The 115,277-nt window shown below is 37.6% G+C and overlaps 8 protein-coding genes across 28 annotated transcripts in view; 5 read left to right on the top strand and 3 right to left on the bottom strand.

Moving 5' to 3' along the window:
* LOC121643214 (matrix-remodeling-associated protein 5) overlaps nucleotides 1-30,289 on the top strand; it is a 39,464-nt gene extending 9,175 nt beyond the window's left edge. For 2 of the 17 annotated variants that reach the window (XM_041990502.1, XM_041990509.1), the window contains 6 exons: nucleotides 4,787-5,107; nucleotides 5,291-5,548; nucleotides 5,631-5,804; nucleotides 15,911-16,084; nucleotides 16,788-16,961; nucleotides 17,049-18,215. In XM_041990502.1, coding sequence (XP_041846436.1) covers nucleotides 4,787-5,107; nucleotides 5,291-5,548; nucleotides 5,631-5,804; nucleotides 15,911-16,084; nucleotides 16,788-16,961; nucleotides 17,049-17,221 — 1,274 coding nt within the window. In that variant the 3' untranslated portion in view covers nucleotides 17,222-18,215. Of the gene's footprint in view, nucleotides 1-4,786; nucleotides 5,108-5,290; nucleotides 5,549-5,630; nucleotides 5,805-5,890; nucleotides 6,470-15,570; nucleotides 15,829-15,910; nucleotides 16,085-16,787; nucleotides 16,962-17,048; nucleotides 18,216-28,183; nucleotides 28,442-28,523; nucleotides 28,719-28,803; nucleotides 28,906-29,011 lie in introns of those variants that run through there. The other 15 variants (XM_041990513.1, XM_041990519.1, XM_041990503.1 and 12 more) reach the window with 14 other exon arrangements.
* Nucleotides 30,290-32,741: 2,452 nt separating this feature from the next.
* cdx1a (caudal type homeobox 1a) lies at nucleotides 32,742-38,415 on the bottom strand. Its single transcript, XM_041989414.1, has 3 exons — nucleotides 37,944-38,415; nucleotides 36,775-36,923; nucleotides 32,742-34,223 (listed from the first exon to the last, which is right to left on the bottom strand). Exons 1-3 carry the CDS (start codon nucleotides 38,287-38,289, stop codon nucleotides 34,032-34,034), a joined length of 687 nt encoding a protein of 228 aa, XP_041845348.1. The 5' UTR covers nucleotides 38,290-38,415; the 3' UTR covers nucleotides 32,742-34,031.
* A 5,237-nt stretch (nucleotides 38,416-43,652) lies between these two features.
* Nucleotides 43,653-73,591, top strand: pdgfrb (platelet-derived growth factor receptor, beta polypeptide). The gene is made up of 23 exons (XM_041990599.1): nucleotides 43,653-44,014; nucleotides 55,945-56,019; nucleotides 56,592-56,906; nucleotides 57,012-57,269; nucleotides 57,826-57,956; nucleotides 58,471-58,636; nucleotides 59,692-59,872; nucleotides 61,036-61,151; nucleotides 61,259-61,382; nucleotides 61,516-61,727; nucleotides 62,429-62,523; nucleotides 62,610-62,742; nucleotides 63,541-63,645; nucleotides 63,968-64,078; nucleotides 67,385-67,541; nucleotides 67,777-67,943; nucleotides 68,347-68,459; nucleotides 68,684-68,806; nucleotides 69,010-69,121; nucleotides 69,881-69,980; nucleotides 70,081-70,186; nucleotides 71,282-71,577; nucleotides 72,310-73,591. The coding sequence occupies exons 2-23, from the start codon at nucleotides 55,971-55,973 to the stop codon at nucleotides 72,455-72,457; spliced, it is 3,318 nt and encodes a 1,105-aa protein (XP_041846533.1). The 5' UTR covers nucleotides 43,653-44,014; nucleotides 55,945-55,970; the 3' UTR covers nucleotides 72,458-73,591.
* A 496-nt stretch (nucleotides 73,592-74,087) lies between these two features.
* On the top strand, nucleotides 74,088-82,505 carry csf1ra (colony stimulating factor 1 receptor, a). The gene is made up of 22 exons (XM_041990854.1): nucleotides 74,088-74,248; nucleotides 74,501-74,570; nucleotides 76,076-76,363; nucleotides 76,487-76,774; nucleotides 76,884-77,020; nucleotides 77,106-77,271; nucleotides 77,392-77,593; nucleotides 77,953-78,068; nucleotides 78,236-78,347; nucleotides 78,449-78,648; nucleotides 78,744-78,835; nucleotides 78,936-79,062; nucleotides 79,166-79,270; nucleotides 79,377-79,487; nucleotides 79,596-79,758; nucleotides 79,873-79,955; nucleotides 80,088-80,203; nucleotides 80,512-80,634; nucleotides 80,723-80,834; nucleotides 80,922-81,021; nucleotides 81,926-82,037; nucleotides 82,275-82,505. The coding sequence occupies exons 2-22, from the start codon at nucleotides 74,519-74,521 to the stop codon at nucleotides 82,422-82,424; spliced, it is 2,955 nt and encodes a 984-aa protein (XP_041846788.1). The 5' UTR covers nucleotides 74,088-74,248; nucleotides 74,501-74,518; the 3' UTR covers nucleotides 82,425-82,505.
* A 3,843-nt stretch (nucleotides 82,506-86,348) lies between these two features.
* On the bottom strand, nucleotides 86,349-98,744 carry hmgxb3 (HMG box domain containing 3). Of its 3 annotated transcripts, XM_041990753.1 has the most exons (22): nucleotides 98,563-98,744; nucleotides 97,914-98,066; nucleotides 97,615-97,789; nucleotides 96,190-96,309; nucleotides 95,812-95,949; nucleotides 95,581-95,688; nucleotides 95,327-95,461; nucleotides 95,005-95,243; nucleotides 94,513-94,622; nucleotides 94,316-94,396; nucleotides 94,041-94,123; nucleotides 93,839-93,946; nucleotides 93,578-93,718; nucleotides 92,735-93,042; nucleotides 92,464-92,591; nucleotides 91,726-91,857; nucleotides 91,417-91,601; nucleotides 91,067-91,289; nucleotides 90,724-90,857; nucleotides 90,099-90,218; nucleotides 89,552-89,761; nucleotides 86,349-89,195 (listed from the first exon to the last, which is right to left on the bottom strand). In XM_041990753.1, exons 2-22 carry the CDS (start codon nucleotides 98,051-98,053, stop codon nucleotides 88,620-88,622), a joined length of 3,594 nt encoding a protein of 1,197 aa, XP_041846687.1. In that variant the 5' UTR covers nucleotides 98,054-98,066; nucleotides 98,563-98,744; the 3' UTR covers nucleotides 86,349-88,619. The 3 variants fall into 3 exon arrangements, with proteins under 3 accessions (XP_041846687.1, XP_041846685.1, XP_041846686.1); XM_041990751.1 differs by having other exon boundaries at nucleotides 95,812-96,309; XM_041990752.1 differs by lacking the exon at nucleotides 98,563-98,744 and having other exon boundaries at nucleotides 95,812-96,309; nucleotides 97,615-97,752; nucleotides 97,914-97,992.
* A 2,557-nt stretch (nucleotides 98,745-101,301) lies between these two features.
* On the top strand, nucleotides 101,302-103,193 carry LOC121643377 (SLC35A4 upstream open reading frame protein). 2 transcript variants are annotated; one of them, XM_041990762.1, is made up of 4 exons: nucleotides 101,302-101,362; nucleotides 101,838-101,927; nucleotides 102,483-102,581; nucleotides 102,989-103,193. In XM_041990762.1, exons 2-4 carry the CDS (start codon nucleotides 101,913-101,915, stop codon nucleotides 103,184-103,186), a joined length of 312 nt encoding a protein of 103 aa, XP_041846696.1. In that variant the 5' UTR covers nucleotides 101,302-101,362; nucleotides 101,838-101,912; the 3' UTR covers nucleotides 103,187-103,193. The 2 variants fall into 2 exon arrangements, with proteins under 2 accessions (XP_041846696.1, XP_041846695.1); XM_041990761.1 differs by having other exon boundaries at nucleotides 101,311-101,362; nucleotides 101,718-101,927.
* Nucleotides 103,194-103,763: 570 nt separating this feature from the next.
* slc35a4 (solute carrier family 35 member A4) lies at nucleotides 103,764-105,164 on the top strand. The gene has a single exon (XM_041990757.1). The coding sequence runs from the start codon at nucleotides 103,768-103,770 to the stop codon at nucleotides 104,743-104,745; it is 978 nt and encodes a 325-aa protein (XP_041846691.1). The 5' UTR covers nucleotides 103,764-103,767; the 3' UTR covers nucleotides 104,746-105,164.
* An 18-nt stretch (nucleotides 105,165-105,182) lies between these two features.
* On the bottom strand, nucleotides 105,183-110,213 carry LOC121643376. Of its 2 annotated transcripts, none has more exons than XM_041990760.1 (8): nucleotides 110,130-110,213; nucleotides 109,844-110,055; nucleotides 109,672-109,737; nucleotides 109,232-109,547; nucleotides 107,530-107,649; nucleotides 107,168-107,335; nucleotides 105,392-105,542; nucleotides 105,183-105,300 (listed from the first exon to the last, which is right to left on the bottom strand). In XM_041990760.1, the coding sequence occupies exons 4-8, from the start codon at nucleotides 109,391-109,393 to the stop codon at nucleotides 105,227-105,229; spliced, it is 675 nt and encodes a 224-aa protein (XP_041846694.1). In that variant the 5' UTR covers nucleotides 109,394-109,547; nucleotides 109,672-109,737; nucleotides 109,844-110,055; nucleotides 110,130-110,213; the 3' UTR covers nucleotides 105,183-105,226. The 2 variants fall into 2 exon arrangements, with proteins under 2 accessions (XP_041846694.1, XP_041846693.1); XM_041990759.1 differs by having other exon boundaries at nucleotides 109,232-109,566.
* Nucleotides 110,214-115,277: the final 5,064 nt, after the last annotated feature.

A 115,277-nucleotide genomic window follows, 5' to 3' on the forward strand; every position in this document is an offset into this window, starting at 1 on the left:
GTAGTTTTTTCAAAAAGTCAGCAAATAACATAACGTACTTGGTGCAAAATGATGGTCCACTTCTTTCTTGCAGTCTGCTCTTATAGGTTCAGTAGCTAATAACTCTGAATTTCCAATATTCAACCAAATAAACAAATAAATACATAAAAGACAAATAAAAACAATCACCACAAGAAGTCAGATTTCCTTCAAAGTTTCACATTTACCTCATGGGCCAAAAATCTCATAAAGAAAATAAATGCATTTCTTTGTCTACTAATACAGTCTATTAAAACACACCTTTTATTTTATTAAACATTTCAGTTTGTTTGTGGAAAAGCAAGGTAGCAAAATTGAAGCAAAAAATATTTTTTTAAAGCGCCTCTAAGGTGATTTAATGTTGTTACAGATGAACCAGAGGGACATTGCTGGTAAGTGTAATCTATTGTGTTTGATTAGTTTAGTTCATTAATGGCTCAGTAGGATATGCATGAGGTCAAACTGCAACTGGCTTCACCAGAAAACAAAGAAAAGTATTTTAACTCCACTTAAAATATACATTTCTTCCTGTTGACCATTTAAATTTCTATTAAGAATGGACTAAGAGTGGGCAAAATCTGGAATTAGATGCACTTCATACAATGCTGTTTATTACAAGTAATAATATTAAAGACGACAATAAAATAAATGACTAAAACTACTTTTGTTGGATATAAGTTATACTTTAATACATCTGTCTTTGTTGTCGATATTTGAAATTAACATCATGCAATAAATCCCAAATGACAGTCGGCCTTTGAAAGTTTAGTTTTAACAACATCACATGTATTGAAACTTTAAATATTATATCTGAAACCTGCTGAACTTTGTAGCAACAAATATTAGATTCAGATTCAGAGTCAGATACAGAACACTGTATTTATCCCCAAGGGGTAATTCACTTTACACACGTGAGTCGCAACAAAGGACGGGACATAATCCACACAATCCACGTTACACACGGATCAGTCAGTGTTCAGGATAGAACGTCAACAGCTGAAGACCCAGCCATGACGTGCAGCAGTTTCACCATCAGTTACAAAGTGCAACACTAGAGATAAATATCTAAAAACCTAAAAACAACACATGTGACACCTCACACTAAGCTCTGTCACCAGCATTTAAAAGCCTGATAGTGAGAGGAGTAACAGAAATAGCACATCTATTTGTTTTCCTGCTGGGAGTGAGATAGCGCCTCCCAGAGGGCATCAAGGCAAACTTCTCTTTGGACATGATCTGATTGGCCAATAATGCTCTTTGCTTTCTGGATCACCTGCCTACTCCGCAGAGAGTCTAAATCTGGGATCTGCAATAAGTAGGAAAAGTTGTCTTTGGAAAAACCCATTTATTATAAAAAAAAATTAACATTAATGGTCTAAAGAGGTTTGTACTGCAACAGTCATAGTATTGATGCGCCCCTTTTACATTAGAGATTAAGTGCATGTTAGTAACATCTGTGCACAAAATACAATGAGTTAAAAATAATACACAACTTTATTAGAATTATTTTAGAGAAAAATTCAGCTTGAGCCAGGCTACATGAGAGATCCCGTTGTTTTCTACATAGGGTCATTTATAGTCTCAGATAAGGAGAACCATGTCATTTTATCCAGTTTGTAATGTGAGAACAGCTCTGACAAAGAAATCACATCTTCCACAGTATTTTCACAGTACTGATATTTTTGTTGAGAACAATGAGAGACTACATGTTCTCTTTATGTAGACACATTTGGACAGCAGCATTATGTTAAATTTGGAGAGCAGCACAAACTTTATGCACTAAAATGCCTGCAATAAGAAGTCTTCTACCTTTTTAATGGTAAATGTTGTAAATGTGTGTTTTCCACTGACAGTTGGACAGTGACAGAAGGTGGAAAAGTAACTCATAGCATAGATGGCTGTACTCAAAGGGTGAAACAGTTTCTTTTAATGCCGACAGTCTAAGATATAATTTGAATTAAATAAATCCATGTTGCCAAGGGAAACGTAATTAAATCATGTACAATTTGGATGAACTTCAACATCATGTCACTTGTTTTAAGACAGAAGGTCTCATGTTTTTTGAGATCTAGCAAGATCTGAAATCATTTTAGAAAGAAGGCAGTGAAGAGCGATACGATCTAAAACCAGAAGACAAAATCTGTCAAAATGAAAGTTAGTTTTTGATGCTCAAAGTCACCATCAGTTTGTCATTTCTAAGCAGATTGTTTATGCAGTGTTAGCTGGCTAACTTGTAAGCAGGGGAAAGATTTTAAAATTACATACAAAGAAGAGATTTAAAACATCCTTCGAGGTAGCTAGCTGCTGACTTTAAAGTTTATTAAGATGATACAAACTCTGTTTTTACCTGTTATACTGTATTTACCTTCATGTCTCCTGACAATGTCTTAAAGAAAGGGATGGCTAAAGACTTCACATTTCAGCCCCTCATAACTTTCTGCTATTAATGAGAAAACAAAATGCCATGGCAACGATTACATAAACATGACATTGTTGTGGTCGGGAAATCTGGTTTGATAGTTTTAAAGAGGCGTAGAATCGACAATGATGAACTTCAAAAATAGCTGCAGTACTGTAAAGACCATCATTGAAGCAAGAAGTTTTAAACTTAGTTTAACTGATCATGAATGCAAATAAGCTGCAAGATGTTTAATATCTGCCATCATCAGAATCCAGACTGATGACAGAAATAAAAGTTGTATTCTGATTTATGATGTCGATTAGTTACACTGGGATAACATGCTGATGATGTGAAGAGCTTAAAAAAAGGACACAATAGAAAAAAAGTCCCTTGAATACATTGTTCATTGGAATGTAACTTTTCATTTATTAAAGAAACAGAGTGGAAGAGTTTTTTATTAATTATTATCTTTCTATAACAACTTAGGGCCATTACTTAGATGATGTATATAATTACATGGTATCATTTATACCTTCTTATCTTACATATGATTTGGTTACACAAAAGAAATCAGTTTCATAATTTTAAAATTTTAACTATAAGCTGACTAATAAAGTCTGAGGCTGTATTACAACTTTTTTAAAGTTCTGCTGCTGGTCTATAAAGCTCTGAATGGTTTAGGAACAAAATACATCAGTGACCTCTTGACCGATTATGAACCTGCCAGAACCCTCAGGTCATCTGGATCCAGTTTCTTATCAGTTCCCAGAGTCAGAACCAGACATGGAGAAGCTGATTTCAGCTTCTAGGCTCCACATGTCTGGATCAAACTCCCAGAAAGCCTGTTTTTGACTTTAAATTGCATTTAATCAGTTGTGGCCTGTTATTTGATATAAACATATAAGAAAAATAACTCATTCTTTCTTTTTTTTATGCGTTCCCATCATATTTTCGTATCTCACATAATGAAGATGGACATATTTATAAACATCAGCTTTCGTTCTCAAAACCTGTTTCACTACAAATTTAGATAGTTTCCATCTCCTTTTCAGAGTTCAACACACATGCAGTCTGTCACACTTTCGGCTTTAAGAGGAAGTAAAAACTCAAATCACTTCCTTTCTCCCTCTCTCTGAAGAAGAAGATGATTACAAGAATGATCTCACATTCTCCTCTGAGACGGTCTGCTAGCAGGACACACTGCAGAGTTTTCAGAGCAAAACACACATGTTGGTTTACGGGTAAAAAGTCTGAAAGCAGCTGAGGGATCAACAGAAGCTGAACCCAGAGGAGACATGGAAGCTGTGGTTGGACTGTTGCTGATGTTGCTCACAGTCTCTCATGGTGAGCTGTTCAACTTCTACATGCAGCACATTATTAAATGTTTTTTATTGCAGTTTCATGAATGTATTACATGCAGTAAAGATAATGTTCCTCAATAATGTTAACAGCTCATTGTGTTTTTTCCAGTTTGTTTCTTCCACTTCTTCATTTTTGACTTCTTCTTTTGTCTTTATTTAAATTTTTCCTCAATTCTGTTAAAAATCTGTTTTATTTAGTCCAACTCTGAGAATTATTTGAACTGATTCTGACTTAATTTAATTTATTTTAATATTATATTAATAATGTGAACTATTTCTAGTGTTTTAAATTTTCATTAAATTAAAATAAAGATGAGCTTTAAGCCAAGTTTATGACAGGAGCCTTAAAACACAGCATAAACAGCATATAATGCTGATAGGACTGAATATGATAGAAACTGGTCACTTTTTAATTCAGATTTTCTTTAATGCCCTTTCGAGTTTCGAAAAATATTGCTTAATAATGATTAATAATAATAATAATAATTAAAAATGACTAAAACTAAATGATTGTGTCGTTTTTAAATCAACTTACATTTGTAAAGGTCTATGTTATAAATTAATTTTGTGAAACTAAATGCATCGTAAATGTGATAAAAGTGTGAATTGTCAGAATGGTTCATGACAGTGATGAAGCAGAAACAACAGAACCTTCATGCAGATGCAGCTGAGTGTTATTCTGTAATAATTAATTTCATTATATGTATTTGTTGTTGTCCTACGCAGATACTAAGATACCTTTTATAAAAATGGTCTCATCTTAAAGTTAAAGTAGTGATGCAGCATGAACCTTAAAGGTTTTCCATCACAGACCTGCGTAACATTCAGCTCTACAACAATAAATACTTGTTAGCATAATTTGGTCTAACAAAGACATAGTTGCTACAAAACCCTGTTTAGCTTAATATCTACATATTATTAAAAGACTGCTGTCATGCTTCTGTAGGAAAAATTGAAAGTTAAAAATAAATAATTTTTACTTTTCTTCTGTCTTAAAAAAATCCAGGTGTGGAAACTTACTGTGATGGCAGACAGAGTGGAACTCAGTGTTATGGAGCTTTGGGAGGAACTGTGGTCTTCCGGCTGATGGACGACGTCTCAGGAATACCTCAATTTGTCTGGAAAAAAGAAACACAGAACATACTCAGATGGATAGATAATAAAATTATATTAAATGAAATGAAAGACAGATCTCTCTTTATTCCCAGTAATGGAACGTTAAGGATCAATAACATAAACAGGGGTGACAGTGGTGAATATAACCTTATAATGTTTGATTCACAAAGAAGATTAACAAGAACAAGGACTCTCCAGCTGATTGTTGAAGGTAAATAACTACTTTCTACCTAAAGAATTTAGACATTATTAGATGTAAATCCCACATTGTGCTGATGGTCTATATAACATCATATTCTGTACATACTGGTATTCTGAGCCTCCCTGATTCTTCATTTAAATAATTACACAGGTTTATTTCCAATATTAAAAGCCATCCGTGTGTTTCTCTCAGCTCCTGTGTCCTCTGTCCAGCTGGCCTCTGAGTGTCTGTCTCAGGGAGAGATGAAGGTGTCCTGCTCCCCTAATGGAGGGGACAGTCTTCAGTACAGCTGGACTCTGGATGGACACACACTGAGAGACACTGAGCTCCTCTCTGGAAATAATGAGACAAACGTCCTCACTCTGAAACAAGATGTCTCAGGACGTCTGGTCTGTTCAGTCAGGAATCAAGTCAGTTCTGTCTCCAAAGAGGAGGACATATCTACCTGCGGTGAGTGAGAAAGTCATGAAAACAACTTCTGATGATCATAATAATCAGTCAGTTCATAAATTATTGTTTTATTTGCTCTCAGGCTTCATATTTATTGACTGTATGTCCAACGGGACACGCATATCAATGTGGGTCCATAAAGAAAATAAAACCCTGTGTGATGAACCAACAACAGTTACTGTGGGTAAGGACACAGAGTCACTTAAAACATCCACTAATAACTCTTCCTGCAATCAAACTGTGACTCTCAGAGAAGGTTCATGTTATAGTAAATAAATATTATCAAAGTATATAAAACCGCCTCCAATTCTAACCTGATATTAATTTTGTCTCCCTGAACAGGTTCCTCTCCATTGCTCATATGTGGTTTACGTACAATTGTGGTGATTCTTCTATTAATTGGTATTTCTGTCTATTTCACATGGAAAAAAAAGAAACGTGAAAAAGCTGAAAGATCTGCTGTGAATCTAGAGAACTCTGTTCTGATGGTTGAAATGAGAAGTTCTGCACCTTGAAACAATTACAGATGTTTTTATCAGTTTGTTGACTCATCTTTGTAAAAACAGCGACAGACATGATAATGTGGCGGCTTTGTGGGAGCTTTTCTACTTTTATAGGCTAATGCAAAGCGAAAATTTTCAGCTGTTTAAAATGAATGATGCATTATATTTACAGCCTTCATGGGGTTTCACTCAGAAAAGACTGAGCTATATAAAGCTAATTTGTTAACAGTATTAATGAATCAACTGCTTTAAATGAGCTGATTTTCTGTATTTATCTGAAGAAATCAGGATTACGTTTGATTTGTAATTGCTATGTTTAAAATGCTTCTCTGTAACCCTGACCTTTTCATCACACACTGTACACTTTGTTGTACACTGTACATAACAATATTAAAATCAGTTGTTGGTTTTCTAAAGTGTGGATTGTATTCTGTCTTTAAGGAAGGTTTGTATGATTATTCAGACATTTTGTGAAACATTACTTTTCAGGCTGAGAGTTGTGGAGACCATCTTGTCTTTGTTCAATAAGGAAGCCCATCTCAAAACAACTCTTACAGGATATGTGTAGAAATGTTCTCAGCTTTGATTGGTTAATGTGACTGAATTAGTGAAAACTGTGGAAATAAAATGTAATAACATAATTGAAATAAGACTTTAAGATTTTTGCACACTATTTTTAATTATGTCTTAATATGATTTTGTTTCTCTTTGTTCTTTTATATACCTTTTATTGACCTTTCTGCACCCTGCTGTAATGCTTTTAATGTTCAATGTAAAGTAGCTTTGAATTGTCTTGTACATGAAATGTGCTACACAAATAATATTGCCTTGCCTCATTTTTGTTTAAATTCCCAAAAGTTAGCAAGGAAACTCAATTAAAAACATTTCAATGTAATCATGTTTCCCTGTAATTTATGATCAGTGGTGTGTACGAGGTGATATGTCATTTAACAGGAAAGAGTAAAACAATGTGAGAATACATAACTATTTATACAAAACAGTAACGCTACTGAAAAAGTAAGAGGGTTCATTCTGTTGCCAAAGGACACTTTGATAGGTGACGGAGAAATGAAAGAATGAAACCAGAACGATAGGCCCAGTGTCCCAAGAGCCCGGAAGAACCCCCCAGCTGATTTGATCCCTGTCCTAGGACCTGTTGCAGGATGTCACCCCTTCTCTCTCTGATCCTCTTCCTGTTCAGCTACTGCTAAAAAGAAACCCACAAGACCCACAAGATCTTAAAAAACATAAATAAATAAAAAGGAAAAAGAAACAACACAAGAGGTATGATTATAGAGAGACAGATTGAAAAAGAGCAGAAATGAATACCATGCTTTAGTTACTCTGGTACCTTCTTGAGTCGAACATTTTCCACAGCGTTTTAATTTCCTTTGACAAGTTTCCACATACAGCATGCACAGTACATCTTCTGAGGCTTGTCAGTAACACAAGACATTTCACACTGTTGAGTGTAAGATAGTGTACGGTGATAAAGTTACCTGGCTGAGCCACAAACACTGAACAGCAAAGAGACATGGAAGCTGTACTTGGGTTGTTGCTGATGCTCCTTGGAGTCTGTCACGGTGAGCACTTCATTATTTTTCACCTCATCAAGGCTTCTTGGATTCACTTTATTCCCTCCATTTTCTGACATCGTCCTAATTATTGTGTGTGTGTTATAATAAAGTTAGCTATGAGGTTTTGTTTTGGTTATTTGTTATTTATCTAAGCTATTTTTTATTTTTATCAGCAGTGGTGTAGAATAAAATCAACGTTATTTTCTAAAATATAATAATTAATTGGTTTGTCATGCCATGTGATGAATTTGTTCTTTGTTTAGAAATCTCCCTTCCTGTCTGCAAAAACCATAAATGTTAAAAAGCTTAGACAAGAACACAGTACCATTTATAATGCCTTGCATTGCAGTGTTTATCCTCCTACTCTGAGTGAGATATCAAAAATAATTCAACTATATTGTTCAGAATTAAAAGCACATTTTGTGTTTGACTTAACTAAACAGTTTATATACTTGACATGCTTGTTTTGCTAAAGCTTGAAAGCTTGTTTGCTCTGTTACTGGCAGCCTGTCCCAAAAACATGTCGATTTGTCCAGTTCCTTCAGTTGCATCTATTCAAAATGACATAAATAAAACAGTTTTATGGGAATAAAAAAGTGTTTCCAGTGTTTCCCAAAGACCTATTAAATGAAAACTTGTCATATGTTGAAACGATGAGCAGTGTCATTAAAATTGTGAGTAAGCTGGATAAGTGGATGATAAAAGAGGAAATGTCAGGACTACATCTACAGCAGATGAACAGTATCTGAATTTGATGTTTCTAAGCAATTAAAAAAAAAAAAAAAAAGAAAATCCACCAGAGACCTGACTCTTCAGCAAGAGGATATTTTTTAAGCCAAACAGGTAAAAATGATGAGGTATGTCAGGTGACACAAGAACTGGACTGAAAATCTTTGATAACAGGTCTCATGGAGTGATGAAGCATCTCCAGATTCCCTATCTCAACATTATTGAAGCAGTGAGGGAAAATCCTGACAGAGAACAGAAAGTAAAACTTTAATGTTTAGTAAAATATTTTTGTTTTCTTTAAACACATCATCTCACAATCTCACATCTCAAAAATCTTCTTTGTCCGATTCTTAGTGCAGCACCATGTAACTTTCTGACTTTAAAATACCTTGACTTGTAAAGTTTATTATCTACATTCGTGGAGCCATTGTGACCCAGCAGTGTCCCAAAGCTGAGAAACTACATTTCACAACGTTGATTCTGGGATGCCATGTCACGTAACAGCTGAGTTTCACTTTACGCACCGTGTCACTCGTCAGGACTGGATACCATCACACTGGTTGTTCTGAACACACACCATGGTTGATTCATCAAAGAGATGTAAGATGAATGGTGAATGAGCCATTGTTAGGGAGCTTGTCACTGAGTAAATCAGCCAAAGTTTCGTTTTGGGACTTTAACTGGACCATCTCAACTGCATGTGGTGCCTGCTTCTGTCTGGATGATCACATCATGGAGGGCTTTAAAGATGTTTTAAAAGCAACTTTAAACTGGGTAAGAAAAAAATTATTTAATTTTACTTCTGACCACAGAAACTGTCATATTATACTCTGCCATTATTAACTGTTCATTTAAAACCACAGCCAATGACCATTAAATGTCATGCATTTAAACATGGTACTCAACAAGTGCAAATTAAATGGTCAATGATACGTTATTAAATATTCTGTGTAAGAAATACCAACAAGTCCGTCAGTTTTCTTACCTATACCATCAAAGAGCCAAATGCATTTGGCAAGAAATCACAACCAAGCAAACAAACATATTTATGTATTAATGGCAACACTGGCTGAATGCATCTAGCCATTACCACGGCAACGCTACACATATAGATTGTTCTACTTTAACTGCACAGTTTAGTTTGTAGCGTCAGCTTTAATGTACATTCTACATCTTCTTTCAGCTGATAATATGTGTTTCTTATGGAGACTATCATCATAAAGGGAATTAGTAAAAACATATTTAATTCTTAAACTGCACATGTGACCTCTTCTGGGGAAGGTTATAGGTTCAGCATATATATGGCAATGTGTTAGGGTTCCTGTCTGTCTCCCGTGTGTGTGTTTCTGGCTCCCTCTGTCTGTCTTGTGTGTCATGATTGTTCCCGGCCAGGAGAATTACCAAGGCAGCAATCACCTCACCTTGGCTGATCTCCACACCAGGATCTCATCCACTCATCAATTACCACTGTATTTAGACACCGGACCTTTCTACGCTCCTCACCAGATCGTCCAGTTGCTAACCTGGTATATCGTGGCCTCTCTAGTTTTCTGCCTTAATCCTGCTCGTGTCTCATGACCTTGTCTTATGTCTAGATTCCTGGTTCTTCGGATTCCGTCAGCCCTGCCAGCCACACCAATCTCCTGGATTATTTCCCTCCCACTCTGATTCACTGCCTTCTCCAGCTCTAGCCGGCTCCACTCAACGCTCTGCCTGCCTGCCATCCATTCTGTCCAGTCAGCCATTAACCACTGTGGTCCCTGGTTCCTGCACTTGGATTAAAACTGTTCTCCAGATTCAACTCAACCTTCCATTAAAACCTTTTACCTAATTAACCTTTTCTGTCGTCTGGTTGTTCAGTGTCAGCACCTGGGGGTCCTGAAACCATTGCCCATCTGACTCACCCTAACACAATACCCTTTTTAGTCAGGTTTTAAAAGAAATGTCTGTGTGACACTTAAAGCTCAAGCTTTAAGCTCACCTGAAGCTTAACTTGTTTACTTTGGCAAGTTTATTAATTTACTGCTGCTGATGAGGCCAGTAGTTTTTCCAAAAGTCAGCAAATAACATGATGTATAACAAATAAATAAATCATTGTTAGTTGTTTTTGTATTTACACTGAATAACAGAAGACAATGCAGGGAAACCTTAAACAAAATGTCAGTCTAATGACCAGTGAGAGAACATTACGACTCCCACTCTATCCACTTCCTTAGTAACATGAGTTTATGGTCTCAGTGGTTTCAAGTATACTTAAATACAGAAATATACCATTAAGCATAAATAACACAGGCTGTTCTTTGGGAATTTCTTAAGGCTATTAGAAATTACAGTTTCCAGTCATAGAGGAAGGCATAAGGATTTCAGCAGATCAGATCTTACTGCATCTTCTATACTGAGATCTAGAAAACTAAAATATGAAACTCGGTGCAAAATGATGGTCCACTAGTAAAGTAAATGCATTTCTTTGTCTACTAATACAGTCTATTAAAACACACCTTTTATTTTATTAAACATTTCAGTTTGTTTGTGGAAAAGCAAGGTAGCAAAATTGAAGCAAAAAATATTTTTAAAGCGCCTCTAAGGTGATTTATTGTTGTTACAAATGAACCAGAGGGACATTGCTGGTAAGTGTAATCTATTGTGTTTGATTAGTTTGCTTCATTAATGGCTCAGTAGGATATGCATGAGGTCAAACTGCAACTGGCTTCACCAGAAATCAAAGAAAAGTATTTTAACTCCAGTTAAAATATACATTTCTTCCTGTTGATCATTTAAATTTCTATTAAGAATGGACTAAGAGTGGGCAAAATCTGGAATTAGATGCACTTCATACAATGCTGTTTATTACAAGTAATAATAATAAAGATGACAATAAAATAAATTACTAAAACTACTATTGTTGGATATAAGTTATACTTAAATATATCTATCTTTGTTGACGATATTTGAAATTAACATCATGCAATAAATCCCAAATGACAGTCGGCCTTTGAAAGTTTAGTTTTAACAACATCACATGTATTGAAACTTTAAATATTATATCTGAAACCTGCTGAACTTTGTAGCAACAAATATTAGATTCAGATTCAGTGTCAGATACAGAACACTGTATTTATCCCCAAGGGGTAATTCACTTTACACACGTGAGTCTCAACAAAGGACGGGACATAATCCACACAATCCACGTTACACACGGATCAGTCAGTGTTCAGGATAGAACATCAACAGCTGAAGACCCAGCCATGACGTGCAGCAGTTTCACCATCAGTTACAAAGTGCAACACTAGAGATAAATATCTAAAAACCTAAAAACAACACATATAACACCTCACACTAAGCTGTGGTAGGAAAGATTCTCTTTGGAAAGCCCCATTTGTTATATATAAAAATTATTAACGTTAATGGTCTACAGAGGTTTATGCAGCAACAGTCATAGTATTGATGCGCCCCTTTTACATTAGAGATTAAGTGCATGTTAATAACATCTATGCACAAAATAAAATGAGTTAAATAATAATACACAACTTTATTAGAATTATTTTAGAGAAAAATTCAGCTAGAGCCAGGCTACATGAGAGATCCCGTTTTTTCTACATAGGGTCATTTATAATCTCAGATATAGAGAACCATGTCATTTTATACAATTTTATTTTTGTTGACACTGTTAAAACACACTATAGGACAGAACAATGAGAGACTACATGTTCTCTTTATGTAGACACATCTGGACAGCAGCATTATGTTAAATTTGGAGAGCAGCACAAACTTTATGCACTAAAATGCCTGCAATAAGAAGTCTTCTACCTTTTTAATGGTATATGTTGTAAATGTGAGTCTTCCACTGACAGTTGGACAGTGACAGAAGGTGGAAAAGTAACTCATAGCATAGATTGCTGTACTCAAAGGGTGAAACAGTTCCTTTTAATGCTGACAGTCTAAGATATAATTTGAATTAAATAAATCCATGTTGCCAAGGGAAACGTAATTAAATCATGTACGATTTGCATGAACTTCAACACTTGTTAGATTCAGTCATGTTGAGATAAAGTGATCAAATCTAGCATCACTATGGTCACTTGCCTTTAAGACAGAAGGTTTTAATGTTATTTCAGATCCATAAAAATCTAAGATCGTCTCAGAAAGAAGGCAGTGAAAGACGACACGGTCTAAAACCAGAAGACAAAATCTGTCTAAATGAAACTTAATTATGTTTACAAAGTCACCATCAGTTTGTCGTATCTAAGCAGTGTTAGCTGGCTAACTTGTAAGCAGGGAAAAGATAAAAAAAATAATAAAAACATTCAAAGAAGAGATTTAAAACATCCTTCGAGGTAGCTAGCTGCTGACTTTAAAGTTCATTAAGATGATACAAACTCTGTTTTTACCTGTTATACTGTATTTACCTTCATGTCTCCTGACGATGTCTTAAAGAAAGGGATGGCTAAAGACTTCACATTTCAGCCCCTCATAACTTTCTGCTATTAATGAGAAAACAAAATGCCATGGCAACGATTACATAAACATGACATTGTTGTGGTCGGGAAATCTGGTTTGATAGTTTTAAAGAGGCGTAGAATCGAAAATGATAAACTTCAAAAATAGCTGCAGTACTGTAAAGACCATCATTGAAGCAAGAAGTTTTAAACTTAGTTTAACTGATCATGAATGCAAATAAGCTGCAAGATGTTTAATATTTGCCATCATCAGAATCCAGACTGATGACAGAAATAAAAGTTGTATTCTGATTTATGATGTCGATTAGTTACACTGGGATAACATGCTGATGATGTGAAGAGCTTAAAAAAAGGACACAATAGAAAAAAAGTCCCTTGAATACATTGTTTATTGGATTGTAACTTTTCATTTATTAAAGAAACAGAGTGGAAGAGTTTTATATTAATTATTATCTTTCTATAACAACTTAGGGCCATTACTTAGATGATGTATATAATTACATGGTATCATTTATACCTTCTTATCTTACATATGATTTAATTAGACAAAAAAATAAATTCAGTGTCATAATTTTAAAAATTTAACTATAAGCTGACTAATAAAGTCTGAGGCTGTATTACTGTGTTACTTCGTACAGAGAGGTTAACAATGTGTTTAAAATATAATTAATACTTTATTCTTTATTCATGTAGTAATGTATATTTACAGTGCAAATACATTTTATTAAAATGTAATGTTTAACTTACCCACACAGTTTTATCTTGATTTTACATGTTTATGTCTTTAAATTGCATTTAATCAGTTGTGGCCTGTTATTTGATATAAACATATAAGAAAAATAACTCATTCTTTCTTTTTTTGTGCTTTCCCATCATATTTTCGTATCTCACATAATGAAGATGGACGTATTTATAAATATCAGCTTTCGTTCTCAAAACCTGTTTCACTACAAATTTAGATAGTTTCCATCTCCTTTTCAGAGTTTAACACACACGCAGTCTGTCACACTGTCGGCTTTAAGAGGAAGTAAAAACTCAAATCACTTCCTTTCTCCCTCTTTCTGAAGAAGAGGATGATTACAAGAATGATCTCACATTCTCCTCTGAGACGGTCTGCTAGCAGGACACACTGCAGAGTTTTCAGAGCAAAACACACATGTTGGTTTACGGGTAAAAAGTCTGAAAGCAGCTGAGGGATCAACAGAAGCTGAACCCAGAGGAGACATGGAAGCTGTGGTTGGACTGTTGCTGATGTTGCTCACAGTCTCTCATGGTGAGCTGTTCAACTTCTACATGCAGCACATTATTAAATGTTTTCATTGCAGTTTCATGACTGTATTACATGCAGTAAAGATAATGTTCCTCAATAATGTTAACAGCTCATTGTGTTTTTTCCAGTTTGTTTCTTCCACTTCTTCATTTTTAACTTCTTCTTTTGTCTTTATTTAAAATTTTTCCTCAATTCTGTTAAAAGTCTGTTTAATTTAGTCCAATTCTGAGAATTATTTGAACTGATTCTGACTTCATCTTATTTATTTTAACTTTATGTTACTAATGTGAAGTATTTCTAGTGTTTTAAATTTTCATTAAATTAAAATAAAGATGACAGATGAATTATAACAAAATAAACAGCAAATAAAGCTGATAGGACTGAATTGCATAGAAATTAATTACTTTTTAATTCAGATGTTTTGTTACTACTTTTAGAGTGTAAAAAAAAAGTTCTTGATTAATGTATAATACTAAATAGACTAAAACTTCATGATTAATTTTGTCGTTTTTAAATCAACAGATTTCTGTTTTAAATAATTTTGTGAAACTAAATGCATCGTAAATGTGATAAAAGTGTGAATTGTCAGAATGGTTCATGACAGTGATGAAGCAGAAACAACAGAACCTTCATGCAGATGAAGCTGAGTGTTATTCTGTTAAAATTAATTTCATTATATGTATTTGTTGTTGTCCTACGCAGATACTAAGATACCTTTTCTAAAAATGGTCTCATCTTAAAGTTAAAGTAGTTAAGCAGCATGAACATTAAAGGTTTTCCATCACAGACCTGCGTAACATTCAGCTCTATGACAATAAATACTTGTTAGCATAATTTGGTCTAACAAAGACATAGTTGCTTCAAAGCCCTGTCTACATATCATTAAAAGACTGCTCATTCTTGTGTGGAAAAATTTGTATGCTAAAAAGAAATATGTTTTAATTTTCTTCTGTCTTAAAAAAAAAAAAAAAAAAAAATCCAGGTGTGGAAACTTACTGTGATGGCAGACAGAGTGGAGCTCAGTGTTATGGAGCTTCGGGAGGAACTGTGGTCTTCCGGCTGTTGGACGACGTCTCAGGAATACCTGACTTTTACTGGAGAAGTGAAACACAGATCATACTCATTTGGACACATAATACAATTATATTAAATCAAATGAAAGACAGATCTCTCTTTATTCCCAGTAATGGAACATTTAGGATGAATAATCTGAACAGGGATGACAGTGGTGAATATAGTCTTACAATGTTAAATTCACAAGGAAGATTGACAGGAACAAGGACTCTCCAGTTGACTGTTGAAGGTAAATAACTACTTTCTACCTAAAGAATTTAGACATTAATAGATGTAAATCCCACATTGTGCTGATGGTCTATATAACATCATGTTCTGTACATACTGGTGTTCTGAGCCTCCCTGATCCTTCATTTAAATAATTACACAGGTTTATTTCCAATATTAAAAGCCATCCGTGTGTTTCTCTCAGCTCCTGTGTCCTCTGTCCAGCTGGTCTCTGAGTGTCTGTCTCAAGGAGAGATGAAGGTGTCCTGCTCCCCTAATGGAGGGGGCAGTCTTCAGTACAGCTGGACTCTGGATGGACACACACTGAGAGACACTGAGCTCCTCTCTGGAAATAATGAGACAAACGTCATCACTCTGAAACAAGATGTCTCAGGACGTCTGGTCTGTTCAGTCGGGAATCAAGTCAGTTCTGTCTCCAAAGAGGAGGACATATCTACCTGCGGTGAGTGAGAAAGTCATGAAAACAACTTCTGATGATAATAATGATCAGTCAGTTAATAAATTATTGTTTTATTTGCTCTCAGGCTTCATATTTATTGACTGTACGTCCAACGGGACACGCATATCAATGTGGGTCCATAAAGAAAATAAAACCCTGTGTGATGAACCAACAACAGTTACTGTGGATAAGGACACAGAGTCACTTAAAACATCCACTAAAAACTCTTCCTGCAATCAAACTGTGACTCTCAGAGAAGGTTCATGTTATAGTAAATAAATATTATCAAAGTATATAAAAAGCGCCTCCACTTCTAACCTTCATATCCTCCTGAGTACCAGAAAAAAAAAGAAATTGTTTAATCAATATTTTTTTTAATTTCCCCGACTGTTTGAAGGGTAATGAGAAAACTCTGACAATGAAACTCGTTCTTCTTAATTGAAAAATACAGAACAAAATTCAGGAAATAGCTACAAATGTCCACTACAGAAGACAATTCTCAAACTCTTAAATGTTGTGGTAAAATGTTGTTATATTCATTTAGAAAATGCTTTAATGTGTTCTCAAGAGATATCATAAAGAAATATTACAATAATACTTCAGGACTACATTTGCACAAAAAGAAGTTATGCACTTACTTTTCCTCTTCTTATGAAATGTGATTGTGGTAATGAATGCCATTTTCCTTGAGGAAAAGCAGGATGTTCCCAAAGCCCCACCCCTATAAATGTGGTACCATTCAAAAGCCCTGGATGTCCTTTTTAGAGAACAAAATGAGTGGGTTTAATAGCGTGCAGGGGGATGGAGATATTCAGCTTTACAAATGTCCTCCACAGGGACAAATTTATACTACTGGTAGTCAGGAGGATATATTGAAACGGTGAGCAGTGTCTTTAAAATTGCTTATTCTGATGATAATAATGATCAGTCAGTTAATAAATTATTGTTTTATTTGCTCTCAGGCTTCATATTTATTGACTGTACGTCCAACGGGACACGCATATCAATGTGGGTCCATAAAGAAAATAAAACCCTGTGTGATGAACCAACAACAGTTACTGTGGATAAGGACACAGAGTCACTTAAAACATCCACTAATAACTCTTCCTGCAATCAAACTGTGACTCTCAGAGAAGGTTCATGTTATAGTAAATAAATATTATCAAAGTATATAAAAAGCGCCTCCACTTCTAACCTGATATTAATTCTGTCTCCCTGAACAGGTTCCTCTCCATTGCTCATATGTGGTTTACGTACAATTGTGGTGATTCTTCTATTAATTGGTATTTCTGTCTATTTCACATGGAAAAAAAAGAAACGTGAAAAAGCTGAAAGATCTGCTGTGAATCTAGAGGACTCTGTTCTGATGGTTGAAATGAGACGTTCTGCAACTTGAAACAATTACAGATGTTTTTATCAGTTTGTTGACTCATCTTTGTAAAAACAGCGACAGACATGATAATGTGGCGGCTTTGTGGGAGCTTTTTCTACTTTTATAGGCTAATGCAAAGCGAAAATTTTCAGCTGTTTAAAATGAATGATGCATTATATTTACAGCCTTCATGGGGTTTCACTCAGAAAAGACTGAGCTATATAAAGCTAATTTGTTAACAGTATTAATGAATCAACTGCTTTAAATGAGCTGATTTTCTGTATTTATCTAAAGAAATCAGGATTACGTTTGATTTGTAATTGCTTTGTTTAAAATGCTTCTCTGTAACCCTGACCTTTTCATCACACACTGTACTAATAAACATAAAGTCCATCATCAGCAGGTGTGAGGTTTCCCTCTACTGTTAAACTGGCGTTCGTCTCTTTTCTGGGTCATTTTGTTAGGAAGCACGAACTCCGTAAGCTTCATATTAACCATTGTGTGTAGAAAAGTAGCAAATAAACACGCATCATTCAGTTTTTGTTTCCTTTATTTAAATTCACAATATTAAAATCAGTTGTTAGTTTTGTGTGGATTGTATTCTGTCTTTAAGGAAGGTTTGTATGATTATTCAGACATTTTGTGAAGCATTACTTTTCAGGCTGAGATTTGTGGAGACCATCTTGTCTTTGTTCAATAAGGAAGCCCATCTCAAAACAACTCTTACAGGATATGTGTAGATACGTTCTCAGCTTTGATTGGTTAATGTGACTGAATTAATGAAAACTGTGGAAATAAAATGTAATAACATAATTGAAATAAGACTTTAAGATTTTTGCACACTATTTTTAATTATGTCTTAATATGATTTTGTTTTTCTTTGTTCTTTTATATACCTTTTATTGACCTTTCTGCAACCTGCTGTAATGCTTTTAATGTTCAATGTAAAGTAGCTTTGAATTGTCTTGTACATAAAATGTGCTACACAAATCATATTGTCTTGCCTCATTTTTGTTTAAATTCCCAAAAATTAGCAAAGAAACTGAGTTGAAAACAATTCAATGTAATCATGTTTCCCTGTAATTTATGATCCTTAGTTGTGTCTATGGGTGATCTGTCATTTAACAGGAAAGAGTAAAACAATGTGAGAATACATAACTATTTATACAAAACAGGAGCGCTATTGAAAAAGTAAGAGGGTTCATTCTGTTGCCAAAGGACACTTTGATAGGTGACATAGAAATGAAAGAATGACACCAACAACCACTCCACTGAGAGACAATAAAGCTTGTTTGCTCTGTTACTGGCAGCCTGTCACAAAGACACATCATTTCTTCCAATTTCTTCTGTTGCATCCATTAAAAATGCCATAAACAAAACACTTCTCTGAGAATAAAATAATGTTTCCAGTGTTTCCCAAAGAAAACTTGTCATATATTGAAACGGTGAGCAGTGTCTTGAAAATAGTGAGTAAGCTAAATGAGTGGAGGATAAGAGGAAATGTCAGGACTACATCTACAGCAGATGAACATTATCTGAATTTGGTGTTCCTAAGCATTTGAAAAAACATTCAGCCAAACCGTCAACAATTCACTATACAGATGGCTGGCAAGAGGCTATTTTTTGAAGCCAAACAGATAAAAATGATGAGGTATGTCAGGTGACACAAGAACTGGACTGAAGATCTTTAATAACAGGTCTCATGGAGTGATGAAGCATCTCCAGAGTCCCTATCTCAACATTATTGAAGCAGTGAGGGAAAATCCTGACAGAGAACAGAAAGTAAAACATCAATGTTTAGTAAAATATTTTTGCTTTCTTTAAACACATCATCTCACAATCTCACATCTCAAAAATCTTCTTTGTCCGATTCTTAGTGCCGCATCATGTAACTTTCTGACTTTAAAAATGTTTTGACTTGTTTTAAAGTAAAGTTTATTATCTACATTCGTGGAGCCATCGTGGCCCAGCAGTGTCCCGAAGCTGAGAAACTGCATTTCACAACGTTGCTTCTGGGATGCCATGTCACGTAACAGCTGAGTTTCACTTTACGCACTGTGTCACTCGCCAGGACTGGATACCATCACACTGGTTGTTCTGAACACACACCATGGCTGATTCATCAAAGAGATGTAAGATGGATGGTGAATGAGCCATTGTTAGGGAGCTTGTCACTGAGTAAATCAGGAAAACGTTGTGTTTTGGGACTTTAACAGAAGTAGCTCTTAATGTAAAACCCACTGGACAACTCAGTGACTGTGTCAGCATGCAGAGTATGAGGAATGAGGAGTGATCACAAATCAGTGTGATCGTGCAAATGCAACTATGCCTCAACGGAGGGAAAAGGAGATGAGGGTGGCCCAGAGACCTGGCGATCAGCAGCAATCCCAGAACATGAACCCAAGCCACCCCACCACGAAGACTACCCGGATCCACCCAGAGGGTGGCAGAGGAAGGCCCCCATGGCCACAGGGCACAACAGGCCACGATCAGCAGCCGCCGACCCCGCAAGGCACCAGCCATCCAGGGGAGCCAGAACGATAGGCCCAGTGTCCCAAGAGCCCGGAAGCACCCCCCAGCTGATTTGATCCCTGTCCTAGGACCTGTTGCAGGATGTCACTCCTTCTCTCTCTGATCCTCTTCCTGTTCGGCTACACCTAAAAAGAAGCCCGCAAGACCCACAAGATCTTAAAAAACATAAATAAATAAAAAGGAAAAAGAAACAACTCAAGAGGCATGATTATAGAGAGACAGACTGAAAAAGAGCAGAAATGAATACCATGCTTTAGTTACTCTGGTACCTTCTTGAGTCGAACATTTACCACAGTGTGTTTACTTTCTTTTACAAGTTTCCACATACAGCATGCACAGTACATCTTCTGAGGCTTGTCAGCAACACAAGACATTTCACACTGTTGAGTGTAAGATAGTGTACGGTGATAAAGTTACCTGGCTGAGCAACAAACACTGAACAGCAAAGAGACATGGAAGCTGTACTTGGGTTGTTGCTGATGCTCCTTGGAGTCTGTCACGGTGAGCGCTTCATTATTTTTACCTCATCAAGGCTTCTTGGATTCACTTTATTCCCTCCATTTTCTGACATCGTCCTAATTATTTTGCATGTGTGTTATAATGAAGTTAGCTATGAGGTTTTGTTTTGGTTATTTGTTATTTATCTAAGCTAGTTTTTACTTTTATCAGCAGATAATTAATTGGTTTGTCATGCCATGTGATGAATTTGTTCTTCTTTTAGAAATCTCACTTCCTGTCTGGAAAAACCATAAATGTTAAAAAGCTTAGACAAGAACACAGTACCATTTATAATGCCTTACATTGCAGTGTTTATCTTCCTACTCTGAGTGAGATATAAAAAATGATTCAACTATATTGTTCAGAATTAAAAGCACATTTTGTGTTTGACTTAACTAAATAGTTTACATACTTGACATGCTTGTTTTGCTAAAGCTTGAAAGCTTGTTTGCTCTTTTACAGGCAGCCTGTCCCAAAAACATGTCGATTTGTCCAGTTCCTTCAGTTGCATCTATTCAAAATGACATAAATAAAACAGCTTTATGGGAACAAAATAGTGTTTCCAGTGTTTCCCAAAGACCTATTAAATGAAAACTTACAATATGTTGAAACGATGAGCAGTGTCATTAAAATTGTGAGTAAGCTGGATAAGTGGAGGATAAAAGAGGAAATGTCAGGACTACATCTACAGCAGATGAACAGTATCTGAATTTGATGTCCCTAAGCAATTGAAAAAAAAAAAAAAAAGAAAATCCACCAGAGAGCTGACTCTTCAGCCAAACCATTTACAGTTTACTATACAGATGGCTGGCAAGACGCTATTTTTGAAGGCAAACAGGTAAAAATGATGAGGTATGTCAGGTGACACAAGAATTGGACTGAAAATCTTTGATAACAGGTCTCATGGAGTGATGAAGCATCTCCAGAGTCCTTTTCTCAACATTATTGAAGCAGTGAGGGAACATCCTGACAGAGAACAGAAAGTAAAACGTTAATGTTTAGTAAAATATTTTTGCTTTCTTTAAACACATCATCTCACAATCTCACATCTCAAAAATCTTCTTTGTCCAATTCTTAGTGCAGCACCATGTAACTTTCTGACTTTAAAATATCTTGACTAGTAAAGTTTATTATCTACATTCGTGGAGCCATCGTGGCCCAGCAGTGTCCCGAAGCTGAGAAACTACATTTCACAACGTTGCTTCTGGGATGCCATGTCACGTAACAGCTGAGTTTCACTTTACGCACCGTGTCACTCGCCAGGACTGGATACCATCACACTGGTTGTTCTGAACACACACCATGGCTGATTCATCAAAGAGATGTAAGACGGATGGTGAATGAGCCATTGTTAGGGAGCTTGTCACTGAGTAAATCAGCCAAAGTTTTGTTTTGGGACTTTAACTTTAACATCTCAACTGCATGTGGTGCCTGCTTCTGTCTGGATGATCACATCATGGAGGGCTTTAAAGATGTTTTAAAAGCAACATTAAACTGGGTAAGAAAAAAATTATTTAATTTTACTTCTGACCACAGAAACTGTCATATTATACTCTGCCATTATTAACTGTTCATTTAAAACCACAACCAATGACCATTAAATGTCATGCATTTAAACATGGTACTCAACAAGTGCAAATTAAATGGTCAATGATACGTTATTAATTAAATATTATGTGTAAGAAATACCAACAGTCCATCAGTTTTCTTACCTATACCATCAAAGCGCCAAATGCATTTGGCAAGAAATCACAACCAAGCAAACAAACATATTTATGTATTAATGGCAACACTGGCTGAATGCATCTAGCCATTACCATGGCAACGCTACACATATAGATTGTTCTACTTTCGCTGCACAGTTTAGTTTGTAGCGTCAGCTTTAATGTACATTCTACATCTTCTTTCAGTTGATAATATGTGTTGCTTATGGAGACTATCATCATAAAGGGAATTAGTAAAAACATATTTAATTCTTAAACTGCACATGTGACCTCTTCTGGGGAAGGTTATAGGTTCAGCATATATATGGCAATGTGTTAGGGTTCCTGTCTGTCTCCCATGTGTGTGTTTCTGGCTCCCTCTGTCTGTCTTGTGTGTCATGATTGTTCCCGGCCAGGAGAATTACCAAGGCAGCAATCACCTCACCTTGGCTGATCTCCACACCAGGATCTCATCCACTCATCAATTACCACAGTATTTAGACACCGGACCTTTCTACCCTCCTCACCAGATCGTCCAGTTGCTAACCTGGTATATCGTGGCCTCTCTAGTTTTCTGCCTTAATCCTGCTCGTGTCTCATGACCTTGTCTTATGTCTAGATTCCTGGTTCTTCGGATTCCATCAGCCCTGCCAGCCACACCAATCTCCTGGATTATTTCCCTCCTGCTCTGATTCACTGCCCTCTCCAGCTCTAGCCGGCTCCACTCAACGCTCTGCCTGCCTGCCATCCATTCTGTCCAGTCAGCCATTAACCACTGTGGTCCCTGGTTCCTGCACTTGGATTAAAACTGTTCTCCAGATTCAACTCAACCTTCCATTAAAACCTTTTACCTAATTAACCTTTTCTGTCGTATGATTGTTCAGTGTCAGCACCTGGGGGTCCTGAAACCATTGCCCGTCTGACTCACCGTAACACAATGCCCTTTTTAGTCAGGTTTTAAAAGAAATGTCTGTGTGACACTTAAAGCTCAAACTTTAAGCTCACCTGAAGCTTAACTTGTTTACTTTGGCAAGTTTATTAATTTACTGCTGCTGATGAGGCCAGTAGTTTTTCCAAAAGTCAGCAAATAACATGATGTATAACAAATAAATAAATCATTGTTAGTTGTTTTTGTATTTACACTGAAGAACAGAAGACAATGCAGGAAACCTTAAACAAAATGTCGGTCTAATGACCAGTGAGAGAACATTACGACTCCCACTCTATCCACTTCCTTAGTAACATGAGTTTATGGTCTCAGTGGTTTCAAGTATACTTAAATACAGAAATATACCATTAAGCATTAATAACACAGGCTGTTCTTTGGGAATTTCTTAAGGCTATTAGAAATTACAGTTTCCAGTCATAGAGGAAAGCATAAGGATTTCAGCAGATCAGATCTTACTGCATCTTTTATACTGAGATCCAGAAAACTAAAATATGAAACTCGGTGCAAAATGATCGTCCACTAGTAAAGTAAATGCATTTCTTTGTCTACTAATACAGTCTATTAAAACACACCTTTTATTTTATTTAACATTTCAGTTTGTTTGTGGAAAAGCAAGCAAAAAGCAAAAACATTTTTTAAAGCACCTCTAAGGTGATTTATTGTTGTTACAAATGAACCAGAGGGACATTGCTGGTAAGTGTAATCTATTGTGTTTGATTAGTTTAGTTCATTAATGGCTCAGTAGGATATGCATGAGGTCAAACTGCAACTGGCTTCACCAGAAAACAAAGAAAAGTATTTTAACTCCAGTTAAAATATACATTTCTTCCTGTTGATCATTTAAATTTCTATTAAGAATGGACTAAGAGTGGGCAAAATCTGGAATTAGATGCACTTCATACAATGCTGTTTATTACAAGTACTAATATTAAAGACAACAATAAAATAAATGACTAAAACTACTATTGTTGGATATAAGTTATACTTTAATATATCTATCTTTGATGTCGATATTTGAAATTAACATCATGCAATAAATCCCAAATGACAGTCGGCCTTTGAAAGTTTAGTTTTAACAACATCACATGTATTGAAACTTTAAATATTATATCTGAAACCTGCTGAACTTTGTAGCAACAAATATTAGATTCAGATTCAGTGTCAGATACAGAACACTGTATTTATCCCCAAGGGGTAATTCACTTTACACACATGAGTCGCAACAAAGGACGGGACATAATCCACACAATCCACGTTACACACGGATCAGTCAGTGTTCAGGATAGAACGTCAACAGCTGAAGACCCAGCCATGACGTGCAGCAGTTTCACCATCAGTTACAAAGTGCAACACTAGAGATAAATATCTAAAAACCTAAAAACAACACATGTAACACCTCACACTAAGCTGTGGTAGGAAAGGTTCTCTTCGGAAAGCCCCATTTGTTATATATAAAAATTATTAACGTTAATGGTCTACACAGGTTTATACAGCAACAGTCATAGTATTGATGCGCCCCTTTTACATTAGAGATTAAGTGCTTGTTAATAACATCTATGCACAAAATAAAATGAGTTAAATAATAATATACAACTTTATTAGAATTATTTTAGAGAAAAATTCAGCTAGAGCCAGGCTACATGAGAGATCCCGTTTTTTCTACATAGGGTCATTTATAATCTCAGATATAGAGAACCATGTCATTTTATACAATTTTATTTTTGTTGACACTGTTAAAACACACTGTAGGACAGAACAATGAGAGGCTACATGTTCTCTTTATGTAGACACATTTGGACAGCAGCATTATGTTAAATTTGGAGAGCAGCACAAACTTTATGCACTAAAATGCCTGCAATAAGAAGTCTTCTACCTTTTTAATGGTATATGTTGTTAATGTGTGTTTTCCACTGACAGTTGGACAGTGACAGAAGGTGGAAAAGTAACTCATAGCATAGATGGCTGTACTCAAAGGGTGAAACAGTTTCTTTTAATGCTGACAGTCTAAGATATAATTTGAATTAAATAAATCCATGTTGCCAAGGGAAACGTAATGAAATCATATACGATTTGCATGAACTTCAACACTTGTTAGATTCAGTCATGTTGAGATAAGGTGATCAAATCTAGCATCACTATGGTCACTTGCCTTAAAGACAGAAGGTTTTAATGTTATTTCAGACCCATAAAGATCTAAGATCGTCTCAGAAAGAAGACAGTGAAAGACGATACGGTCTAAAACCAGAAGACAAAATCTGTCTAAATGAAACTTAATTATGTTTACAAAGTCACCATCAGTTTGTCATGTCTAAGCAGATTGTTTATGCAGTGTTAGCTGGCTAACTTGTAAGCAGGGGGAAAGATTTTAAAATAAATTACATACAAAGAAGAGATTTAAAACATCCTTTGAGGTAGCTAGCTGCTGATTTTAAAGTTCATTAAGATGATACAAACTCTGTTTTTACCTGTTATACTGTATTTACCTTCATGTCTCCTGACGATGTCTTAAAGAAAGGGATGGCTAAAGACTTCACATTTCAGCCCCTCATAACTTTCTGCTATTAATGAGAAAACAAAATGCCATGGCAACGATTACATAAACATGACATTGTTGTGGTCGGGAAATCTGGTTTGATAGTTTTAAAGAGGCGTAGAATCGACAATGATGAACTTCAAAAATAGCTGCAATACTGTAAAGACCATCATTGAAGCAAGAAGTTTTAAACTTAGTTTAACTGATCATGAATGCAAATAAGCTGCAAGATGTTTAATATTTGCCATCATCAGAATCCAGACTGATGACAGAAATAAAAGTTGTATTCTGATTTATGATGTCGATTAGTTACACTGGGATAACATGCTGATGATGTGAAGAGCTTAAAAAAAGGACACAATAGAAAAAAAGTCCCTTGAATACATTGTTTATTGGATTGTAACTTTTCATTTATTAAAGAAACAGAGTGGAAGAGTTTTATATTAATTATTATCTTTCTATAACAACTTAGGGCCATTACTTAGATGATGTATATAATTACATGGTATCATTTATATCTTCTTATCTTACATATGATTTAATTAGACAAAAAAATAAATTCAGTGTCATAATTTTAAAAATTTAACTATAAGCTGACTAATAAAGTCTGAGGCTGTATTACTGTGTTACTTCGTACAGAGAGGTTGACAATGTGTTTAAAATATAATTAATACTTTATTCTTTATTCATGTAGTAATGTATAATTACAGTGCAAATACATTTTATTTAAATGTAATGTTTAACTTACCCACACAGTTTTATCTTGATTTTACATGTTTATGACTTTAAATTGCATTTAATCAGTTGTGACCTGTTATCAGATATAAACAGGTAAGAAAAATAACTCATTCTTTCTATTTTTTTATGCGTTCCCATCATATTTTCGTATCTCACATAATGAATATGGACGTATTTATAAATATCAGCTTTCGTTCTCAAAACCTGTTTCACTACAAATTTAGATAGTTTCCATCTCCTTTTCAGAGTTTAACACACACGCAGTCTGTCACGCTGTCGGCTTTAAGAGGAAGTAAAAACTCAAATCACTTCCTTTCTCCCTCTTTCTGAAGAAGAGGATGATTAAAAGAATGATCTCACATTCTCCTCTGAGACGGTCTGCTAGCAGGACACACTGCAGAGTTTTCAGAGCAAAACACACATGTTGGTTTACGGGTAAAAAGTCTGAAAGCAGCTGAGGGATCAACAGAAGCTGAACCCAGAGGAGACATGGAAGCTGTGGTTGGACTGTTGCTGATGTTGCTCACAGTCTCTCATGGTGAGCTGTTCAACTTCTACATGCAGCACATTATTAAATGTTTTCATTGCAGTTTCATGACTGGATTACATGCAGTAAAGATAATGTTCCTCAATAATGTTAACAGCTCATTGTGTTTTTTCCAGTTTGTTTCTTCCACTTCTTCATTTTTAACTTCTTCTTTTGTCTTTATTTAAATTTTTCCTCAATTCTGTTAAAAATCTGTTTTATTTAGTCCAACTCTGAGAATTATTTGAACTGATTCTGACTTAATCTTATTTATTTTAACTTTATGTTACTAATGTGAAGTATTTCTAGTGTTTTAAATTTACATTAAATTAAAATAAAGATGACAGATGAATTATAACAAAATAAACAGCAAATAATGCTGATAGGACTGAATGGCATTGAAATTAATTACTTTTTAATTCAGATGTTTTGTTACTACGTTTAGAGTTTTAAAAAAAACATTCTTGATTATAAGTATATTGAGTATAATACTAAATAGACTAAAACTTAATGATTAATTTTGTCGTTTTTAAATCAACAGATTTCTGTTTTAAATAATTTTGTGAAACTAAATGCATCGTATATGTGATAAAAGTGTGAATTGCCAGAATGGTTCATGACAGTGATGAAGCAGAAACAACAGAACCTTCATGCAGATGCAGCTGAGTGTTATTCTGTAATAATTAATTTCATTATATGTATTTGTTGTTGTCCTACGCAGATACTAAGATACCTTTTCTAAAAATGGTCTCATCTTAAAGTTAAAGTAGTGATGCAGCATGAACCTTAAAAGTTTTCCATCACAGACCTGCGTAACATTCAGCTCTACGACAATAAATACTTGTTAGCATAATTTGGTCTAACAAAGACATAGTTGCTACAAAAACATTTTTAGCTTAATGTCTGCATATTATTAAAAGACTGCTGTCATGCTTCTGTAGGAAAAATTGAAAGTTAAAAATAAATATTCTTTTCTTTTCTTCTGATAACAAAAAACATCCAGGTGTGGAAACTTACTGTGATGGCAGACAGAATGAAACTCAGTGTTATGGAGCTTTGGGAGGAACTGTGGTCTTCCGGCTGATGGACGACACCTCAGAAATACCTGCATTTGTCTGGAAAAAAGAAAGACAGAACATACTCAGATGGATAAATAATGAAACTATATTAAATAAAATGAAAAACAGATCGCTCTTTATTCCCAGTAATGGAACGTTAAGGGTCAATAACATAAACAGGGGTGACAGTGGTGAATATAAACTTGAAATGTTTGATTCACATGGAAGATTAACAAGAACAAGGACTCTCCAGTTGACTGTTCAAGGTAAATAACTACTTTCTACCTAAAGAATTTAGACATTAATAGATGTAAATCCCACATTGTGCTGATGGTCTATATAACATCATATTCTGTACATACTGGTGTTCTGAGCCTCCCTGATCCTTCATTTAAATAATTACACAGGTTTATTTCCAATATTAAAAGCCATCCGTGTGTTTCTCTCAGCTCCTGTGTCCTCTGTCCAGCTGGTCTCTGAGTGTCTGTCTCAGGGAGAGATGAAGGTGTCCTGCTCCCCTAATGGAGGGGACAGTCTTCAGTACAGCTGGACTCTGGGTGGACACACACTGAGAGACACTGAGCTCCTCTCTGGAAATAATGAGACAAACGTCATCACTCTGAAACAAAATGTCTCAGGACGTCTGGTCTGTTCAGTCAGGAATCAAGTCAGTTCTGTCTCCAAAGAGGAGGACAGATCTACCTGCGGTGAGTGAGAAAGTCATGAAAACAACTTCTGATGATCATAATAATCAGTCAGTTAATAAATTATTGTTTTATTTGCTCTCAGGCTTCATATTTATCAACTGCACTTCCAACGGGACACACATATCAATGTGGGTCCATAAAGAAACTAAAACCCTGTGTGATGAACCAACAACAGCCCCCACAACAGTTACTGAAAGTAAGGAGACAGAGCCACTTAAAACATCTACTAATACCTCTTCCTCCCCTAAATCTGCCAACTATGACAACACTTTCATTAGTAAGTGCAAATACCAGCGCATTCATTGACATCACGGTGTCTGATGAATTAAAAATCTGTCTTTGGTCTTTTTCTTTTAAAACAGAACAGTTACCAGTAATAGGAGGGGTTTTCGCAGCACTGGTGGTTTTATTACTGGTTGGTGTAGCAATCATCTGTACTCAGAAGAGAAAGAAAAACAGCAAGGGTATGGAGCAAAACTTCCTTTTTCTCTGACCTGGTGCTTTCACAGTTCGCTTTTTTTTCCCACCGTTAAAAGCAACTTACCGTTCATATGCATCACTCTTTTCCAGCAGAGGAAGAAGATGACCAGGAGCTAACCTATGCTGATGTCAGGATCGTGCAGAAGAAGAAGAGGCAGGTGGAGCACAAGGTGGAGGTGGAGGTGGAATATGGTGAAGTAAAGTTTTCAGAGCGGCCTCTGCAAGCGGACTCAGCAGCAGATGACTGTGTGTATGCGAAGGTCCGTAAAGACAGATGACGTAGGCTTGGTTTTAAAGAGACTGCAGCAGGGGAAGAGAAAACGTGAATGTTTTTAAAAAATACAAACTAGAAACTCATAAATATTATGTTTTTCTTTTATTTTGCATCAGAACTAAATTTTTAGGAGTTATAACAGACAGTAAATTATTATGGAAAGCCCGTCAGACATGTAAAAACCATCCAAAAACCTGTCAATCATAAATAAAGTGAACTTATACTTAATGCACTCCGTACTTTATACTGCTCTTTGGTACTCCTATACTTAACAGAATGTGTTGAAGTGTGGGGAAATAATTACCAATTAATCCAGTAGTTATACTACAGAAAAAGTCTGAGTTTCTAGAACCAACTCATAATTTGTTAATTGAGTCCTAACTGTTAAAAATCAATGATCTTGTAAAGTGTTATACATTAATAACTCTATTCAAAGCATTTAACAATTTACTACCAAGTAATATACAAAACATTTTCACAATTCAGGAGATCTTTACATTTAGAGGACGTGGAAATTTCACCTAAATTTCGAACATCTCCTGAGCGTTTTAGTGTGTCTGTATATGGAGTGAAATATTGGAACAGTCTGGATCTCCAGCACAAACAATGCCTGAATATCTACAGATATGTATGATTTGGTCAGTACAGGGATGGACCTGTTCTTTACTGTTAGTGGTATTGTCATTTCTTACCTTGTCGGTATGTAATTATTATTTAACGTAAATAATGGCCCACTGTTACTTTATTACTGAGAATGTACCTTTCTTCTATTTTTTGCATATTTTAGTTAATGTACATTATATTTTATTTTCTCATGTTTGGTAAATACTGTAAATTCTGTTAAATAAGTTATTGTAATCTGGTTCAGGCCTTCTGGTTTGAGGTTTGGGAAACAGGTGTGAGTATTTAAACTTATTATGTAAAGCTATGGATGAGATAAGGGGCGGGATTAAATAAATTCTCTTCTCCCTACTGCTTTTGCAGCATTGAAAATTTGCATTTATTATTTTTGAGTAAAACTGTATGATGCTGTTGCACGTCGGTGATTTGTGTCACAAATGCTCAAAATAAAAATAAATGCATGAATGAAAAAGGACTTTATAGAACTGTAATTTTTTCTTTTGTGAAGTTTAACCAGTTTGTAGTTGAACCTTGATGTAATAGTTTTTCCTGTTTCTCATTTACAGGCTTGATTACCTAAGTTTCATTTTTAGATACGTAACGACCTCAAGCACAAAAAAAAAAGATTAAATAAAACAACATTGTAGTTTGATGAACATTAATTTACTTCTATAGTTACAGGCATGCTAACTTATACATACAAAAGAAAGTTTGCATTTACTTATATTAACATTTAATTATTTTGCAGATATTCACTCATTTGTTTGGGTTGATGGTCCGTAGCTGCATATTTAAAATAGATTTAAGTAAACTTCAGTTACGGCTTGTGTGGGATTTATTAGTGATATAACCTTCCTTGAGGTTTCGAATATGATAGATAACTACACAAATTCATTTTTAGCACAGGAACCTTTAATAAGTTTCCATGATGTTAATACTTCTGTTTTTCTTTTCTTTCTTTTTTCATAAGGTCTGAGTGTTGCTTCTCACAAAACTGAATCATTTTCTTTTCTTTTCAGAAAGTAGTTTAACACTGAGCTTTAAGCATTTTTGACAAATGTTGAGTTAAGTGAGTTAGGTTTGGTTCCGTAGATCCAGAGATTAATAACAAGCAGCCTTTTCATAAACAACCACATAACACCACAAAATCTTCTTATTAATTCTGTGTCTGAAATCTGAAACAATTCTTCTACTTTATTGACTTTGTGTTAAATAAAAAGGGGAATTAACTACACATGAGAAGTATCTGCTCTGTCTGTTCCTTTCGTCTTTACAAGAGATGGAAAAGAAAATATTTTTGATAAATTCAGTATGCAGTTTGCAAGAAAGCAACATTTAACAGCTTATCAGATACAAAGCCAAGATTTTGTCTTTGAACATCAAGTCATCGTTTCTATATTTAATTATTGGCTTTATATCTAGGGTCTTCTTTAGCAAGTTCCTGTCAGAGAGGAGCAGATAAAGATCATTTCTTTCACTTTAGTTCACACCTTCAAGTTTGAAGGAGAAAAACTAAGACATTTTACCTTAGTTTTTTGGACTAAACACCAGTAGATGTTCGGCTGTTTCTAAGCTTCATGACTGTTGAAGTAGGTAATAATGGCTGTGGCTCCTCTGCAGAATCAGCTGCACGAAAGAGTGCATGCATCATTTAAACATTTAAAAATCACATTGTACAACTATGCATTGACTGAGTCAATCAGACTCTTTATCTTTAACTTGACTCACACTCAGACGTATTTAGTTAACTTTGCAACGTCTCAGCACAGATAAGAAACTGAGACCACAGACATGTTTATTAACTGTTTATAAATCTTTAGCTCAGACCCATTGTGCTCCTTTAAAAAAATCAAAAGAAAACATGCAAGTAAGAACCACCTTAGAATGATTATTAAGGCTCCTGCTTTATGTAATATAATCAGCAGCTGTTTGGTGTGGGTGTGGGTGTGGGTCAGCGATCAGGAGGACCTTTCTAAAAAAAACTTCAGTACATTTGCATCAAAAACCATTGTTAGAAAATACAAAATTAGCTTGAATTTATTTTTTCATGTCTGTTTTTTCTTTTTAATTTCCTGTAATTCTTTTTAATGACATCTACTATTGTCCTCTAACCATTCAAAGTAGTCATGTATGATCGCTGAGTTTTTTCCTTGTTGATTTTAGCGGTAATGTGGTCATGTGCTCAAATTTTCCCTGACAAGTTTGGAAATTTGCTTTCAGTGGGTTTAATCAGCAACCGAGGTTACTGTTGATCTTTGATTTGATAGTTTAGGGTTAAAGGGTAGCAACTATTCAGCTGATTCATAGTGCCATAAAATATGTTTATGATCCTGTAGCTGTAGTGTCCTTAAGAAACCACCTGATTGTTTTTTGTTGAGGGTTTTTACTCTCCAGCCAGATTTAATCTGTATTCTACTGTAATTACGTGGACAACAAATTATTGACTTTTGTGTCAGAATTTGACTTTTTAACTCTGAACGGTTATTAAACATTTATTTTATCCTCATGAAAACCAGGTGATTTTTTGTTATCGTCACACTTTCAGGTGATGTTGCCCTGCCATGCCAAAGCTATTAAACCATAAAACAGAGCAGCCACTTCTTCCATCCTGAGTGCTGCCAGTTTTAAACTGAAAGTAGTGTTCGGGTAACAGTTTGTCCACAAGTCAACCAACAGAAGAAAATTAAGAGTTTTTATTTTATTTGTTCTTCATCATGGTTCTTATTTAATAAGTAATATAAGCACCAGGTCTTAGCGTCTTCACACACACTTAGCTGGGTGTTTCTCACTGCTGTATACAGTTAGTTCCTCTTTTGTGGCATTATCAAGATGACTTATTTTTTCCACACTGCAGTGAAGAGGAAGTAGAGGATGTTAAAGTGCGTCTTATGGTCTGTACGAATGAACAGAAAATACACTTGCATGAATAACCGTTTTATTTAAAATAGTAACCCACATTTTTCTGTCCAAACAAGACGTCTGAAAATAACTTTACCTGAAACACTTGAGGTTTGCATGTGTTTTGGAGACCCAACAGACTGACACTGACCGCATGATAACATGATTTCACGGATTGTTGGTCAAGTAAATTTTATTTTCATAAATTACAGCTTTTCTTGCAACATCTTCTTGAGAAAATGACAACAGCAAGATTTCAAAGTTTAACATTTAACAAAACTCAGAGACTCCAGAGAAAGAAAGTCTTTTTCTACTTAAAGATGTTTGCAGGTTCACAACTGAATGCCTGTGCTACACTGATAGAACATCACGTGTTATTTGGTTGAGCAATCTTTCTGTTTTCAGGATGTGGCTAAATTATGTCATCTTGACATCTGTTTTTCCAGGGCCATTTTTAAACACTCTTATCACATTTACCTTACTAGAATAAAAGGTTGTTAGCTAAATAAAAAAAAAAACACATTTTAGGTTATGTCATGGTATACCTCTGTTAATAAATCCAACTTAACAAAATGTGCTCTCAGATCAAATTTTCTTTCTTTTAGAAGATGTTAACATTTCTGCACATTTGCTTTATGTCTTATGTAAAGCAGCTTTGTTCCTCTTCTTAATCCTCAACTCGCGTTGGTTAATATTCAGTGGCATTATATATTCTAAACTTGTGCTTCAACAGAAAAAGCTTTAAAAACAGCATTCAGACTAAGTGTTTGAGTGTGCTCGGCCACTAGATCTGTAGTTTTTACAATTCCCCTTTTTACACAATTTTCTTTTCAGCTAACACCCACTTTCCATTTCCTTCAAACTGGGGCATAATTTTACTTCCCAAAAGATAAACATCGGGGCTATTTTCTATACATCTCTAAAATTGCAAAATGTACTTTGTGATTAGGAAATATTGAGGTTAGGTGTAGTTTGAGCAATGAAAGAGATACAATAATCTTTTCTTTTTACAAGTTAATACTTAACAAGTAATCACATTCTCAGCATCCATCAACATTTAAAAAAAGATAACAAAACGCTTCTAAAAACTGTGTTTCCTTGTCATTAAGCAGTTATGAAAAATTGGCACATATGCCTCAAAAATGAAAATAAGTAGTGTCTCAATGTTTTATTAATTGTAGTATTAAAAAGGCTTGATTAGTGTACACATTGTAAAATGCAGGAGGAGCAGTTTTAAACACATTAATGGTCAACTTAGAAAAAACAAAACACTATTTACACATCAGAGACTGCATCAGTCTTTTATATGAAATCCAGTTAGTATTCTTCTGATTTGATATCAGACATCATGTTGGAGTTGGTGCTGGGACTGGTGGTAAGGTGGGCATCAGCATGTCCACCCAGCACGGGTGGGGTTAGAGTTGTCGTGGAGGCCTGCTGGCTGTGCTGCAGTTTTTTCCTGTTGATCTTCCTCTCTTTGGCACGTCTATTCTGAAACCAAATCTTCACCTGAAGTGCACAAACACAAGATATCTTTAAAGGTTCTTACTGCTTGTTGCTTAAAATACTATTTAAAATAGCTTGTGGTAACCACTTACAGTATGTTTTATGTTAATTTTAATAATGGAAGTCATTTGTATTAAACTATAATAGCTTGAGGCAGCATTCACTTGCCCCACACTGTTTACTTCTGCTTTGGTTAGTTCAGACTTTGGTTGATTTAAGTATTGCACAGAGCTGCGAGCAGCCTGAAGAAACAAGAAGGGCAACATGAAACCAGGAGTCAGCATTTCACCATTAACACTTCCTGTCTGTATATCGTTGTGCTTTAAACAGATCTGTAAAGGAATCCTCTGCTTCTGTGTGCTGTGTTAGTATTAAATCGACATGTAACCGTGGCAACATGAACAACTTTGCTTCTAAAAAGGTTAGCAGAGTGTACATTATGTTACTCAAAAACAGAATGTACTGATCTGTAATGGTTATTTGACATGATACACACATACGTACACTTTTTTTTTTAGCTTGATTTTGTATTATAGATAATAAGAAAAATGTAGATTTTTAATTATTATCCCGTACACAGTAACTCAAACATGGCAGCTAGTGAACAGCGTAGAATGTGAAGTGAACTGTGGACGAGAAAGCGTTTTATCTTAAATACATCTGGCAAGTTTTGTTTTTTTCATGTTTTGTGTGAATTTTAAAGTTTGTTTTATTTATTTGTGTTATTTCACCAATAAATTTGTTCTCATAGACTTTCAGTGTTCAAAATATTAAGTTGTATCTGTAAACGTGCATCTATTATTTTACACTTTTACACTTAGTTTTATGAACTCAAGAAGTTTTTTCATTACGGGATGGTATCTTTCTCTCTGTGGAGAGGGCAATCCGAGAGTCCCTATCATCAATAAATATTTAATTAAGTGTAGAGTTTAAAGGACTTCCAATTCATTGTATTCCATTTCATTTTCATTTTTAAAAGTAGTGATTTTTGTCATTGGATCTGTTTTTGCTTGTTTGTGGTTTTCTGTTTTAAGTCGGTTATGCTGCTTAACTTAATGTGATTTATATTCTAGTTTGTCTTCCTGTATTATTTTGTTTGTTTGTTTGTTTATTATTTTAATAAAGGGACAATGCATATTGATTACAGAGGCCTGGGGGACAAATCCCATACCTGTAAATATGCAGGATTATAGCCAGTGCTAATTTCCATCCTTTGTCCCATTGCTGGAGAAAAAAATCCAGCAACACCACATCTTATAAAAACAACGAACGCAAAATACACAGTATAAAATACAAACGCTTTGTCACATCTTAAAAACTCATCCATACACCACCACCCTCAGATCATAGGTCTCTCACAAACTTATAGCACATACATTCACAACACAGTCCATTCATACACCACATCTAGCAAACTACATTTACAATTCCATTTACAGTACATATACAAAACAGAAAAACAGCATTACCATTAATTAATTTTGTAGAGCTTGTTTCTTTATTCATTCATGCTCACTTGGTTTTAACTTAATTTGAGCAGCTTTTTTCATTTTCCAAACAACTAAAATATTAAACATGTAAATTACACAAAGGGAAGAAAAATGAGTCAAACCACTGATCTGTCTGGGCAGACATTTAAAATGATGAAAGAAACCTCAGTGTCATGATGGACCAGCTGTCCTTTTCTGGCTATGCTGCACCTGTCTCTCGATCATGGACTCTAAGATCATGCAGTGTCTGGCTCACTATGACACCCAGATCTTGGTGCTATGGTGCTCTTGTAGCAGGTCTCCCTGCTTGCTAAATAAAATCCCTACAAATGGTCCAGAACATGGGAACACGTCTGATGTTTGAGCAGTCAGAAAGCACATGTATCACTCCACTATTCACAAAACTCCACTACTCCTTCCTGTCCAAATACAAGGACCTGCAGAGTGACTGCAAGGTCTTCACCCTGATATCTATAATTCATAATACAGGCCTTCGGTCGTTTTTAACCATTTTTTTCTCTCATGAACATCATCTGCTATCAGGACAAACAAATGCTTTTTAACATTAATGTCTTCAGAGAATATCAATTATCTTCACACGTAAGCTGTTCTTACCTGCATTTCTGTACTTGTTCTACTAATACTCTTAAATAGACCTGAGTTTCTAACTGCTCTGAATCTTGGATATTGCTCTCTTACTTGTATATAGCTTTGGATAGAAACATCTGCTAAATGACTTAAAGTAACTATAAATGTGCATTTTAAAAAGGAGAAGCAGCACTTCCCGACAAGCTTATTGCCATGCATCAAACTTTCCTTTGTGCAGTACATGTTGGGGTTATGCAGCTACAGTTTTGTTATGTAATGTATAAAACAAACCCCATCTGCAGAAGGAAATTGTAGAAAGAAAAGTAGCACCATGTTTTTGAATGGTTTCAATATCCAGAACAAATTTATAGCCTTGATTTAAGTGATTAAGGAAACACTTGACATCAAAATGCCCTTGAACTGCCAAGTTTCTTTTCCTTCTGTCACACTTTTACTGTCCCACTTCCTTCTCTCACCTGTCTTTCTGAGAGGCTGAGCGCCATCGACAGCTCGGCCTTCCTCCTCATTGTGATGTAGTGGTTGTACTGAAACTCTTTCTCCAGCTCCAGCCTTTGGTGGTCAGTGTACACCACCCTGTACTTGTCCTTAGTCCGAGTTTTCCCTCCTGAATCACACAAAACAGTCCTGGATTAGTAAAAAAATAAACACAACTTTGGATGATTAAGTAAATACTCAAGGCGTGCTATCCTTTCATGCATCTTCCTCCCTTCCTGTAGTGCAAAGAGGAATTAATGTGTCAGTGAGTCACATGCAGAGTGGTCAAACATGTCTGGTGCCATGTTCAAGTTCAGGCGCCACTTAAATCCTCATCAACTCTATCAATCATGTTAAATATAACTAATGCAAAGACTCCCATTTGCTTAGAATCAGTGGCTCCCCTTATCACGGTGAGAGATATTTACATAGGTGTTTACACAGGCAGCTATTCATTGACACAAATGTTCACATGTGCATACACACTGTGAGAGTTATTGATTAGAAAATTTGACTAAGTGACAGCATTGATCGAACACACAGACACATGTAGGAGTTGAGGGTTTGCCTTTAGAGCCGATTTGGTTTGACGTCTGCATACTTCCTGCACAGTCATTGTTATCTATCCATTTTGTCACCACTGCAGTCACCCACTTGACAGAGAAGGTGGGAAGTGATTCTCTGTGCAGACTTCATGGCCTCACTGACATCTCAAAACACACTGTTGGAAGGGAGTGGTGAACAGCTTGATAAATGTTATGTGTGGCTAGCCTAACTTTATACTACATATTGACATTTTTGCCATCTAAGAAAATGTGTTTTACCATGTCTGTCATCTGATCCCCTGTTTCACCATAGTTTGTCATGTGTTTGCACTGTAAGGTCTGTCTAATCATTAAAGGTGTTATCAAGATTATGCTTTTCCTGTCAGCTTAAGGAGTTGACATTTGGGGTATCTGATGCATGATCAGTCATTAGATCAGCCAGTATATGCATGTTTAAAATGATATTTGATAACTCATGTATATGTCAAAGAAGGAACAGGTCTGCTCAACTTATGCTAAAATGTATAAATACATCTTAATATGAATACTGCAGTGGATCAAACAATAACGTCTAGAACTTTCAGTGTTGTTAATTAAAGTCCTACCTGACAGTGTCTGTCTGATGGACTCAGGTGGTCTCCTCCTGCTGGCGAAAGGGTCCTGTCCAGAGATAAAGTTGTAAGTTGGGAGCGACCCTCCTCCAGCGGCTGAATGTATGCTGCTCAGCTCCGGGGAGGTGAAGCTGACCTGCCCGGGGCTTGACCCCGGGAAGTTGTACAGATATTCCTCTCGAGGAGTAAAAATGGGGTTCCAGGTGGTCGTCGATGGGTCAACGACTCCCGAGACGTGATGGTGATAACCAGTAAAGTCATAGGCGGGCGGCGGAATGTACTGACCGTTCACTGACAGCGTCTGAGCCGGTTGTCTCACCGACTCGGAGTTGGGGTACATACCGGTGTCCTGGTTCGGCGGGTAGGATGACTCTCACTGGGTTGGACTAAACCTCCTGGCGCATGTTAGGCCCCTGTTCAGGCTTTAGTATAAGGTTAAGACTTAATACTGCCCAGCTACCTGTGCAGAAAGACTACACACCTTTATGGATTTACTGCCAAGGAGTTCAAAAGTATCAGTGTGACGTCACGTTTTACCTGAGATCCACCTGCCTGCTCGTCTCTGCGACGTCAGGCCAATGACCCTAATTTACCCTCTGTCCTGATGGATCATATTGACAAGACCATTTTTCAGGTGGAACCATGTGCGCGCGTTACTCTGAGCTCTGCTGTGCACGTGAAACTCGTGATCTGATAAATAAAAACATCAAGGCCTAATTTAACATTGACAGCATGTTAGCTTTGTGAGAACCATAGGTGGAATTTCCTTAGAGTTATTATTAATTAGAAATAGTCTAATTCATTAATGAGACATTATGTTAAAAAAAAAACAAACAAAAAAACAACTGAATGCTAAATCTCTGCATAACAGCATAATATACGCTACTATGGCAAATATTTACTTTACTTAGTGGGTGCAAAGTGTGTTTTTATCCAAATATGGCATTATAGCCAAATTATTCCAACCATTGTCATAGCAAGCTCGTTAAAAACACTTAAATAACGTAACGTGAATGATAAGGGAGTCTTAAAAAAGAAAACAACAACAATAATAATGATCTATTTAGTTATTCTTTAGGTTGTTTATGTGACAAACTAAAGTGAAAGGTTTTTTCCCACATGTACTTAATCATGATAATTTAATTATCTTTGGATTAAAGATCCTGGACTTTCTAATTTAAACTCAAAATAGTAGTTTCAATCCAGATTTAAGCGAAGTAATAAAAAATTGGAAACAAGTAGGTTACTTACCCTCATGCCGCTTCCTAAAGAATCCAGACGAGGGCAGCAGAAAGCTAAATAATGATGTTACATTTCCAGAGTCCCTCAGCATCACTTAATTTATTATTTCCTAACAAGAAGTGCATGAAGCTTTCAGCTGCATACTCATCTAGCCGTGAGCCTATGTGTTTTATGCCGCTGAAATTCACAAACATTCATTAAGATTTATTCTACTTCTCAAAAGTCATTAGCTGCACATGCAGTTAGCAACAAGCAGGCTGTTGTTAATGGAAAGAAAAGTGCTGAAGCCTTTAATGTTAAGGAAAATCATCATGCATCATAAACAAAAGCTTAACATAAATATTTAATAGTATATTATATTACCACCTTTTAAAAAATACACATGGTAGTTTTAGCACTTATAGAATACTTGAGATAATATGTTAATGTACAAACAGGAGTGTGAGGTTTCTTGGTTAGGTTTATGAATCTTAAATTACAAGTTCTTCATATTTAGACAACACCTCTCTGCTGCTGTGTTCCACAAAAAAAAAAAAAAAAAAGATTAGAAAGAAAAGGTGAACAGGGCAACAGAGCTCATTATTTACCTAAAGAAGATACTGCTTCATAGGGATGATCTTCTTCCTCTACAAACATCCTTAAAGACTCATTACAAAGTCCACAATAAGCCTGAAAACAGAATTATTGAAAGAGGCTTGTGTTATCTGAATGCATTGCTGATTTTAAAGAGCATTGTCCGACACTGTTTCTTCATTTAAAGACAGAATATGACTTGATTTAACCTCAACAATGATTTTGGAATGCATAATGACAGGGAAGTAGATTCTTGTTTTTGGCACCTTTTAACACTAAGAAAAGTGGTTACAGCTGAAACAGATTCTTCTTAGAAGTGATACAGCCTAACCATGATGACAAATGTAATTACTATATGTTGAATCATCGCAGTCAACTTCTTTCTTTTAACTGAATGCCTTTAAATAACCTCACGAGGTAAAAAGCTGACAGGATATGGGGGCAGAGAGGAATTTGATGCAGTTCTCAGGCAAGGCAAATCTTACCAAAATCACACAGCTGCTAAAAACAGAGTATTTCTTTCTAAGCTACTCTATGCTTTCACTCTGTTACTTTTCAGAGACAAATAAGATACTATCTACTTGACATGCATTTGACAGCCTTACAAGTTTCTTTTAAATGAAAATTTTGTGCTTTGGATAAAATCAACCATACTATGCAAAATTCACTTTCTAAAGGTTTCTAACAGTCATATGTGTCCTCATAGCCCGTTTATGAGGCCCAAAACTGAAAAAATTCTGTCTCCTCTCTCACGTGGTTGCTCCACTTTTTAGCAAATGTGTTCTTTAACGAGTGAGTCTGAGATCTTTCCCTTTGTGACCTCATGAAGGGAAATAACCACTGAACATTTAAAGGTTCAGACACAGAAACAGCCTATTCTCATTAGCGCTCACTAGAGCTAATTTTGGAATGGCTGAAATTAAGAATCAAGACTGAGTTTGGGGTAATACAGTGTGAAAACAATGTTGTTGGACTTCTGACACTCATATGAAGTTGATGAAAAAAATGTATAATATGGGACCTTTAAAGACTAGATTGCTAGTTTCCAACCTTCAAACCAAGCTTACAGGGAACAGTGTTTTATTGTTTCAGTGAGTTGTCAAAAGCTACATCAAATTAAATTTTCACAATAAATTCTCACATTGACTTCAAAATACTGTTTTGGTGTTACAGCCCCAAGAGTTTAACGCCATGCTGAAATGATCTAATATGTCAGCAAAACACCAAAGAGAAGAATAAAAAAAAAAAAAATGAAAAACAGGTTTGTTTTCCAGAACTTCATAAATCATCTCATGTCTCTGGTGTCCCTACAGGTAAAACTGTTTAAAGTTGTCCAAACTAGTTGCCAAAACAGAAATTCACTCAGATGCAATGAACCAAATCTGCTCAAAGTAAAAACAAAAACAAGCTCTTAAACTGACTTAACAGAAACCGTCATGTATGGGAAACCAGTTGAAGACGCAGGTGAACCAGACAAGAGGCAGGCAGAATCTGATCTAAAACAGCTGTTTCATTACAAGACAGATGATAAAACAGGGGAAAATGTAACAAAATCAGATTTCCTGTGAAGTTTAATTGCAATATGCTGAGAAAATCTGGAAAGGAGGAACTCGAATGCAGGTGTATTTATATCGGGGTGAGTAATTAAAGATTGGTTGCAGGTGAGTGAGATGGGAATAGAACAAAAAGGGGATGTGAGGTTAACTAAGATGAGCACCAGAAAGTGATAAAACTGCAGCTTACTCAGTTATGTCTCAGTACTAATGATCTAAAATACAAAATAATAACATATCAGTCAGAGAAACCAAACCAGTCTACTTTATAACTTGAATTACATTTTGCTACCAGTGTTATTGTAGCTTTATTAAAGTAGAATTCTTTATGCTGGACTTTACATTACACATTACATTTTTGCATCGGTTACATTTTGGCTACGCTGTTTACATGCACAGGTAGCAACAAAAAAGCATTTCCTTTCCTTTTTGTTGTTTTTATAGAAACACATTTTTTTAAAATCAAAGTCAGGGTCAAAGTTTACTTTATTGTCAGTTCTACTTTATTTACAAGGCATAGAGAGGATTGAAAGAATGTTTCTCTCATTATCTGTGTAGACAGAATAAGAAAAATAATTAAATGTGTCTGCTAAAATCAAAATAAAATAAACATAAGGCATGAATATAAATGAATAAATTGTGCTTATAATATTTAAAACAACAACATTTGTAATATAAAAAAGGTACTGTCAGATACAAGAAAAATATTCATGATATTTTTTTAAAATAGATCTTCAGATAACTTGGGTTTGCTGATAAGAACTTTAAAACTCCACATTAGTCTTCATTTTGAAGGAACATGCCCAGATCTAGTCCTGAATGACAGCATTTGATTCAAACTTCAAGGACCCTTAGACTCTCACAGCTGTATTCAATACAACATGAGATGGAAGTGACTCCTGATAAAACATTTTCATCCATCTTCATCCATCTTCATCTATCAGAGGTGAGTTAGGTTCAGCTCCAGGTCCAGGCCTCAGCATTGGTCCTTTCATGCTCCTTCCTCCCTCCTCACTGCCTCCTAAACACAGCAAGATAAGTTTGAGCTTTATCTGAAAACCAGTAGAAAAACAAAGCTGCAGCAGCATACAACACTAGTGGCTTTCTGGTTGTGGCGTCAGCAATGAGAGGACCCACTCTTGACATGTTCAGATAGGCTCAGCATTGTTGTGGCAGAATATTGTGGAGTCCCGGTTTGTTAAGGGGCTGCATCAAGCACTACGGCCAAATATAGAGCAATAGACAGCCCCTTTGTGGTCTCTCTGTCGCACTCCATGGTAACAACATGCTAAAATTATACTTGATAATAAAATGCAAAAAACTTCCGTTGACTCTGTGTCCTGTTTTGCTGCAGGATGCCAAGACAGGTCATAGATGATCACGTGTGGAGATTTCACATATGTGACTGACATGTGCATTGTAGAATGTAATAAAATTGGAAGCGTTAGAATTAAAAAGACATGGTATTACTATCCTGTGTGGTGTTGCTCCTCCTATCTAATAACTGGGGCTGCATTGGCTCTCTAATTACTTGTAGTTAGACTTTTAGAGCTACCCTCACAATTAGAGGAGAACATGTTACTGTCCAATTTAGCCCCTGTTCCCTCCTCCTTTCCTGGAGCTGCTTGTTAGAGAGAAGAGGCCTGCATCAGCTGCAGGATTCATCCCCTCATATCCTGGGAAAGGAAGAAATTAGGAAAAGAGCCAACATTTAGGACACATTGTCTGCATGCATTGCTTTGAAAGAGACAGGATGAAAGAGCCAAAAGCAGAGACAAAAGGGGGTGAGGACAGTGGAAGATGCTGATTTTCATGGTCTATGAAGAAAGAAATTAAAAGTATAAGACAGAAAAAGGGATGTAACAGAAAAAGATTCACTCAAACTTAAGTTAATTAGTGTTTAAGCACTTTTATGCTCATTCTAACAGTTTGATTACATAAGTGGAGTCATTTTCCCAAGAAACTGAAACTTCCATGTTTGTTTCCAAAGCAGGGCACCGTGAGCTCTGCCAAACTTTTTTTTTTCTTTTTCCTGCCTGAACCTCTCACTCTTTCTCTTTCTTGTCATTGTGTTTGTTGTTTTATGGAAGGGTTAGATTGCTGTTGCCAGTAGAGACTGTCTCTGCTCACCTCCAGTGGCTCGCCTCTCCATTCATAAACAAATTGCTCCAGTTTGGGACCCCTCAGCTGCTACCTAAGAACAACAAGCAGAACTTGATCTGTGTTTTCAAGTTTTCTACCTCTGTCTCCTCTCTTGATTTCCCAAAACTTGCCTCCTTTGCTGTTCACTCCACTCTTTTCACCGCCCCCTCCCTCCACCCACAGCTCAGTCAGCTTCAGCAGGACCGGACCAATGGCACTCTCCTCTGTGTGAGTCTGTTAGGGAAGGAGTGCATGTCTGCATGACTCTATTGGAAGCATTCTTTTAGAACTTACACCACTCTTTCTGAGTGCTGGGTAAGGCTCTCTGTGAGAGAGGAGAGAGAGACCCTTTGGCGTTGTGATTTGACTAAACAAATAGCCCTGCTCGGTGCGGTACCTCCTCCCAACGGACTCCTGGGACAGCAGAGATTAACCCCAGACTCTGAACATCTGAGGGATCTGTACATTTGAGGCAGCAGCCCCTGTAGAGACAACCAGCCTGAAATTTCATCTCTGATTCTCCCCCTCCTGCAGAGAGAGAAGACTCGTCTGAAGGTAAGAGATGTTTCATTTCTGTCACTGCCAACAATTTTAATGTTAGTCTTGGTTGTTTGGCAGCTGTTTGCAGATGTGAGTGTGCTGCACAAAGCTGTTTAAGTTCACCCAGCCTGCATGGGAAGAGCTCTGTAACAGATTCAATTTCATAGCCATCTAACACAGAAGATTCACCTTATCCTGCTCACACTGGACCTGACCGTATGACTTCTTAAATTTAAACAAACCAGACTTTGGTTGCTGAGAGCAACCATAAACTCTTTTTTGTTGTATAAATTTGTCACTATTGTTATGTGTCTCTGTTGGTGGTGTTTGTTACCCGCATACTCAAGTGTGTACACACAAGCATTACAAGTGTGAGGAACCTGTTCAAACACCAACACGGTGATGGCTTGCATCTCTGTACACAGACACCATTTCACTTCTTACAAACTGCAACTTTAACAATGTTTATGTTCTCGCTAAGAGAAAACATTTGACAAGGTGTCCCACAGTCTTGGGCACACACACACACAAACACACATTCACTGAGCTTTACAGCACAGCCTGTTTGTATGCGCACCACTTTGTGCTTCGCTGCTAAAGAGCTTGTTTATACAGCCCTCTTCAGTCACCCAGAGTGAACCCACAGTCCTCCCCTGTGAATGGCCCTAACAGAATCAATCTTCTCCACATCGCTACATGGAGAAGCTCACAGCTGAGCATTGATATCAGACCTGCCATCCGTCACTGTCACCAGCATACTCTTTAACTGCAGTTGGACTCCTTTCCAGTGATAATACATACTACCATAATCCATATACCTTCGTCTCCCCCTTTTTTTTAAGATAATGGTTGATAAACAGTCTCTTGAATTATCTCTTTGCATTTGTCACAGGAAAAGGTTTAACACCTGGAATGAATTACATTATTACCTTGTGAGCTATTTCATGGAGACACATGTTTCACTCTAATCCGACATATGTGTTGCACCCGAAAGCCCAGTCATGTGTGGTTGCTGTGGTATCCAACTTGTTGGTCTGGTTGTCTGCACAACCATCTTTTGGATATTTTTTTTAAACAAGATCATCCAAAAACAAAGTTGGTATGTGTTTAGTGCATGTTATTCTCTTCTTTGTTTGAAATGCTTAATCTTCACCGGCTCTGCAGATATTTCTAGATGCTGTCTGATTCCACTCATATCATACCTCTACCATCAGCTGACTGTCTCTTGCTTTGGAACTTTAGAAAAAAACAAATGTGTTGCTCTGGCACATCTTTACAACACGACCCCTTAACTTAACAAAGTTATATATTTCCCCTGACCAGTGGGGATTTTCCTCCCTGTGCGTCAGGCTGCTGGTATGTATTGCAGAACAGCTCCTCAACACAGTCTTGATACCGTACAGCTCTTTCGGCTCCATTCCCCCTTGGCCGGGGCCTAATCCTTCATCATCAGCTGTTTCCTGGCTGTCCTGGCTCTCTGCATGCCAGCCACTATGAGAAAATGTGTTTCACATTATGATCATGCAGAAAACATGCCAGGAGTCTGATTCAGCTCACATGTGCTTCACAGTCCTGATATGTAACAGTTTGAGCTCAAGCAGCGGGTTTTAAGAAACACACTGATCTCATTCTATCCTTGTGATTTATCCTCTGATCCATGCTGAACATGCCCCTGAAAACTAGTGTCATCCTTTCTTGTGATCATTGATGCACTGATTGGTGAGTGGATCTTTTCTCTGACTCATTTCCTGAAGGTCTCTTATTGCGTGACTCGTACTTCATCATTCATATTTTTCAACTGAGCTGTGTTTCTCAGGCGATCAGCCTAGTGCCTCTCTGTATGCCTCTGCTTGTGCTTTCTTGCATTCAGCTAACTTTATACCACATAGCTTTAATGAAGAGCACTTAGAAGTGCTGCACCAAAGTATCCCGTAAGATTGCCTGTCCATCTGGCTTCTACTTCGTTCCCTGCTGCTTTCCCTCCCACCCACTCAGGCACAGCTGACAGGCAGCTGCATCTCATCTCCAGTCAGGAAGCACAGCCAGTCCTGCAGGACGAATCACTGAAGAAACATTTATTTTAATGTATCACGTTTTTCTTGTTTCTTTGTAAGGGAAGGTTGGTGGTGTAATGAGAAAGTTGTTATAAAGAAGATATGCATGGGATTTGTTGTGCTTTGATTTAAAAAAGCCAAAAAGTGTCATTTTCATACAGTCAGCAGACACGTTGTTTAATGCTTTGGTAAAAATTTTAGTGCATGTGCACATTTGCTGAGCTTTGCAACATGTGGGGTCGTTTTGTGTGAAGCTTGAAAAGTTTTGTTTGTTATATTTCAGACATCTGTCTGTGTGGCTGGACTCATTTGGAATAAGGCGATTTCTTAGTTTTGTCTGTCCAGTATAAAAAATTTCAGGCAGAATCCAAAAACAGCTGTGAGATTGCTTATTTTTGGTCAAGGAAATTCTCAATCAAATCTGTACAAGGATTCAATCCTGGCAATTTAAAGGAATTATAACCTTAAACTCACTCTGCTCATCTCAATGTGAGGGGGTGGGTGGGTAACGGTATTTCAGGGTGATGTCCCTTGAAAGTTCTGAAAAGAAAAGTTTTATTGTGTTCTCTTTTTAATTCCCAATTAATTAATGTCATAATTACAGATAGTCTAGCTGGATGAAGGGGACGAGAGACTGAATTTTGCATGAAAAATGAAGATGGTTGTTTTTTGCCGGCCCTATCACCCCTCCATAACTGTGCGAAATGGTTCAGTCCACTCCTGCACCGGTCTGTTCAGTTAGGTACGTACGTGTGCAGCGAACAGTAAGAGAAAGTCGGTCTTCTAAGAAAGTTAAGTCTGCATACCAGAAAATGTAATAAAAAAACAAAGGGGGAGAAAACTGAGCAGAACTCAGTTGTTGAGGAGATGATCACACCTAAACTAACACAGAGTTTGTGCTGATACCAGCAGCAGGTGTCTTGAATGAGTCATCCTAGGTTCGTTTAGGGACAACACAGATTACATCAGAAATAAATCAACCTTATTACCGACAATCATTTGTTTTTTACGGACCTCGCTATAATAAAAAAAAAGAGAAAGTAATCTATGTCTCGGTTTTTCAGCCCCTTTCCAGCGATTAATCATGACATGGTATCAGTGGATTCCTTGTAACGTCAGGATTGTGAAGATGTCGTCACATTATCTGAAAAACGTAACCCACCAGATTCACAAAACCATGTTAATAAATCATCTACTATCATTTTAAATTAGTCAAATGAAACTAATTAAAACATTTCTAATTTTAATGCCACAATGAATGATGAATAAAGCAGAGACTGGATGTTGTCTTTGGACCATTTGAGTCAGATTTAATACTTATAAAAAATATCTGACCTTGAAAAAGGCTCTTATCATCATTGAGTAACTAAATTCAGTGTATTAACTGGAAAAGACGGGAATGCTAGGAATTAGAAAAATGTCCATCCTGCATGGTATAAGATACAAAGCACTAATTTACAGTAAGACAGGAGGTGCAATACAAAACAAACATGACTGGTGAGTTTGTTGGTGTAGCCCAGTGAGTGGTTTATTGCATAGCAATCATATACAGTATATTAAACATTTCAGTACCACTGTAATATTGCAATAAATAAGTATTAGCTAAGCTTAACATCATGAACCACATGGTCCTCAGTTTCAGAAAGGGCAGCAGGTCCATCACCATATCCAGATGATGAGGTCGTGAGTTTACAATCAATCAGACTATAGAAATTTATAGGGTCTGTCCTCCTGTAGCAGAGTGAAAGACTGAGGGTGCAGGTGAAGACAGTGATGGTTGCTCTGAGGTGACGAGGTTGAGGAGAAGTTGAAGTCAGCATAGGGGCCCACCAAGATGGTTTGTACATAGGGCCCAAAATTTTGTGCTACACCCCTGATGCCTTCATTACCCCTTGGCTAGATTATTGTGACATGCAGTATTTTGGGGTCAACCAGGCTTGCCCCTCTTGCCTTCAGCTTGTCCAAGATGCAGCTGCTCATCTCTTAATCCAATCAGACAGGCAACAACATTTTACACCTGTTCTGGCTGTCCTTCTCTGGCTCCCTTCTGCTACAGAACTGATTTTAAAATTCTTTTATTTATTTGTCTTTAAACGTCTTCATGGCCTTGCCTCACCTTATCTCTCACACTTGCTTCATCCATACTCTCCCTCACGGTCTCTGAGGTACAGAGGGATCAAGCTTTTTCAGTTGCAGCACCAAAATTATGGAACATGTTACCTCTACATGTTAGGAAGGCTTTTAAATTGTATTTACAGACCCATCTTTTCTCCTTGGCATTCAGCATATCATTTTTTTTTTTTTTTTTTTTGCATGTGAGTTATTGTGATTAGTGCCGGTGTTTTAAATCTGCCTTATATTCTTCATGCACAGCACTTTAGTCAACCCTGTGCTTATAAATATAAATGAATAAATAAATAAATCCTTCTTATATGTCTTAAAGAGCTGTTTAGTGTCATGGCAGTTGTAATGTATACATGTTAGTTTATGCACACAAGTCCTTGCAATGGAGTCAGGAGTAGGCTTACTTCTAGATTTTCCTTAAATGTATAGACATTTTAATTTCCAACTCATCACATACTGAGCTCAGTCAAGAATGTCTCATGTTTTTGAAGGTCACACTAACCCTTTTTTTTTTATCACTTTCTGATGCAAGAGGAACTACTAGAGCTGCATCTTCCCACAATGGCAAATGACACAACAGCTACACCAACAGGAAAAACTTCAGTGAACATGTTACATATTTGGGTTAATTAAAAAATGTAAACAATTCAATAAGGTTTGGAAGTCCAATAACAAATTAAAAGCTGTGTTCTTGTTTCACCTTTTTATTCATAGATGACACAAAAGCTGATTTTACATCTCTGTTTGCAAGACAGGTAATGGATTCATTCACAAAATGCCAGACAATTTCTGACTGAAACCAATTTCTTTAGAGAAAATGTAGATTTCTTTAAGGTTTTGATATTTTCTTCCTTGTAATGTAAACACATCAAGAGCTCCTCTCTGAATTTACTGCACAAGGAACAATAGAAGGTTTCAGCAGGAGGATTTTCTCTCCATCTGATTCTTTTCTCTCTGGAGTTATTGCACAATTCTCTCCAACAAAAACATGTTGGAATTGGTGATTCAGCGCAATGGGAAAGGAGGACAAAGAAAAACAGCCCACTGCTTTTAAAAGATAAGACTTCATGGTTGAAGCTAGATTTTGTTCAGGTTGTTTAAGCTTCATTATAAGTTAACATCTACAGTGTTTAATAACATCAGATAGACAAACACTGAGATATAATTTTGCCAGAACTAAGCAAGTAGAATGAACTGTTCTTATCACCGTTCTGCCATACTTCCTCTGTCTTAGTTTTTAAGACATAAACTAAAGTTTAAAGCCAGTCAGTCTTAATTGTATTCAGATGTTTCAGTTTCAGTATGTTTTGGTGGGTGTGTATGCACAGAGGGACTGGAAGTGTGAGTAGGCGTACTTTGTTTCTCCTGATTCTTGGGGTCATATTCCCTCTAGATTTTTGGAGACGGCGTGCAGGGACAAACATAACAACCATTGAGGATGGTAGCAAATTTATCTTTATGGGCTTATATCATGAAATTGAAACCCAAAAGTTGAATAAAAATTGGAGAATTAACCCAAAGCCCTTTTAAGTTTTAAAACTTAATCAATTTTCCCTCATTTGAATTCTCAAATAAGTAAAAAATGAGATAATCAAACTGATATCTAACAGTAGCCACATCTAAAGCTGCCACTCTACACCCAGAGGCCCTTTACATCCCCCCACCACCACAACTAAAACAGCATTTACAGCTCCGTTTGAAAGGGAGCTAACCAAAATCCACAGTTTCCCAAACATATGTTGCTTCAGCATGAGTACAGAGTCACTTTGGGTTCTCAGATTAGACCCCACACACACTATTCAAATACTGAACCAAAAAGAAACCAGATTTATGAACAGGAATAAGGCTAGATCTTTCTTTTAGTACTGCTAATGCAAACTTGAGATGGCTTTAGCGCAGCTTCAACCTTTTAAGTTATAACGTACAAGCATTTTTGTCTGACACAGAGCCTTTGCAGAGTTCAGTGTCCAGCTGTGTAACTGTGAAATCTAACTCGGGGGTCAGTGCAACTGAGTCACAAATCTTGATAAACTATTTCTGTCAGACAGATGTTGTCATAACAAATGAAGATATCTCTACAGCTAAATATTCCCAACGTGGCAAAGAAAAGCTTCAGAGATAAAGAAGAATGATCTGTGAGGTACAATATGTATATATTTGTGTCTGAGAGTTCAAAAACTGCTAAAATAAGTACTTTAGATGAATAACAAGTAAAATGACAGCATGTCAGATATAAGCAGTTGCTTGTAAATGACACACAGAGAATAAACACTGTTTTTCTAGGACTACACAGGGCATTTTGCTGTTTTTCTAATGGCTATTTAGTTTTTTTCTGACCTGCATCAAAAACCTCAGCTGCTCAGCACCAGATGACAAATATATATATATATATATATATACATATATATTATCAACTAACTGACAAGTGTTATGGAGTGTCTAGTATCTATGCACAAGTACTGAAGTGACAGATGCCAAAACTATAGACAAAAAATTCAGTGATACTGAGCTTTAATTTGCATTTATTTAGATGTATAATCATTTATAACAATTCTTCCTCGTTTTGTACTGCTTTCTGTAGCTGTGATCTTTCAGACTTGTTAAGTGTTAGTCAAAACAGAGTGGCAGTCCTCCCCACATGTGATTATTGCTGAGTTGAGGTTTTTATTCCAAGACTGTTATTATGTAACATAAATTACTAAGTTTTTATTATTTCGTTGAGTTTTTTCTCTGAGATGCGAGCACCAGCATATGATCTCAGAAACTAACAGCTCAGCTCCAGAGACACCTGACTGGTCGACCATTTTCCTGCATCTCACCAGCAGCTCTTTTCTGTAATTCAGACCATGGCTTTGTTTTCTGTTGCATTTTTATAAGTTCCTCTGAAAGAAGAAAGATTGATCCGTAAGATGAAATATAATATTGCTTGGTGCCAGTCTGTCTGAAGGTAAAAGTTTTCATTGGACATCAAAGGCATTTATAAAGTTTTCTAGTCTTATTGACCTGTCAAAGTGTTTTGCTTTTCAAGCCATATTAATGCAGCACTTTTTTTTTTTTTTTTTTTAATCATGCAGCACTTTTTGAATGAATACCTCAGATAAATTCACTTTATCAAACATGCAATCCCACAACTTTTTAGTACACATCCTGCACTTGTTCCTGAGTTTCACATTACAATAAGAACCAGTACGTATATCACCAGCAGTGAAAAGTCAGCCGAGTTGATGTGGTCCACATAACAGATTTTCCTATTTCAGATTCACTTTATAAATTGGACACCTGCTCAGAGAACTGCAATCTTCAGAGAATGTTCTCTGAAAGTTCATGAAAATGTTGTTTGTTACCATCCAAGTCCAGCTAATAAAAGCTTTTCTGAATAGAAACATTCCTGAGTGGATGTACAAACTTTACAGTGCTCAAATAAGGAACTGAGGAAGGCTGGAGAAAAAGATGTTTTTAACAGCAGTATTGCACCAAAAGTAGCTACAATATTGCAATGATACTTGCACATAAATGGAGATATCTGAAGTCTCACTGTTTACTGTTCTAGCCTGAAAACACTAACTCATAATCTGCCTGTTTGTGACATGAAAGTGTATATAGCTGAATTTTTTCTGGGCCTTTTTTAACACTGCTGTCAATGTAAAGGATCTGTTTTGGACACGATGGACGCTGCAGCCGCTTGGGGTGGGAACATTTCATAATGGGTCTGCTGCCTAGGGACCTAGGTTTCCTCAGGGTTGATTAAAAAAAGGAGATTTGTTTCACCAAAGACACACAGGGTCACTTTTTTTCCCACAGTGCTCACCATAGTCCTGCTGTTCAGAGATATGTCACGAAAACCTGCCATCCCTCTAAAAACATAAACAAAGAGAGACAAATATAGAAGGCAGATTTACTCTGCTGCAGCTTAAACATGGATATAGCATATTACATGGCTTAAAAAAGAATCAGTAAAGCTCAGATAAGACAGTGTCAGATTCTGTCCTATCTGGGCTGTAATTGTTTGTATTGGAAAGAAGTGGCTGCTAAATTGAAGATGTTTGTTTTGCAGATTTAAGCTTCCTGAATGGTCCAGCAGAGTAAATCTCACTGTCTGTGAAGTCAGACTGTGTGCACCCCTTTATGTAGCTTGTTGCTTTGATGTGGTCTTTCCCATGAAGTATATTCCATATGTCTGCACGCTTCCTTTGCTGTTTTTTCCATTGTCTGTTGTAGTGTGTAGTATTCTTGTGGTGTCCTGATGGCTTGTCATGCTTTGTCATTGGTCTAATTGGTCTTTTCTTGCATTCAGTTGCACATTTCCCGTTATTTTCTTTCTGTGTCCCCCCCACACACACACATACTTCTGTTTGTGAGTTTGCATCTTTTCTATTCAGCTTGTTATTTAAAGATGTTTTTCTCTTTGTAGTACTCTCATTGCAGTTGGTCTTCCACTCATTGTGGCATCCTTGCTGTTTGTAAGCATTTCGTTCGTTTCGTGGTTATGATGGTTTGCTGTGTCAGTGATGCATCACACCCACACTGGGGCTGGAAAATTTCCCCATCCAGGAAGTCGGAGCGTTCCAGCTGCAACCCGGGAGGCTTTGTGGATATTTTTCTCCTTTTTGTTATAAATTACACTTTTTCCTCCTTTTCCAAGTGCAAGCTTTACTCCCCTGGGATACACTCAAGCAAACAATTGGCTGCAAATGTGGTTTGAACAGCAGTTCCCACCTTATCGAGGACGGCTTTATCAGTGCCAGATGTTTAACTAAAACATACAGCTACAATATATAGCAAATCCCAGGAGTGGGATTACACACTCTAGTTGCATCCCGAGGCCGAACGTGGGCTGCATGCATCCCGCTGAGGTTGGCTTTAGCATTCTTCCTTGTTAGCTAGTGACACTTTGAGTGTAGCAGGGTTGTTTATGAAAACTGGAACAGGTCAATCAGCCACAAAATTCCCAGCATCTGTGGGAAAACTCATAGTGATAACAGTTTAACCCTCCTGGTGATTACTGTGCCATGGCTCATATTAACACTGTTTGTTTTTCTCAGACCCCCAAGATTACTGTGGGAATGCAGAGCCCACTTTCAAAGACTAGACAACAATAAACATCTGCTTGGCTGTTTTTCAGATTCTTTTAGGTTCATTAAATGAATCTTAACCTCAGATTGAGACACACTTTGTTTGTGGACACTGTGGACATTTCTTGAATGTTCAAAGAGTCATTTTTTTTTATCAGTGTCATAACTTAACAATCCATGATTTTCTTTCCTCTGTCTAGAGCAAAGATAAACATGTTTGTGTTTGTCATCTCATGCCAAAACTACACCTTTAATGTTTTTGTTTCATGTTATTAAATCATGTGACAATCTGCAGATTTACTGTTTGCTCTCTAACTCTTGTAGCCGTATAGCTGTGGTATTCTGGCTATTTTTGGCTCATGATCCTGGAGAAGAAACACATCAAACATTGAGGATCAGATTCCCTCTTGAAGACCTCTTTTCACAGTCTCCCTGCTGCCCACTGATCAACACTAAACCTACTCATATTGCAGCTAAACATAGTTTTTCCATTTACATAGACTTCCAGAAACACATACTTTTTTGTTAAATAAAGATTTTTATCGCTGTTTGATCTTCTATGTAAATGCACATCCTGCAGTAGCTCTTACTGTAGCAGTTTTTCTTGTTATTTTTATTAAACAGTGTCAGCAGCCAGTTAAAATATGATTTCTCTCATGCTGCCAAGTGACACATGTCTTTGGCTGTCTGGTGTTTGGCTGTTGTCGCTCAAAGTCCTCATCACTGACATCAAGGTTACCGGCTTTAGTTGAGCACTGATATATGATTTCCTCAGTGGACGGGCTCTCGCCGCTTGCTGCTGGGGCCCCCAGGGATGAGGTGACCCCTATACTCCTGCCGTCATCACCAGCAGGGTCCCAAGTGTATCAGCGGTCCTGGGAAAGTTTTAGAGTAACACTGTGGGAACATGAACTGTACGCAGACACCAGTGACAAAAAGGGGAAAATGAGGGAGAGGGTCTGTTTTTCTGTATGTGTTTGTGTTTGTGTGTGGGGGTCTCGGTTATGGCGGCAATGCAGCGTGTGGCTATGTGAATAATATGCATGTGCAACATGCGTTATGTGCCAGTGAAAGTATTTTAGAGTTCATGTGTATGAACTACAGCACAATGAAAAAAGGTTTCTCTCCCTCTGTCTTGCTCTCAATCTATCTGTCTCTCCTTCACCTCTTTTTATTAGAACCGGGAGGCGGGGGAGGAAATGAACTAGTCATGTTTTTGGAGCAGCTCGAGTGCTTTGAGCTTTTCGTTTTGGGAGCGGAAGTGCCAAAGGCAGTTAATTCAGGGAGACAACATGTATCTGGTTTGAGTAAGTGGCTTCAGGTCTATTACAGAACTGCCACACTTATCAGGTCTTTCATCTCTTTTACACCTCAAAATACAGCTGATGGAAAATTCGGGAATGCTGACATTAAAATGGAGTTGACAGATATTGTCTTTTATTAATGAAAACTGACAGGATTTATAATCTCAGATAAAATCGAGATTAATCTTCAAATGAATGTTTTTTTACACACATGAAAATAGAACAATCTTAAAATAGGTGCTCTAAAATTGAAGTCAAATATCTAGTAAAATCTTTAAATGGGATAAGATTTCTTAAGAAACATTTCACAATTTTTCCACTGGCCAACTCCCTCTCTTCCTCCTCCACCCTCGCTCTTCCCAAGACTCACACTTCCGCCCTCTTTCTCTTTCCCACCCTCTTGCGTACAGGCCTGTGATCCATCCTTAACTGTTTCCAGACGTCTGTGTGCTGCAGGCCTTAACCCCCCAATCCCATACATAACAGCAAACCACCCCGCCTCTCTTCCATCTTCTCTTCTCGCCTCAGCTGTGCTGTGAAGCTGCAACCTTCAGGTCTTTAACAGTAGTAGTGAAAGCTGGTGATGGTGAGCTTTGGTCAACTTTAACCCCAGTAGGTCTTAAATCAATTCTGGGATGCTGCATTTGCGTCGGTGTACAAAATGATATCTCATAAGTGTTGAGATACCATAGCAACCTTTTTGAGGTACAAGTCCATTCCTGGAAGAGGCTTATGTGAATGCCCTCATTTTCACTTTTGTTTACACCAAAACCAATTAATGGCCCAGCACGGCTCTAGAATAGCTTGGATGCAGCATTGTTGCCACTAAGCGTGTTGCAAAGTCGCACACAGTGACCCGTTTGTTAGTGGGCAGAATGCTGGTGAACCAGGAACAAAAAGAGCCAGACATTGTTGCTCTGTCCTGGTGCAGCGAGGCATCAAATACCTCCAGAGTAAGCTACATCTGCACCTCAGACTCTGTGTGTCAGCCAGGAGCCATGAAAGGAAGCAGCTTGACAACAAACCAAATGCTTTCTGCTTCTTCTTCCCTTTAAGCAAAACTTGATGCCATTTTCTTTCATTCAGTGTAGATTGTTCTGACATGAAATATAATGAAGTTTTTTATTTAACCTATTCACTGGAGCTCATAAGAGCAGAAGTTAATCCATCATGTTGTGAAGTTCATCTTTCATGCACAGAAGTTGTCTCTGGTGGCCTTATGTGTCATTTGGAGTGAACTCAAATGAGAGCTTCCTGTTGTTTTGCTCAGTTTGACTAATGTCTGTTGAACATCTTTAGAACATACCAATCCGTCCTTTTTTATCTATGAAGTAAGATGATTGAAGCAGATAATTTTTAAAAATGTCACATGAGATTTCATCTGATTGCAGGACAAACGTGCCTGAAAGTGTCCACTATGAGGAAGGTGACAGCATCAGCACTCCACCTGATCGTCACATTTACAGGTGAGAATTAAGTTTCAATCTACCAACAGAAAGTGAAAATGTGTTGGAAAAAACAACTTTCTTTGATAGGCAAGCAAATGCTGTGATGCCAAGCCCAGGCAGATCAGTTTACAAGTTAAGGGAAACGATTTAGCTGAACTGGGACTTTTTTTCTTTTATAAAGCATCCAAATGACACTTTAAATAATTGAAGGGGCTTCTAAATTTGTAGGACTTCTAATGAGGAAGAACTTGTGTTAACACTGGAAAGGTAAATATAATGGTTTGATATTAATATAAGCAATGATCAAAATACATAAATAGTGCATCTTTTTTTTTTTTTTTTTTTTTTGTTAGCTGTCCAGTCTGTGAGATAAGAAAATGCTTTGATCTAAAGGACAGATGCCATTTTAAATCCATCTGTCATTGTCATGGGGTCCTTATCCTCCCACTCATCTGCTCCGGACAGCTCGCATCCTTCATCAATTAGCGATAGAGCAGGATCTGGCGAACGCTGTTGATTTAACCTCTGACCTCATGCAGCAATGTCTTTACCCCTCATGTTGACCTTGTTTCTTGTTGTGTAAACTGCAGCTTTGCTGTATTTCTGCACTGAAGTCTGCTGCCTGGAGATTAAACCTGATGGCAAAGAGTTCGTCCTGGCTCAAGGCTCCTCTCTGATCCTTAAATGCTCCGGCTCTGTGGGTGTGACGTGGTACTTTAAGAGGGACGACGTGCCTTACTTTCAAGTGGAGCAAAGTCAAAATGATCCACAAAGCTACAACATTGATGATGATGGCACTTCTAGTGTTCTGAGCTTGTGGAACGTAAGCTGGAAGCACAGTGGTGTTTATCAGTGTGTTGAGCAGCTCACTGGGGACACCAAGGAGGTGGCAGTGTTTGTCCCAGGTGGGGCTTTGTTTGTTTACCTTTTATTTAACTTACTTATTTAGAGTGAAGTCTTTTTCATTGCTTGCTGACATGAAATGAAATGAGTCACATGTCTTGCTGCAGATCCTGAAGTGTGGTTCATTGAGAGCTCCCATGGCATGGTGACAAAGACCAGTGAAGAAAGCACCATCCCCTGCGTGGTCACCAACCCAAACATTTCTGTTACCCTGCATGAGAAGGATACTGACATGCCCATCAAAGGGTTGTATATTCCCAGTGAAGGGTACAAAGGACCAGTGGAGGACAGGACATACTTTTGTCGGGGAGAGCTGAACGGAGAGGTGAAAGACTCTCAGGCTTTCTACGTTTTCAGCATTGTTGGTAAGTGTTCAGGTTAAAGAGTTTGCCAAGAGAAACAACTCTGTGGTCATGACTTATTCACTCCCCTGTGTACTGAAAGTTCAGAAAGTACCTGAAACACACACAATTTGCCAGCCTCTTTAATTTAGTCACAGCCCACATTAAAAACCATCAGATTTAATCAGAGTGCCTCCCATAAAAAGCTATTTAAAAAAACAAAGTTAGTTCGAAACTACTTTTCATTTCCATTCTGGTCACCTTACAAATCTCTGATGGAGGACTTATGGGACAGCAAGATGATTGGAGAGCAGATAATAAGAAAAAGATTGGACTGTTGTGTCAGAGTGCAGCTGTACAGAAACAAAGGCAGAATATTTTGTACATTTGTGGCAGGATAAAGTAAATGAACTTTTGCCAACTTCAGTTTTCTATGATAGATGCAAATATAGTTTTCAGGTTTTATTTTTACAACCAGATGATTAATTAGAACTGAGGTCAACATTCTGATATATTTTGCTGTTAAATGGCATTCCCATCATCTCCTCCTTCTCTCCCCCACACTTTCTTCTCATCCCAGTCCCAGAAGCTATCGACGCCTACGTCAACGCTTCAAAGACAGTCCTGAAGCAGGGTGAGCCGCTGACTGTAAACTGCACGGTGCACGGAGTGATGCTGGTCTTTTTTTCTTGGGATATTCCCAACAGAGAGGTGAGTGGGAGTGGAGCAGAACAAGCGCTTTTGTTCAGTTTCCCCTTTGTGATCCCTCTTCAGCCTCATGGTCGAGCACAGATTGAATCAAGATGTACAGACACGCCTTAGTTTTATTTCACATGTGAAGCTGCTCACAAATACATTGTAGGTGCTGTAAATGTTAGGAGTTCTTTGGTTTGGATTTGGATCATTGGGAGGTTTGCTGATTATATCAGTTTTCAGTTTACGTCTGTTAAGGAGACTTCGTAACGCATACACTATTTTGAAAGTTGAAGTGGTCATGTGATCTCTGCTATGCCTCAGGCAAGGTGTCAGGTACTAATCAGCTGTCATCCTCTGGGTTTATGAACTTATCCATTAGCAGATATAAGTTTGTTTATCAGTTTATTGAGATGACTTAGAGTGCAAAAAACTCTTTCCATCAAGTTTCATTGTGAAAATTTACTTACATTTTCATGTTATTCTATATGACACTAATATGTCATTGTTATTATTTTCCTTTTTCTTTAAGTTTAATGAAGTTGAGCCTCTGACAGACGTCCTGTCTGCCATGAGCATGCGCTCCTGCTTGATCTTTCCTAGTGCCACGGTGGCCCACAGTGGAAGCTATGTCTGCCATGTCCATGAGGGTGTCCAAGACCAGAAAGCCTCTGCCAGCGTCAGCATCACTGTGCTCGGTTAGACTCACACAAAACTAAAACAAACTGATGCTGTACAGATTATTTTTGTGCTTTGCCGACAGAGAGAAGACTGCTTATTATATCTACCTTGGCAAGTTAAAGAGAGGGGGTGCATTTAAGAGAATGAAGATCAGGATTATTTATTTCTGTTAAAAGTGTGAAATAAACCTTTGACACGGTGTGAACGTCCTGAGTGATACCTTGAAAAACAGAGCTTCCAATCAGGGGGACCGGCCACTTTATATTTAGACTCCAAATGAATAGATGTTTGTGTAAGGGAGATTTAACTTTAAACATGGGCACACAGCGAGTCAGCAACTTATAACAGCAGAGTGAGAGCCAGTAAAAGCAGGACTCAACTGTTCTTCCGTGCTCTGTCTCTTGACCATCACTGCATGCAGTGTCGGTCTGTGAATGCTTACTCCATCTGCAGCGAGGTGTGTTATGTTTATAAAACCCTTGAATAACATGAACCTCCATGTTCAATATAGACAGGAGCACAGGACAGTTTTTTTAGGTGCAAACTGGAAATATCAGTGGAAAAGAGACACACTGTCTGCTGTAGAATATCAACAATGGGCAACAACATTACGATCCATTATCCTTAGTAAAGAAATTTATAGAGTCAAAAATAAAGCAGCATATCAGATGGTCTTGTTGGTCCAATTGCCGAGCAGAGTCCAAGCTAATGTTGAAATGTGTTGTCTGACTTTGCAAAATCTTTCAACTTTATCATTTCTTTTAGGCCACTTTTAGTTTCTCTTTGCTGTAACAGTCTTACATTAACAACATTGATGACCACAATATAGAACCTGAGGAGCCAGGTAGAATCAGGCAGCCAGACACATGACTAAACAAACGCTACTGCAACGTTTGCTAACAGCTTTAATTAAAAGATCGTGAAACATTATATTTCGGCCAGTACTAAGAGACTGTTTTTTTCCAAGCAGGACAAGAAATTTATTCTTGCAGATTTGCATTATCAGTAGGAATGTGTTAAGTATATTAGATGTATTCTACAATATGTTGCTGATGTTGTGTTTTTCTCTCAGAACAAGGTTTTGTGGAAGTGAAGCCAGCTCAGCCGCAAAACATTTCAGCCAGGCTACAAGAGAATGTCGAGTTGCGAGTGGAGATTGAGGCCTACCCTCCCCCCCAGGTTCGCTGGACCAAAGATGGCACCACCATAAACGGGGATAAAACCATCACCTTCAGACAAGAGCATGAAATTAGGTAAAACATGTAGCCTGAGTGTGTAGCTGTCCCCTTAAAAATACACCATGTACAACAAAGGCCCTGTTCACCTTACATGCCTCGTTACATTTAAACAATTAGTGCAGAACCTGTGATATTTTGGCCACTTCCAGATGCATCTACTTCCTGTCAGTCACCACCAGATGAGCCCACCACAGAGAGAAACACAATACTCTCCAGAGGGACGGGCTACATCTTTCATCGGGCAGGAACCATAAACACAAAATACCTGTCACAACTTAAATAGGTCTATCAGACAAATGGTAAACAAAACTTTAACTGTGGATTAACTGCAGGGTTTTGTTTTTACATACAAGAAAAATGTAAAAGAAAATGATCTAAGTGAAATATTGACCGCTCAAGGGTAGAATTAAAAGAGCATGTCGACAAACTGAGCATTATTTCCTGTTTGAGTTTTCAGCTTTTTTTCTTTTTATACCAAGTAGTTTCTTCCTGAAAGAAGTTTGCTGGCAAACAACTCACAAATATTTCAAAGCGTTCAAATGCTTATTTCCTCTATAAAGAAATCATAATATCTTGCAAGATATGATATCCAAATATAAAAAAGAAAAACAGCCCTTTAAGGACAAACCCAAGGCTTCCTTACCTTTCCAGAGTATCCCACCACTATTTGCCTCACAAAATGAGTTTTTATGTCCACAAATGTAGAGCTGGTAAATCACAATTTATTTTACACAGGCCAAACTGGGTGATGTGGATCATGTAGATACATTTGAAGTTGTTTAAATGAGATCAGATCAAGTATAAGACTCCTGATAATCAGTTTTATGTATTTATTTATGTTTATTTATGTTTTATGTGAATTTTTTATTAATCCAGGACTAATTCAACTGAGATTAAAAACCTCTTTTTTGCAAGGAAGTCCTAATCAGGTCATAAGAAGGACTAGTAAATATAAAAGTGCATTTTGAGTAAAATTAAAGTATCAAACCCTAAGTTATACAGACTTGCTTCAGATTAATTCAATTAAATTAGCTTCTCAAAATTCTAATAGTTTTGAAGCTGTCTGGCTCTGAGAACATAAAGCAGACAGAAATCCTGGTTTGACTTAACTTAGTTTGTCCATAGAAATATATGTATATAATATATCTTGATTATTGATCATATTTGTTTTTTCTAAGGTATGTCACCATTTTGACGTTGGTGAGGGTGAGGACAGAGCAGAAGGGTCTCTATGCTGCTCTTGTTACCAATGGTGACGACTCAAAGAAAGTGTTCTTTAACCTGGAAGTCCAAGGTGAAAGGATGATTTCAGACACCTAAACTCATCCTGGTTTTCAGGGTGTTTTTGTGCTTTGTGCTAATGTAATGTTAATGGTCTCTTCACTCTGCCTGCATGTGTAGTTCCCTCCCAGATTAAAGACCTGACTGACCACCATCTGCCAGGGAAGAGACACTTGGTGACCTGTGTAGCAGAGGGAGTCCCAACCCCGACTATACAGTGGTACAGCTGTGGCAGCATGCTCAAGTAAGTCACACTGTTCGTCACTAGGGGGCTGACCATACTCACATATTTATATCACTTTCCACTTTAGAGCATCTGTCGGACTTTACACTCCACTGAAGCTGTTTCTCCTCATTGATCCAATTTCCTGATGTAGGTGTAGCAACCAGACGGCAGTGTGGAGGCCGCTGATACTGCAGCCAGAGGAGCTGAGCATCCAGACCAATGTGAGCTACAGTGAGATGCGGAAAACCAGCCAGGTGCGCAGTCAGCTGACTTTTCACAAGCCTCAACAGGTCACAGTTCGGTGTGAGGCCACCAACCAAGCAGGATCAGTGGACAGAAGAGATGTCAAACTGGTATCCAGCAGTAGGTGTCACCTTTAATTTCTACTTTTATTTTACTTAAAAAAATTTTTTTTATTTTTCAGTATTACTTAAAACGCATGTCCAGGGTACAATTAAATTTAAAATCATAGATAAATTAAATATTGTGTATACTTTTTATATTATGTAAATGTACATTGAATCATTCTACTGTTATTAAAGATTAATGTCAACAATCAGTCATTGGTAAAAAAAAAATTTTTTTTTAATTTATTTATTTCAAAGGGACAATGCATATTCAAGAACATATAAATTTAAATGTGCCAGAATTAGCCCGAAGGCTACTTTACATCTATAGTCCCTGGCTGGTCAAAGAGATAAAAACATCATATGACATTACAACGTTGCACAATATACATACTAAGATCAAATTATCAATGACAATTCATAAGACATGGGAAAAACAACACAATAAAACACAATCATGACATACAACAGTAACATTTACATAAGAGCACAACATCAATGATCACAAATCTGGTTCCCCTTGAGCCATCGTTTCAAATTCATTTTAAAAGTATTGTAAGTGGTAGAGACTCTTATTGCAGCTGGGATGTTATTAATATATTATTATTATTTATAAATGAATGTTTATGTATGCTGGTAATTTTAGACATCAGTTTGAATTACAGCCTCTACGGTTTGTGCTGTAGCTGATGCTCTCTGTCTCTGTACCTGTTACAGCTCTGTTCTCCCAGGTGGCGGTACTGGCTGCTGTTCTAGCCCTAGTGGTCATCTTTATTACATCAATCATTATCCTCATTGCTGTATGGAGGAAGGTAAGGCAAAAAGTTTAATGCCAGGTATGTTCAATGAAAATCAGGTTTTTTGTGTTTTTTTCCTCATGTTTTTTGTGTCTTGTCAGAAACCGCGCTATGAAATCAGATGGAAGGTGATAGAGTCTGTGAGCCAGGACGGACATGAGTACATCTACGTGGACCCCATACACCTGCCCTATGACCTGGCCTGGGAGATGCCCCGAGACAACCTGGTGCTGGGTGAGTTCACATGCAAACAACAGACAAGTAATCGTGTATGGTGGTTTGCAAAAGTTTCTGCAGTCCTGACTAGGAGGGGTTGGATGATGAAAAAGATTTATACATATTCTTCAAACTTTGTGCCAACATTCAGCAGCAATGAGCTCAAAGTGGCTGCTTATCATTCTGAATGTTGAAATAACTGATTCTGATAAAATAGGAGCAATCTATGAGAAGAATGAAAAGTATCTTTATATATAACAATGCTTTTTGAAATTCAGATTATCAATTATCTCTTGTGTGCCTCTGTATAAAAATTTTGTCATCTTATAGTATATTTATTATTTAGTTTCCACTGAAAACTTGTGATAATTTTTTAGTCTAAACAGACGGTTGTTAGTGGGTTTTGTTCCTCAGATGTTTAAAGTGGAACTACAACCAGGAGGGTTTAGTGCTGTGGGTGGTTTGGGTGATTTGGGTTGTCTGGGTGCAGCAAGCGGCAGAATACTAAATGACTTTGTTGGACTTGTCTCAGTGGCTTCAGTCCCTTTTCACTTTTAAGCTCCTTTTTAAATTTTTACATCTGATTTTCTGTCAACTGCTTTCCTGCAAAGAGGAACATCATTTCTCCTCAAAATGAATGATCCCCACCATCGTTACAATCTGCTAAAACACGTTTAAAATCTTACTTTCTTTTGGTAAACAACAGAAAGTTTCTCACTCTAATATTTTAATGAAGAGAAGTGTTTTTCCTTCCTTTCAGGACTAATGTGTGCTCCATTCATATTCTGTCCTACTGAGCCCTTCTTTGTGTTTCAGGTCGCACTCTTGGATCAGGAGCATTTGGCAGGGTGGTCGAGGCAACTGCTTACGGTCTCACGCATTCCCAGTCCAGCACAAAAGTGGCAGTGAAAATGCTGAAATGTAAGACACACAATAAGAAAACACAAAACAGCCGTGTGCATACTTTGTGTGAACAACAGGAGTCCCCCCCGTTGCATAGCTGTCAAATATTGTGACACCAGTCCCATGTCCCTGTGAGCTCAGAGAGAGCAGCGGCCTGCTGAGCTTCAGTTTTGTTGCCAGTCTGATTCAAGTTTCAGCTCACAGGTCATTGAGCGGTTTGGCAAAAACACAGCATGTCCTACTCTCAGTGCTCTTCGTCCTCCTGTTCTCATTTCTTTCTCATGCAGCTTTTTATTCCTCTCTCTCTCTCTCTCTCTCTTTTCCTCCCTTTCTCATTCAGCATCAGCCAGGAGGAGTGAGACTCAGGCACTCATGTCAGAGCTGAAGATCATGAGTCACCTGGGGCCTCACCTCAACATTGTCAACTTGCTTGGAGCTTGCACCAAACATGGTGAGCACCACAGCGACACTGTTAATGCACATGACTATTCTCTGTACTTTTTGCTTCTACTCTGAGCATGCAACACATTTGGCATATACACTGTGTGCAGAATTATTAGGCAAATGAGTATTTTGATCACATCATCCTCTTTATGCATGTTGTTTTACTCCAACTGGTACAGGTTTGAAAGCCTATTACCAGTTAAGCATATCAGGTGATGTGCATCTCTGTAATGAGAAGGGGTGTGGTCTAATGACATCAACACCCTATATCAAGTGTGCATAATTATTACGCAACTTCCATTCCTTTGGCAAAATGGGTCAGAAGAGAGATTTGACGGACTCTGAAAAGTCAAAAATAGTGAGATGTCTTGCAGAGGGATGCAGCACTCTTAAAACTGCCAGGCTTTTGAGGCGTGATCATTGAACAATCAAGCGTTTCATTCAAAATAGTCAACAGGGTCGCAAGAAGCGTGTTGAAAAAACAAGGCGCAAAATAACTGCCCATGAACTGAGGAAAATCAAGCGTGAAGCTGCCAAGATGCCATTGGCCACCAGTTTTGCCATATTTCAGAGCTGCAACATCACTGGAGTGCCAAGAAGCACAAGGTGTGCAATACTCAGGGACATGGCCAAGGTAAGGAAGGCTGAAAAACGACCACCACTGAACAAGACACACAAGATAAAACGTCAAGACTGGGCCAAGAAATATCATAAGACTGATTTTTCTAAGGTTTTATGGACTGATGAAATGAGAGTGAGTCTTGATGGACCAAATGGATGGGCCCGTGGCTGGATCAGTACAGGGCAGAGAGCTCCACTCCGACTCAGACGCCAGCAAGGTGGAGGTGGGGTACTGGTATGGGCTGGTATCATCAAAGATGAGCTTGTGGGACCTTTTCGGGTTGAGGATGGAGTCAAGCTCAACTCCCAGTCCTACTGCCAGTTTCTGGAAGACACCTTCTTCAAGCAGTGGTACAGGAAGAAGTCAGCATCGTTCAAGAAAAACATGATTTTCATGCAGGACAATGCTCCATCACACTCATCCAAGTACTCCACTGTGTGGCTGGCCAGAAAAGGTCTAAAAGAAGAAAAAACAATGACATGGCCTCCTTGTTCACCTGATCTTAACCCCATAGAGAACCTGTGGTCCCTCATCAAATGTGAGATCTACAGGGAGGGAAAACAGTACACCTCTCTGAACAGTGTCTGGGAGGCTGTGGTTGCTGCTGCACGCAATGTTGATCGTGAACAGATCAAGACACTGACGGAATCTATGGATGGCAGGCTTTTGAGTGTCCTCGCAAATAAAGGTGGTTATATTGGTCACTGATTTGTTTTTGTTTTGTTTTTGAATGCCAGAAATGTATATTTCTAAATTTTGAGTTGTTATATTGGTTTCCCTGGTGAAAATAAATAAGTGAAATGGGTATATATTTGGTTTTTGTTAAGTTGCCTAATAATTATGCACAGTAATAGTCACCTGCACACACAGATATCCTCCTAAGATACTAAAACTAAAAAAGCCCCACTCCAGCTTCCAAAAATATTCAGCTTTGATATTTATGAGTCTTTTGTGTTCATTGCGAACATAGTTGTTGTTCAATAATAAAATTAATCCTCAAAAATACAACTTGCCTAATAATTCTGCACACCCTGTAAGTGATTGCAACACTTTTTAGCAGGTTTTGATGGCAGAAGTACTTTTGTAAAGATGAGTCAATTAATTTCACTCCTCCTTGAATCAGTGTCTAGTTAGCCATACTTCTGTAAAAGAAATTCAATGCAAAACCACTCATAATCTAAGTTTGTGAAATTCTTTTTTAAAATGTGTTTTTATTGTGTTTGGATCAAATGCCTATAGTTTGAATAAAAAGTATAACAGATTTCCTGTTTTCCTCATCCAAGTCAATAACAAACATATTATTTTCACTGATTGGATAATAGTGTAAATAAGACACTTGTGATTTCCTGTAAATGATTTTTTTTTTAAAATCACGTTGCTATAATAAGGAAGCTGCTCCCTGTGTGTTCAATTACTAGACTTTCCTCTGGTTTCATTTCATTATAGAACAAATATACAGCTATCTACCAGTCTAAAATGTTATGAAACATCTAATCTGAAAGCTTAATAAACAATGCAGAGTCCATAGTAAGTTTTATAGAATAAACAGTGATTTTGCAGTTGTTGCACAGTCACTAGTTATTTAGGATATTTTCAGTTCTTTCAGTTCAGTTCAGAGTGAAAACAAATTAGTGACATACAAAGACAAAAGATCATTTTTGGCTTTTTTAGAAACTATGACTTACCAGCCAGCCTTTTTCATTTAGTTAAATGATCTGTTCATGATACGTTTTCGATGAAACAGGCAACCACAGCCTCTTAAATGTTGGTGTTTTCCCTCATTTTCCCCCTTTCATTGTGAATCTTACTTTTGAGAAGGACCCACAAGTTCTCAACAGGATGAAAGTCATGTGAACAACGGAGCCTGTTTGGCATTTAGTCATCATTGAGATCTTTGCTAGATGGCCCAAAGGATGAGTTCTTGGATGCATCTGATAAAGCACTGTCTTGCATAAAAATTTCTCTTTATTGTTGTGGGGTTTTCTGTGTAACTTAGCTTGTAGAAAGTAACGTGCACAATCTTGCAGCAGGATTTACAAATTGATTTTAAGCTAATCATCTACCTCAAAATTCCAATTATCCTTCTGTGCTGTGAGCTCAGAGCACTCTAAACATTTGACACAATATACTTCTGTTTGCTCCTGCAATGGAGCTTCTTGTTTAATCTTTTTCCCAAAGCAGCTGATTTCAGAATTTTTTTTTTCTATTTTTGATATTAACCCGTTTTTCTTTTTGCAATTTTTTACAGCAAAGCATTTGATTGTCTAATCAACCAGTTGCTAATTTTTTCATAAGTTTTGCATATTTGAAATAAATTTCAGTGTCAGTTTGATCTCTTTTTGGCTTGTTGGTAGTGAAGCTGCTGCCTGTAATTCTGTACAGGTGAAAAAGTTTGATGTTCGGAATATTTAGTGACAGTATGTATATTTAATATAAGCTCTTTGAAGTTCTCCAAATTAGCTCATAATGCTGATTAGTTTGCATTTAAAAATCATTGCAAGGCAGTTTAATACATAAATAATTACTTTCTTCTAAAGATTGGTTGATTGTGTTTGAGTTGTTGTATAAAGTTCTTTACTTTTTTTCTGTAGAACCAAATTTTATAGATTAGTAACTTCCTGAATGGGTATGCCCATATTTTTGACTGCCACAGTATTTGTATTGCTTATGTGCACTCTCATTTTTTGTCAGGCCCTCTTTACCTGGTGACAGAATACTGTCGCTATGGTGACCTGGTGGACTACCTGCACAGGAACAAACACACCTTCCTGCAGTACTACGCTGAGAAGAACCAAGATGATGGCTGCCTCATTTCAAGAGGAAGCACCCCTCTTAGCCAACGAAAAGGGTGAGAAGAACAGAGAAAATGCATTAAGAGCCGGACAAAAGACCATTTTATAAAATGTAGGGACTGTTTCGCTGAAATCCATTGTGTTCAGAGAAATAGCTGCAACTGATATGCTTCCCTGATCCCATGAGAAAGATTGTTACAGATATTTCACGTGATCAGGGACTTTCTAAGTAACATTTGGATTAAGATCAGATGTGTTTTTTGTTCTTTCTTTAAAAAAAATAAAAAACAGCTACGTGTCCTTTGGAAGTGAGAGTGATGGAGGATACATGGACATGAGCAAAGATGAGCCATCAGTCTATGTGCCCATGCAGGAGCAGATAGACACCATCAAATATGCAGACATTCAGCCTTCTCCATATGAGTCCCCCTACCAGCAGGACCTCTATCAAGAACAAGGTTTGATATGAGCCTTTTGTTAAAATGACTTTGTAGAACATTGAAAATTATTAATTTTCCAGTTTTATAAGGGTACACAAGCATAAAGAATTAAGCATGATTAACACAGGAAACACAGAAGAACTGATAAATATGTATGAATGAATTAGATGTGAGTCCTTCCAGTGAAAGAAGTGTTATATCTATGGCTGAATTAATTTGAATGGTGCAATTATTTAACAGCTTAAGTTGCTTCATATATCAGTAAATTAATCTTTCTTTTTTATTATTAAGCAACAAATGAAATGCTGAGACAATGTTGCAGCATGCAGTCATGGGACAGTCAGAGTTCCCTGGTTACAACAACAAAGTTTCCATTCATGAGATGCTCATCACCTTCTTTTCCTCTCTTTTTCTTGTCCAGTTGGCACTAGATTGGATCTGATGATCAGTGAGTCTCCCAGTCTCACCTATGACGACCTCCTGGGCTTCAGCTACCAGGTGGCGATGGGGATGGAGTTCCTCGCCTCCAAGAATGTAGGACTTTCTTCCATATAATGTTTCAAACTACGTTGCTGCGGACTCGAGATTTTAGATTAGCTTATTTTGAAAAAAAAGAGGAAATGATTGAAGTCTGAAGCATGATCTGCTTTCATTTGATGACAGATTTGATTTGATTTGATTTGATTTGATTTGATTTGATTTGATTTGATTTGATTTGATTTGATTTGATTTGATTTGATTTGATGTTTGCTTTGCAGTGTGTCCACCGTGACCTGGCTGCCAGGAATGTGTTGATCTGTGAAGGCAAGCTGGTGAAGATTTGTGACTTCGGCCTGGCCAGAGACATCATGCATGATTCCAACTACATCTCTAAAGGCAGTGTAAGTGGAAAAGTACTGAATGTAATGTAATCAGTCAGTAAAACTAACTCTAAATGCAAAATAAAATACAGCAAATAGGATCTATGGGGATCTGCAGTGGGTGCCAATGACTGCAAGCTAGACTCTTTCAACTTTCCTGACTGTGTGATGTTTCTAAAAATGCTTTGTATTATCTAAAATGAAGTGTGTTTCCTCTTATCCAGACATTCCTCCCCCTGAAGTGGATGGCACCAGAAAGTATTTTCCATAATTTGTACACCACCCTGAGTGATGTGTGGTCATACGGCATTCTTCTTTGGGAGATTTTCACACTGGGTCAGTCTAAGCATGACACACATTCATGCATATTATGAAACTAATACTAAATCAGCAACAATGCATGCATCCGATGCAGAGGATTTGTCCTTTGTAACTAAGTATCCAGATTTTCCCGCTTGATCCCTGATCAGCTCTTGAAGTTGCACAAACCCTCCTACACTCTCCCTGTAGGATTGAGTATGCAAAACTGTGGCAAATTTCAAATTCTATGTCAGAATGCAAGTACATATCAATTTGCTTAAAGACTTATATGAGGTCACAATGTTATTAGCCACAGTCAGGCTTTGAAATCAGCATTTCCTTGCTCAGGGTATTGTGAGCATTTTTTTAAACACTCTTCCCATGAATTTTTTAAGCTACCATGAAAACAAAGAAGACAGTTTGTACTATATGCAGCATAAGCCTGAGTGGTAAAAAAAAAGATCACAATCCAGCATCTGTAAGCAACAAATAAAGATTCTCTGTGCTGAATCGGACTTTTTGTGAGTTTTCTGGATTTATTTTTCTTTTATATCTGTGTCAGGAAACTGACTTCGTTGCACAACAAATATAGTTGAAAAAATAAGCCAGTGTTCTTGTCGAAAGAGAAATAATAAAATGGAAACATTGCAGATAAAATGTAAATCTGTGATTTCAGATAATTAATTTAGTCAAGATTCTTTTTTAAATTTCTAAGATTGTCACCTGGCTTTCCATCCTGTGGAGGGTGTCTGATTTCTAGATTAGTTTTTGAATTATTTGAAACTTTGTTTGCAGGAGGAACTCCATACCCAGATTTACCCATGAATGAATTATTCTACAGCGCTTTGAAGAGAGGCTACCGAATGACCAAACCCGCCCATGCCTCAGATGAAGTGTGAGTCTCCCTCTCACCTTATTTTATTGCCTTAATGAAAACTCTCCAACTTGACACAGATTATAAGAGATTAACTTATTATGTGTTGCTAATGTTACAGCTATGAAATCATGAAGAAGTGCTGGGATGAAAAGTTTGAGAAGAGGCCTGAGTTCTCACTCCTGGTCCACAGTGTGGGAAGCATGCTGACAGACAGCTTTAAGAAGGTAACTAAATTATGCTTAATGCAGTTTTGAGTTAAATTTGTTTAATTTTCTTTTGCTTGACCAATATCGAAGTTGATGTTTATGATTATGCCAGTTTAGTCAAGTTTCTTTGTAAAGCATATTCTTTACACTAGGTGTAAACTTGAGCTGTACAGAAATTGATAAATTTGTATTAAAAGCATGTGCAGCTTTTATAAATTTGGTTTTGAAAGCTGAGCTCTAAGTCCAAACTCACACAGAGGTTTTTACGTGCTCATAGGGTTTAACTAATAGAGAAGTCATTAAAGAGCAAATCTGATGTCTCAAAGCTTCAGGATCTACTCATACAAATATTATGTTGTCTCTATAGTGCTATTGAACATCCAATATTTTATATTGGCGATGTACTGAGTGAGATCATCCACAGGGAAAAGGCAGCTGGCAAACAGATATGTAAATCTGTGTGTCATCAGCATAGAATGAGACACATTGTATTGTCTAATGTTAGAGCAGAGTGGAGGCATATACAGCAAAACTAAAAATGACCCTGGAGGGATATTTAATGCTAACTTAATCAGATTCAAAGTTGTAAATAGAAAGTGTGAAAGTTTAACCTATGGGGTAGATAGTAAGTTAACAGGAACTCTGAGGTCTAAACTATGTTCAAGGTGCTTAAGCAGAATTACATGACTGACTTTTTCAAAGGCTCCAGAGAGGTCTTAAATTTATTTATGCACAAGATGTTTGTTACTGTTTTATTAAGACAGTATGTCTAAGCATAAAAATAACAACATTTTGCATGGTGTGACAAATAGAAATCCATTTTTCTCTTGTGAAAATACAAGATCAGGAAGATTCCACTCCACTTGATACATTGATACATGATTTATTAAGATAGTGTTTTGTTGGATGCAATTTTAGCAGAAATGCTCAAGAGGACACCTGCAAAACCTTTTTTTTTTTTTTTTTTTTTGTGTTGGATACATGAACGTGACGACATTTAATGAAAGATAACATTACAGGAATTTATATATTTGCAGACGAAAGGAAAGTTGTACTAAAATCCATTCTTCTGCCATACATACTGATCATCAAACTATTGTTTCCTGAAAACAGAGATACAACCAGGTGAATGATAACTTCCTGAAGAGTGAACATCCCGCTGTGGTCCGCACCAAACCCCGGCTGTCCTCACCTTTTCCAATTGCCAACCCAGCCTTTGGCTCTCCAGGTCCCATTACCATCTCCTCCACCCCCCTGGGCTCTTTTAACCAGAACCCAAGACCTGAAGACCACAGACAAGAGGTCAACACGCAGGAAATCATAACTTCTTACAACGAGTACATCATTCCCATCCCGGACCCAAAGCCAGAGGAGGTTTTCACTGACGAGCCATCAGAAAGTCCAGCAAGGTATGGAGCAGACGTTGTGCAGATGTGTGCCAAATGCAGAGGCAGCAAGGGACACCAATATCTATTTACTTAACTACAGCATTTTATTTCCACCATACACCCACTCATCCAGATGTTGAGCTGAGACAGTAGCTGTATTATGTTGATATGTATGTGTTTTTATAGCCTATATAAATACATTGCCAAGCAACAACAATTTAATCTAACATACATTCACAAATATTTATGTTTTACAATCCCTTATTAACTTCATGAGAGTTCCTGTTTAGTGTTGAAAGATGTTTGACTGGGTTTGTGAGGGATGTACGGTCCATTTTTATGTTTTGGGTTTTGACAGTGAGCCAGTCTTTTTGATTATGCATGGCTCATGACTTGTTCTTTTAACATTGTGGTTTGCGCTTAATGTCTTTGGCCCCTTTTCCAGATAACACAAAGACAGTTTGCCCAGGAACACTAACTATTATTCATAAAGATTTGGCAGAATTATCTTAAAAGCAAAACCAGAATTATCCACCATGTACCAGAGACATGAAATGTTTAAAAATCTCTAGAGCTAGAATTGATCAGCAGCTATTGTTTCTTTTTAAATATTTTAATGAATGCTGGTTTACACCCTACAAAAATGAAAAAGTACCATAAATCAGAATATTGTAATTGTTGGAATGCACAAAAAAGCAACATGGTAGCAAATCCATTTGTTCACATAAATATAAATTGTTTCCCTGCCTACAGCTCTCTGGCTCTGGAGGAGGAGAGTGACTCCATGTCCCAAGACACCGCTGATACTCTTCCAGAGGAGGACCGGCTGGAAGAGACCAGCGAAAGAGACGCACTATTGGGCTCCTCGGGGACACCGGAGATAGAAGACAGCTTCCTGTAGCCACATGTAGGAACCCTGGGAAAACAGAGCCCCTTTCTTAGGCTGAAAAGGGAACACGGCTAAACTTTTAATGTAGCAAAACTGAGACTCAGAAGGTAATTTCTGTATTTTGACGTAGCACTCAAAAAGTTGTGTCCTCCTTGAATTTTTGTTAACTACCAATGAATGCTAATAATAAATGTGGCGACATCTGTCTGACATTTTTGAAAGTTTGCCATGATATAAATATGGTACTCTCCTCACATTCCTACATGATCAGTGTGTAGTGTACTACGCAGTGTCATGTTTATTGTTTTTTCTATTTTTATCCAGAGATCTATAACATGAGATACAATGGGGATTATTTGGAACCACGTGCCTTTTTTTGCTGTTAGTAGGTTAGACTTGTAAGAAGTGGGTGAGTTTTTTTTTTTTTCTTTACATTTTTTATCCATGTTAAGTAAAACAGCTTAAAAGACAAACCATGAGCAAAAACTATATAAATAAATAAAATCATATACACGAAGACCATAACTGAATTTTATTTGTAAATTTTGAATTCCATCTTGAATTTAGTTATTCTTTTGTGTAGGCTTGATTCATAGTTCTGTGCCAGATTTGCACTTTATTTAGGGGAAAATGTGGATATCCATGTTAAAGATATATTGTCCCACTCTGTGAAAGATAGAAAGCTACAACATAGAGCCACTAAAACATAAATATAGCCGTTTTACATTGATTACATGATGCATTTCTGTGATGACATGTGACTGAAGTGAAAATAATCAGCGCAGCATATCACTGCCTTAGCACAAGATGGCACACATGAGTGCCTTTGTATTGACAGACTTTTGTCTTGCAGCTACATGAAGGGCTATTGTACTTAATAATCTTGACAGCCATATGTAGAAATGCTAAAGAAAAAAAGGCTGTTTTGTTTTGTTTTTTTTGTACTTGTTTTGGTCAATGTTCACTTACATTGTATTTCATCTTTTATCTAAAACACACTTTGTTTCCTGTAGGACTCAATGTAAAATGCACAAGATCACAGTGTCACAAGCTATGGTACCAAAGCTCTTAACGTTTACAAATGTATTTTTATAAGTGTCATTTTATATGTTGTAAATGTGTCAATAAATGTGTATTATCACAATAGTTTTGGAATATGTGGAGTCGTAATTTAAGAGCTAGATGTTTTGCACCAATGCTATTTCTCATGTTCAAAAAGTTTGAAGCTAAGTAGATAAAAACAAAAAAAAAAAAATCCTTTGTGGTGTAACAAACTAATAATAATGTCTCACACTTTCAAAAATGTTTATCTATTCAAAAGGGTTTAACTTCCTTGAGATCCTACCCACTGTATCATACTTATAGCATATATCCATTAATACATTAACACTCTCATTAATTCTTTGTCAGATTTCTAAGGCTCTCCTTCCCTCTCCCACCTGTCCACATTTTCCTGGCTTGGAAAGCCTGTCAGCAGAGATGCAGGTGATTCGTCTCACCTCTGCAGATGTCTTGGGAGTACAGTGCCCTTCTGTGGCAAATTACACTGGCTCAATTTGTTGAGCGTGATATGCTGAACCGCCTCCTCTCTTTACTCACACACACCCCATCCACCCTCCACCACTTGCTTTCTGATGTTTGCTGTGTGACTTGTGTGGTGAGGACACTTAACAAGCAAGAAGCAGAATAAGGACAGACAAACAGAAAAGGAAGAAGGGACTCTTGTGTCGGCTCTGGATGCTGGGAACTTCCAAACACAAGGAAGTTATTATTACCCTTCTGTCAGGCTGAAGACATCTGTAGGTAAGAACATTGGAAATAAGTGCCGCTCCCATATGAACAATTGAGCTGGATAATGTGAAGTAATTACTTCTTAGTTTGTCATGAAATCCTTTCTGCAAAGCAAAGCTGCTCTAACCACTGAGAAAAGAGAAGTAAAACGGGATGGAGTGATATCACAACTGCTGAGGCGCTTCTCTCATTTCTGTCTTCAATACCACAAATCAAATGAAGAGTGTTTTGTAGCACACACAAGTATCTATCTTCAACCTGCAGGCTTAGAGTTGATGCAGGATGCAGTCCTACCTCACGCTGTTGCTGGGGATCATAGCCTCTGCTTCTTCAGGTAAAAACTAACCTAAGCTTCTGTTTTGTTTTGTTTTTCCTCTGTTTTGCTTTTTTTTTGTGTGTGTCACGCTGTAGATTTCAATGTGTAATCCATAATCTTAAATTTGGAAATTTTATTAAACTAAACTGATTAAATTTTGACCACGTAAAGGATAAAACAGTTTAGTTGCTTAAATTCAATTGTAATTCAATATTTAGTCTTTTCACAACACCACACTGAACCAATTACTTATATAATACTCCAAAAATGTTCTAAAAATGTCAAATGTTCTGTGTGTTAGACTCAGACTGTTATATTTCTCATTTTATGGCATGCAGTCATGGTCAGAGCAGAGATCTGATACTCTACTGTGTGTCCAATGACCATGATAATTGACAGGAGCATCATGAGATGTTTGTGGGACCATTTGTTTTTTTCTTTCCTCCACATTTCAGTTCTTCTCTGAACATAAGTGTCTGTCACCCACTGACCTTCAGATTACAATTTTCAGTCATTTTCATTTGGAACAGATGAAAACATGTATTGTTTGGTCTGATTCAGGTTGATGAATGAACTTTTTCTTTCTGTTTGGTCACTTTATAAGGTATAATTGGGGTCATTTTGTGGTTAAATTAAACTTCAATTTTAGACGGTTTAATAAGGGGGAAGGTTACTGTTTAGAAGTGAACTGCTGATTGGCATGAAGCAAAATTTCATTACCTGTTTCTCTGAGGTGCATTTTAGCGGAAAAAAAAAATGCTGAATGTGGAATCTCAGTTCTGCTTAAAGATTCAAAACATGCTAACTTAAAGTCTAAATGGAAACTTTTCTAACCTCTACTGAAACTGAAATGCTTCAGGTAAACAGGGACGCCGCTTCAGTCACTCCATTGTCACAAAAACCTTTAATTCAAAACACTTTCCAGCAAATAAACTTTAAGGTCATCTTTAAAGTCATCGAAGACAAAGACAACCATAGACTGTCTTCCACTCTTCAAAACACAACTCAAATAACACTTGTTCAGACAGTCCTACATCATCTGATCACACACTCACCATCATAATGTTGTCCTCTGTTCTGTTTTGTTTTGTACTTATTGTTTTTGACCGTTTTGATGTCCATCTGTACAGTGTCCTTGGGTGTTTTGAAAGGTGCTTTTTTAAATAAAATGTATTATTATTATTTATTAATATTGTTAATGTTCTGGGTCACAAAAAACTAGTTTTCCCTGAGGTTAGGGGTCTCTTTTAATCACTTTCCCTTACAAATGCCTGAATATGTTATGTCTGTGTTTGAATTCTGGATTGTATGTGTTTTAACACATTAAAACAACAGTAACAGACTGTAAACCTTCCATAATTATAATTTTATAAAATTATAAATTTATATATTTATAAATTTTATAAATTATATAATTTCATATATTCTGTATCGAGAAGGTTCATTCAAAACAGACTATTTAAAAGGAAAAATTAAAAACATTTTGAAACCCTTATTGCTTAATATTTTTGTCTTTTTTTAAGCTGAATGGAAGCGTCCTGTGATCAAATTCAACTCTAAGGTGGTGGAAAGTTTTGAAGTGGTGGTTACTCCTGGAAACCCCCTGGATCTGAGGTGTGAAGGGAACGGGCCTGTAAACTGGCAAACCAGGCTGCCCAAACACAGACGCTATGTATCCAAAGGCAGTGGGACTGTTCGCACCATAAAGGTGGAACGTCCCTCTGCAGAGTTCACTGGAACCTACAAGTGCTTTTACACTGCTGGCTCCCAGTATCATAATCTGACTTCTTCAGTGCACGTGTATGTAAAAGGTGAGTTTTGCTGAGACTGCTCAGAAGTTTCCAAGTTACTGGATGGACTGTTAATAGTTGGTGTGTTTTCCTATGTGCAAGTCTCACTTCAGCTCATTGTTTAATTTATTCTCCCTCATTTAGATCCACATCGTGTGTTCTGGACCAGCAGTACATCCCTGCGTGTGGTGAAGAAGGAGGGTGAAGACTATCTGCTGCCCTGCCTGCTGACCAACCCTTCAGCTACAGACCTGGGTCTCCGCATGGACAATGGCACCACTGTGCCACCAGAAATGAACTTCACTGTCTACAGGCATCGCGGCATCCTCATTCACAGTCTCCACCCCAGCTTCAATGCTGACTATGTCTGCACAGCCAGGGTCAATGGAGTGGAGAGGATCTCCAAAGCTTTTTCCATCAATGTCATTCAGAGTGAGACCACTTGACTGAAAAAATAAAATAAAAATTATGTACCAAAACATTCATACAGTTATTTGTAGATCTCTATCTTAACTTTTCACACATTTTCCTGTTGCTATAGAGCTTCGTTTCCCTCCATATGTCTTCTTGGAGACTGATGAGTTTGTGCGCACTGTTGGGGAAGAAATTAAAATTCGCTGCACAACACACAATCCCAACTTCAACTACAACGTCACATGGAGATATGCCACCAAATCAGTCAGTATAGGACATTTTCCAAATTCCAAATTTGACTCTGACAGTTTTCTGAATTTTTGCTTATATTTTATTTTGTTGTACTCAGAAACCAATGATAGAGGAGAGAGTTCGCTCCAGTGGAGAGAATCGGCTGGACATACAGAGCATACTGAATATTGCTGCTGTGGACCTTGCAGACACAGGAAACATCACCTGTATCGGTACTAACGAAGCCGGGGTGAACAGTTCAACCACATACCTGCTTGTTGTGGGTAAGCCACAAAAAACATCCACACAAGTCATTTTTGACAGAAAGTCATGGAGCAGTTATTACATCAATTACTGATTAATCAGAACAGAATCATATTGTGTGTCTTCATTCTTCTAAACAGATAAGCCGTACATCAGGCTGTCACCCCAGCTGTCATCTAAACTAGTACACAAGGGTCTTTCAGTTGAGGTGAATGAGGGAGATGATCTGGAGCTCAGCGTGCTCGTTGAAGCCTACCCTCAAATTTCAGAGCACAGATGGTACACCCCAACATCGCCCAACACATCCACTCAGGAGCAGAAGTTCATCCAATTCAACAACAGGTGCAGTAGCAAGAAAAGGCTCAGTGACCTAAGAGTAGACAAACCAAAAAAGCAACTTTAGGCTCTCAGCAACATAATAAAGGAAGTACAGTTAAGTCTACTACAGGAAAGGGAAGCTGCTCTGGATTAAAAAAAAAAAATGCTGTTTGTGCATTTTTGGGTGAATTTGACCAGGAACGTCAAGGTCATCTAGTCTCCATTAAGGTCATGAAACCGGCAAAGGGAAGAAAATTGTTCTGTTTTTAATTTGGCAACATACAAGACGATGATACACAGAAACTGTCTGCAGTCATACCACAAAATTAGTCACTTCTGACTCTAGACATTCCTCTTTCTTTTTTTATTGTCATGTTTTTTAGGTACTATGCCAGCCTGCAGCTGAAGAGAATGAATGCACAGGAACAGGGCCAGTACACCTTCTATGCCAGAAGCGACTTGGCCAATGCATCCATCACGTTTCAAGTCCAAATGTATCGTAAGTGACCCAAATAAAAGCAGAAGCAGAAGCAGAAGAATGTTTATGCCATTTTGTTTTCCATTTAATGAAAAGAATATATATAAGAAATGATTCAGTGGGTTGTTCTACCAATTTATCCAAGCTGAGATGTTATTTTTCTTTCTTTTATTTTCTTCTCTTTATAGAGAGACCTGTTGCTGTGGTGAGGTGGGAAAATGTGACCACACTGACTTGCACATCATTTGGTTATCCAGCTCCAAGAATCATCTGGTATCAGTGCTTTGGAATTAGACCCACGTAAGTACAACTTGAATGAAAAAGTTAAAAAAAAGTTTTTTTTTCTTTTCTTAAAATAGTTTATTTACCCTTTTCTTACTGTGTGTGTTGTGATGAGGCAGGTGTAATGAAAACACCAGTGGGTTGCAGTTGGCAATCCCTCTCCAGGCTCCTACTGTGGAGATCCAGAGGGAGGAATATGGGACTGTGGAAGTGGAGAGTGTCCTCACTGTGGGGGCTTCCAACCAGAGGATGACGGTTGAATGTGTGGCCTTTAATGTCGTTGGTGTGAGCAGAGACACTTTTGCCATGGAGGTTTCTGGTGAGCCTTTGATCACATGTTCATTTTGAGGCAAAGTTGGTTTATTTGAGGCAAACTGTTTATTGATATTATCTGATCTTGAACTGATTGAACAGATAAGCTCTTTACTTCCACACTGACTGGAGCAGCTGGAATTCTGGCAATCCTTCTGGTGCTGCTGATTTTTCTATTTTACAAATACAAGCAGGTAAAATACATCGTAAATAGTGAAAACTACTACAAAATACTTAGTTAAAATGGACTTCTTGCTTTAAATCAGAGCCATTCTCCCTGAATGTACCCTTCAGAAACCCAGGTACGAGATACGTTGGAAGATCATTGAGGCCAGAGATGGCAACAATTACACCTTCATTGACCCCACTCAGCTGCCCTACAACGACAAGTGGGAATTCCCCAGAGACAAGCTCAGACTAGGTTCACAACTTGTTTCTTTAATAAATTGACAACATAAGTGCTTGTGCATATGCTACATATGCTATTTGACTGAGACTAATCATTAAGGATGTCTTCTGTGCAGGAAAGATTCTGGGTGCCGGTGCGTTTGGAAAAGTTGTTGAAGCCACAGCTTATGGTCTGGGAAAAGAGGACAATGTGATCCGTGTGGCTGTGAAAATGTTAAAAGGTAACATCTGTTATGCACCAGAGATTTTTGTCTTGCCAGAGAAACTTTAAAAACAGATTATCAGTATTAGATGATGGTCTGGTGACAATCCATCCTATGTCTGCAGCCAGTGCCCATTCAGATGAGAGGGAGGCTCTAATGTCTGAGCTAAAGATCCTGAGCCACCTGGGACACCACAAAAATATTGTCAACTTACTCGGAGCATGCACCTATGGAGGTCAGACAGCAAAAACATGTTTGTGAGAGTTTATCCAGTCCATGCAAAATCAAGTCTAACTAAGTCATTTCCATGCCAACACTGTAACCCAGTGTGTTTCCTCACCAGGACCAGTGCTTGTGATCACCGAGTACTGCAGCCTCGGCGACCTCCTGAACTTTCTTCGCCAGAAGGCAGAAACGTTTGTAAACTTTGTGATGAATATCCCAGTAGCTGGGGAGAACTTTAACGACTACAAGAACATCTGCGTTGAGAAGCAGTTTATTAGAAGGTACAACTTCTAGCATGCAGTTTAACAACAGATTTTGTGTGATCTGATTCTGATGATCTCCTGTTAAACATCTCTTTGTATGTCTGTTTTCTTTTCTTCCTGGTAATCTAACAGTGACAGCGGGATCTCCAGTGCATCCTCCAGCAGTTACCTGGAGATGAGACCCAGCCAGCTGCCAAACACAGTAGCATCTCCAGGTTAGCTCATCTCCATGGGTTGAATAAGGGAGGAGAACACAGATGAAAATCATTACTCCTTTTTCTTCCTGATCATGGAAATGAACTGTTTAACTGATATTAACTGTTTTTGTTTTTTGTTTTTTTTTTAAGATTCATGCCCAGACACAGAGTTTGAGGAGACTGGGGACTGGCCGCTAGACATTGATGACTTGCTGCGATTTTCCTTTCAAGTAGCTCAGGGTCTTGACTTTTTGGCTGCCAAAAATGTGAGAAACTTAACTAAAAGTACATGCAGTCACTAGATCAGACAACAAAACACTACTGTGGTGATATACAACAGCAGCTTCTGTTTTATTCCTGGAAAGGGCATATGAGCTTACCAAATGTAAGAGAATACAGTATTTCCATGACAGTATAATACTTTTTTATATAGCTAGTAGGTGTGAAATCATTCATGAAAGGGTTATGAGGGGTATTTCTCTTTATATCCTATACATTCATTTAATTGTAATAATTTTAATGAAAATGTGAAATATATATATATATATTTATATATAATTGTGCATGTGTTTAGTGTATTCACAGAGATGTTGCAGCTAGGAACGTCCTCCTGACCAATCACAGAGAGGCAAAAATTTGTGACTTTGGCCTGGCGCGGGACATCATGAATGATTCCAACTATGTGGTGAAGGGCAATGTGAGCATTTGAGCAGATGATAACCAGTTATTGCTCTTACAATATAAGACATAGATGGATGAAAAAAAATTCTTGTTTGTGTGTGAAGGCACGTCTGCCTGTCAAGTGGATGGCTCCAGAGAGCATCTTTGACTGTGTCTACACTGTCCAGAGTGACGTCTGGTCTTACGGCATCCTCTTATGGGAGATCTTTTCTTTAGGTGAGTTTACATGCACGGCTCGCCTACATGCACATCTTTCATTTCATAACTTGCCACAACAAATTCCAACATGTTATTCTCTATAAGGCAAGAGTCCGTATCCAAGCGTGGCTGTGGACTCCAGGTTCTACAAGATGGTAAAGCGTGGCTATCAGATGTCCCAACCAGACTTTGCTCCACCTGAAATGTAAGCTTGGCAAAAACATCTTTTCACTATGTTTTGTGCATTTTGCCCAGACTAGTGCAACTGTAATACCAATAGTGTTTTAGTGGGTTATCAAGTGACCATCAGAAGGTTTTTTTGGTAATTCTTGCCTTCTAGCACTCTGAGCTGAGCACACTGAGCAGTTGTGATGGTAATACTGTGCAAGTAACTGATAAATAACTCATCGTGACTTTTTAATTCATAAGGTTTGGTTTTATGGTTCTATATTGACTCCAACATCAAACAGATGACAGAGCAAACTAAAATTTTCAATGGCCAAATTTTAATTACAATTGAACAAAACCCCCTTTTTTTTCTTCTGCTGTCCTCAGGCCTATCTCACATTTGAAATTACTGACACATGAAGACGCCTCATGAAGCACTTCCATTATTCTTGATTTTAATTAACTTGCTTTGGGTTATCTCTCAACCTTCAGCTCTAAACTTAACAAGCCTACATTTTAAACTTAAGAAATGAGAAAATAAAGAAAGGGTTTTTCCCAGTATCTCAGGGGCCTGCAACATCCATGTGTGCTAATTTAGCATGGCTATCACACCACCCCCAATTAACTGTTTTGTGGAAATGGAAGGGACTGAGTCAGGGGCCTAATCATCTGTTGTCCTGCTGTGAGTCAGGCTCCAGTTCTGCCTGTTAGCCACATGATCTCAAAGCTGGGAAGCCATGTAACTGTTATTTCACAGCATCAAAATGAGACTGGAGGGGCAGCAGTTCTTATAAACAGCTCTCTTATTTAACTGCGTCACAGCCTCTATAAGCCCCTTATTATTTGTCAAAATTGGTTTTGCACAGTTTTCTGACCTTACACAGATCAGTTTGAGCAGTTCAACTTGAGTGCAGATCCCAAACATTTTCTGCTTGTTTCAGATACAACATCATGAAAATGTGCTGGAATCTGGAGCCTACAGAGCGACCGACATTTAGCAAAGTCAGTCAGATGATAGAAAGACTATGTGGAGGCCAAACAGATCCAGAACAGGTGAGTTTGAAAGATGCACTGATTTCATGTTTCCAGTCTGACTTTATGAATCATATCCAAGGAATAGAACATGTGACGCTGTAGGCATAATGTCCAGAGAAAAGGATCTGTTTTCTTTGGAAGAAAACAGATCCTGTTGCATATCCAAAACAATTACATGAATTGAATTTTGTGTGTGTGTATGTAGAAATCCATTCTTGGTTCAGATCGTTCCATCTTAATCATTGTTCTCCAAAGGTAATCTACCAGAATGTGCAGGAGCAGCAGGTCACAGAGGATGAAATGTGTGACCAGCCAAAATGCTACGGCGACCCCTGTGATCAGTCTTGTGACCACGTGGAAGAGGAGCAGCCTTTGATGAAGACCAACAATTACCAGTTTTGTTGAAAAAAAAAAAAATCAACAACAATATATTAGTAAATCAATTACTCTTCATATATCATCTGTAAAATGGGACCAGCTGTAGCTTGTGGTCCAAAGCACTTTGCAGAGCTGCAGACTGTTGCCCTCTCAGTCATTTCTTTGGCTGCTGTGACTGAACTCCAGACAGACAAGCATCTGCAGGAAAGCATGTGACCCGCTTCAAAGCAGACATGACTAGAAATTGCCACGTCTAACTCTGGCTGCAGACACGTAAGGAGAAAACATGTCAACAGCCACACAAGCATTCAAAGCTGTATCTTATCCTAAATATTACTACTAGTGGATTGTTTCTCAATCACTCCGTTATGTGTTGAGCATCCTTCCTTCCTGAGTGTTCTTAATTATCTAATATACTTAATGTTTATTTGTTTGTTTTGTTTTAATCACTGCCTCATGAGAATCTTGTTATTGTGGAGGTTTAAGTCAGTTTTGTCAGCAGGATCACTTCCTTTTCATCCTTTTATTGCGTGCATAGTTTGTCTGAAAAGGACAGAAACATAAATACCGGAAGAAAACTCCTTGAGCCATTATGTGCTTTAGACAAGGTTTTAGCTTTTTTTTTTCCCCCCTGATCCTTATAATTGAACATCTTAAGTGCAAGTCCCGCTCTTGACTTTACCATGCTATAGCAACCATAGAGAAGGCAAAGAATGACTGTGTTGTTTTCCTTTCTGTGCTTCGGTCACTTCGATCTATTCCTTGCGACACACTTACAGTGGCTGTGAGTGGGAAGCAACATGTGATTGTTCTGCTTGAATCTAATTAATTTACTGGTTTTCAGTGTAGTTTAGGAGCAGGTAATACTACTGAACTGAGCAGGGAAATATGTGGATTCACTGTGGATCTGATGAATAATGTCTGACAATGTGAAAATTCTTTTTTCTTTTAGGGGGGGGGGGTTGTTTTGTGAGGCACAGTTTAATCATTTCTTGTAGCATTAGATGAATATTAAAATGTAAGCTTCACCAATGCCTGTATGTAGCTGTCAGCTTACACTGCCAACTGTATGAAGATTTTGGAATGACATAAGCTATGTGAAAGGTACAGACTGCAAATTTGTGTGACTTCAGATATTTCATATGTGCTTGCATCTGAATGAAACATAAGTGAGATGTGTAATAGTGTAAATATCTCAGAAATCAAGAATTATCTTTATTTTCGCTGAAATCTTGTGCATTAGAACATCAGTATTTTCTGTAATTGTTTATTTTTTGTGCAAAAACCAATGACAAAGTAATGGAAAAAGCTGCAAATTATATTACAGAAAAGCTGCCAAGGTGTTGGCATAAAGTTTTACCATTAAAAATCCACATTACAGCTTAGAGTTGATACAGTGCTGAAGAGCAGCAAGACTGTTATTTGTCAACTTCCTGTTTTCTGTTGTAAATAATCCAATCTGCATTTCCTTTGAAACATTTCCCACAATATCTGCAAGAATTGCATAACTCTGAAATCTTTGTAGGGAAGTATTAAAATGCTTGTGAGCCAGAATAAGCCAGAACAGCCTGTGTCACAGCCAAAACAAACACATGATGGATATGTAATTAGAGCTTGGAAATGCAGTCCTTTGAAGGCCACATTCTGCACACTATAACTCAAACTGACCTGAAACCACTAAGGCTCAATTTGACATGCTCTATAAAAGAAAAAACCTCATGAACCAACAGTCTTCCATATTAGATTTTTGCCAATTTGTATCATTCCAAAAACTATTATGTACGTTTTTTTATTTGTTTTTAACTTTTTAATGTATAAAAACCTGATTTTGCTCATGTCTTTCAGAGACACACAGTTCTACAATAAATGCGCAGAAACTGTTAAAATCATGTCCATTAAAGAAGGAAAGTCTTCTCCACTGGAGCGGAGAAACCGACAGCTCATTGATCTTTAGTGTAGTTGTCAATTTTCTGCAGATATCTCAGGGGTGTTTCTACAAGAATGCTGAATGTTTTTTTTAAAAGCAATTTGTACCTGAAGAGCCACCTAACAGAAGTACACAATGCTAGACAGGATTTTGGGGGAAAATAACTGAAATTAAGTACCATATCAGTTGTTGCACGATGTAGCCTGTTATGTTAATTTTTCTATTATTATTTGCTGATTGCTTGAAGCATGTATAGACCTGTAAATTTTCAGCAATTTTAGAAACAAAGGGTTAAATCTTCACAGAAATCTGGATCTGAATCAGCTCCACAGATGCACCGAGGCTAATTTAAAACTGAATATTTACTACTGTACTAGCTTGAAATTTTATGTATATGTTCAGCTAAAAGTGCCAAACAAATAGCCTCTAGACAATCAAAGCAAGTGTGATTGGTTTAAATTGAATTTGCATAATATAAACAACAATAAAGTCATTTTTTAACACCATATTTGGTATGCCTTATTTATGGACTGACCTACTCAACACAACTTAATTCTAATGAACTAGAATGGTCAAACAATGTGACAGCAAAAGACAAAGAATTACCTTAATGTGCAAAACTTTAAAATTGTTCCAGAACTTATTAACCTTTGATTCAATCCATTCAATCACTTGTTGTGTTAATATTGACTAAATTAGCTGAGTTAAAGGGTTAAAAAATTATTTAAAAGATTATTTGTCACCACAGAGCTTTCTGTATTCTTTCTGTACAAGACTTATTCACTCACACCTCAGGGTTGATTTGTCATGCTGAGCGTGTCCAAATCAGATCACTTGACATTTTTATGTTGTTAGTAACAGCACAAACATCTGTTGTCAAAACTGCATCAACCTTACTTTCCCTACGAATATAAATTTGAAGTGACAATTGTCACGTTACATACGAAGTAACAGTGTCTCACTTTATACCCGAATCAATCTTAAAAGTTTTATGCACTTTTTAAAGAGAGTGGGATTTAAATTCAAATGGACAAGCACAATAATAACCGAGGTTCTCAGCTCAGTTAACCAGCTATTTCGCAGATTTCAGAGATTAGCAGTGATGCTAAATCATTTGTTACAGCTCTTTGTTACATAAGCTGTTTAATTTACAGGGAATATTAATCATTGTTTTATCTGCACAATGTACAGTTAAAGTTGACAGTTTACATAGTTATCGTGGACATTAATTACATGACCATAATAAACTTAGCTTAAGGACAATATTGCTTCTCTGAATTGTTGAGGCAGAGTGCAACATGCATCTCTGATAGAAAAATAGACTTGGAAGTTTTTTTTTTTTTTAAACTTCATTCATTTTCTCTACTGCTTATTACAATTTAGGGTTTTGGGGAAGCTGGAGCCCATCCCAGTAATCAGCATAAAATAAAAAAGCAGGTGAGAGACAGGGTACACCCTGAACAGTCCATCACAGACAAACAACCACTCACACACACTCCTAGGGAGGATTTAGAGTAAATGGTCTGTATTTATATAGCTCTTTTACCCAAAGTGCTTTACATTATACATGACAATCACGCATTCACACACACATTCACACACTAATGGCGGAAGCTGCCATGCAAGGCGCTCAACCACGACCCACCAGGAGCAATTTGGGGTTTGGTGTTTTTGCTCAGGGACACCTCAACATTAACTCAACAGGCCAAGGATCAAACCGGCAACCCTCAGGCTACAAGATGACCACTCTACCCACTAAGCCACGCAGCCCCTATGACCAGTTAACCCAGAATACATGTCTTTGGATGGTGGGAGGAACCCAAAGTACCCAGAGAGAACCCACGCAGGGAGAACATCTAAACTCCACGCTGGGGCTCATACCAGTGACCTTCTAGTGAGGCAGCGGTGATAACCAGCATAACACCACACAGCCCGTTTTTCAAACTTGTTATTACGACTTATTGGTAGGGTCACCGTAGTCTGGAAGAAAACTCAAATTGTCACCAGTAAGGAAGACGGGAGAATGGTTTTTAATTCTTTGCTACTTTGGACCTGTCAAAGAAAGAAAGCCCTACTCACTAACATGACAGCTTCAAACTCTGCTAAGGTTTGTAACTCACTACATGGACATGAAAAGAAAAAAAAAAGTCAACTGGACAGTTAGATGTAGAACAGGAAAGTAGATAAAGTTAGAATTGACCAGAGACATGCTTGTAGAACTAAATATCAGGCACAGTATCACTTATTCAGCACGGTGGTTGCAGTATCATACTCTGGGGCTTTTTATTACGAATAGACCCGGCAGATTGCACAAAGCGAATGATATAACCAAAAAGAATACGAACCGATCGGTCAGACAGCTGATACCTGGACAGTTTGGTGTTTCAACAGGACAATGACCCCAAACGCCTGAGAGCTGCTTGTTGAATATAAAGCAGCACATCATACAGTAAATGGTAAAAAGGTCTTTTAACCATGTTTTGGTTCTGCAGCGCTTAAAGTCATCCATTGACCCAAATACACACACATACGCATATGTCATTTCTTATTCTATTCATGTATTAAGGCTGCACAATGTCTAAAAAACTCATTGTGACATCAACATGCACAATATTAATATTGTAAAAGACTGTAACAAATGGGAGGCTATAAACCTTACACAGCAGACATGCTACACAGGCCACAGCGAGCTGATGTGATGTAGCAGAACAAGCACAGGTGTGTTAATGAGGTCTTCATCACACTTAGAAGTATTTGTTTCTATATCAAGAAGCAGAATTTAATCACAATATTCACCAATAATAATGATGCATATTTTTTCTAATACCATGCAGCCATGAAATGTATAAATTCTTTTCTTTAAAACCACACTGATGAACACACTGGGGGCAACGTGAAGTTCATTGCTTTTACCAAGGATGCTTCAACACATGTAAGGGATGGGGAGTCAGAGGTCCAATCCTCTACGGACCAAGCCACACCCCAACTGAGCCTTTGGAGCAAACTTACCAACACCCTGAGCTTTAATCACAATAGCAAGTTAACTCATTTAAAAACAAATTTTAGCAAGAGGAATAGACAAATATTGAAATATGAATTCTGCCAAAAGCATCAGATCAAAGTACAACTTGCTATGGTGCATTTATCCAAACATTTGATGCCCTGAAAGATCCCATGTGAAAGCCCACAGTAACCTGTATGCCAATCTTTTTCTGTTTTTGTATAACCATTATCTCCCAGAAAATTAAAACTTCAAACATAATTGAAAGCCTGAAATTGCAATGACCTTCAGGACGATGACAAATACAAGCTTCCAAAAGTCCCTGTACATGGCTCCTCTACTGTTTCTAACATTAAGCATCTGCAGGCACAGATGTTAAAGATTATGTAATCTCATCATTAACTTTAACCACCAGACGGGTAACAAGAAGGAAGACTCTTTCACTGACGTGTTTTGTGCAAACAGATAAAACCTTTTTTTGTTTCTTTAAGGTTGATTGGTTAAAACATGTGTAATTGAGACAACCCCCCCGCCCCCGAAAAAAAGGCAATTAAAACAAAGACCACACATATGTACCTCCACATTATGATCTAGTAAAATGAACACATGTAATCTCTTTTCATGAAGCAAACAGTCCAAAAGGCAGAAGGTGGCAGTTCAGAGGTAACGATGTAAAAAGAAAGCAGTGACGTCTTTACATTTAGATCTGAAGTAGGTCAGTTAATAAGGACTTTTCTACATTCAAGTCAGGGGAAAGCAGTGATTTAGGACTCCAGTTCATATCACCTGCACAAGCACTGAGTTGCTTTTAAGCTGTTCATTTTGTTTTGGTTAAAAGAAAACTGTCATGTATAGCTAATATTTTTTACATGAAGTCTGCACCATCCTGATATATAATGTAAATATGAATAAAAATTAGTGAAAATATGTCTAAGTTGCATAATGAAGTAAAAATTCAGAATCTTTGAGCTAAATGCTACTGAGCACTCTGCAGTCTTTAATATGGCTCCTATTAAAAAGGTCCTCTGTGTAAACTTCAGCCCACCCCCTCCAACATTATCTCATCTGGAAAACCTGTTATTACAGGCTGGTCCTCCAATAATTAATATGATCATTATTTGATCTTTATGCTTCTTCTGTTTTGCAAGTGTGTAGGTTACCTTGGCACCAGAGCACTTTAACCCTTACATGGCACCTTGTTGTTCTTCACATCTCCCTCTTCATCAGCTGCACTTCTCCCTTTTCATGCAGTGATTTTTACAGTCTGACAGTAAATGTCTAAACTAAATGTTTTTTATTCAACCATCACTATCTCATGAATTCCTGTTGCATCCCCTTCTGTCTGGTCTTGTATAGTTTTTTCTTCATCTTCATCTTTCTCAGTGTTGATCTGGGCCACTCCTAATCGGTACAAAGCATCTCTGATGACTACCTCTCCAGGCTGGCAGGCCTTCACAATTTGGCTGATCTGATGCCCTACAATGTCTCTGCTAGTGAGGAAGTCTACCAACCGGTTGTACAGGTAGTAATAAGCTGTGTTATTGAAAACCATGAGTTTGTTTATTTGGCTAACTGGCAAATTGTCCTTAGATTCTTCTCCACAGTCCTTCCTGGTTGAATCTGTCTGTTCTTCCTCATCATCCTCCTTTTTCTCAGTCATCAGCTCTGCTACCAAACCAACATAAGGTTCCAGGTCTTTGCAGAGGTCCATGGAGTAGTGCTCTGGAGCAGAAGGCTCCTGAGATGCTCCCGGAGGATGAACCAGCCAACAGGAAGAAGATTTGGTGATAGGATGGACCTCCTGGTTCTCTGCTACTAAGGACAGATCAGCGCTGTACGGCTGGTCCTGCAACTCTGTACATGACACAAACTGAAAGAGGAAAAAGAAAAATGTCTTAAGCAGAAGCACGCTGAAACTTTACCAAAAAATAACACAAGTACATGCAAGGAATAACTTTGGAATGATCTTTACAAGACAAACATAAACTTATACGTTTTTTTTTCTTTATAAAACTTATACTTTCAATGTTTTAATCTTCAGTCTAACTTTGATTTGCTTTTTTCCTTCTGAATAGAATCATAATCAGAAGATAAATAAATATTAAGTAAAATAAAAATTAAAATAACCTTTATTTAACTTCTCAATTCTTCTGCCCAATGACATTTACTGAATAGTTAGTGAGGTGCGAATTCAGTAAATGTTTTCGATAAATCTAAATCTCCTACCTCGGGCTTTTCAAAAGGGTCCGAAAAACAGCCTTGGTTCCGACCCCACATCTGGGTTGCCAGCTCTGGATACTGTAAGTCAGTGCAAAGCGCCACCAGACGAGCACAGTCGGAAACATAAACTGGAGGCCAGTAGCGAGAGGACAGCAGCAGGTCAACGTGGTCTCGAGCCGTCTCTCCTTTCACTATGTACTTAGAAGAACACACCACCTGGGAACAGGTATTGCATGTAACACTTTTAAAGTCTAACACACTCCAGACAATTAAAATTTCTGTTTTTACTTTACTTGACAGACACATATAAAAAGCAGAGAAAAAGTATATAACTAACTTTTGAGACTTTAAAATCCTAGACTGTTTTAATGGTGGTGTTTGAATTAACTTGTTAGTGGATAAATGCTCTGGTTGCCATTATTTACTATCTTTTTGGCAAATGATGCTACCATGTCATTCAAATTATCATTTACAGCCATGAATGAAAATAACCAGGCAGTAGATGTTTATAAGAATAACAACCTGTTATACAATGGCAGGTGGACAGTTTTACCTTGTGGGGGCAGACTTTGGACAGCTTGCCAGCAGTGAGGTGTGCGGGGGGTTGTGGGGCGGTGGAGACACCACTATGAACAAGGGTGTACAAGTCCATCAGAGAAGCCAGCAGGTCATTCTAACACAGACACAGAAAGCAGGATTTAATGAACACAAACTTTCATGAGAGATATGAGAAGTCAAAACAAAAGACACTAAGTGAACATGTATTTCACCCAATGAGTGAAGAAGCTTAAAAACAAACAAACAAAAACTAAATTAAAGATTACATGTAAGGCAGTACTTGTTAAGGGGGCAGACCCTGTATCTACCACCTCTGAGGGTAGGCACAGGTTCTACCAGCCTTGAGATGCAGGTGGACTTTTTCTTTTTTTTTTTTTTTGTTGTTTTTGTTTTTTTTAACTAAGATCACATGGCAAGATTTCTGCTTTCATTCCTGTGGTAACAGTCACATTCTAGCTCATATTAAGATAATATATTTAATAAAGTCATTAGAATAAACAGTAAGAAGCTCTCACTGTCCGTCCCCCCCCCCCCCCCCCCCCACACACACACAGACATATATATATATATATATATATATATATATATATATATATATATATATATACACACACACACACCTTGGTAGAGCCTGGAAAGATATCTGCCCCACAGCGGTTCAGGATTGTTCTCAACTCCTCCTCATTATGATCTTCAATCTTGTCGAGCCTCAGCTGACCATCATGAACGAGACGCACCAAAACTGATGGATCTCCTGACAAACAACAAGAGCGGCTTGAAAATGTCCTCATGGTCCACATTAGCAACTCCAAACACATCCAAATAGCATCTGTATCATCACACCACTGTTATTCACAAAGATTATAATCATTCTGGGAGTAAGTACCTTTTCTGTCTGTTTTTAACAGTTGTGGGATAAATGACAGTAAAAGATGAAACAAGTCCTTAATAGGAGCCCTGTACCTGAAAGCTGCTGTGTTCGTAACAAAACTTTGTCCTTCTCTGTGTTAATAACAGTGGGACTCCTCATCAGAGGGGGTGTGAAGGGAGCGATGATGGAAGCATCCACCCGTGTGATTGGGATGTCGGTGGGAAAAGCTGCTTGCTCAACAGCCTCACTCTCCATGGTCAGCCAGAAGTCATCAACATGTACTTCATCTGACACTGAACACTCGGGCCATGTAAACTGCACAGAGGTCAACACATCATGAAATAAACAGACATCCTCTTCATCCTAGACTTACTAAACAGTCAACTCTAAATAACTAAGTATGTTGTAATCTAAAATTTATGATTTTTATCAACAGTGTCACCTCCACATTCTTGAGCTCCAAGACATTGTTTGTGCATCTCTGAGCAATCTCAATCTTTGGAGCAATACCACAAATGCCGCAGATCATATCATTGTAATCTCGTACAGTCAGACACTCGAAGGCCCAGTAGCCACTCAGGAGAAGCTCTTGAATTTGAGATGATTCTTCTGAACTAAGAGATTGGACTGATAGAAAGAAACAGAAATATTCACAGGAATAAACTTCATGTGAAATATCAAACTACTTAAGAGCTCTAGCCCAACACAAATTCCCTTCATAAATGCAAGTAGAGGGTGAGTCAGTAATTACCTGGATGACTTGGGATGTGGTCAAGTACACTCATGGCTGCCTGACAGGGGGACTGGCCTAGTTTGATATTGGCCCTGATCTTCAGGAACAGGTCAATGCTGACTAACAGTCTGTTCCCAATATTAAACAAACCTGGGAAAAAATTACAAACAATCAAAAAAAGATAAATTCACAAACACATCTGGTTACGGAATTAAAAATACTTGAGTTTTATGATACAAAATATGATAAACGTCATCATTTTATCCCCTTAGCCAAATGTAATGAGTTAAAAAAAGTTAAAACAAAGATCACATAGTCCTATAAGAGCAATGAGAACAAATAAGTGCAGTGATTTAAAAAAAAACAACAAAAAAAAAAGAAATAAAATAAAATCAGATAAAACATGAATTAGAAAAAGATAAAATAGAATTCAGTTAAAAAACAAGCTACAAAGGTGGGTCTTGAGCCTCTTTTTGAAAACATAAACAGTCTCTGCAGCCTTGAGGTTCTCTGGCAGGCTGTTCCACAGACAAGGACCGTAGTAATGGAAAGAGGCCTCGTCGTATGTTCTGGTCCTTACTTTTGATACAGCTAAAAGGCCGGTATAGTACTGTTATATTATTTGCAATGCCTTTGCTGAATATGTCTGACACAGATGGTCACCAAAAAATAGTACATTTATTATGCTGTTCATTCTCAGACTCACACATCAAACATAATGACTTAAAGTGGCTTCCTGTAAGTGGCTCAGTTTACCTGGATGCAGGTCGGTGAAGCTGTGCAGGGCCAAGCACTGAGTATTGAGGCAGACTTTGAGCTGAAGAGAGGCTGTCTGCATCAACGTTTCAGTCAGCAGCCAGCAGTCCTCCTGCCCTGCAACAGTACTAGAACACACAAGAATGAGAACAGACACACAAAACAGCAAACAGTAAGAAAAAAATCAACATACCAATAATGACTAAATAAATATGGGAATAATAAACCAGGGAGCCAAAGTCAATCATCAAGACTTGACAACTTTTCTCACCTCTGCCCTCCTTTGAACAGAGGGTAGCTACACAGGCCACAGTGAGTAGCTGCTGATTCATAGAACTGAGGCCATCCAGACTCAACCAGGGTCTCAGTCTCAGTGCAGTTTTCCTCCTCCTGATCACCCGCTTGAACAAGGACTATTTTAAGATTGTTAAGCTCCTGGATGAGGGAAAGTGTCTCCTGAAGCTCAGTCTCGCTCTCGGGAATCTGCAGGGAACTGCGAAGTAGCTGCACTGTACTCTGGCGCTGGATGTCCCTTTGAGCAGGACTCAGGGCCTGATATGGATCCAGTAAAGTCTCAGACTGAGAGATTAAAAACAAAGAAGTTGTGTGTTTCATTTATATGGTCTAAAATTTAGCTTAATAATGCAGTTCATCCACATTTATTAATGTAAAAGAATGTTTTAAAGTGTGAAGAAAAATTATGGTTAAATAGGAAACAGGTGCAGGATCTGTATTTAAGTGCTTGTTTATTAAATGTTTCAAGGGTAGATTAATTCCTGCAGTGACTGTAGATATGATTAGCAAAATAAAGACTAAAATAAAGACAACCACTAGAACTTCAGGTGAGATTAAGAACATTTTTAGAGTAAAAAATGTAGTTAAGACAAACTGAACTGATGAATAAAGGAAAAATAATTAAAAGATGACAGTTGTGTTTGTTTGAAAGCCTTGAAGAAAAAATAATCAAAGACATCAAGGTCATGTCTTGAGAGGCAGCTACTCAGGGTTTCATGGTTACACTGAGGTTCATAAAAAGAATCAAGAGATCAGTTGAAAACTAATCCTACAGTATGTGCACTTGAGAAACCATATGGAAGAGGTACGTTTCTCTTACCTTAGTAGTTTTTGCACTTTTCTGGGTCAGCTTGCAGCCACATTTTGGGCATACCGCAGGCTTGTGCCTGTTCTTATATATGTAGTCACAAGATGGGTTCTTACACCTCCCCCTGCCTCGAGCAGTGGATAGTCCCAAGTCCTAATATCACAAACAAGAACGTAGAATATTTAAAATATTGTAAAACATAATAAGAAATAATATATTGTGAACATTTGGATATAATCAAACAATTCAAAAAAGGGCTGCAGGTATACTGACAAAGCTGGAAACTGGGTGTTGTTTGAAAGGCACGACTGACACGACATTCACTCTCCTATCAGTCAAGGAAGACACAGGCTGGCTTCTGCCTGCAGGGATAGCAGAATCCTACAGAGACATGCAGAGAATGAAAAAAAAATAGACTTAACCACTATTTTTGTGTGCATATGTGTTATTTCTGTGTTCACATGCTTGCGTCAACCTGGGTGGTTGTGGTTGTTGGGACGGTTTGTCCGAGCTGCTTTAAAGTGCTGGGTTTGAGACCTGAGAAACTCTCTCGAGGCACTGCGGTTAGAAAAACAACCACATCAGGTGAGAACTGAAACCTTAGAAAGTAATTCAAGTAATTCAAGACACATCACTGTATAAAGACAGCTTGTTTGCACCAGTAATGACAAAATATAATTTTGCTAATACTGCATGCACAAAATAAAATATAACATTTAATTCAGAGAAATTAAATCAAATGTTCTTTACCAGTGGATGGCTTAGTATTGTTTAAACCTCGAAATTTTCCTTTGTCAGGTGGGACAGTTAAGATCTGAATCAAAGCACCGCCTGAAAACCAAGTACAAGAAGATATGTAGTATGCATTAACATACTATGATAACATGTAATAACAGCATATTGTAACACTGATTAAGCATTTCCTGTATGTTTCATGTTCAAGTCACCTGTGTTGTAGAAGGCAGGAAGGATGGGTCTCACAGGCCGTTTCTGCACAACTGCAGAGCTCCAGTTCTGACTGTGTGTTATGGCACTTTTAGGATTGTCTTTTACTTGTCTATTCAATGACAGAGGAAAAATAAGTCAGGTTAATTAGGTTAAAATTTAATCTCTAATAAACAGGTACAACGTCAGCACTCAAATGGAACAAAATAATCCTTTAAAAAAATCTTCTTTTTCAGCCAGAAAGACGATGAATATGAAAAACAAATAAGGTAATTGTGTATTTTTTCCTCAAAACTTTTCAGCCCAATTATCCACACCTGTACTGTGTAATTTCTGCTCTTAAAGCATAAATACCTCATCTGCAATGCATGATATGCAGTTTCCAATCATCCATCACATTTCACACAATCGTGACCCTGAACACACTTAAAATTCAACTGAATGTGCATGACAACTCGGTTCAGTATTCCACAAAACTTGGCAGCAAGACTTGCCTTGCTTGAGACTGTGGCTTGGTGCTGCCCTCTGGTGGCATTCCAGCTGAAGCTGCAGGCTTCTTTTTGGAGGACCGCTGCATTTGTTTTTCCTTGTTGCTCCCACTGGAGCTTGTTTTAGAGACATCAGCATTCTCCTGCGCAGGTGGTTGTGCGGTTTGACTGCTTACATCATGCTCGGTTTCTGCAGTCTGTGGCAACTCCTTGGGAGCAGCCTCCTTCTCTTGTGTCCTCTTTGCCTGACATAGCCCACAAACACAGTAATTGCTTTAAGCCACACATACAATATTGTATATACTGTATATGATTGTTCGACACTTACAGCAGGTATCCATTTTCCACCTAAGTGGCTCCCACATTCAGGACATGTGGGTGGCTTGTGGCGTGTGACATACATAAATGAACAACCTGGATTTAGACACCTTCCTCGACCTCTCCTGGTGTATGTCTTCACAGACTGCAGAAAAGGAGAAAACTTGTTAATTCATGTATCTCCTAATTGTACTAATCAAATTTTCCATGTTTTTTTTTTTTCAAAGTTAATATCTCAGTATGATAAATGGTGTGGGTGTTTACCATTTTATATGAAGGTTTGCCACTTTGCTCTGATTTGGCTCCTAAAGAAATCATCATTACTGGGCGTAAAGAGCCAACACCTGCCAGCGACTTGGGCTCCAGCAGGTTCTGCAGTGAAAGAAGTGTGCAAAACACTGTCATGTAATAAAACTCATGAGTTACGTACACTGTTAATGTTGAAGAGCTCATAATCAATAGAAGTGTTAGAATGAAAGGGCATTCAGGTCTTACCTGGGTGGGTACAATGGTCATCATCTGTGTAGGCTCCCCTTGAGTCTGCTGCACTACTGCCCCATTATAACTACTACTGGCAACTTTAGTCTCATTTCCTTTCACTGTGAAGCCATTAACTGTAAAGTCAGCAGAGCCCTGTGAGAAAATGGCATCAGTGGAGGCTGTAGTTTTTGGTAAAGATGAAGCAGTATTAGCTTGGATGGCCATGGATGGATACATTGCTTCTGTTTCCTCTGCTATATCGTCAGCAATGATGTGGTGCTCTGAGAATTCCACCTCCCCAGCAAGCCCAAGAGGCATGAACTGGGACTCTTGGGTGAGAGAGACTGAGGGTAAACCTCTTTCAACTGAAATGTCCAGAGACCCAATGCTCACCAATGACTGAGAGCTTCCTGGCTGATGATTTGTGGAGCTGCCTTTGGGCAACAGAAAGCAATTGGCTCTGGGAAGGATTTTGCGGAAGCCTGGCAGATGTTTGCAGGGGCTGAGAGATGACTGAGGAAAAAAAAAGAAACAATCAAGAGAACATGTTATGGAGTTTTAAAGAATCATTATATGCAAGGGCACTGCTAAGAAAAAAAGGGGGGAAACTGATTTGTCTCTGCTTCAATAACTGATGCCCATGAGTCACTTAATTATAACTCAATCTGATGTTAAATTAGCCAAAAGAATATTTCCCAAAGGAAATTCATTCAGTTGCCTACAAGCGTACTAACAATGAAGAATCACAAAAAAGGCACTGAAATATTTATTGTTTGAATTACACAAAGTCCAATATTGCAAACCTAAAATTTCATTTATATAAACCAGCAGGCTCTACAGACACATTAGTCAAAATACAGATTATTGTGCCTCCACCACTTATAAAAAGTGAGCAGGATGGAAACATTAGTTCAGCTTTTTGGTTTGTTTGTTTGTTTATATATATATATATATATATATATATATATATATATATATATATATATATATATATATATATGTGTGTATAAGTGATAATTTATTAGTGACCAAGGACTCGTGGCTTTTAAAGGCTGAAAATGACAGGATGACATTTTTTCTTGTGTATTTTTAAATCTGCCATAAAAGTTGAATATCTCAGTAAAACTATTCCAATAAAGCTGTATGCACACATGAAAACCTTTAATATTACTTTCAGCAAAGGTAATGAATACATACATGGGATTTCAAAGAAAAGTTAAACAAAAACACACTTAATTTGAAAAAACACCATCAGTTTATCAAAATTGCACTTTAAGTTTTATTCTTTTTACCCTAAAACACTGACAGACATTGCAGAGTAGATATGTTAAACAGCTCTTAGCTTCCCTGTTTGTTTACGTCTGTTTTGTAGGGGTGATGCACAGTGAGGATCATGTCGATGAAACACAAAAGTTTTTAGGCATGAATTTTAGACCCTTTGTGAAGTGTATAATTAAATGGGTGATATGACAGCAGATGTTTTTTTATATACAGACTATGCCAGACAAAGATGAACCAGAGATATCTATGAATATAAGATTTAAGTAAGAAACATGTATTAAGTGTATTTTTATGTTTTAGCACAGTCACTAGAATTATCGTGTGTGTGTGTGTGTGTGTGTATAGCAAGAAGTGTTCTTATGGTGGGCTCAGCATTGAGATGGTTGTCAGTCATAAAAGATTGTTGTCACTATATTTTATCGTCTAGTCTAGTTCTAGTTGCTGATTCTGAGAGTAGTTACAGAAGAGTTACATACATACATACATACATACACATACATACATACATACATACATACATACATAAATGTGGCTTACTGTATCTACGCCCTCCTTCTCCAACTTGGCCCGCTCCAGATAGTAGCTTTTCTCTGCTACACTTAGTCTTTTCCAGCTCTCACTGATACGTTTGTTGACCTCTGACTGTGGCATATTTGGTGTTCCAAGTTGCATGACCTGGTGAACATCAAAGTAGTACAGCAGGTAGGCAGACCTACAATAATCAAACAAATAAACAATAAATCCAACATTGACAATTAACATACTTAAAAGAAAAAAATATGACTTTGTAAGACTTAGTCTGTGTTCAGGAAATTACTTTAGACTTTGCATATTACCTGGGTTTCTTAGGTCTCTCAACATGTTCTTCTGGAGCTTTGTTCTTTCTCTTTTTGGGGGTAGTTGCCTCCATTTTGTTGTAGGCACTCTCCACCTCCTCAGTCACTTTCACGACCTCTAACAGCTCTACTTTGTCCATGTTTTTCAGTAATCTAGGAGGAGGTTGAAACAAGCACAAAATCACTTTTTCTGTTTTAGCCTAAAACTGAGATAGATGTATAGCACGGTATTATGTCACAGTGTACCCCTCCACCTTTCATAGAGAAGAGAAATTTGAAACTTCTTGTTTGTATTTAGGGTTGGGAATGATTTAGCTTGGTCCCTCATGGCCTTTGATGTGAGTATGTGGTTTGTTTTACATCTCGCTGAGAACACATCTGGTAGCTAATGAGACAAAAATATATAAACGTGTAATAGCTATGATTTTAAATCCTACTAACTGTAGGATTTGAGGCAGGATAAAATACTGCTAGTATCTCTGCAAACTACTATGTCATGCGTATCGCTGTTAAGCAAACAAACTACATCACTTGGTCGTAAAAAAAAACACTGGTCTTTCCCTGTGATGAAGGAAGGTTTAATGGCGTTTGTTAATACTGCCTGAGTCCTTGAGTTATCCAATGAAATGCCGTCTTATTGAAGCCTTACCCACGGTAGACAAGAGGTCCCAGAAACTGGTTTGAACAACCTTTAGATGCCGCCAGAGATGTCAGACATTTTGTCGACGGTATATTATGCTCCAAACTGTCTTATTTTCGTGTTAGCTAAAGAATTTTCTATGCGTAATTGTCTGTTACAGCTGTAAACTAGCCTCGTTTCTCCTCGACTAGTAAAAGAAACATGGCGGTTTGTTGCTATGGTCAACCAACCAATCACATGCTGCAATAGACCTGTACGAGCCAATCATGAAAGACGTTTTTGACACGTGGAAATAGCTCGTGCGTCCCTCAAGCCTTCGGTGTTGCGTTTGAGGCCATAGTAGGCACAATTTCTAAAATTGAAGTGGCCTCCTTAGGATGTCTCTGATTGAGGGACGTTTTAGTATTTTCAAAGTGAAACTGGAAAAGTCAGGAGTGTTGTTGAGCCCATAAAAGTCCAAATGAAAACTTAATTTTATCTGGCTCTGGAATAAATTATCCTATTATTATAGGTTGAATTATTATTCAACCCATCATGTGGCAGGATGGATAGGACATGCAAAATCGTAGATGTCTTACATGAACCTTTAAGGTTATTGTATTAAACTGATATAAAGATTTCAACTGAAATTAGACTGTGCTAACCTGGACTGAACTGGCTTACGTTTAATAGACTATAATTAAACTTGGCTGTTGTCTTTGTAATGTAGTTCAAATCCTGATCTTTAGTGTTGATTTGATGTAATCTAAATCAATAAGAATTGAACTGAATAATATGATACTATTAAAAAATGTTGCAATTATATGACCAGTACATAAGCTTTCATCTGCATCAGTGATTATGCATTCAGTACTCAGTGCCTACAAGAATGTTGATGTTTGCCTTTTAGATGGACACGTATCATCATCAGAATGTAACTGCAGTAGAACAGAACAAATAACTTTATCTGTGTTATTCTCCTTTTTTTCCTTCCCTTTATTTATACAGGTAGTCCCATTGAGACACAGTCTCATTTATTATATAGTAATATTATGTAAAGTTAAAGCATAACTTCACTTTCTGTTCAAAAACAGAAGCAGCAGAAAGTGTCTTATAAGATATCTAATGAAATTATTGAAATTTATGCTATTAAATTATTTGTAATAAAGCATCTTCGTGCCAGCAGTACTGTACATACCTGATGGAGCCACTTAGAATGTTGTATACAGTTTTATACTTAGTTTCCTTTATTTTGACCATCGACCACTGTCTTAGAATCAACACCACAAATGCTCCGCCATTGTCTTTAATACTGGGTTTCCCCAATGCTGTTACCCTAGACTGGTGCTCAAGAATGCTACCATAACTGCAGAGTTCATAAAACAGCCTCAAAATTAACTTTGCAGATTAACCACGAAGACTCATCAAGAACTATACTTCCTAAAAAACTTTAAGAAGGAATTAAATGGAAAAAATAAAAGAGTAGCACTACAAGTGCAAGATTTTTGAGAAGCAGGGTGTTGACAATTTATTTCTGCACCTTTCTATCTTTTGATTATTAACGATATTTTAATCTTAATTTAGAAAAGAAAGGGAGAGTCAGCAGTGCCTTATCACTTAACTTGATTATATTCTATTACTTAATTTGTTCTGTATTTTTACACACATATTTTATACATATAACCCATATACACCACGGTCATAATAAATAATTGGTTTATTAAATGTAACAAATAAATAAACAAATTTTGTACTTGTACTTTCCACTAAAACAAATGAGTATATAGGCATCAGAAAAGATCATAATTAACTGTATTTTCTATTTAGGTTAACTGTCCAATGTTGCATATCATTACATAAAACAACCAAATTGAAAACAAAGATTCGCCTGTCGTCAAACATTATGTAAACATTATCACTCATGACAGCCTTGCTGATGATCAATTTATCCTATCTGTGGTTGATTTATTACTTATACTGGTTCCGTATGTAACCTTGGGGTGGGTGTGCAGAAATGGGTGTAGCACGTAGGGGCTCCAATTATGAGGCCACAGCGGTCAGTGTGGGTCAGACACATGCCAGTTTATTAAACATGACTAAAACCTCAAAACACAGCAAAGGAAGACAAGGTGATAGACAGTCGAGCTCCGGCCGAGAACCCAGACACTCACCGCGGCGGGACTGGGGTTATACTACAAACAAAACATAAATCCAATTACTACCAAACAAAAACACCATGCTATAAACTGCGTGCACCACAAACCACATCACCGTCTATGTGAACTCCCAGTCCCAGACGACACCAGTGAGAGAAGGACGCTCCAGCCGCAGCACTAGAAGACAAAAGAGGACAGAGTGTTAAAAAGCTAAAACCACTTAAATGAATTATGGTAAAATGAAATAAAAAGGGATAAACCAAACCATGTAAAATCAACTAAAACAAACGGCAGCCAGTGCTGTCCCTAAAAACAAAGCACATAAAACATTAAGTTTCTTGTCACAGCATGGCAGACCCACAATTAAAAGTCATAAAAACAGTACAATAAACACAACCAAAAAGTCCATCTCACCAGCGGGCCAGGGAATCAATGCTCATAGTAGAGCTTGCCCGCTGGATTTAAGTAGTCACACCCTTCAGTCCCACCTGCCTTCAATCAGTCCCTCCTGATTGCTACCCAGCTCTGAATCTCTTCTGGCCGCTGCAGCCATCTAGAGGCCAACTGCTACACGTATCCTTTACTGCCCCCCGGGCGACCGAGCAACTAGTCTTCACTCCATTTAAACCAGTCGATTAGACGGGATGACCCGCTCAGATCCGTCGGCTTGTTCGGTGAGAACGCCTCTTTTAAACACATCACATCACTAATCAGAGTGGGTTTGCAGATGACCTTAGATAATGTTCCAACTTGATAAATAATGTTGATGCGTGGCCTTTATTTAGGTTCAGAAGCCTACTAGCATTAAAATGATTCCTCAACTTCTGTTCAGCTGCTCTAAGCAGTGGACTAGAGCACTGCTTTGAGCTTAATCCAACACCTTTATATTTCATTGTCCTTTTATTTGTTATGAGACATCCAATAGACTCCGAAAGAGCGTTGCCACCTTATTTTGGTGAATTTTACACCAGCGAAAACGCGTTCCCCACCATATCTCCTCCTCCCCCGCTTCTCTTCACTTCTTCTCAGGCCATCTCCCAGGTGACTGAAAAGGAGCGGATGCACTTTCACTGTTGTGTGTTTTTGTGCACCAGATTAAGTATTTTGTGAGTGGAAGAGCATTATCCAGGTTTTTAAACTGTGTTTGAGATCAGCCCAAACTAATCGAGCGGAATAAGGAGCACAGTCTAACGAGTCGAATGATGATCCGCACTCTGAGCAAAAATGGCGGGTGACAAGGTGAGTGAGTTACTCTGGTCTTTTGGTTTTAATGTATGAATTTCACGTGTCTTGTCATATGACAACAACAGCTGGACAGAAATGAAAAAGTCTTTAAGCAGTCATGCCTCCTTTTTAAAAGTAAATTACGAGAGAAATAACTGGTTGTAAAGGAAAAGGTCCGCGCCGTGTTACTGCTAGCAGTCCGGCAGAACTTCCACTGTAATGATGTTTGTGACGAACTATTAATACAAAAGTTTTAAAGGAACTGCTATCCGTAAGATCAGGTCCTTTTCTCCTTTTCCTTTCTTTGTTTTTATTGTTTACATACATATTTTTTAAACAACAACTTCGACCAAATCATAAGCTAACTCAACCTTGTTTGGTTTGTTTTGTTTATCTTACGATTTTGTTTTTCATCACACCAAGGTTTGAGAGAACCGTAATTTCAATTCTCTGTTTGTCTTGTACATGCTGCAGAATTTATAATAAACCTGACTTTGACTTTAATACATTAACAGTGGAGTCGCTGTACTATATTCAGAGTTGTGTTTTAATAAGCTACTTTTATTTTAGGATCCTCTGAAACAGTTAAAAGATCTGACGCAGCTCAAGAATCAGCTGGAGGAGATCCAGAGGCGAGTGGAAAACGAGGTGTCTGTAGGAATCCCCCAGGTAGGTGTTTAAAGGTTCCCTTGCTGTCTTGTCAGACGAGAAGACAAAAGCTTTTCTCACATGCTAATTAAAGTGTTTCCGCCTCAGCATGTGTAGTTTTTGTACATATAAAATACTAACTTGTAAATAAGGCTTTTTATCTAATGGAATATGATTTGTGTAAATGGAGAAATAGCAGCCATATATTTACATCACTTATGTTAAATTAAATTACACTTTATTTATCCCAAGTGAAGTGAAATCTTTATATAGAATGAAAGATTTTTTGCCTCTGCAGATGATCATTTCAATGCTTTTTTTCTTCTTTAAATACACATACTTCTTTTTGTTTGTTTGTTTTTTACTTCTCTGTGCTAATACTGCTCTAAAATCCCTCTGCATTAACCTATTTCTTTATTGCTCCTCAGGGTGGTTCAGTGTTTGGATCACCATTTCTGAAGGGCTTTTTGGCGGGCTATGTGGTGGCCAAACTACGTTCCTCTGCCTTCCTGGGACTGCTGCTGGGAACAATGACTGGCATTTACGCAGCACAAAACTATGAGGTGCCCAACATTGAAAGGACTGTAAAAGAGTACATGAGCAGTCTGAAAAAAGGACCAAAGTAATTTTGGCTGCATCCTGGCTTTTCCAGTGACATAACAGGTACAAGAGGAAGAGGTTTTCCTGCATCTGCTGGCTTGAAACAGGTCAGAATTCAGGATTTCTATGTAGGCTGGATTATGGACATAATCTTTTAACTGGAATTTCACTTGGGACTCAGAGATAAAGACTTTCTTTTTATACTTTAATTTTTGTTTTGGGTTGAAGATATCCCTGTTGGTTAACGTGCATCTGTCCAATGATAATCAATCATACAAGACATTGTGCCTAAAAGATTTCAGGGGTTTAATTCTTTATTCTTGATTTTGTTGCCTGGAGCAGCTATTTATAGACAATTAAATTTAAAATGGGTTATGTTCAAAACAGGCAGTTTTCCTGTGAATAATCCCCAAATCTTTTATTGTTCTGATATAAAGTACAAAAAAAGGGGACTAAAGAGAATAGTGTTACTTAATATTTTAAAATTGATATTTAAATGACAAAGAACCGTAGATGTTCATATTAAAATAACCTAAAATGCATGTTTTTTTTTTGCACTAAAGAATTCATTTGTTAAAAATCAGGTGTTTTTTGTGTATCGTTAAAGATGATAGTGATTCAGAATGTGGGGCCCAGTTCCCCGGCACGGATCAAGAGACAGTGGGTGAAGCGGATTAAATGGGGTGTCCTCTTGGGACTGATGGTTCTCATCTATGGCTCTCATGCTCCTCTCATCACACTCACCAAGGTAGATGGTCAAGTCCCGTTCAACGCCACCTCATGTGTTGTTATGATTGAGTTGGCTAAACTCCTCATCTCTCTGATAAGCCTCATTCTCACTGGAGGCGTATCAGCCCTTTGTGCCCCTCCACGTCTACTCCTTGTGGCCCCCTATGCAGTCCCTGCTATACTCTATGCCCTCAACAACAACCTGGTTGTTGTTATGCAGGCCTACATGGACCCAAGCTCATACCAAATACTCTCTAACCTTAAAATAGCCTCAACTGCCCTGCTATATTCCCTTTGTCTTGGCAAGAGGCTACAGCCTGCTCAGTGGTTAGCTCTGGGGCTCCTCATGGCTGCGGGGGTGTGTCACAGCTACAGCAGCCTGGATATAGGGGGCACTGAGAGGACTGAAGTAGAGGAAAGTCCCAGGCTTCATATCACAGCTTGGGGGCTGCTCCTCGTGGTGGTGTACTGCTGCGTGTCAGGTCTTGCAGCAGTTTTTACAGAGAGGGTGCTGAAGAGCCAGAAGTTGCCCCTCAGCCTGCAGAATCTCTACCTCTATATATTTGGTGTGGCCATCAATGGGCTGTCCTCTTTCTCATCTGTAGCAAGTGACAAGAGTTTTCTGGAGGGCTACTCTGGAGTAGTTTGGGTCATCATAGCAGGGCAAGCAGCGAATGGCCTCCTGATGTCTGTGGTTCTCAAACACAGCAGTGGGATCACCAGACTGTTTGTCATTTCCTCCTCCATGCTGGTTAATGCTCTGTTATCCTGGGTCGTCTTAGGCTTGCAGCTCACTCCTTCTTTCCCAATACCAGTTATTATGATTGGACTGGCAGCTTACCTTTATTACAGATAGATTGTCCATCAAAGGAAGCACAGGGTCTGTTTAGCCTCAAGAGCTCTTGGTACAGCCCATCTGCTCTTTGCTCTTAAGATTAATTTTCAGATGTTTGTTTTTTGCCTTTTTTCAGTCTGCCTTCTCAGTCTTGAAACTGGACTTCCTCAGTCAGAATCAAACACCTATTTCATTTGCATGGCGTACCCCCCAAAATGTTAACAGTCAGCTGATGCTTGAGTTGACAGCTTGAATCAAGTGTTTGGTTTATGATTTATGTTGTACTATTGCAGTAAAAATCATGTAATGATACAATGTTATATCTTGAGTTCATGATTTCTGAATTGTGCTGCTATTCTTTTGTTTCATTTTCCATTCAGCGTAAAAAGAACTGTGTCAGAGATAAAATGTTACACATCGTCAATAAACTGTCAAAACCATTTATTGTAATTTTCTTTGTCTTGATTTATAGCAATCACACAGATTCAATGACGTGTTTCAATCAATGCTGCTGGGATATCAGCTCAGCCATAGGATCGCCTCGCACAGCTAGAGAATCCTTTATCTCTCTCAGAGCTGTAAAAGTAAGAAGAAAATAATATTTGTAAGCACAGATGTTCTAAACTAAATAACCGCCTGTCTGGGAGAAGCTAAGGAATACGCTGACCTTTACTTAGTTTTTTGTTGTCAGCTTGCAGTTGCTGGTTCTGGGCTGACAAGTAGATGGCATCCTGCACAGCTTCCAGCAACACACTTCTGTATCTTGCCTCTGAAATCTTCCTCTGCTCCTCACTTACCTGACGAAACACTCTGAAAACCTTGAGAACAGAAAAACAGAGAAAAGAGGATTAAAGAAGTTGGGATGATGCAGCTGAAATGTTCTGCAGATGAAATTTATCAAGCAGCTTCCACTTCACATCTTTCTGGTTAAATATGGTATTTAGTTTAAGAGTGTAAGTTTCTTTTATGTTTTTAAAGCTGTTAAAAGTGTAGCTTCTCAGTACATTTTAGAACTGCCCTTATAACAACTACATGTCTTAAATCTGCAAATTAAAATCTTTTATTTCTTTACTGCGTCTGTTTGCTGTTTTTAACATTGTGTTGTCTTTGCTTTTGAACACTGGTCAGTAATGTGGTCAACCTTAAATGTGCTATAGTAATACATTTGTTTTGAAGTAGCTATTTGAATTAAATGGAGGGCAATCAACTTTTAAATGTTTTGCATAGTATATTTCTAAACCTAGTCTTGTGCCAAACTCTCCTTTCACCAGCTTACACTGGGGACTGCAGCAGGCTTGTCCCACCTCACACAGTTATGTACTTCATTGTGGTGTCTGTAAGTGTGAATATTAGGGCAGAGTTTGTATTTCGATGAAACATCCATTCGGCCTTTGTATAGCCAACCTTATTGTAATGAGGGTCCAGCTAACATAGTGTGAGAGCCCTACACCCTGAACACGATGCCAGTCAACAAAAAATGTCAGAACCGGCTGTTAACCTGACCTGCATGTCTTTTAGACTGTTGGGGAAAAAATAAAACGTGGGGAAAACTCAGACGCAGGGAGAACTCTACACCCAGTTGACCAGAAGGCTTAAACCCACAACCATCACGAATATGCTGCAAATGACTGTCGACCCTCACAGAATGTGGAAAATACGCAGCTGCAGCCTTCACTTCACAACTCTCCTAAATAATTTCAGAGTTTAGAGCAATACTTCAAAGTTTAAAACTTACGCTCTGCACTTTTTCTTCTTTCCAAGAGAAATAAACTGAACATATAGACCAGGGATCTGCAACCTACAACTCCGGAGCTGCAAGTGGCTCTCTGGACCTTCCACAATGTCTCCTAATACATTGCTAAAAATACTAAAGATCCAACTCATCTTATAAAATGTAGATATAATAACAAATGCAGTTTTTTTTTCTTTATCGATTCATCAGTTTTTTTCATGGAATAATTGCATTGAATTTATACAACATAATGACACTAAAAGTTTTCTAGTCATTATGGTGGCAACAATGTTTTTTTTTTGTTTGTTTGTTTTGTTTTGTTTTTCTTTTAAACACAATTTTCCACCAATATCTACATCCTATAGAATAAATTCTGTCTATCCGCTTTTTGCAAAAGTTATGTTTTTTATTTATTTTAAAACCTAAAAATAAAAATGTGGTTCTTTAGTATTTATTTAAAATTATTAGTTGTATTTTTATGACTTTTTTTATGAGTTTTATTTAGCTGGGATGAGTGAAAAATGGGTCTTTGGATTGTAAAGGTTGCAGACCACTGATATAGACTAAAATGGAGCTTTAAAGTTGGCATAACACACATATTAAGTTTAAATATTTTATTTGTGTTGTTATAAAGTAGCAATAAACTGATTAAACTTAAAAGCAGCACGTTACTTTAACTGGGATTCTCCCGCTAACCCAGTAAACTCCCACCTGTAGGCTCTCTTCCCTCAAACAGTGCAGCTCTGTCTGGTGCCTGTGATGTTGGTCTTGTAGGTCTCTCTCAGCCTGCTGGGCTTCAGCACGCAGCGCTTCTATCTGCATCACCAGGACCTGCCTCTCTCTGCTCAGCACCAGCAGCTCTTTCTGAGGACCGTCTGTCTAACAGAGAAATAGATGGACTCCATGATCAAAGCATAAAAAAACGTAGAGATAACAGAATTAAGTTGGAATTGCAATAATTTCCACTGCCCACAAAAAAACCCAACCTTGCACTAATTTAAACTGACTCAGCATCCTCAGCCGAGATAAATCACAGGCTGAATATTAAACAACAGTGTTTCTCATTATCTCACCGGTAGCTGCTCCTGTGCCAAGTCTCTCTCCATCTTCGCCACCTCCTCCTGAATTAATCTCCCATGATCCTCCTTAAGTTGCCTCCTCCGCTCCTCTGCTTCGTTGTATTCTGACTGAGACTAATCATTAAATTGGCAAAATAAATGTCTTGGAGTGGGTTGCTTGCTCTCGCACACATAAATCTTATTTAGATGTTAAAAGACTATTGACTCAGCCTTGTGTATGTGTTATCAAACCAGAGGCCACATGCATAAAGCTTCCTACAAAGAGTAGCTTCCAGGGGCAAGAATTATAGCTTTTTTCTATGAATTTCTACATTAATTTAAGAAAATAACCTGTAAAAGATGTTATTCACAATGAATCTTAACCTTTAAGACAGACATTACTGATAGAAGTGTTATTTTTTTGATTGGCCTTTTCATGTAAATGAGAAAATATTGGTAAGAAACTTAGTTAATGAAACAACATGGATTTGATAATATTTGGGATCAAGCTCTCACCTTCCTTCCAGCATAAACATAAAAAAATAAAAGTGATCACAACATTAGGATATTCAGCAGCTGTAATTGTTACAGTTTCATGGCTTAAGATTTTTGTGTTAAGCAACTTCACAACTTCTTTAGACTGATGAAGTTCCTTTCATTAATATAAAAGCTACATATTACATAACTATAACCTTTGCTGCAGTAGCATGTTTTAACAATATCATTTTGAAGAGACGTTCATTAGAAGCTAAAGTCTATGATTTGGATTACTGATTTTGTGCTGCATTCTGTGCACAATATCAATACGTTTTCCAATAAGTCACACCTTTAAAAGGAATCATACAAGGTCAAGACATATACTTCCACACTGAATCATACATTATTAGCTAAAGTTAGTAGCTCTCTGAGTATTTTCAGAACATTTGTAAATGTGGCCCCAGATGTATGAAGAAAAGTATAACTTTAACTCCAGATTGCATACTGACACAAAAACCCAGCCATGGAGTCAGAGGTGCTCACTGCAGGCATTCAAAATTAAAATGTGATGAGCCAATGATTAGTATGAGGGGGGAAAAAACATTTCCAAAGCTCTGAGTGTTTGCAAGAACCCAAAACCCAAGCTGAATACGTGCACAAGAACTGCATCTTCAAAAGTTATGTGCTTGAGATAGGGGTACTTGTTTGAGGGATGAATAGCTCACCTGCTCTTCTCAATGAGGCCTTAATGATATAGTGGTCAGATGGAAGCCACTCTTAAGCAATATAAATATGACAGCATGTTTAAAGTTTCCCATCTAGCATTCAAAGAGGCTTAGAGTACAAGGGAAAAGATTCCCAAGATTGAACTAACCGGACACTGCTCACTATTTGGCTAATATTATAACTATAGTGAGGCATGGTGGTGGCAGCATCATGGTACAAGGAAGCTCCTTTGTGGCAGGGACAGGAAGACTGTATTTGCTGCTAAATGCAGTATGGAAACCCTCTTGTGCATGTTATCTAGATTCAACAGTATAACAGTGATCCTAAGTGTAAAGACAACAACAAATGTTGTTTTTCCATTAAGACTCAAAGCTTTGGTTGCTGCCAGAGGGGCTACTATAAAGGAGATTTCTTTATAACACTGTTCCATATATGTTTTATTAATGGTCTGATCACTTTCTGTATAATCAGTGTACAAAGTAAAAAATGAAAAGTGCCAGATGATGAACGTTACTTGTTGAAAGAGCTGAGATTTCCCTGTGACAGCCCCACTCTTCAGCGTCTCTTCTCTGAGGGCGTCTTTCAGCTGCTGGATCCTCACTACCCTCTCCTGGACTTTCTCTGCACTTCCTTTACCTTCTGTAATTATCAGACACACACAGAATACATTCATCATGGCTGGCCCGCTGGACAAAATTCCACCTTTGAACTTAACATATTACCTCTAATATGTTCTTCCATTTCCTGTTTTAACTGGTCCTGTAGCTGTTTCATTGTCTCTGAACTCTCTCTGCGGTCAGCATGATGACCCCAAGAAAACTGCTGATTGCCTGTTGAGGATTTACCACTCTGTTAAAGCAAAAAAACACAAGGCTCATTTTGTTATGTTCAGAGCAAATAGAGCTTAATAATTGTGTTACACAACACCAGTGAGGGAGAACAAATTATTCCGACCTTTAGTTTTTCTTTCATCTTCTCTGACTCTTCCTTCCTCTTCTCCCATGACTGATTTTTCACAATCTATTGAAAAGATCATAGAACAGATCTTTAAGCTTTCTACCCAAACAGACCCCATGTAATACTGCGTGAGGCCTCTATGAGGTATTCATCTGATTGTATCAGTTACCTGCAAGTTTCGAGTCAGCTCGGCCAGCTTGTAAATGTTGTGAACTTCACTTTCTCCATGTGACATTATCATGTTTTGTAGTTCCAGGATGCTTTCACGAATCTCCTGCTCAGATGCCCTTGGATTCCAGCAACTAGTGGCGGCTCTAGTTACCAAATTTCCCACCTTCTTGGCCAAATCCAAAGCAGACGGTGTCTCATCATCTAGAAGACCTGTTGGAAGGTAAAGACCAGAATCATACATTTAAAACTTATATTAATTCCCATAGGTAAGTTGGAGGTCTTACTTTGAGGGTTAATGCAGTAGATGAGCCATGTCCTGTTATTTCCTGTTAAGGCATCCTTTAGGAGGAGTGGTAGGAGGCTGTCGCTGTCTGCAGTATTTGGCATTTGGTTCAGAACTTTTGCCAGTGGGCTGACTCTGGAAAATATGCAACCATTTTCCAGTGACATACAAGCAATGGACAACTGCAAATACCTCAGAGCTTGACCTTTCTCATGATTGCTAATATATAACTGATAAATTCTGATCAATATGGCTGCTTTCATGCTCCTCTCAATACCACTTAAAGCCAAACTATAACAAAAAGAATGCATTTCTTTCGTGTCATGCTTGACCACATTGCTCATCCTGAAGCTATTGTGCCTTTGGTTCTGCCTTCCATCCTAACATCACCTTTGGGCTCTGAGTCCAGCTTAATTTTGGGCGAGGATAATGCTGCTTCTCTCCCTGCAGTGTGTCTTATACAAAGATGAATTTCGCCACAATATCTAAAAAGTGATGGCAGGGCAGACGAGCCTTGAAGTGCAATTCTTTGTTTGTTCCAAACAGTCCAAAAAGCAGCTCTGGCTGCAATTGACTTATTGTAAACGTAAACTTCTCAAAAGAAATAATAGGTCAATACATATTTTGTCCTACAGGCCTTAAGGTAAATTCATTCCATCTAATCACTGAACTGGTGGTTCTTTAAAAAAAAAAAAACTATAAATAGAGCGATATCGCCCCTCACAGATGAATGCTTATTAGAGTGACTTGTTTGACTGACAAGCCTGGGAGTCTGTAGGAGAGAATGACAAACCAGGAGGTTTATTCACCAGCAAACTTGTGCTGCAAGCACATTGTCTTGATTCATGACAGGGACTCTGTCGTCATTTGTCAGTGGAATTGGCTATATGTTGTCCTGAGATCGTGGGCGATGATGCTCAGTGTATCTGAGCTGTAGCTGTTGCTAATAATCATATTGATTTTGGGTATTTTATTAAACTTGTTGTCTTTTAGACTGATTGTGTAAAATTATTTCATATTAATTCTTCATCAGACACTAAGTAAGAAGGTGTGAATCCTTTCTAAATAATCTGTTCATTTACAGTAGAGACAGCTTGAAATGGTGGTGGGTTTTATTTGTTGACAGAGCAGAGATTTTCCTGTAACAGCTTCAGTCTGCAGTGTCTCCTCTGCAGAGCGTCCCTCAGCTGCTGAATTATTGCAACCCTCTCCAGCACTGCTGTGTTTGTCAGCTTGTTTTAATCAGTTTTCACTTCACTCTAATAATGACTGGTGCCTCGGTTAACTGGACTAATAAACCCTCATGGGATTGTAATGACCAGTTTTAATTAAGTAATATGACTTTGATAAGAACATTTGACTGATGTTTGCATTCTACTTCAACTTTTGACTTCCAGTCAGAATTATGAATGTTAAAGCAACAGAGCAAAGCAACAGTCTGAAAATGTTTTAAGCAACTGCAAGCTGACATGTAATTTTAAAAATTTGCTTTTCAGTCTCAATTTTTATGTGTTCATCCATCTGACAAAAGCAGCAGAAAATGATGTGAATGAGAGCAGTGTTATTGGGAATTCAGCTATATTAATATGCACTTAAATGTTACTGTTTTTATAAAAAGATGCAAATGAAAGTAAAAAAATGCGGACCTCTGCAGCAAGTGCAGCATTTTTAAGCCTATCTGTATCTAATGATCTATACATGGAGTTACTGGAACTCCAATCTCATTATCTGGGTGTATTAGTATAATTTTGTTGGAACACAGTAATCCATTTTTTTAAGCGAAATTGAACAGTGTTTAAAATTTCAGTGTATCTGTACAGCAGCTCCTATGTGAGATTCTGGAAGCCACATATTTTTCTAATTATGAGATCTGTCATTTCCAAAGATGTCTGTGTAAATCAGTTCTAGGGATGAGCAAATTAATACTTTGATATCTGCTAGTTAAAATATGGGATCCAGTACTAAAGTATCCCAATACCACTGTGCTACAACAAAACATTCAGTTTGTTTTCACTTCTAAGAGTTTTAGACAGAAATTATACAGTTATAGATGAAAACTAGCTACAGTTTATTACTTCAGTTTTTTCATGTCACATGATTATGGTAGCCAATCAGATGTCATGATTTCATAACGATGCTTCTAGTGTTAGTGACGATGATGTTGTCTTTTAATATTTTACAGGTTTAATGCAGGTTCTTGCCCATTATTTTTTATTCTATTTATTATATTTTGTATTTTAAATGATCTTAAATTAATTTGTATATCATTTGGTTGATCAGTTTAATAAGATTTATTTTCATCTTATCTTTGTTTTAAAAAGACCTTGACCAGTGACCACACAGCACCATTTGGAGAAAATATTTTCATCCACATGAAAACACACAGCAAAATTGTGCATGCAACATTTGACACCACTGACGGGTTCACTCATAATGGTCTCCTGCCTTTAAATGTGCAGTTGATGCAGCTCATTCAAATCCAACTGACATGTCCTGTACATAAAATTATTCTCTCATCATTCCTAATTGAAAACCAGCTCATTCTCAAAGTTGTCCCACCGGCTCAAATTCAATCATGTCTGTTCTAAAACTGGACATTGACTTTAGGGTTTGACTCATTGGAGTGTTATTTTACTCTGCAACGTGTTCCGATGCCCCTGTTGGCTTTTAACTGTTTATTTGTTTGCAAACTTGCTATTGTGTGAAAATAGACTAAGAAGTCCTGTTAGCAAGGCTAGCACTGGCTATCTTGACTAAGACCACCATTTCCATACAAACAAAGGTGAGACTGGTGCATAGTCTTAGATTGCAAGCCCAAAATTCCCAGTTTTTCAGTCCATACACTAACATTAAAGTCAGAGTCTGTAAAAGGTTTTTTTTTTCTGGAAGGCATTTTTCCTAAATGTTTGGTTTCAGTGACTAAAGAATGTAGTTGCATGTGGATGATAGATTAGTGCAAATGATGCACTAATCTAGAGCAAACACCATCCTTTACCCCCCTCAAGTGTCCAAGTGCAAATGATGCACTAATCTAGAGCAAACACCATCCTTTACCCTCCTCAAGTGTCCAGTCAACACTGTGTAGCAGGGATCCTCAAAGCCCGGACTCCGGTCCGGACCCAGCCCAACTTATGTTTTGAATTACAAAGCGCTATTATCTTTTTCTAAATTAATCTCTCATACATAAATTGCTTTATAATGTGAAAAAAGGTGTCCCTGAAAATTATTCATCTAGCGATAATAACTTTATATTCACCACGTTTTGCCGTCTCACCCATAAAACGGTGCGTCTTGGCAGTGTGACACTTAGACTGTGTAGTGACAGCTAACCTGCTCTCTGTGAAACAGGCAGGACAGGAGGCTGCTATAAATGACAGGAACCAGTAGCCTATCAGTACAGGGGTCTGTGATGTTAGAGCCAATCAGAAGCAGAGGTGGGCGGGCATTCGGAGCAACTCCGCTAGCAAACAGTGCCATGTCTCCCACGCGCCCACTACGCTTGATGCATTTAAACTGTCCTGTTTTTGACTTCATGTCAAAACAGAACAAAAACAGAAGCCAAGAAGTAAATAAAATAAATAAAATTAAAAAACAGTACTCAGATGTTCATGTTTATGTCAACTTTTTTCCTTTCTTATTTGTCATTCTGAAATTTCTCCAGAATGTGGTGAATTTAATTTATATTAAATATTTAAGTTATTTATTTTTTATTTGTAATATTTTTGTTATTATTATTGTCATAGTTTTGTATGTTGTTTATACATGACAGAAAATACAGTGAAATGTTTGATCAATAAATGTGTTTTTGCAAACTTTTACAGACCTCTGGCTTCCCTTGTGAATAAGTTTGACGACCCCTGCTGTATAATGTTCATTACCATGTGCCAAGATATCTCATTTGAACATCATGTAATGAGGATATGTCTTGTTGTTACATGTAAGCTACATGTCTGTATTTACAAAGGTAAAAGAGACCTTGTATTCTACAATTCTTAATAAAAAAGATTGTCTAACTTAAATGTTTTGCCCTCTTGACCAATATAATTATTACATGTTCTGTCCCTAGGTTGGGTACCTTGAGATCTTTTAACAAAACCTCGAATGATTGCTTGCTTGACTGCTCTAAATACTTACTACATACTCAATATTAAAACTTACTTGTCCACTGGTCAGAGTAAAGGAAATGATAAATTATACTCATAATGATGTTCACCATCTGCAAATTGGTTGTAATTTCATATAATTTTTAGCTTTTCTGATTCATGTAACTGATAATATACTGACAAGGCCACTGACCCTTTGAGGTCAGTCCTGCTGGCTCCTCCTGCCAGGCTGAACAGCTGCAGTCTGCTGTGGCAGATATCCGACTCCACCTGCTCTGGATCGAGTTTCCACTCGACAGCAACCGAGAACAAGGAGCTGGAACTGCAGGAAGCACACAGCATGAACAGTTAGCATTTTCATTCATTCACAAGTTTGAGGAAAGGGCAAGCTGACTAACAGTGCACCAACTTGATCATAAGACTCAGAGGTAATGCAGCTATGTGACAGACTTGTACTTTTCTTTAACTGATGAATCAAATACATTCACAGGAATTCATTTAATGGATTGCGTAACTTACCGACTGGAAATGGGATTTGCATTGGTCCTCATTGTCTCCCTGCATGTTTCATATAGAGTGTAGGCTTCTTCAGCTGAGCCCACACACACCTCACATACACCTTCTACAAGACTGAGAAAAGGGAGAAAGACTTTAGTTTGTTTTTCACTCACATAGACATAAGTGAAGTGTTCTATAAATAATACATTTCACTGTTGTTATTTGGTTCTTGATTTAGCTGTTACTTAATAGTGGCGCACCTTCCAAGGACTGGATGTGCTATAAATTGTAAAGGCTGCTTGTTGAGGCTCAGGAGATCCATTGCACTTCCATCTGGGTAAAACTGAAATTTAGAAACATCATTCTGTTTTGTATTGTTAGTTACAGACTGTGAAATTATTTTTATTATTAAACAGGAAGACAAACCTGAAGAAATGACACAGAAAGAAAATATTCCCCTGTCACTTGTGATTTTATAGAAGAAAAAAGATCTGTCAAAACCTAAAACAGAGCCAAAATTTTACAATATCAGTAACACAAAAATATAA

Source organism: Melanotaenia boesemani, chromosome 7, assembly GCF_017639745.1.
Source record: "Melanotaenia boesemani isolate fMelBoe1 chromosome 7, fMelBoe1.pri, whole genome shotgun sequence".
Classification (NCBI taxonomy): domain Eukaryota; kingdom Metazoa; phylum Chordata; class Actinopteri; order Atheriniformes; family Melanotaeniidae; genus Melanotaenia; species Melanotaenia boesemani.

Coding starts and splice junctions, on each gene's coding strand:
- hmgxb3 (XM_041990751.1), bottom strand. CDS start 98,053: ATGGACAAAGTAGAGCTGTTAGAGGTCGTGAAAGTGACTGAGGAGGTG. Junction 94,124..94,315: donor CAATACTAAGCCATCCACTG/GTAAAGAACATT, acceptor TTCTAACCGCAG/TGCCTCGAGAGAGTTTCTCA. Junction 90,219..90,723: donor TCTTTCCAGGCTCTACCAAG/GTGTGTGTGTGT, acceptor TGTCTGTGTTAG/AATGACCTGCTGGCTTCTCT.
- slc35a4 (XM_041990757.1), top strand. CDS start 103,768: ATGATAGTGATTCAGAATGTGGGGCCCAGTTCCCCGGCACGGATCAAG.
- LOC121643377 (XM_041990762.1), top strand. Junction 102,582..102,988: donor TGTCTGTAGGAATCCCCCAG/GTAGGTGTTTAA, acceptor ATTGCTCCTCAG/GGTGGTTCAGTGTTTGGATC.
- csf1ra (XM_041990854.1), top strand. CDS start 74,519: ATGCAGTCCTACCTCACGCTGTTGCTGGGGATCATAGCCTCTGCTTCT. Junction 77,021..77,105: donor GGAGATATGCCACCAAATCA/GTCAGTATAGGA, acceptor TGTTGTACTCAG/AAACCAATGATAGAGGAGAG. Junction 79,063..79,165: donor CAGAGACAAGCTCAGACTAG/GTTCACAACTTG, acceptor TCTTCTGTGCAG/GAAAGATTCTGGGTGCCGGT.
- cdx1a (XM_041989414.1), bottom strand. CDS start 38,289: ATGTACCCCAACTCCGAGTCGGTGAGACAACCGGCTCAGACGCTGTCA. Junction 36,924..37,943: donor CATCAGACAGACACTGTCAG/GTAGGACTTTAA, acceptor TGTGTGATTCAG/GAGGGAAAACTCGGACTAAG. Junction 34,224..36,774: donor TCAGCCTCTCAGAAAGACAG/GTGAGAGAAGGA, acceptor TGTGCACTTCAG/GTGAAGATTTGGTTTCAGAA.
- pdgfrb (XM_041990599.1), top strand. CDS start 55,971: ATGAGGAAGGTGACAGCATCAGCACTCCACCTGATCGTCACATTTACA. Junction 58,637..59,691: donor CGTCAGCATCACTGTGCTCG/GTTAGACTCACA, acceptor TTTTTCTCTCAG/AACAAGGTTTTGTGGAAGTG. Junction 62,743..63,540: donor CCGAGACAACCTGGTGCTGG/GTGAGTTCACAT, acceptor TTTGTGTTTCAG/GTCGCACTCTTGGATCAGGA.
- LOC121643376 (XM_041990760.1), bottom strand. CDS start 109,393: ATGATGAATGTATTCTGTGTGTGTCTGATAATTACAGAAGGTAAAGGA. Junction 107,336..107,529: donor TGGCACAGGAGCAGCTACCG/GTGAGATAATGA, acceptor TTTCTCTGTTAG/ACAGACGGTCCTCAGAAAGA. Junction 105,543..107,167: donor TGAGGGAAGAGAGCCTACAG/GTGGGAGTTTAC, acceptor TCTGTTCTCAAG/GTTTTCAGAGTGTTTCGTCA.